The sequence below is a fragment of the Syzygium oleosum genome, unplaced genomic scaffold (assembly GCF_021117445.2).
Source record: "Syzygium oleosum isolate NSW1041296 unplaced genomic scaffold, Sole_v2.1 Sole_v2.17, whole genome shotgun sequence".
Taxonomy (NCBI): Eukaryota; Viridiplantae; Streptophyta; class Magnoliopsida; order Myrtales; family Myrtaceae; genus Syzygium; species Syzygium oleosum.
In genome coordinates, this window is record NW_026607501.1 from 714,597 (window position 1) to 839,566 (window position 124,970).

A 124,970-nucleotide genomic window follows, 5' to 3' on the forward strand; every position below is an offset into this window, starting at 1 on the left:
CCTAATAAGCCCTCTTTGGCTAATCTTTGCATTCGTTGTTAGCCAATATGACCAAGTCTAGCATACCACACATTTACATAATTTTCATAGGAATTGGAAGATGCAAATAGGGAATAACAAACGTTAACATCATCACAGTCAACATTTAATACAATAAAACCATCCAGAAAGTATCCATAACCATAGTAATTCATATTTAAAAACAAATCAACACCACTATTATGGAATTTCAAATTAAAATCAAGTTTAACCAACACTAATACAGACACTAAATTTTGATGAAGCTCCGAAGCATATAATACGTCATGTAGGAACAATGTGCGTCTACCACACATCATCAACTGGCAGGCGCCAATCCCTTTAACTTCAGCTTTGGAGTTATTCCCTACATAGATCCATTTTGTTCCGGTCGAAACCCGTCAGAACTCCACTAAGGAATCTATGTCCTTTGCTACATGGTTTATTGCTCCCGAATCTACAGTCCACAAAGGATTAGACTAAGTTAAAAATACAGAACTTGACACATAGGCAAAGTTCTAAAAAATACAAGGGGAGTTTACCTTCTTTGGCTCGCCACAATCGCGAGCGAAGTGGCCTTTCTTGCTACAGTTGTAGCATTTCACCCTTGACATCTTCTTAACAAAAGAACGTTTTCCTTTGTCATGTTGATTAAATTTTGGTTTTTTACCCGAAGAACTTTCTCCTTTGCCTTTCCACTTCATGAACCTTTCGACGCGCTTGCGCTTGGAGCCCGAAGTCCCATGTGAGCTAGAACCAGCATAATAGATGTCGATTTCTGGTTTCGCCGCCATGAGGCGATCCTTTTCTAACTCAAAATGGTGCATGGCATCTTCAAAGGTCTTGATGTTCTCATTATGGGTCAGGTGCACCTTCATGTGCTCCCAGCTTTGAGGCAAGGAATGGATTATTGCTTGTACTTACTGTTCATCAGTCAGAATATGTCCAGCATCCTTCAGCTCAATGATCATGTTCGACATCTTTCTCAGGTGTTGTTTCATGAACTGACCATGAGGCTTCTTATACGAGTCAAACCTTATAGTGAGCTATCTCAGCTCGATCACCGACGTATGACCAAATCGTGCTGCTAATGCTTCCCACATTTCCTTGGCATTCTCAAAACGCCTGAACTCTCGCATGATATCATTCTCCATGCTACTCAGCAACGTGATGCGAGCAATCGAGTTCTTCTTCTTCCATGCAGCAAATGCATCTCTGTCTCTCTTATGCTGTGCAGTGTTCCCATCCTCAGGTTCTTCCATAAGTTGGTTAAGAGCTTCTAGTGCTTTTTGTTCTTCTAGCACATATTGGATTTTCATGTTCCATATTTTATAATTTTCGCCGTTCAATTTCTCTCCTTTGTTCAATTCAGCCATTATGTTCTTAGTTGCTGAAGCCATGGTATCTGAACATTTCAAACATATAGCACGAATTATTAATGCCACTCATTTATGTATCAGTTTTACACAAACTGATTATATTAATGAGTAATTTCACATAGTTTTTAGATTCGAAAATTCACTATGTTCCCAATCATCATCTAAAATCCTAATGTGAAATTATCGTTAATATAATCATTAAGGTAAAATTACATTCTTTAAAGTTACTAAAACTTTTAGAACTCCCACTCAACCACATGATATTAATAAGACATATATTATAATATAATAGTACCATAAACTGTTCATAACAGAAAATATCTATCAATATCTATTCATTAAAAACTATTTACATGGGGAACGAATCCATCATAGGAAAGAAACATGAATGTCAACATGAATAGTAATATCCACCTAAGATATCTAAAACCAAACTAAAACATATATGAAATCAATGATACCTAACTATCCTATAAACAGAGAATGATTTTTCAAATTTCTTAGAAAACTCAATCTTTTTCTTTGGCAACCAAGAAAAGACTGTCGGGTATCCCTTAGGGTTACTCCATGGCGCATTCATTCTTCGCCAAGCTCCATTCATCCCTAGGGTTGAAGTCTTTGTTGTCTCAATCCTATAGTATTCCCTCACAAAATCTATTGTAAGTTTTTTTTAGGCTGGGACCACGTTGACCTCCCATAGGCGATGCATCACCTTTTTCCATTCAGATGGAAGAGTGTTGATCAGAATATTCAACTTCTCAAAGTCCGGCATACAGTAACCATTCCAGATGATTTTCTGTATCATCTTATTGACCTTAACCGCGTGATTCTCCAAATCACCACTTTCCCATCGATAAGCATCTAACTCAGCTCTCAACACTGCAAGTCTTGCCTTTTGTTCAGCCGATCGTGGGATAATAGGTGTGCGCATCCTACGGGGCGACATTGTTCTTGCAACAAATGCAGAACCAAACAGGATTACACATAATCCTTAAAGTACATGATTAGCAAATTTTTTTTTTCGGTGGTCAACGCCGGTCAACGGTGGTCAATGCATGTCAACGGTCAATGGATGACCGGGTCAGTCAACGGGTCAAACGTGTATACGGGTCGGGTCATCGGGTAAAAAAAAAAGGGTCGTATCGGACCAACCAGGTCAAGCTTCCGGGTTAGGGCCGGGCCTTCGGCCCAGGAGACTAACCATGTGGCTGACGTCACGCTGACGTCAGCCACGTACACACCCGAACTCTTGGCGCGCGCAGCGCACGTGCGCGCGGTAACCGCTGCGCACGTGCGACACACGTGCCAGTGAGCCGCCGCTTGCGGTGGCACGTGGAGGCACGTCCGGCCTCCCCCCAGAGGCGTGCCACCTGTCGTTTTTCTCGTCTCGACGAGTACTACGACCCTACACTTTCAAAAATAAATTTTGACGCACGAAAATCGAGAAACAACCTCGAATAGTATGGCCGGGTGTCGTTTTTTTTTGTACCCGAGCGTTCGTCGGTGCCGTTTCACGAATTTCGGCCAACAATCCATTTTATAAACATGTTAAACGATCAGGAAACAAGAACACATTGCTCTGATACCAATGACAGAAACGGATTCCCAGAAATTGCGGAAAAACGGGGAACACATTCTCTAAAACACATTGTAAAACACGGAAAACTTGCCCATTCTTTACTTAAATCACCGATCGAATGAAGCATATTACGTAAACGAACATACCTCTTTGCCACAGATTAAATGCACCTATTGTAGCCTCGAGAGAGAGAGCGATCCTTTGATTGTCGAGTAAAGTCGCTTTTTGATTTCAAGTGAGTGAGAGTTTCTGATAGTGAACCAAATCCACTTACAGAACACACATCAGTTTTTTTTTTCTTCTTCTCACTTTTGTTCCCACAAAATAACTACCATTTACGGTTATTTTCTTTCATGGACGCTTTCAAGGTTAATGGGCTGGGTTAGTGTAACATCCTGAATTTCGACCTATTTCCGGAATCAAATAAATAGATGTTATTTCTTATTTCATTTTAGTAAGTCTCGCCCGGAACTAATTATTCTCGGGATACTAACCTTTAGGGAATGGCTACCTAAGGAAATGTACGTGGACCTAAGAACTCGATCATGAGTTGACCTTCGGTGACGATCGAGGTCGCCATGACTCGAATAACCCTAGGTCGATACGCGTAATCCCTAAACAGCCGCCCGTTAGTGAGAGACCCTAAAATTGAGATTGGGTGATTTTGATCGCAAAATTGGATCCGGACTTGGATGTCGATTTTCGGGATCGTGCGCGACTATTTTTACGAGGATGACGTCATTTTAGTGTGGCCAATGATATTTAGGGTTGGTATGGTCGAAAAATGGAAATTCGGCCCAGGACCGGAAAATTACTACTTTGCCCCTAGGCCTATTTTTGGGTATTCCGAATTTTAGGGGGAATTATTGGAAAATTATTTTGGGAAATTAAGAGGATAAGATCAGCCCAATAATGCAAGGATGAAAAGACTAGAATGCCCTTGAATATTTTGGCTTGGATTAATGTAGACCAAGTGAGAGAGGGGCAAAATGGGCATTTTGAAAAAGTTTGGTCAAATTTGACTATTTAAGTCAAATCTCTCTCTCTCCTCACTCATTTCCCCTCCCCCACGGCAGCCCCCTCCCCACCAAATTCTTCCTCTCTCTCCCTCCCGAACTCTCCCCCACCGTGAAGCCCCCATCGTCGGACCGCCACCGTCGCCGCTTGCCTTCGCCACCGCCAAGCCGCGCCGCCGTCCACCGCCGTCCCCGCCGTTCGCCGCCGCGCTACGTTCTAGCCGCTTTAGTCTAGAGCCAAGTAAGTCGCGATCTAATCCCTATTTAGGACGTCGGGTATTTTCGGACTCGTTCGGGTATGGTTTAGAGGATTTAGAGGTTGATTAAGGTGTCGATAATGGTTTTTGGTGGTTGATCGTGGTTATTGGTGGCTGATCGTGGTTGTTGATGGCTGATCATGACTGTTAGCGGTTGTTGCGGGTTGGATTAGACGTCGGGAAGTGAGTTTAGGCGGTTGGAATTCGGTAGAAATCGGTTCGGGTTTGAATCCGTGAGGTTCGGGGTGAATCGCGGATTCGCGGTTACTGTACCCGTCTGGTTTGCTATTTTTTTAGAGAATTTTGTGGGACGAATTTGAGAAATTTTTCTTCATGAAAGTTGTTCCCAACATCTTGAGGTATAACATAATTTAATTTGGGAATTTTTAGAAATCATTTGAGTCCATTCGGAAGTCCATCTTTGGACCGAAATGGGTCTGCCCGATTTACTGTTCACCCGACCTTCGGATCTGTTCGAATTTTTTATAAATTTTTTCAGGCCTATTTTCAAAATACTTCCTTCACAAAAATTGTTGGGGACATTTGTGGTTATAACATATAAAAATTTCAAGGCTTTCCAAAATGATTTGGATACTGAATGAGTTGTATTTTGATGGCCTGAGGGGTTGTCCGAGCGAATCGGATTTTGTCCGACTTTGAGTGTCAAAACGAGGTGTTTATGGTTTGAACTGGGTTTCTAGTTCTTCACGGAAAATGTTCATTGAGATGTTTTGTACAACATATTCAAATTTCATAATTTTTGGAGTTGGTTTACTATTTATTTCAAATGGATTTCTGTCACTGCGCAACTGCCCAGTTTGGACCCGATTTTACATATTCTCGGTTTTTCTCTCTCTCGAGAATTATTTGGTGTTATCGTGGCATTTTGATGGGTAGTTTGATGCTTGAATGAGCTCGTATGTGTGATTGTGTGGCTGTGAGGTGTGGTGGCATGATTGCGCATTGAGTTCGCGTGCCAAGCTTGGGTGTTTGTGTGGTGTTCGCGTGATGAGGATGGGTAATTGTGAAGAGTGTGTGCGAGATGTGAATTTGTGTGTGTGACCGTGTGTATGTGTGCCCGTGTGGTACGTGTGGAGAGTGTGGAACGAAGGTACGGGAATGTAGGATTGATGGGAAAAGTGATACCCTGAGGCGTGTTCGTTTACGCGGGGTAAGGTCCGTCCTGAGGCGTGTTCGTTTACGCGGGACGATGCCGTCCCTGACGAGGTGACGATGTCCGGCTCGACGGGGTGACGATGCCTGACGTGGTCAGAAGACCGTTGGCCTGATGCGTTTTACGCGGGCGCGGTAGAAGGAAAGTGTGTGTAGGATTCCGTCCTGAGGCGTGTTCGTTTACGCGGGACGATGCTGTCCCTGACGAGGTGATGATGCCCGGCCCGACGGGTTGTCGATGCCTGACGAGGTCAGAAGACCGTTGGCCTGATGCGTTTTACGCGGGCGCGGTAGTGGTGGAAAGGTTGAGAACGAGCGGGATTTGGCTTGACATGTGAGGATTGTGAAAGTGATGCATGGTGTGAGTTAGTGTGCGAGTGTGTTTGTATCGCGTGATGCAGTGCGCGATTATGGGGTAAAATCTGCTAGGCATGGTATGAGACGTGCCCAAGTAGGTTTTGCCTTATAATCGAGGCACGCGCGCGGCTGTGATGTATTGCTGTGGTATGATTGGCGTGTGTATCGATATGTGGAAAGTGTGTGATGGCATGCGTGCAAGAATTGTATGTTGGGATTGTGGGCTAACGTGCATGGTGCGTATGCAGGTATGTGTGAATGTTTGATTGCTGGTTGTGTGGTTGTTTGGTTGCGCGTTTGGATGTGTCTGGAATTACGTGATAGCCTAGGTGGGGCTTAGGTTGTGACTTATTGAGATGTGATCTCATGGTTGTTTCAACCAAACCATTTTAGAGTCCCCGCCTGAATGTCGAGATTGAGGTCGACTCGGGTCGTCGGGTGAGCGGAGGCAGTGCGGAGGATTCGGGTGGTGATGCCGAGGACAGGTGAGTCGAGTGGACGCCTTCGAGAGGCGTAGGGGATAGTTCAGGAGGAGGATGCGCCCCATTTTTGGATAGTGCTGACCTAGAGAGCTGATCTTGATATTTTGGTAGTTTGGAGTTTATAGTTCGGTGTGCTTATAAATTATTTTGTGGTTTGTATTGGCGGATGATGTAAATATTTGGAAGTGTAATATATGCTTGGTGGTTTGACGATTTGTTCCTTCCTCGTGTTCTCCAATTTTAATGTCCGGGATTTTTGATTACTTCCGCCGCGATTTAACTCTGATGGATCGTTGGGTCGGCGACGTTATTCCTGGGACGTCGCACTCTTCCGACCGAGGAGAGAGATGTCGCAGGTTCGATGGGGTTCGAGGCATGACAGTTAGCCCATCATGGGTGGCCCATTTATTCACAAAACCCATCATTCACAAACACCGTTTGATGCCCGCTATGCTCTATGCTCTAAATGCAGGAGTGAAACACAAGATCAAGCTTTTCCACGACCCAAAACTCAAATTTACCTTTAAGAAAAAAATAATAAGAAATACTCAATAGTGATCGGAATGAGCATGATCCAAGACCAAGAAAACTAACAAAGAAAAAAACAAGTTTTCTTTAGAACTGTAACCTTGATAGTGAATGAGAAGGGTGCGGATTATTGAAGTAAGCAATTCTTTTCGGATTGCAGATGCGATAGAGATTTGTGGAAGAAAAAGAAGAAGAAGGAGAAGATCGATTAGGACGCATAGAAAGAAGAGAATGGCTAACAAGAGAGAACAGAGAGATGAGTGGGAGGCATGGAAAGAAAGAAGAACAAGGAAAGTGGGATCATAAGGAATAAAAAGAGTTCATTAAAAATAAAAAAATGACCACATAAAATTGTACAAGAAGTGGTGGGCCCCACAAGGGTTAGCATGGTCAAAACAACAAAAAAAAGTGAGTGTCTAAGTTGTATGAGGAGTGAAAAAAGCGCAACCCTTTTCCAAATAGTATAACATGTAATATGTAATGCTTCACTCCAAAAAACTAGTGGCCATTTAACACTGAGTAACATAGCATGTATCATTTCCATTAAAGTTCTAATCCTTTTTTCGGCTACTCCGTTTTGATTTGGGTGATAAGGCACGGTTCTTTCATGAATAATACCATGACTTTCACAAAATGATTTAAATTCATGTGAAAAATATTGTCCACTTCTAGCACTTCTAATTCTTTTAATTCGTTGTCCTAATTGATTTACAACTTGTGCTTTAAAATCTTAAATTTACTAAATTTCTCATCTTTATTGTTATATAAATAAACACATGTGTATTTAGAAAAATTATCCGTAAAAGTTATAAAGTATCTTTTTTCTCCTCTAGTTAAGTCGTCATTATTATTACATATATCCGTATGTAATAATCCTAAAATACCAGTAGATCTACTAACGGATTCAGTCGATTTTCTATTAATTTTAGTTTGAACGCAGCATTCCCATTTTTCATCAAGAATATTTTTATTCACAATATACACTAAATCACATTGTATCATTCTATCCATGGTTCTCTTGCCAATATGACCTAGCTCATAATGCAAAACAATATGCGTATTAATATGATAAATAAATTCAACACCACAAGCATAATCAAAAGACATAGTACTATCATGATGCATCAAAATGAGCTAGTACATCTTGTCGTTGGCATAGCCCTTTCCAATAAAGGATCCCTCTCTAGTGAGAATCACTTTATTGGACGCAAACATTACAAGAAATACATGAAGACCAACCATGTAAACTGAAATAAGACTCTTGTTCAACTTGCGGACATGACGAACATTTTTAAGAGCAAGTGTTCTGTCCGAAGACGACACAAGATATTCCGACCGATCACACTCGTATCTGAGTTCCCTTGTAAACATGCACTTGGTCGTTCATCTCCTTATACGAAGTAAAAGCACTCTTGTGAGAACTCACATGACAAGGGGCAACTGGAGTCAAGTCACCACCCATAGCCTACCTCCACCATACAAGTCAAGAGAACGGCAACACTCTCTTGCGCTGTGTCCGAGCTTTCCGCACACATAGCAAGACCCTCTCCTCTTCATTTCATACTTCATTTTGAATTGATTCCCCGACTTGTTTGGATTTCTCCACGATTCTTTGCTCTTTGGCTTATCATCATTAAGTTGCTTGACATCTGGGTTATACGTGAAAATCGATAGATCTATTTTTGATGGATTCTGAAATGGATTAAGCGTAGGAACGATTTTGACCGTTGGTCAATTGAGAACTTGAAATAAGAACTTATTCGACATCACTATACATGTCCAAACCAAGTTGCCACTAGCAATTCTAGTAAGGAAGAAGATGAATCTGGCTAATCATGTTAGAAACCAACTTTTTTTATTTTTGTTTATTTGTTGTTGGCAGATGAAGAACAAAAAAGAAAAGTCCTGCGTAAGAGTTGAACTGCATTAAATTCTCCACGAGTTCGTGCAGTGTATTCTAACCGGGTCCCTTTTCAAGCAAGGAAGAAGATGTGAGTACTTGATTGGATTAGAAACCCTCGTTTAGCTTAATTGAATATTGTCAAATGAAAAGAACTATGTTACATCAGAGTTGGCTGCATTCAATTCTTGCAATAGATATCTATGGAGCAAAACGGGGCTCAATGATATATGTGCACGGTCCACCACCGGCTAGCTCCTACATCACGAGGATTGCCAACTCTTTTAGACCCCATAACGAGCTAGAACCAAATGAGATTGTTGTGCTTTCACGCCACTTGTAAGGGTGTTTACTTAGTTAACGCTTCTGAAAAATAATCACGGATTGCTGGCACAATTTCTTGAATTAGCTGAGAGTACCTGAAGAATTGCAACAACCATATCAGCAGACAATTCAACTGAAAACAAAATATTAAAACGTGGTTATATTTCCAAATTGTACACATAACTGATTTCGATGAAGTTAGGAGGGTGGCATAAGACAAGTAATATATGTCGCTTCTCAGTACAAAACGGCAAAGCCATGCACAATTGGCAAGAGTCGAGCGTTTACGGCAGAGTCATCAATACGTACACGAAGACGGACATACACAAAGATTCATTTGAACTACCAAAACGGTGCCATCCTTTCTCACTCAACCAAACTGCGGAAGATGGATCACACTGCTAAATCAGCTACCTCTAGCATTACGCTTTGAACATAATAAAGGCTGAACCTCACAAAAGTCACAAGTTAGAAGATCATGTAGCCAGGAGCAGTGCGACAATTCCTTTTCTCATATTAATTCGCCAAAGCTGGAAAGAACCAACCCAATTGAAAAATTCTCACTAGCAAAGCCTCTGTGATATTACAAAAGCAGCAAGCACACCAATTGGGGGACAAAGGCAAATGCATGTACTTGAATGTAAACACAGGCAAAAACTAGACACCTCATGCAGAAACTCAAGTTAATACTGTCAAATCTCAATCTGGATGAATTTATTTGAGGATAACAATAAGCATAGCTCGAAAAATCTAGATTTAAAACCCTAAGCAATTTCCTGCGGCTCATTACCGAGTAATATAGGTTGGATTGCGGCCACTTGCAATGAGCAATCCCTTGCAATGGTAGCCAGGGTGACACTAGCCTGCTCAGCCAAACTTTGTGGCCTTAATGTTCCAGCCTTTGGCTTTAGAGTGATAGAGGCACAAAGGGATTGACTACTAGTGATATGAGTTTTGGCTCTTAATAACCAATGGTAGATTTTCAACCGCCCAACTGTTAGTGATGTGAAAGCCAAGTGACGTGATCTTGAGTTTGTGAGCCAATAGATTTCGCATGTAAATATGACCCAAATGTAACAACCCCGTGCTTTAGAATTCTATCCCGATATAATGTTGACGAGTGCTGATCAGACATGAAACTGGATTTATTTGTCAAATGTTGCGTCCAGAATGTGCATAATCTGCGGCATCTCTGGATGTTTGACGAGAACACGATTAAAAAGAGCATTGCATGTGTGGATAGTGCCATTAGCCAAGCATTACTGGAAAATGGTATAAATATCAAGCCAATAATCTTTCTTCCGGTATGCAAAGAGCCTAGCCCTGATTGAGATACCAAGGTTGCTAGTTGCTAAATGGCCACGTCATTTTCAAATAACAGAGACCTTTATAATTCTTCCAATGCACCAACTTCAAAAGATTTAACATTCTTAGTTATCTCGTCAGCAGAATAAACTATATAATTTTTGGAAGTTAAAAAATTGTTGAGATTGCATACCGACTCCTGAATTCATCAAAATGCTCCAAGATAAACAAGATGCACGAATGCTTCAATGATGTCGCATGGAAATCATTGGAGAGTTCGTATATAGTTGAAATAGTTTCCATAGATAGTTCCTGCAATATAAACTCTCAATTATCTCGGGGATCACAAAGAAATAGACAAACACTACAAGTGCTATAACTTTCCTACAGCACTCCCTTGACTGCCATAATAGCTTTTTCGATCACTTAAATGTCATAATTTATGTACGGCGCTTACTTGAGTGTCGTATAACTTTTCAATCGATCACTTGAGTTCCATAATTTTAAAATTTTTTTACCACTAGTGTTATGCCACATCGAATTTTGGTACTTAAGTGAACTTTTAAAAAAGTTATGGCACTCAAGTAAATATTTTTTAAAAGTTATGGCATTTAAGTGGTCGAAAAAAAAAGTTATGGCACTTAAGTGAGTGCCGTATGAAAGTTATGCCAGCTAGTGTCCTTTTCCGAAATAGACAGATGAACTCTTTGGCTAACCTGCCCAATGGCACGCTCACAAAGTCGCTTAAGCCCTTCAACGAGATACTGATCAGCTGCTTTAAGAAGCTCTTGTGCATTATCTGGCGTAACTTCAACTGACTCGGAGTACATGAACCTGTACCGGTAAAAGGATCAAGTGAATTAGAGCATAAAGCAAAGAGGTCCTTTGCCATGTTAAGCTAAAATTGCATTGACCTCATCATCAACTCAAAGATCTCCCATCTTATGTTTGGAATCTCTATGCTAGTGGCATCCTTTTCCTGCAAGCAAACATAAAGTGAAATAAGCAAAATGCATCATGTACCCTAATATACCAATTCTACAGAATAGCTCACAAAGCTTCAAGATGAGAATAAGTGGGTTAGTGAGGCATGTTTCCTCAAGAATAAGTGCCAGACTGCCACAAATGATGATTATATACCAACTTAAAAAGAATAAATAAACTTGCCTGATAACTGCCATCAAGCATTGCACGGAATGTATCTGAAGATGCTGACAAGCAACTTCTGTGTGCATAGAATTGTCTAGCTGCAATAAGCAAGTCAATACCATTGAGACGGCCGAATATCAAAATGAATAGGAGAGTCAGAGTAATTAGATTGAATTAAAAAGAGCATGCAAACTTGGACAGACAACCCGAACTCACATTCAACCAAAAAGGTTACATCAGATTGCATAGCATTGTTCACATATTGCTTGCTTAGATAGACCTGCAATAAGAGTCCTTTCATCAGCGTATTGAACATATGGTCAAATAGAGAAGCATCACTAAAGCATTAAAAGAAAGCAAATAAAAATTGGACATAAATGTCAAAGGTGAAATACTAATAAATTTGTTAAACTTAACCTTCGTGAAAATGGTTTGGAAGAACAAGGCACTCAATTCCAGAAGGCATTAATGACCCGTGATCAAAAGGTCCACAGTATTATTGTCTTTATGCACTTCTGAGACCTCACATCTTACTGTATTAAGTGGTCGGTGCATAATAAGAGAATCTCTACTTACTCTATTCTCTGCTCTTTAGATGGCATTAGTGCCCGCATAAAGAGAAAAATATCAAGTTACAAACTTAGATTTCTTGTTTGTAGCATCCTTAAATTGTACATGTGTCCTGGATATCTATAAGGCCCCCTATTGACGCGGACCATGCCTAAGTGACACAGACATCAACTTGCGATCACGCCAATGTCAGCATTCTGCTGCAAAAAGCACATCCCCAAACTTGTCCATTGCTGTTTGAGAATTCAGCCTCTATCACTTTCCATTTTCTTGTGCTCCAATCTTTCCATTCTGGGGTGTTTACAAGTTTTAAGGCATTGCATGTTCACCACGATGGCAACTACATAATGGGTGATAATAAAAGCTTAACTGCAGGAATAGTATCAACAATCAAAGTAATGCATTGTGCTTAAACATTGTGTAGGAATAAGATGAAAGTGTAACAATGGATGGTTTCGTATTTAAGGCCTTAAGATGAAATATCAATTTCGTAATTACTTCATACATTATGATGTTTGTACTCCTCTTAGATTAGATGAAGCAGAGATGAAGAATGACTAGTAAAATAGTTGTACTAAGACCGTCGGTAGGACTTACGACAAATATCAGCGAGGTCAGGTTTCATTATGAATACCACTAAAGAAGTCGCAGCTGACCGTTAAGCAAATATTCACTTATTGTTAGAATCCTCCACTATCCTCAACTTCATCATTTATCACAAAATTTCCTAGTTAGGAGGTTCATGAGAGCATATGCGTATTTATCTTTTCAACAGGAGAAAATCAATCTTATAAACTCATATGCAATATCCTTTACAGCCCATATTTTGATCACAAGTAAAATATATTTGATAAACTAAATGCTCCAGTCAGAAGGACAACAAGAATAGGGTGAGAGAAATCCTACTACCATTTCTCGACCCAAATCAATTCCGTGTTCAAACCAGATTCATCTTTCACCATGACCACAAAGAAAGTGCAAGTATTTTTGGAGCTATGATTTGGCATCATTTTCGTATTTCCACATCCTCTGGAAAAACAAGTTTGTTTCCAAACCTAATTAAACCAATCCTAAGTGCACCACCTTATGATAAATCTAAACCAACGAAGGATCTTAGGAATCCCCAATCTAAAGTTAGTACTATCAAAAGTAATTGCGAAAGTAAAGGAACGAGGTTGACATTTTTTGATATTGCTTTTGCAAATAGACGTTTCTAGACTATTGATAGGTATGCAACATATATAGCTGCAGGTATGTCTAAAAAAAATAGAATAATTCTTTCATTTCCTTCAAGTTCGAGCATATATTTCGTAGTATAAGTTAATTGTTACAGATGTAATTCAAACAAGGACCACCAAGAGACTAAGTAAATGAGTAGGCAAGTTGATCATTTGAACCCACGTAAGGCTATTTTGATATCACCACAAACTGAGTTCCTCCAGATTTCTGATCAGAAAATGTACAGTATAGCCTGAACATCACAAACTAGATCTGCAGGCTTTCCTTGTCTGAATCCCAACAACTCAACTAAGTATTTTAACCGCACTAGGGTAACATGTAGCAAAAGTCATGGCTCGAAACCATGTGAAAGTAAAAGAACAAGAAAATGATTATAAGATTAAATGGTTGGGGATGACTATGCACCCCTGCTATTTATGATTGTGTGACTTTATACAAATCAATCTCTATCAATATGATTATTCGTTAACGATGTTTAAATGCACCTACTGCCCTACATATGACATACCAAACTGCGTGGTGTTTCCCATACAATGTTGTTTCTCCCATAACAGAACATTAAAAGCAAATGAACTTTTTGAGTCCCTCAATGGTTAAGATCGCCATCACCATCAGATGGCATCATCGATCAATTAGAAATTCACCACTGTGTAGCCAACGGAAGAAGTTGCTTCAAAAGCCCTATATTACAAGCTTCTCTACGGTACCAAAATCTGCCTCCAACAAGGAGTGTCAGGAAACACGAGTGAAACTAGGAACTCAATATAGGTATTCAAATTGAAGACCAAGTTTCTTATAAAGTAGAGTTATGATGGGCTAGAGTAAATAACATAAAAAGCATACTTGCGGTTTTGAAATGGTTGAATCTCCATCTAAAGGTGGAACTATCATTGCTTTCTTAGCCACCTTGAACAAGGCTAGCGCACCATCAAGTTGTTCCTTGGGACATGAAGAAATAAGCAACCGAAGCAGCAATTCCAATCCTTCATTAAAAAATAGCTTGCTTAGTCACTAAAAGGGTTTTCTAACATGGTAGTTGATGGGTCTTGAGCATGAAAAGTTGGGCATAGAAAAGCTAAAAAAAATCCAAAGTATAACATGCCATTATTATTGATAAGAATCATTGGTTGATCTGTTGGGTCAGAAAGATGTGCAAGAGCTATAGCTACTCTTCCTTGGATGGCATTCTCTGATACACGCATTAAAAGCAATAAGTGTTTGAAGACCTACATGGATGAAAACCGAAAATTATTTAACTAATGTTAAGTATGAAAAGCACGCTGCACAACCTGCCTATGGCATGTAAACATCCCATCAGAAAAAATTGCAAAATAAGCATCACTATGATGAAGAATGTCTTTACAGAGATAAATACTCACTCGGCCTCGAATCTTCTGCTCTAATCTCTTCACTGTTCTATTAACACACTGTTTTGTGGCCTACAAAACAACATGGTGAACAAACTCGTAGCAATCTTAACACAAAGGCATAGAAATGCTTCATATAGGAAGTATCTCACATATTTCAGAATGGTTTGAAGTGTGCCTTAAAACATCAATGAGCCACGAGTGCAAGTAAGCTTCCTAGTTTGACCGCTTCAGATTTCCATTCAAATTGAGATGCATTATCGAATATGGCACTTATATTGTCATGGTAACACTATAAATTGTTAAAGAAGAAAGAATTACCTAGTTAGTTTCTTATTCCATTGCTAGATACCTAAATTCAAAATAAAATATTGTTATTATTATCTAGACACTATGGTTTGGGAAATTTGGTAAGTGACTCCCTGAACTTTAATGTTCTTCATAATGTGAAAACAGTCCTTCAGTCCTATTCCTGTTAGGGTTTTCAAAAGATTAATCCTACGTGGCCGTGTCTGCCTCAGTGACACAACATCATCTAACTCAAAAAGAAACTAAGAGAAGTTGGATGGAACTTCGCCAACATACAAAGTAGATGGACTGAAATCATGAAATCAGAGTTACTGAAACTTTCACAATATAGGGAATGAATGGTCAAGTTTTCCCTATTTGTTACTACCTTTTTATAGTAATATGGAAAAACATCGCAATGTTAAGCTTCAAACTAAATATCCTCTAAACTTAGAACACAAGAGCAACATGCCCCTCAACTTACAACCCGGTCCAGAGCATCCCTATACTAGAACTTCTGATCTTAGGAAAAGGTTCATCAATCATGCACAAGGGAAGTGGCTTTTTATGTCAAGTTTCAAGACACAACCTTGTGAAATGGGCTCCTCCAGCTCAATTTTTCGAAAGTTGTGTAGAGCCTGCTGCAGAACAATTTTGAGTCTAGGAAAACATTGTAGATGAACCCAAGTGGAGAAGGATTTTTCTCATTGGTTGATGTTGTTTGGTGATACCAAAACAATCTCAGCACAAATTGTAAAAATCCTAGCAGTAGCAGGACAACTATTTTTTTGTCTACTTGGATAATTAATGTTGAGTATGATATGAAAGTCTCCAACTAGGAGAATGACTCAGACTTACTTGGCCAGTGAATTCTCCCCTCTGTAGCTTCTGAAATCCACCAATAGTGATAAATTCTGACACGTTCTCCTGTGACAAGTGAAGAAAATCCATTAGATGATGCAAATATGTTGTTGAAAACCAATTCACTTGAAGAATAGGATTTGGGTCTTGATCCAAAGAAGTTTCAAACCATTCAATACCTCATTATTCAATAGAGTATGAAGAGCACATGCAGCAACATCCTGCAATGATTCACTTTCTGAATCTAGAAGTTCCAGTAATGCCAGTAAGCCGCCCTCGTGAGCAATACCAACCTGGGTGTCTGAGTTCTGAAATTGAGAATGCGGTTCCTATAGTAAGTACAGTGAATCTGACAACTAGCCCAACCAAAGAGCCTCTCTCCTCCAAACTAATATATAGGTCATTTTCATGCAGTCAGAAAGCAGATAATGAAGTTCAGAGGGAGATTAAATTTTACAACAGATTTATCAGAAAGTTATGGCGAAGTATTCTATGAATCTCCACAAGTTGACAATGAGTTCACGTCCAAAAGTCGAAAAGGTTGATTGAATTAACAGTAATTAAGCATGCGAACCATAATGACATCTACTATGTATTAACCATACAATAGGATTAACTAGTCATAGTAAAGAGGGAACTACAGGTGCAAACTCCCCATTTTCTGAACTCAAGAAGATTATTAAAATCTATGATCACTTCTGAATTTTCAAACGCAGGGGAAAGTGAAATCATGGAAGCTATAAGGGAAAAATAAAACATCCGTATGAATTAATGAGCAGTGCTGCAGTAGAGTAATGACCCGAGCAAATCTCCACAGTGCAGAAGCCGACAATTCCCTCGCTTCAAGACTAGGAGATCGAAGCATCTCAATAAGAGGACGAACTGCACCCCTTTGAACAATTGCCTGTTTAAAGCTTTTCATTAAAATGGGCAAGAAGTATAACATTGTTGTAGAGTCTGAGCAAATGAGCTTCTACTCACCAAATGCATACAAAAAAAAAAACCATTCAGCTTCTTGAATATTTCCTCCAGAGAGAGAGAGAGAGAGAGAGAGAGAGAGAGAGAGAGCAGTAAAAATGATCCCTTAGACATTTTTTCCCAAAATATCTTTTCAGACTGTTACGCCAGGGCACCAAAGTATGGAATTCAATTACAAGCAACTTTAGCTCAGAGAGGCTTCATATAACTTGACCAGAGACCCTTCCGGATTAAAAGCCAGATATGCATTAACAAAACCTCTGTCATATTTATTGTACTTAAACACATTGTATGATTAGTACATCAGGTTTTCTAGACTAATGCATCCACATTAATAGATGCTATCTAAAGTTAGCAGACCAAATAATGCATGTGGTTAGAGAAAGCTTGCCCATGTGTATGATGAAGGAATGTTGGCATTATCATTTATCAAATTAGGTACTTGTCTTGTCATTAATGCTGTTTAAAATACAGCAAAATGTTCAGCACACTTAAGCAGCAGACACAATTTGAAATTTGGAAAGAAAAAGAAAATGAGAATCATTTGTAGGGTCGCCTTCATAGGACAAATATTAGGACCTCAAGAAATGCTTATATGATCTCTGAGGCCCTGGCAGAGGGCTCTCGGGGATGCACAGAGAGAAGTGATCATCGTTTTCACTATAGAGAGTGATATAAATGATATTTCTTTAGAGAAATATATAGACGACAAAAAACTACAGAGCAAAGGATACAAGGGGATCACAAGAAAAACAGCATCACTCATGAGTCACCTTACGAATTGAATTGGCTGCAGCAAATAGTCCAACTAAGCGAGCTGCCTCCATCTGGCTCCAAACACAGCTGGAACTGCATTGCAATAGATGAACTTCGAATTTCACAGAGAGAGACAGTAGTTCCCAACATGAAGCAGCTGCAATATACAGGTGCTTTGCTAACCAAGCAAAATACATTGCGACCTATGTATAAAGCCAAGATTTGGTCATACCTGAGCAATCTAATAATAGGTTGCAAAGCTCCAGCAGCCAGCACATCTTTCTTTATTTTTCGAGATGAGCGCACCAGAACACTAATCAATGCAACCTGCAAAACCAGTGATCACTGCAAATTGTGAGTTTTAGTGGTGCAATTAACGAGTTAAGAATCCATAATACCCACATAAATAGATCAATGAAGCACAATGGTTGTCTAGAAATTTTACCGCCTTAATGTGTATGTCAGCATTCTCAGATTTGAGTATCAACACGATGCTTGGAAGAGCACCACAATCCACGATCTGAAATGACAAGTTATTCTCCATTTGTTTGGGCAAATGAACAATAAAACGCTGCTTTTTTCTTTCCCACTGAAATCTAGATTATTATTTTAACAAAAATTTTTTATCTAAATTAACATGTCAATTATGTATCTTATGAAAGTTTAGCCTGATAAAATTTTAAAAGAAAAAAACAGGATGCTTGTGCTGCAAGATTTTAAAAACGCAAAAGGTAAAACATAAAAGCCACTCCATACACACTAGATTTTTCTGCAAATATTGCTGCAGGAGAAAATGGAAGTTTTAACTTCCTAAAATGTGACCACCTGATTCCTGTTCTCTTTACTTTCCAAAGCCAGCATGCACAACGCTGCGGCGGCTGCTCCTTGCAAATGTATTTCATAGGCATCCAGCAACTCAACCAGCAGTGGAATACCACCTTCCAACCTACAAATCCACCGTATAATCAAGGAAAGATGTGGTATTAGAAAATGACAATTGATCATAAATTTTTTTTTTTGAAATTAATCATACAAGTATGAAAGCCAAAAAACCTGACAAGGATGGCGGCGCTACTATTATGTTCAGCAAGCTTTGAGATAGCCTCAACGGCTCTTAGAATGAGATCATTGACGGACTGTGAACTGGACCCTGCTTCGTACCTCTTCAACAGATTGAGTAGATGGTTTAAGGCACCACTGTTAATTATGAGTTCTCGATGCTCTGGCTGTCGAAACCAAGAGACAGAAAAGAAGATTTGAGCAGAATAAAAAGCCGCTGACCACAATCTAGTGCTTCAAACTTAATCCCAAAGTAGGAGATAAAAGTTCCAACATTCCAATTGAAACAAGACACAAACATCTATATGGGTACCCTTGATTGCATCTAACGTCACGAAAAACTTCGAATAAGGGTCAGCAATAACACATACTTTTGCAGCAAGCCATCTAAGAGCGTATGCACTCGTCGTCTCGACTTTGTGCTGGAAGAACTTCGCACACTTGTCGCCTTTTCCCAAAGGAGGCGCTTGCAAATGCTTCACCAAAGCAGGAATGGCTCCATTCTGAACCATCTCATCCACACATTTCCCTACAAACGAAAAAATAAATAAATAAAACAACAGAACGCCACACGGCTTATGCCAAACACCACGCGGACTCCACAGTCTACACTAATCGCGCATGATGAGATTCCTAAATCAACCCTCTAATGTCCAAGCAATCAATCATCCTCTACACCGAAAACAGACGGGTTACCCTTCTCGGCGAGTGCTGTGAGGATGAGAATAGCGTTCTGGGCGGCGATGCGATCGTCCTCGCGGCAGGAGAAGGTGCGGTCCAGGACGCCGACCATCTTGATCACGAAGCGCACCAGTTTCGCGTGGTCGGCTTCTGTGACCACAGGCTCAAGCAGCGCTTCCCACTTGGCCGGAAAGCGGAGCGACGTGCAGGGACCGACGGGCCCCGGCTCCGCCTCCGCCTTCCGCTTCCGGCCTCTCAACTCCGGCTGGTGATGGCCGGAGTGGTCGCGGTCGCCCGTGGACGCCATCGGCAACGACGAAGGAAATGGAGGGAGAGAAAGAGAGAGAGAGACGTTGGTTTTCAGCTTTTGTGTCTCGCTTTGCCCGTTCGCCTTCGTTCTTTCCCCGCTTCTTGTATTATTCCTCCGACAATGCCACGTGTATTGCAGATCTTACTGCCACGTGTCTTGAAAGGCAAGCTCAACGCGAGGCCCATATAATTTAACGGTCGAGATCAATCGGCCTCATCTGCACCCGAAGCGCGCAATCCATTTCCCTGCCTATTCAAGCTTCATTACCATCTATTGCTTTTGCATAGATAAAAAAATTTACATTCTACGTAAGGAACAGGAAATATGTACATAATGAGTACTATACATAGTGGAAATTAAGCTTAATAGTAACTATTTGACTCTCGGAATTGGCATAGTTGGTTAGGACGGTCAAAGGCCCGGTAAGACGCTGGAGATTGTTTTACCTTTATGAACTAGGAAGTTGGGCTGGGGATTTTATTACACTAGATTGAGTTTACGTATTTGGATTGATTCATTTTTCTCTTTATAGGAAAACTTTTCATACATGATTTTTGTTTCCTAACATACTACTACTTGCCTATGTATTCATTGTAATAATCCAAACATTCAATAGGATACTAAATGCAGAAAACGTTTGGAAAGCAATGAATAAATCAAATAGTAGAAAAGAAAAGATAATAACACGAGTCGTCTCGCGCACCAATCAAACGCGGCCTTGTTACAACAGGACTCCGTTAGTTAGCGGTAAATGGAAAGTCTATCCTCTTTTTCTAAACTAGACTAATGCATAACAGGCTGCGTTTGGTCGACCGGATAAAAGCCAGGATATGATATGTTTTATACTATCCTGTGTTTGGTGGTGGTCCAGGATAGGATAAGGTCGGATATAGACCGGATATAGCCCGGATAAAAAAATCCGGGGGGGTGGGATAGACCCGGATAGGATTTCTAATGCCTATTTTTCCAGAAACCCTACGCTCCACTCGCCGTCATCTTCATCCCCACACCTTGTGCGCTTTCACCAAAAAAATTTCTCGACTTTTTTTCCTTCACTGACTCCTCCGGACCCGTGAATAGCAAAAAAAAAAAAAATTATCCTATCCGACTTTAAATCCGTAGTCCACTAAACAGTGGACATGATATGAAGAAATCCCAGGATTTTTTATCCTATCCTATCCAGTCATATCCTGTTTAGAAATCCGGACGACCAAACGCAGCCAAAGGGCAGTGGTATTTCTGCTTCCAGTATCACTGAATCCATTCCATTTACGTTAAGGGAAAGAAACCCTCCTTTACCTTAATTGAATGTTGGCAGATGAAGAGAACTACACTACGTCAGAGAGGTACTGGATTCAATTCTTGCAATATTTATCAATGGAATAAACAGGCTCCAAGATAAATGTAGATGATCTAGCTCTTGGATCGGCTTGCTACTACATCGCGAGGACTGCCAAAAATGCCATAACAAGCTAGAGTCAAATGAGATTGCTACGCTTTTCACTCCTCGTGCACAAAGGTTAACTTAGTCATGATTCGGAAAAATAATCACGAATTGCTGGCACAATCGCCGGAATAAGGTGAGAGTACCAGAAGAATTCAACGACCATATCAGCAGACAATTCAACTGATAAATTATATATTAAGAGGTACTTATATTTCAAGATTGCACGACAAAACTGATTTTGATGAATTCTTCTTTTTTGTCAAAGAATATTTCCATTCATTACCAAAATGATACATGAAAGGATTTATAAGAAATCCCAAAACTGCAAGGGTAGCATAGGACATCTCTTCTCCCAACAAAATGGTAAAGCCCTGCATGCTTGGAAAGAGTCGAGCATTTTCAATGTATATAGACAGACTTACCAATACATACACAAAAACAGACACATACAATACTCAATCCTTTGAGCAACAAAGATCCATTTAAACTACCCAAACCGTGCCATTCATTCACAATCAACCAATCCACGGAAGATGGATTTCACTATAGTTACCTCTATGTATTACCCTTTTGACATAATCATGGCGAGAAAAGAATATTAGAAGTACTATAACTTTCATACGGTACTCACTTTGGTATCAAAACTTTTCATCGGATTACTTAAGTGTCAAATTGGATAACAAACAATCACTTTAATGCCCCCGGCAAGAAATTATAACCAAAAGTACGACGTGCTTTTTAATAATTTTTTCATATGTGGCCTTTTTTTTTATCAAAAAAACCAGTCTAGCATGGACTATGAGATGACTGGTCTTGGCCTGAACGACGCCGCACGAAGTCCTTCTCTCATAAAGACAGATTCTCTCTATTGTTGTCTTTCCCTTAACTTCAACACTCACTCTCGTTCACTGTTTGAAGTTGCCGGGCACCCTTTAATTCAGATGGAATACAATCGAAGGTAAATATATCGAAAGATGCTGTCAATCCCATCTTTGCTAGCTTGTCCGCACAATGATTTTCTTCCCTGAACACATGCTTAATCCTCACCAGCTGCGATTCAGCTAAAACGTCCCTGCATTCATTCAAAATTGAGTTCAAATTAGGGATGTCAGGACTAGTATTTTGTGAAGCATATATCACATTATTGGCATCAGACTCCAGACATGTCATATTTAAATCTAAAGCAATAATTAGTCCCCAACCCCCCCCCTTGATAGCCCACACTTCCACAGCAAATATGAAAGTCTTTCCTAAACAATGAGTATAACCCTTCACCGATTCCCCTTCATCATCCATGATTATGCCCCCAATTCCAGCTACTCCTGTACTCTCCGCCGCCACTCCGTTAGAATTCAATTTGAACCAGCCAGCTTGCGGAATTTCCCATTTTGATCTTGATCTCGACTTCTTTCAGCATTGTTTATTCTTTGTAAATGCAGCAGATGGTCCCTGCTTTATCTAAACAAAAAGGGGGAAATTACCCAAAAAGTCTTAAACCGTTTATAATTATACCAATTCAGTCCTAAACCTTTTTTTTTCTTTTAATTTAGTCTTAAACCTTTTGCAATTGTGCCAATTCAGTCCATCCGCACTACAAAAAAACATGTTTTTTCCGACGAAATTTCCAACGAAAAATTTGGAGAAATTCGTTGTCCAACGAATTTTCCAAAGAAAAAAAATTTGTTGGTAATTCGTCGTCGCAAATTTTTCCAACGAAAAATTTCAATTTTCGTTGGAAATTTGCGACAAATTTTTTTTCGTTGGAAAATTCGTTGGAAAACTCGTGGCTAAATTCGTTGGAAAAACTACAAAAATTTTTTTTTGATCGAAAAATCGTGGAAATTTTTTTCCACCGAAAAAATTTCAATAATAATTCGTCCGACGAATTTCAATTTTTTTTTTTCCAAAAAAAAAATTTTTTGGTCGAAAAATCGCCCTCGCCGCCGGCGAGCTCGGCCCTTGCCGGCCATGGCGAGCTCGGCCCTCGCCGGCGACGAGGCTGGGCCTCGCCGGCCATGGCGAGGGCCGAGCTCGCCCAGAACTCGGCCACATCTGGGCGAGCTCGAGCTCGCCCAGAACGCTCGCCATGGCCGACGAGCTCGAGCTCGCCCAGATCTGGGCGACCTCGAGCTCACCGGCGACGGCGATGAGGTGGTCGAGGAGCGTGAGGTTGAAGTCGCCAGGGATGGAGTGACGTCGGTGATGCCAATCTGGACGAGGCGGCGGGCGAGGTGGCGGCCCATGGTGGCGTCGGGGGCGCCAACCGCCGCGGGGGCCTGGCCCTGGATGGCCACGGCGGCGCCTTTGGGGAGGGAGCCGACGTCGCCCGAGGGGGGCTTGCAGGAGTTGAGGGCCCCGATCTTGGTGTCCATGGCGCCGGAGCCGGAGCCGGAGCCGGAGGAGAAGGGGAGGCGGCGGGGAAGGAGGCGGAGGGGGACGCGCAGGGAGAAGGTGAAGAGAGAGAGAGAGAGAGAGAGAGAGAGAGAGAGTGTATGTGGAAATTGAGAGTTAGGGGAATAATGAGCGCGAAAATATTGAATAAGGAAGGAGTAGGGTTTTCGTTGCAAAATTCGTAGGAAATTTCCCACGAATTTTGCAACGAAAATTGTACACACTGAAATAATTGCTCGGAAAATTGAAATTTGTTGGAAAATTCGTTGGAAATTTCCAACGAATTTTCCAACGAATATAAAAATGCCGAACAATACCGGGTTTTTTTTTAATTCGTTGGAAAATTCGTTGGAAATTTCCAACGAATTTTCCAACGAATATAAAAAAATGCCGAACAATACCGGGTTTTTTTGAATTCGTTGGAAAATTCGTTAGAAATTTCCAACGAATTTTCCAACAAAAATTGTACACACTGAAATAATTGCCCGGAAAATTTAAATTCGTTGGAAAATTTGTCGCAAATTTGCGACGAAAATTTTTTCGTCGCAAATTTTCGTGGCAAAAATCCAGTTTTTTTGTAGTGCCGGCTACTTTTGGCCGGCCGGCGCTGACGTGGAAATATTTTAAAATATTTTAATTTTTTTTTTCGACATTTTTTTTGTCTTTCTTTTTTTTTTTCCCTATCTTCTTCCCTGGTCACTGGTCCGGCGATTGGCGAGAGGCTAAGGCCGGCGAGGTCGACCTCGCTCGGCGACGGCGAGGCCTCGTCTAGATCTAGCGAGACCTCACCGTCGCTGGGCGAACTCGACCTCGCCATGGCTGGGCGAGCTCAACCTCGCCCGGCTATGGCGAGGCTCGACGTCACTCGACGATGGCGAGGCTCGCCCTCACCAATGCCGGCGAGGGACAACCTTGCCCTCGCGGACCTCAGCCTCTTGTCGGTCGAGGCCAAGCAATGGCTGTTCGATGGCGAGGGCCGGCGAGGGCGGAGCTTGCCATGGCTGGGCGAGCTCTGCCCTCGTCGCTGCTGGGCGAGCTCGACCTCACCCAGATCTGGCGAGGTCGAGCCTCCCTATGACTGTGCGACGGTGAGGGCCGGCCTTGTTGTCTCCTAAGTGTACGTACGTGCAAAAACAAAGTTGTTCGACAAACCTGAAATTAATCGCAGATGAGTAATCCGAATGCCGACGAATGATCCGAGCTCAACGAATTCACGTTGTGTCCTTAGGACAATTTGTCCCCTCCACCGGTACCCAAGGTTGTTGGACAATTGCCTCCCAGGGTAGAACGGATCGCCTTTCCTACGAAGTGGTACTTCTTCAAAGGAAACCTTCGAATGCAACTTCGTTGGATTAATCGCACGAATGACAATGGCGAAGAATAATGATTCAGTAAAAAACAATGAAGAGTCACTTACAACCGAAAGGTTTCGTTCGGTTAATAGATGGGCGAACCTGAATCGATTGAGCAATCACGAACAACGAACATACATATCGGTTCGAAAAAACACAAAACATGTTTGTTTGGTTCAAAACAAAACTGATAGGCTGAGCTCCAAAATAGGAACAGACCCGGGCCCGGCCCGATCCGAGCCTAGCCAGTCGGCGTTGGCGGCGCGCGCGTGGGGGGACTGACCCAGCTACGTGTAGGTCTTCTATCTTCCACAAAAGTGGGGTAGCTCTTGGGGCCCAAACCCATTTGAGAGGCTCCTCTAATTAAACTCAGCTTCCATCATCTCTTCTATCCAATGTGGAACTACCCCCATCCACACTTCTCATTCACCTTCTATGGGATTTGAATACCAAAATCCTAACAATCCCCCACATGAATGAGAAGTTCAGATATCATGACTCTTCGTGCATGCATGAGATGCAATGTGCGATTATTCCATGAGAGAACGTTGCATTGGGATAAGTAGTTTGAGACTTTGAACTTTTCCTAGTGAGACCTATCAGACTTGCTCAGTCCATCAGTAGATTTGATCTCTTTGAACTGTCGACCTTCGGTGTAAGTCAAGACAATAGGAATCACACAACTATCTCTCAAACAAAGCTGGTTTTCATTGTTGTGTTCGTTTTGGCCATGAACACCGCCTAGTTTCATGAGTGCTTTCGAGAATTCGGCCTTTCAAATTCTTCATAGAAGCGGCCCTCACTTCACACTCACATAGATGATTTCTGAATGTGTCGTATATCACATACCCGAATTATAATAATTAAAAGCTTACACTTAATCTCCACATGTCAGTACTGTCTCCATACGGGAATGAGTAAGAGTTGACATTACTCTACACCGCCTGCATAACTTGGTTGTCCCTTTGAATCTAGATCTTGAGATCTCCAATCAACTAAGTGGGGTTTTCGCTATGATGATTTATTTTATAGGCCTTAAACCCATTCCCCTTGATGTTTTCACAACCATCTCTTTAGTTAGGCATTTTGTTAATGGATCCGCAACATTATCTTTTGACTTCACAATGTCAATCGTGATAATTCCACTAGAGAGTAGTTATCTTACAGTATCATGTCTTCGACGTATATGTCAGGACTTCCTGTTATACATGACATTCCTTGCCTTGCCTAGCGCCGCTTGACTATCACAATGAATACACACGTCTGGCACTGGTTTAGACCAATTAGGAATGTCTTCTAAAAAATTTCGAAACCACTCAGCTTCTTCACCGGCCTTATCCAAAGCAATAAATTCTGCTTCCATAGTAGATCTCGCAATACAAGTTTGTTTGGATGATTTCCAAGACACTGCTTCCCCACCAAGTATAAACACATACCCACTTGTGAATTTTGTGTCTCTTGTGCCGGTTATCCAATTTGCATCACAATATCCTTCAAGTACCGCTGGATACTCTATGTAGTGTAAAGCATAATTTTGAATATGCTTCAAATAGCCCAATACACGTTTCATAGCTTTTCAATGGTTTTCATTTGGACTAACTGTAAATCGACTTAGCTTGCTCACAGCACAAGCTATGTTCGACCTAGTACAGTTCATGACATACATTAGATTGCCTAGTATACTAGCATACTCATTTTGAGCTTTGCTTTCATCAGTAATCTTTGAAAGATGTAAATTAACATCTATCGGGGTCTTTACTAGCATAATGTCTAGATTCTTGCACTTTCCAAGAATCTTCTCAATGTAATGAGACTATGATAGAGCTAATCCTCCAGATGTCTTATAGATTTTAATCCTAAAATAACATCTGCAACTCCCATATCTTTCATATCAAATTTACTTGTGAGCATGCGTTTGGTCACCTTGACAACCTCACTATCGTTGCCATTATAAGCATGTCGTCTACATACAAGCACAAAATGGCAAAACCATTATGAGTGTTCTTAACATATACACATTTATCACATTCATTAATCTTAAAACCATTCGACAACATGACTTGGTCGAATTTAGCATGCCATTGTTTCGGTGCTTGTTTCAAGCCATAGAGTGACTTGATAAGCCGAAATACTCTATTCTCTTGTCCTGAAACAATGAACCCTTCAGGTTGTTCCAAATATATTTCTTCTTCCAAATCCCCATTTAAGAAAGCCATTTTCACATCCATTTGATGGATTTTAAGCTTGTACACCGCTGCTATGGCAATTAGCATTATTATAGATGTAGTTCTAGTAACAGGTGAATAAGTGTCAAAATAATTAAGACCTTCTCGCTGCTTGTATCCTTTTACCACAAGCCTGGCCTTATATTTGTCAATAGTACCATCCGCTTTTATTTTCCTCTTGAAAATCCATTTACATTGTAGTGGTTTATTACCAGGACGAAGGTCAACCAATTCTCAAGTATGATTTGACAAGATGGACTCAACTTCACTATTGATAGCTTCTTTCTAGAACGGGGCTTCTAGGGATGTCACAGCCTCTTTAAAGGTCCAAGGCTCATTCTCCAACAAATATGTTAGAAAATCAGGTCCAAAAGACTTAGAAGTTCTTTGTCTTTTATTACGTCTAGGTTCATCCTCCATAGGATCACTTCTAGGTGTAGTATCCTGAGGCCTCTTATCATTGTTAATTGGCTTATATACTATGTTACACGGAAATATATTCTCAAAGAACGAAGCGTCCCTTGACTCAATGATCGTATTAACATATATATCTGGGACCTCAGACTTATGAACAAGAAATCGATATACATTACTATTAATAACATATCCAATGAAGACACAATCAACGGTTTTCGGTCCTATTTTAACCTTTTTAGGTTTAGGAATCGCAACCTTAGCCAAGCACCCCCACACCTTGAGATATTTCAAATTAGACGTTCTATCTTTCCACTTCTCATAGGGAGTTTGTTGTGTGTTTCTATGGAGTACTCTATTTAAGATAAAATTCGCCGTCAAAACAGCTTCCCCCCTCAAATTCTATGGTAGACTGGAACTATTCAACAATGTATTCATTGTTTTCTTTAAAGATTGGTTTTTCCTTTCCGCCACTCCATTTGCTTGTGGCGCATAAGGAGGAGTAATTTAGTGAATAATACCAAACTCAGAACAAATTTCTAGAAAAGAAAATTCATATTCACCTCTTCTATCAGTTCTTATCATTTTAATATTCTTATTTAACTGAGTTTCAACTTCAATCTTATAAGTTATAAAAGCATTCATAGCCTCATTTTTGCTACTAAGCAAATAAACATAACAATACCTCGAACAGTCATCTATAAAAGTGATAAAATACTTCTTACCACCCCTTGACGGTATTGCTTTCATATCGCATATGTCTGTGTGAATTAAATCTAAAGGTTTTGTGATTCTATTATCTATAGAATGAAAAGGAGGCTTAGAAAACTTAGATCCAACACACACTTGGCATTTTTCACTTGGGCAGTCAAATTTTGGCAATAACCCCATGTTAATTAATTTCTTTATTGACTTATAATTAACATGTCCTAGTCTAGCATGTCATATATCAGGAGACTCAAGCATATAAGCAGAAACAACTTTTTTCATAACATCAATGGGTATAACAGTCATTACATTCAACTTGAAAAGACCATAACTAAAATAACCCTTTCCTACATGCATCTCATTTTTGGAGAGTACAGACTTATCAGATACAAACACTAACTTGAAACCATTTTTGCTAAGAAGAGATCCGAACACTAAATTCTTGCGTATGTCTGGCACATGTAGCACATTGTTTAGTGTCACAGTTTTCCCAGATTTCATCTTCAAAGCAACCTTTCCAACACCTTTAACCTTAGAAGTCGATGAATTACCCATGTAGAGTTTTTCATCACCTTCCATAGACGTGTAAGATGAGAACATCGATTTATTGGCGCATATATGACGAGTTACTCTAGTATCAATCCACAATTCTTTGGGATTTCCCACTATGTTGCACTCAGATATCATAGCAGTAAGATTGATATCATCAACACCACTGAAAATCTGTTCCACCACATTCGCCTAAGTCTTCTTTCTTTTCTTGGCTTTACAGTCTTTGGCACGATGTCCAGGCTTTCCACAATTGTAGCATTTGCCAATGAACTTTTTCAGGCCTTGGTTGGATTCCTCTCCATACTTTTTCCTCTTCTTGTTGGTTTTCGATACTTCTTCAACAACGTTGGCTCTTGAGACCTCCAGATTGCTGCCAACTTTCTTCTCAAAAAGCCTATTGTCTTCCTCTATTCTCAATCGAACAATTAAGACCTCCAGATAACTCATTTCTCTTGTGTTTGAGATAATTCTTGAAATCTTTCAAAGACGGTGGTAACTTTTCAATGAAAGCAGCCACTTGAAATGATTCACTAATCATCATACCTTCAGTATGAATGTCATGCATGATTACTTGAAGTTCTCGAACTTGACTTAAGACGGTTTTAGAATCTACCATCTTGAAGTCCAGAAATTTGCCTACAATGAATTTCTTTAACCCAGCATCTGTTGTTTTGTATTTCTTGTCCAAACTTTCCCACAACTCCTTAGCCGTTTTCAGCGGACTATAAACATTGTAGAGGGAATTGTCCAAATCATTGAGGATATAGTTGCGACACATGAAGTCAGAATGCTTCCATGCATCTACAGAAGCAACCTTTTCTTTGCTTGTCTCTCCTTCATCCAACTTAGGAGCATCCTCAATGAGGAACCTTGCCAAGTTCAAAGTGGTGAGGTAGAACAACATCTTTTGTTGCCATCGCTTGAAATCATCCCCATTAAACTTTTCTGGCTTCTCTCCATGAGTCGGAACAAACGCAATAGGCGTCATCGATGTTGTAGTCATTTCTGTTACGAAGACAGAAATTATTGAAAAAGCAACTATACAAACACAATAAATTGTCTTAAGATTGTTGTCTCTTAAGTGTTTGTACGTGCAAAAACAAAGTTGTTTGACAAACTTGAAATTAATCGCAGATGAGTAATCCGAATGCCGACGAATGATTCGAGCCCAACGAATTCACGTTGTGTCCTTAAGACAATTTGTCCCCTCCACCGGTACCCAAGGTTGTTAGACAATTGCCTCCCAGGGTAGAATGGATCGCCTTTCCTACGAAGTGATACTTCTTCAAAGGAAACCTTCGAACGCAACTTCGCTGGATTAATTGCGCGAATGACAATGGCGAAGAATAATTGTGACATCCTGAAATTTGTCCATTTGGGGTTTATGAAATGCTTGATTTTATAAACGTGCTTGTAGTTAGTTCTTGCTCGGAACTAATCATTCCTGGGATACTAACCAATAGGGAAATGCTAATTAGGGATTTAAATTCGTGAGACTAAAAGAAAATCCGATCGTGAATTGATTTTCGACCATAAAATTGCCGAGGTGACATTTTGAGCCACTGTTGGTCGATCCAAGGATAGCCAGGGGTCAGTTCGCCACTGTCATAGTAGTGGATTGCGGGTGATTCCGTGGGACCACGAAATGAATTGATGGATGATCCTGAACCTATACCAAACGATCGTGCCCCTCGGATCTAGTGGTTGATCCTCGCGATTTATATGACAACCGAAATCATTACGAACCGAATGGACTTGCACGTGACTCGATTTATTGTCAGTCACGGGTTGAATATGCGAATTTCCTTAAAAAGCCGCCCGTTAGTTTGAGAAACGCTCGAGTTGCGTTTAATAAAATTTAATTGTTTAATTGAGCCCAAATTGGACATCGGAGAATTAGGAAGTCTCAATGGGATGTTAGGACAACGTTGTGATTGGAACGTGCGATTTTGGATTGTCCCGAATCCTTCAGAAAAATTCAATTTCGGCGAGAAATGAGGAAAGTGACTGTTTTACCCCTAAAGGTTTGTTAAGGGCAAGTTTTAAGAGGGAAGGGCATTTTGGTCATTTTGCCCTAACTTTTTGGTTGGACATTTTTTCCCTTGGAATTTTATAAAATTCCCAAATTTGCCCTTGGATATTTTTGGGGAAGATTCGATCTCGGCCGTCGGTTTCAAGATAAGATCGAATCTGGGCCGTCGATTTGGATTGAGAGACAAGGGCATGATGGTAATTTGCCATTTTTAGTAAAAAATTGGACTATTTTAGTCCAAGGTCTCTCTCTCTCTCTTCATTCCCTCTCTCTCTCCTTTGGCCCCCCTCTCCCCCTCACCGAACCGGCCGCCCTTCCCCTTGCCGTCGCCGCCGCCGTTCGGTCGTCGCCCGCCGAGCCACCGCCCGTCCGCCACCGTACCGCACCACCGCCACCACCCCACGCCGCCGTCCCTCTCCTTCTCTCCCTCCCGCTCGTGTGGCCGTGGGTCACGGCCAAGGAAGCTGAGGCCGCCGCCGCTCGCCGCTGCCGATCGCCGCCGTTCACCGCCGATCGCTGCCGCTTTCCGCTCTAGCCGCGTTAGTCTAGAGTCTCGGTAAGTCGCGCCCTAAACCCTATTTAGGACGTCGGGTATCAATGGACAAATTGAGGTGTGATCGGGTTTAATTAGGCACAGATTTGTATGATTTTAAGGGCGAAATGGATTAGCGGGTCTAAGGAATGAATTTGGGAAATTTTGGTGGAAAATTGGAGACCAAAGGTGGGCTGTGATTGGCTGTTCGGTGGGTTGTGATGTGCCAATCGGGGTGTAAATTGGATATTTGGATTCGGCAGTTAATTGTGTGAAAATGCCGTGAAGGGCCGAAATTGATTTGCCGCAGTTTGGATGGGGAAAAATAGCAAATTGTATGTTGAATATGTGTTTGAACTGTGGCTTAATTGTGGTGATGAAATTGAGTGCATTAATGTGTAATTGATTGATTTAAACATGCTTGTTATGTGCACGCTCGGGCCAGATCGAATTAATTGTCAAATTGACCATGTTGAATGCTTGGTGAGCATGAAATTGTGTGTGAATTGATGCGTGCACGGGTCACGTGTGATTGGCCAATTAATTGGCAAGTGAGTGTTGAGCACGTGAATGAGCAAGAGATTGTGTGTGGGGTGGCATGTGTGATTGTGGAAATCCCTGAGGCGGTACCATTACGCGGGGAATTGTGCCGTCCTGAGGCGTGTACTTTAACGAGGGACGATGCCCGATATTACCGGAAGACTGCCAACCTGAGGCGTTTACTTCAACGCGGGTTGTGCCGTAGGTGGTAGATGTTCAGCCTGAGGCGTGTACTGTAACGCGGGCAAGAGACATGGCCTGAGGCGTGTACTGTAACGCGGGCCCTGAAGTGTTGTGATAAGATAGTCGCAGTGAACCTGAGGCGTGTACTGTAACGCGGATCACTGGCAAGTGGTGTGGAAAAGAATGTAATGAGGTGAGCGTGAATGCGTGAATTGTGATTCGAACGTGCATGTGATTGGAAAATATAGTATTACAGCTAACGTACAGGTTGCACGCTGGGAAGGCCAGGTAAGTGCTGATTGTGTGCCTGTTATATGATGGTTAGGTGTGTGATTGTGTTTTGTGATTGTCTGGAGGTACGTGATAGCCTAGGTGGGGTTTAGGGGTGTACTTACTGAGATATAATCTCACGGTCGTTTCAACCAAACATTTCAGAACCCCGGTAGGAACAATGAATCCCTCGCCGCCGCCACCTGAGCATTTTGGAGTCCCAATGCACACTGAACATGATGTCGTAGAGTTTCCTATGGATGACCATATGACCTAGATTAGGTACACCACCGTAGTTTATGTAGACGTAGGTTTACGCCTGTGGGAGCCCCATACATATACCGCATGGTTCTTCCGGGACGGGATAGATGAGTTCGGTCCTGTCCGAGGATTTGACGTCCCGTTTGATGGAGTCGGGGACTGGGACTCGTCTGCCATTCCTCCCCCTGATGGCGAATTGACTAGTGTAGAGACCAGTCTGGTGCAGTCAGGTCAACATCCGGCGCCCGCAGCACCAGGGTCTTCGGGGGCTGAGCACGAGCCGGAGCCGGAAGGGTCTCTAGCGGGAGATGATCCAATGGATGTGGACCTTGAGCCAATTCCAGAGGAAGAACTGGAACAAGAAGGGGCAGAGGCCGAACCCGAGAATGAGCCTGCTGAGTCTGCAGAGCCTGAAGAAGAATCGGAGTATATACTCCCGTATGAGCAGTGGATGGACCCCAATTTTGTACCTGAGGACAATTTCTTTGAAGAGTCGGTCGGGGAGGAACAGGTCGAGGTTCCAGCTGAGTCAAGTGATATCAACCACCCGATCGAGATTGAGGCTGAGCCGGAGTCCTTGGAGGAACAGACTGATCAGGGAAATTCAGATTCAGAGGACGAGGAATCAGACTCAGAATGGACGCCGAGCAAAGGGCATAGGGGTTAGCGTAGGGGTTGGAAATAAGTTTTTGGAGGTGTACCATTTTTGGTGATAGAATATCCAGGTCATCGATCCTTTTTGAATATCGGTGGTTTTATAGTGTGGTGTGCATGTGTATATGGCGGATGTAAATTGTGAATATTGTATAAGTTTGGATAAGAAATGAATATGTATAATCTCCGTGATTATCCCAGTTTCATTTGTCCGGGTACTTTGAGGTTTCCGCTGCTTATTTCAAATCTCTGATAATTATAAGTGAGGTCGGCGATACCCTGGAACGTCACATTAATGGACCAGTGAAGGATGGCGCGTGCTCGATGGGGTTCGGGGCATGACAATAATGATTCAGTAAAAAACAATGAAGAGTCACTTATAACCGAAAGGTTTCGTTCGGTTATAGATGGGCGAACCCGAACCGAACCGAACCGATTGAGCAATCACGAACAACGAACAGACATATCGGTTAAAAAAAAAAGAAAACATGTCTGTTCTGTTTAAAATAAAACTGATGGGCTGAGCTCCAAAAAAATAGGAACAGACCCGGGCCCGGCCCGATTCAAGCCTAGTTAGCTGGCGGCGGCGGCGGGCGCGTGGGGGGACCGACCCAACTTCATGTAGGTCCTCTCCCTTCCACAAAAGTGGGGTGCCCCTTAGGGCCCAAACCCATTTGAGAGGCTCCTCTAATTAAACCCATCTCCCATCATCTCTTCTATCCAATATGGGACTACCTCTATCCACACTTCTCATTCACCTTCTATGGGATTTGAATACCAAAATCCCAACAAGCCTCGCCGTCGCACAGCCATGGCGAGGCTGGGCGAGCTTCGCCTTCTTGTCGCCCGGCGACGGCGAGGGCTAGCCTCGCACTCTCCGGCCTCAGCCTCTTGCTAGTCGCCGGTCCGATGACCGGCGACCGGGGAAGAAGATACGGAAAAAAAAAGAGAGAGAGAAAAAAAAAGTCAAAAAAAGTAAAAAAAAATTCGAAAAAATAAAATATTTATTAAAATATTGCCACGTCAGCCGGCCTCCACGTCAGCACCGGCCGGCCAAAAGTGGCCGGATGGACTGAATTGACACAATTGCAAAAGGTTTAGGACTTTTTAGGTAATTTCCCCAAACAAAAAGATGCCAAGTAAGTTAGTTCAGAATTGTGATTGAAAGAAACAGCATTCCTATATATCCAAAAGAACCCACAATACCATTAAGAAAACGCTACTCCAAGAGATCCTAGGCCTATTGTACCAAGTTTTAGTTCTCACATTCCTAATCCACTCCCTCAAGGACTTATTGGAGCTCTCAACCACAGAATGAGGTTATTCCAATGTCATCCCAAATTAGCAAATAAATTATAGTCTCACCTTGAGTATCACATAAGGGACACATCTTGCACGTTCATGCCTCTGGGACCAAGCAGATGCCTTGTGGCAATAGTGTTATAAAGAACCAACTAAATAAAAAATTTGATGCTAGGGGTCCCATCATATTTCCAGACCCAATTCCAATTCCGCTGTTTACCATCTCTTGGGTCTAAATCCATCGCAATCTGGTAGGCAGAACGCAGGCAGCACTGGCCAGGGTCCGAGAAGTTCCATCAGAATTTGACCGGGTGCAAAATTTTTCACTTTCACTTAATTGTACACTACATGTCGCTTCGCAGAATGCTTGGTGGCTGGATGCTAGAAGAGCATTGATGGGATTTGGCGTTGGGGTCGCAGGCTATGTGGTAATACGCACTTTGGACTTCCCGGTACACTTATGTGAACCGCGATGATCATCGCCTCTCTTTTACCCATCAGGTACCTGTATACATCGCAGAAATAACACATAAAAATGGGCAAAAGAACACTACAAGTGCCATAACTTGTGTACGGCGCTCACTTTGGTGCCATAAGTTTTTTTTGGATCACTTTAGTGCTAAAATTTTTGAAAAACGATCACTTAAGTGCTAAAATTTTTGAAAAACGATCACTTAAGTGCCAACTCCGGTGCCGTACACAATTTTTCGCCGGAAATCCGACGTGGCATTTTTTTTATTAATTTCTGAAGCTGACGTGGCTCGCCGGAGATTGGCACTTAAGTGATCGTTTTTCAAAAATTTTAGCACTTAAATGATCATTTTTAAAAAAATTTAGCACTTAAGTGATCGTTTTTCAAAAATTTTAGCACTGAAGTGATCCAAAAAAAACTTATGACACTTAAGTAGTCGTTTTTCCTCCGACTTGGCACCAAAGTGATCCGAAAAAAAGTTATGACACCAAAGTGATCTCCGTACACAAGTTATGGCACTTATAGTGTCCTTTTGCCCATAAAAATGTACGGGGAGCATTTGCTTCATTCAATCCGGTCAGAATAAAATTAGAACAATATGATCTTGCTTCATGTTGCCAATACATCGCCTTTTGGTCTATTTGTCTTCTTGTTGCAGTCCATGCAAGCTTTTGGCTTTTCATTGACAAACTTTGTTGGAACTATTGTTTCCTGGTGCGCCGTGGCTTTGATCGGTAGCGTCTGGGATTCTCTATTAACAGTTTTTTTTTTTGGTGTGAAATCTCTATTAACAGTTATTTCTGATAAAAAAGTTGAAAATAAACAAAAAGTGCCTTTTGTGTTTTATTTTTCAGGTGGAATTCCTGGTGTAATACAAATTTTCAGTTTATACTTCATAACAGAGTCTCCTAGATGGTTGGTGAGTTCCTTCAGGATCTTGCAGTGGTTGCGTACAAGTGGCAATCTGATATGTGAGAAGGCGTAGTGGTTCAAAAGTAGTGTTAATTGCTACCACCCAAACGAAGAGATTGTTTTAACTGATGATTTCAACCCAATCATTGAACTTGTCCTATTTGTTTATGAATATTTATACCCACTAAGGACATAAATAACAATCAATCTTCTAATTCTTTCCAATATCTACCGGACGTCATCGCCAGTTATGTCAGGCATGATGGAAGATCTGGGACTTTCTGTAGCGGCAGTTCGTCTACCTTCCTCCTCACGAATGAAGAATCTGTTGAATGGGTTGGACGTATTCAGCTTATTGTTGAAATAGGATCATAATGGCATGATTGCTGCGAAGTTTTAGTTGATTTAACTATCATCTAAATTCTAAGATTAAAATAATAATCCTAATTTTCTATGTACTTTGTTCCTTAACATATAGCATTAACCCTGTATCTTAATCGATAAGCAATAAAAGCATATCTTGTGTTAAGGACTGTCGACGGATAAGTGCACTCAGTTACGGTTCGGGTTCTCTGTGTTAATCTTTCCCCTATTATGCTGCATTATTCACTTTTTGGTTCGATGCTGACAATTGGAGGACCTATAGCAGCTTTACTAAATGGAACTATAACAGATATGATCGGTCAAAAGCGTGTAAGTATTCATGAGCTATATAGACTTTCTAACTTTTCACAATTGCGTTAGACCAAGTAGCTCTTGTCGTAACTTGGGATGCAGACAATGTAACTTTCTCAAATACTTTGCACAGCTGAATGTATTTCTATAGCACTTACCAAGGTTCCTTCCCTTTCTCTCGCCTCTCCAAGTTCTCCTCATAAGTGGCCAACACATGAGTAATTTGAACTTAGCAAATGGAATAGGAAATGCTTCAAAGAGAGTTTACTGGTAACTTCCAATTCAGTGTGGTCAGGGAAGATATTGATTTTAGTATCTATTGTTCGTTTACATGATCGTGTTCTTATATTACTATAGAAGTATGTTTAATTTGGCTAGCCATTGGACAAATTTTAAGTTTCTTGACATCCCTTTCAACGGGTGCAAATTTTTTTTTTTCAGTAGAAACATGCTTACATAAACAATCCAAATAAGGAAGTACAAATCAAGGCCAAATCCTAGTCTGAGTCTCCGGGGATATTGCTCTTTGCTTATTTAATACAACCGAAGTTTCTAATTCAGAAGGAATACAATTGAAAGTAGATACATATAGTAAGATGCCATCAATTTCATCTTTGCTAGCTTTTCGCACACTGATTTGATTCCCTGAACGCATGCTTAATTGTCACCTGCTGGAATACAGCTAAGACGTCCCTGCGTTCATTCAAAATTGAGTGCAAGTCAGGGATGTCAACACTAGCTTTTTGCAAGGCATATATCACATGGCTGGCATCGGATTCAATCTCTAAACATGTTATATTTAAATCAAGGCAATAGTTTTACCCCTTATAGCCCACACTTCCACAGCGAACCTTAAAGTCTAATCGGTAATAATAGTTACTATAAGGGACGATAATCCTACTGAGATAATGCAGTCTAATGTGGAAGTGCACACACAAGGCAGTGAACTTGAGAAACGATTTGGTAAGGAAGAGACCAACCCGTTTACCAGCTGGTCGATGGCCTAGAACTTTGCGTTTCCCTCTCGGACATCCCATCCCAGATTTAGCTGCATTCTGCTGGTCGAGTTGTGTTTCGAGAGCATACTCACAAATGGTCCAATCCATATCATCCTTACCGTCTGGATCGTCCAGAGCAACTGCCACTTCTTCCGTTTTCAAAACCTTTGCAATGTGCTCCACTGCCAAATCTATGAACCTCATAGCTATTCTCTTCCTCTTCTTATTTACAGACATATGGGCTACATGCAAAGCCTTACGCATAAACTCACCCGTAAACGAATTGATCGGAACTCCATCACGTGCAGTCCATGCACTGGGATGTCCACCGGCAGGCTGTCTTTGGCAGATTTTGTCCATCGTTTCACCAAGTAGCGAGACGGTATCTTGAAAATATTCATGAAGATGAGTACTTTCAAGGCATGAACACATAAAATACCGACCGACTCGAACTTCCCACAGCTACATGCCAATGTTGAATCGGAAGGATCAAACTTGACGGTCTGTGCCTTTCTGCTGCTGAGGGTCTGTGTCTTTGTGCTGCCTTTTTCAGTCAACTGAAACATGCGAAGAGTCTCCGTGCTGTTAATTTCTTCAACTGCCAGCGTTAGGCAATCGATAAACTCCTCTCGGAACATCTTATAGTTCGAGTATAGAGTCGTTCAGCTTCTTTCTCCATTGGACTCCTGGTTTTCAAATTCACCTTGTTTTTCTCGCAGAGCATGTCTTCGCGAAATTCTTCTGTGCGTATCTTCTTGGCCGCCTGTTCACACCGGCATGCAATTTCTGTTAGCGTCATGGTCTCGGAGGAGAGATTCCTGACAATGTGACTAGCATCCTCATCATTTTGTATGGAGAGTAGGTCAACAGAAAAGAAGTTCTTCGTGAACGCATGAGACCATTTCTCGTGCATTTTATACAAAGAAGCAAGCCACGAGTTGTCATGCAGCTTGTACTTTCCTATAAAGGAATTCCACTTCGACTTGAATTCTTCCTGCGAGTGGAGGAAGAGGCACTCCCTGAAGAGGTTGACAACATCGAGTTGGCTACTCAAAGGAGACAGGTACTTCCTGAAACTGTTCAAGATAGACCAAGCAGGCAGACAATGGCGGGTCTCTGGCAAGACAAGAGATACGGCTTCGGCGATTTCTTCACTGAATTCAGTAATGATTGTCTGCGGTTTCTGCCAGTTCATTGATTCAAGGAAACTATCGAGCAGCCAATGGAACGAACCCACCGTTCGATCGACCAAGAGACCGTGTCCGAATATGGTGGGCTGCCGGTGATGATTAAGTCCCCAAAATGTTGCACAGATTATGCCATACTTGGTGATCCAAGTTCTTGTGTCCAGGACTAGAAGATCGCTGAAATGCTCGTAATCGAGCTTGGACCGGCTATCCCTCCAGAAAAAATTCTCCATGCCGCGTGCCTCTACCACTCGCAACGAGTAACAGGAACAACAATCTAACCTCGCAAGACACTTGAAGTGATCAATCAAGTCCTGTGTCTCCTCAGGCGCAGGTCTTGGGCAATCAACATCACTGTAATCCGCATCGGAAACAAGAGCCCGCTCTCCAACTGCCCTAACTTCGTCCACAATCCCACTTGTCGAAAGAGCCGTTGTCGCGTGATTATGCTCGAGAACGACCTTGGAGATCTTCCACGTTTCATCGTTTGCCACGCACTCGATTTTAGCATCACATCCTGTTCTCATGTCCCGTCTTTTGTACTGCGTCGCCTTGGCGATCTGCTCTTTGGACTTGTCGGCTTGGTAAGAGCATAAGAAGGCCTTGTCGCTTCCAGAGTATTCTGCTTTTCCCATTCTTACATTGAAATCGGTTTGTTTAGCGTAGCTGCGGTAAAACTTATACACGGCCATCTCTGAATCGAATTCCATCCCCACTCTCGGCTCCCTGGGGTTGGACTCGAGCTCCCCCTCATCTATATTAGCGCCAGAAGTGGAATGCAATTCATCTTCGTTGCCGATGGCCTGCGGCAATGAAATTTTTTTTTATATGTTTTTTAAAATGAAAAAGAAAAAAACAAAAAAGATATATAACATACCATTCCTAAAGAGTGATCGCTGCCCGGCTGGTTCGAGGCCATCTCCTCGGGCTCGCCAGCTCTGTGGTTGCGATGGTGGATGCCGCAGATCGAGAGGTCGTTGGACCCATGTTCAAGACTAGCCGTTGCCCCCTCCAGTTTGACATCGGCCATGAGTAAGAAGTCGCTGTCGACGAGGCCGAATCCGAGGGCTGCAGCTGCAGAAAGAATCAGCTCTTTCCCACGACGTCTCCTCCAGTTACTGGTATGAACATAATGAGTAAAAGATGGCCTCCGGGCCCACCGAATATTGGCCCGCAGCAATCCTCCCAGAGGAGGCAGCAGCAACACAAACAGTCGTAAACCTATTACATTATAATAGATAATGATAATGCAAAAGATAGGCAAAAAATCTGTGTGACTTTTGTGAAAAAAGTCCCTGTGGCCAGCGAGGGCCGCGACGTCCTCACCTGTGGCTGGTCGCTGGCCATGGCAACCAGCCCCGCGACCAGCCACGGAGAAGGAAGGAAGGCAAAAAAAAAAGGAAAAAAAAACATTAAAAATTCAATAATTTTTAAAAATTATTTAAAAATTCCACGTTAGCGTTGGCATTTCACATAGGACGGTCGGCGTCCACGCGAGCGATTTCCAGTCTAAATTGACCGGATGGACTGAATTGGTACCGATGTGAAAAAGGTTTAGGACTGAATTAGTCTAAATGAAAGATTTAGGACTGAATTGATACGAATGCAATAGGTTTAGGACTTTTTTGATACTTTTCCTGCAGCGACACAACACGCAGGCACTGCCAACCCAAAAAAATTAAAATAATAATAAAATAAATCCGAGGGACAATTAATTTCAATGTTTGCCGCTAGCCCAACTTAAGTAAACTTTTTCCACGTTATTCGATATTGCAGCTAAATGAAGGAGCCAAGAAACGCAATATATCGGAAATACACGTAGAAAGTTACATTTTCTTTTACTTAATCAAGACATATTATTTCTTTTCATCAAAACTAAATGAAGAAAATTATGTAGCTATTTAGCGATTATCAACGAATTACCTGATCCATTTTAAGAAAAGAATATTGGCCGATGCTAATTAGGATGCAGTGGAGTTGAGGGGAAGCCGAGGAGATGGGTGGTCTCTTCTCTTCCAAGTGGATGGTCTCACGGGGTGTGGCATTGTATTGCTCCTTTTCTTTCACTTCTCAATCCCCATCTAAACATTGATGTCCATTTCACACGACCTAGGGGGGCAAAGGTAGGTGCATCCATTAGGAATGCGAAAAACAAAAAAACGCATTTGGCCGCTCGAATTGCTGAGCCTGGATAGGGAAGGACCGAATGGAGATTATTCTATCCGGCATTGAGTGGCGTCCCTTCAATGGGATAAACATGGACAAATTATGATAACTTTGCCTGTAGCGCCTCTGGAAAATCCTGAGTCGATTACCGTCAAGCTGTTGCACCTAAGATTCCTAAAACATTTCCTTAATCATGTGAACGGGGCAAGTCATTGTGATGGCCCGAGTGACGGTGCGCGGGGAGGAGGGATGGTGGTGCGTCCGTCCCTCGGTCCTCGAACGTGTACAGGGAGGGGACGCGTCTCTTGTCCCACATTGCCGAGGGGGGAGTTCTGGACTGGTTTATAAGATTCGGGTTCTCTATCTGTACATAATCGTTTTCTAGGCGAAGCCCAGAGAAACAAAACTGTGAGGGCCCAGTGGGGCTCAAAGCGGACAATATGTATATAGTGGCATACCCCGGGGCGTAATAGTTACGGGATTGATCGGAAACCTAAAAGAAACCCCCTAATTGCTAGAAAGAAGTCAGCTAGCTAATAAAAAAGTCAATTGGTCTAAATGCGATGAAACGAGAGCCTAAAGTCCGGAGGTTCAATTAATTACATGAGGGAAAGGATTAGCACTCCCGACACCATTTAGGTACCATATTCTCCTGTTGAAATTCTTTCACATGCTTTTTATGGAGTGATTTTAAACACATCTAATTATCTTTGAATTTTGAAATTATAAAATATCGTTATGTGGACTCAAACAAAAATAATCGCATGAACTCACAGATATCGACCCAATGTCAGGTCCATTGCATCTAGAATGTTCTTTGTATAGTCAAGAAATCAGCTTACTCTCAACATGTACAGTACTCACGGCAAATGTTAGATATATTTAGATTATCTTAGATTATTTACGATATTCCATATATCGATAATATTCTGGATATCTACAATGTTATGAATATCTTGTAATTGATTGTAATTGATTGCGTAATATTTTGTTACCGTAGATAGTTAACCTATAAAGCCTATAAATAGGCTCATGTACTCCTTGTTATTTCATCATCAAATATATATAAATTCTTCTCTTTTGTTTTATTTTTAACTTGGCACGCCTCTTTCTTGAAAAGCTCCTTTTTGCAACGCCAGCCGTATAGGCCGCGTCGATCGCTTTCTCCACCAAATTGGCCCGCAACTTCAGTTGCTATTAACACGTCTTCCGTTGCTTGTTCCGGCAAATTGTCGATATCACCGGACTCGTCGTCAGACGCCGTAGCCACGCGCTGCCATCTCTGTAAGTCAGTTTCTGACACACAACGCTGGATATTTTTATAAGACAAGACTACTTCGTCACTCAAAGTTTCCAAAAAGCCAAACTTTGCCACCAAAAACCACCGCACGCGCCCACATGCGCCACCCAAACATTTTGCGCATGAGATCCATGCGCCCATGTGAGCCGCATGTGATTAGAAGGCCGGCCTAGTTATTGCTGACGTCATCTGCAACGTCACCCAACACATCACCACCACGTCACTGCCATGTCATCGGCCAAGTTGTCATTGACTGTTGATTATTGGCCGTTGACCGAGGTATTTCGACATGCTTATTTCATTTTTGGGGCCCATCTCCTACCCCTGCTATGGGAGGATCCTGCTACTTCGTGATTTTTGTGGATAATCATTCTTGTTATACATGGCTATATTTTATGAAGCAACAATTTGAAATAGCTTGTATCTACAATGATTTTGTTACCATGATTAAAACACATATTTCTCAAAATTTCAAGATATTCCGTACTAATAATGCCATGGAATATAGAGACACAAAGTTTCTTAGAATTATTTCTCAAAATGGTACTATCATTCATCATTCATCTTAGGTGTTGTTTGCAGTCATGGAATCTTAGCCTCTTGTTTTGAACAGTTTTGGGCAGAGGCTTCTCATACTGCTATATACACTATCATTCACACTCCGTCACCTACTATAGGTAATATCTTTCCTTTTGAGTGTTTGTATGGCAGTGTTCTTAATTATAATCTTCTTCGAGTATTTGGCAGTGCTTGTTTTGTCCATCTTCTTCCAAATGAACACATGAAATTAGAACCACGTGCTCGTTTCTATTGTTTCCTTGGGTATGGAATTGAGCACAAAGGGTATCAATATTGGGATCCTATCTCTAATTGTCTCTGCGCATCTCGTCATGTTACCTTTTGGGAACACAAGATGTTCTTTTCACTTCGTCCTTTCGACTCCTTTCCTACTACTTCCTTTTTTACCAAACCTTCAGTGGATCTATGTTCTAAAGATACATCAATTGAATCTTCCTCTTTGGAGTTATCCTCTATTAATCTTGATGTAGGTACCTCTGGTAATACCACTTTGGCTGCTCTTGACTTGTCTGCACTATCCGCGGATTCTCCACCATTGGTTATTCCCTCTTCTCCTGTTTGTCATTCCACTTATGTAAGTCAACCTTCTATTCAACTTCGTGATTTCCATTGGTACTCTAGTATTGCTTCCCTTCACGAGCCTTGCCAATACAGAGAAGCTCGAACTAACCCTCTTTGGCAGCAAGTAATGGCAGATGAGTTGCAAACGTTAAACAATTCTCATACATGGGATTTGGTTGATTTGCCTCTTAGAAAGGCAGCAATAGGTTCTAGATGGGTGTATAAGATCAAGACTAAGGTAGATGGTATGGTGGAAAGCTACAAAGCTAGACTAGTAGCAAAAGGCTTTACTCAGGAGTATGGAATCAACTATGACGAGACATTTGCTCTAGTTGCATGTCTTACTTATATTCGAAGTCTTCTTGCTATTGCAGCTATGAAGAGATGGCCTTTATTCCAGATGGATGTTAAAAATGCATTTCTTAATGGCGATCTTAATGAGGAAGTATATATGGAGCGTCCTCCTGGGTACACTACTACTTCTAATAAAGGTTGTCGTTTACAAAAAGCTTTATATGAACTGAAAGAGGCTCCTCATGCATGGTATTCAAAGTTTAGTTCTATCATGGAACATCTTGGTGTTTGATCCAGTCCCCATGACAATGCTCTATTTGTTCAAAGAACATCTTGTGGGTATCTACTACTATTTTATGTGGACGACATGATTATTACTAGTGATAATCATATTGGTATTACAAAACTCTAGCAATATCTCAGTCGGCAATTTGAAAAGTAAGATCTTTGACGACTCAGTTACTTTCTAGGCTGGAAGGTTGCCTCGGATTCCTCAGGCTAATATCTTTCTCAAGCAAAATACCCCACCGATCTTCTTTCACGTGCGAGACTCACTGATACCAAGATTGTTGCAACTCCAATTGAGGCAAATGCCAAATTTGATGTTGTTAAAGTGTTAAGAGGGTTATTATGGTCATTAAGTGCTAGAGGATTATTTGGTCTTTAAGTGTTATTTGATTAATAATAAAAGTGTGAGGAGCGGCGTAACCTAATCAGTTTTTACGCTCTCCTCTTTCTTGCGCCCTCATCTTTTGTTCTATATCAATTTCTACATGGTATCACAGCAATAACCTAGTCGTTGAGGATTCAGATCTGACATCGGCGAGCGTTGTCTAGCCCAATCCATTGTCACCCAGTCTAGTTGAATCCAAATCCGATGCTAGCGATTGTCGTCCAGACAAAATCCGGCGTTGCTCACGCTGGCAAGCGTCATCGGCTCAAATCTGGTATCATTCGGCATCGAGTGGTCTCGGTTGTTCGGCGTAGTGTGATCGCCAATCTGAGCTTCGTGGTTCTCTAGGTTTGCTAGTATGTTTACTGTTCACTATGTTCGAAAAAAAAAACCAGCTTGCTGGATGGAGTTGCTGACCTTGTTTACCTCGAAATTGATGTTGGATGAGGTAGTTTCTGTTTGGGTGCAATGTACGGTTTCATTGTATGTTTTGATGAAATAGATGAATTTGATTGAAGTGTCGTGGAGATTTGGATTGTTTGAAACAAATCGCAGTAGTTTGTTGAATTGAATTTTGGTTGGTGGGATTTGAATCTAATTATTGTGCCAAAAACTCTTGTGTGATATTGGTACACATATACGGTATCTTTGGACGTGAAACGAAGAACATGTCTTAAAAAGCGTGTTGCATGAGTGAACAGTGCCATTAGCCAAGCATTGTTGGAAACAGTTAAATATCGAGCCAATAATCACGCTTCCAGTATGCAAAGAGCCTAGCCCTGATCGAGATACTAAGCTTGCTAGTTGCCCAACCAAGGAACTTCCAAGTTACAGCAACCTTTATATATCTTCCAAGAAACCAACTTCAAAAGATTTAACATTCTTAAGAACTGGTAAGTTTGCATATTGATGCCTGAATTCATCAAATTGCTCCAAGATAAACAAGATACCTGAATGCCAAAATGGTGTAGCATGAAAATCCATGGAGAGTTCATATATAACTGAAACAGTTTCCATAGATATTTCCTGCAATATACACTCCCAATTATCCCAAGGATCAAAAGGACATAGACAGATAACCTCTCTTGCTAGCCTGCGCAATGGCACAACTTGCAAAGTTGCTTAAGTCCTTCAATAAGATACTGATCAGCAGCTCTACAAAGTTCTTGTGCAATATCCGGCGTAATTTTAACTGGCCGGGAATACATGAACTAGTACCAGTAAAAGGATCTAGTGAATTAGAGAATAAAGCATATAGGCCCTTTGCCATGTTAAGCTAAAATTGCATTGACCTCAACATCAACTCAAAAATCTACCATCTTATGTTCGGAATCTCTATGCTAGTTGCATCCTTCTCCTGTAAGCAAACATAAAGTCAAATAATTCGAAGTGCATCAGCTAGTTGATGGGGGTGTATCGAGAACCGAATCAGAATGATCACGCAGAGAATAGAAGAAAATTAAATAATGCACGAGCTTTCCCAGGTTCACCCCCGAATAGGGCTACGTCCTGCAAAGGGATTCCACTATGATTTAGGTTTACAACCACAGCTACTCGTTACAATGATCTCTCGTACGAGTACAATATATATAGGACTTAAATGGGCCCAAAGCCCAAGCCTATCCAAATCCTTTTGATCCCACAACAAACGGGCCAACAAACCCGATGTTGTTTCGAGGGCGCTGCCCCTGAGCCCCCGCCCACTCACCGGCGAACGGGGCCGCCGTCCGCTCACCGGGGAGCGGAACCCTCGCCCGCTGTCCGGTCAGCGGGACCCCCGTGTCGGGGGCGCTGCCCCCGAACCCCCGCATTCTGTGCACAGGGGTCACACGTCTTCGGATCATACTTCGATTTCCTTAAGCTCATATGGGCGTGCCCGATATAAGAAACAAGGGTCCCCGAAGTATTCACCAACTCCAACATTCTCCCACTTGGTGGATACTTAGCGCAAATGGGAACCTTTCCAATATCACTCCTCTTCAATCCAATCGCAGCAGAGCACTATTCAAACTTCGCAACCGTGATAGCTTTAGTAAGGAAGTCTGAACTATTTTTCACAGTGTCGATCTTTTCAAGCCGAACCACTTTCTTCTCCACCTTCTCTTGGATAAAGTGATATTGAATGTCGATGTGCTTTGTATGTGAGTGAAACGCTGGATTCTTAGCTAAATAAATAGCCCCTTGATTGTCGCATCTCACCTCCACGGCACCTTGCTCAAAACCAAGCTCCAAGCACAACCGTCGTAACCATATGGCCTCTTTTCCGGCATGAGTAAGAGCCATGTACTTAGCCTCCATAGAAGAGAGCGCTACCACGCTTTGCCTCCTACTCATCCAACTCACCGCAGCCCCAAATAATGTGAAAACATACCCGCTAGTGGACCGTCTACTATTAATATCTCCACCCCAATCTGCATCTACATGGCGTACGATATCGAGGATGTTTCCATTCCCTGTACCTTCAAAACATAAAGAAAAATTTCATGTTCCACGAAGATACCTGAAAACCCTTTTTATTGCATTCCAATGTTCTCTACCCGGGTTGGACATATATCGGCTCAAGACTCCCATTGCTTGGGCTATATCCGGACGCGTGCACACCATAGTGTACATCAAGCTACCCATTGCACTTGCGTACGGAACTCGGGCCATCTCTTCAGTTTTCTCATCCGTTTTAAGACATTGTTCCGCAGATAATTTGGTCCCTAAAGGTATGGGGGTACCAATAGGCTTGCAGTCCGTCATGTTGAATTTCTTCAACATTTCTTTGATGTATTTCTCTTGCCCTAATCATAGCTTCCGTTTCCCGCGGTCCCTCGTAATCTGCATACCCAAAATAAAATTTGCAGGCCCCAAATCTTTCATATCGAACTTCCTAGCCAACAAATTTTTCACGGATTTCACCATCTTCACGCTATTCCCGATTAAAAGCATATCATCCACGGATAGCGTGAGAATGACAAACTGATCACCCGCCCTCTTCACATAAACGCAGTGGTCAGAATTTGAACGCACAAAATCAAGCTGGAGCATGTTCGTATCAAACTTCTGGTACCATATCCTCGGTGATTATTTCAGCCCGTATAGGGACTTTTTCAGTTTGCATACCAGATTCTCCTTTCCTTTTGCTTCAAAGCCTTCTGGTTGCCTCATATAAATCTCCTCCAAATCCCCATGAAGGAAAGTTGTTTTTACATCCATCTGTTCCACCTCAAGATCGTATGCAGCTGCTACGGATAGAACAAACCGTATTGAGGTCAATTTCGCCACTGGAGAGAAAACCTCGTCATAGTCAATTCCCTCGATCTGAGAATACCCCTTGGCCACGAGCCTTGCCTTGTACTTCTCCATAGTCCCATCCGGTTTCAGCTTTCGTTTGAACACCCATTTGCACCCACTTGCCTTTCTATCCTTAGGCAATTTACATAAGCTCCATGTCTAGTTTTGATCAAGCGACTGCATCTCATCTATCATTGCGAGCTCCCACTGATTCGCGTCATCCATGGATCTCGCCTCTTTTACAGAACTAGGATCATCTCCGGTAATGCTTAAGGCATGAAATGTACTCATTACACTAAGTGAGTACCGAAGTGGTTTTCGCCTTTCCCGTGTTGATCTCCTGAGGACCGGCATGCTATTGGTGTCCGGGTCTTCATCCGAATCTGCATCCTTGACTTCATTAACCAAGTCCCCTTGCTCCGGATCAGAATCAGACTCTGCTGGTATATCTTGTGGAGCCACCTCCACAGTTTCAGTCTTAGGACTTTCTTCAAGCACTACCACTTTCTTGGGCTCATCACTTTTCTGTATGCTTGCCTGGGATTATGTTTCACGAAAGACAACATCCCTGCTGTATACGATGATCTTTGATTTTGGATTCCACAGCTTATAGCCCTTGACCCCTTCTTTGTATCCGACGAATATGTTCTTCTCAGACTTATTGTCAAGCTTACCTCTTTTCTCCTTGGGTACATGAACATACGCGTCACACCCAAACACCCGAACATGTGACAGATTCGGCTTTTTCCCAAACACTGCCGCGTATGGTGTACGGTCCTTCACTGATGAGGTCGGTGACCGATTCTTCAAATAACTGGCTATGGCTACAGCTTCTGCCCAAAATTCAGGATCCAGACCTGCCCAACTCAACATGCATCTTGCCTTTTCTATGAGTGACCGATTTAATCTTTCAGGCACCCCATTCTGTTGAGGCGTATATGGGGTCATTTTCTGCCTCGCGATACCATTATCTACAGAAAACTGCTCGAACTTGTCCGAACAGAATTCACCTCCGTTATCCATACGAAGTATCTTGATTTTCCTGCCCAATTGGTTTTCAACCAAAGCCTTAAATTCTCGAAATTTTTTGAATACATCTAATTTACTTTTAATAAAATAAATCCAACTATATCTCGAAAAATCATCTATGAATGATACATAGTACCTGGATCCTCCAATAGATGGAGTCGAAGTAGGCCCGAAAACATCACTGTGAATCAGCTCTTGAATCTCTGTTGCTCTCGTACCGGTGTGTTGGAAACAACTCGGTTCTGTTTTTCATGAAGACAGTGTTCACAGAACCCGAAACCCATAGAGCAATCTGGTACTCCCTTTACCATTTGGCTCGAAGCTAAGGTAGACAAGCCCTTTTTACCAATATGCCCTGGCCTCTGATGCCACAACATGGACGTGTCATATCCATCTTCCTTTGCCTTTTCAAAGATGAACCCGCCACCAACAATCACCGTTTCCCCGAGCAGCTTGTATAATGTTCCATAACGGACTCCTCGTGCAATCACAATAGAACCTCGAGTCATCTTGCACGAATTTTTATCACAGCTGAAAGTAACCCCTGAATCAGCCATTGTACCGACTGATAACGGGTTTCTACTCATCGAGGGTATGTGCATCACGTCTGGAAGAGTCTTCACTGTGCCATTACTCATCCTCAGCTTCACCCTGCCACGCCCGACAATCTGAACTGCAGTATCATCATCGAGCACGGCATCTCCACCATTACATTTCTCATATTCACAAAACCAGTGTCTATGAGGCGTCATGTGGTATGAAGCACCGGTGTCGACGAACCAAATATCCTTGTCTGACTGCGCCATACATGCAGCAGCCACATACATATCTCCTGTCTCGTCCTCCTTCTTTTCTCGAGGATGATTCAGCTTCTTTCTTAGAAGCAGGCTTGTTTTTACAATCTCTCGCTTCACATGGCCCCACTCTTGACATCTCCAGCACTGTACCCTCGTCTCCCTACTCTTCGATCGTCCATGAGATTTGGATTTGGACCCTCTCCGATTTAGAGCCTTCTCTGCTGGCCTACTCCTAGCAGCCATCGCCTCTTTACTAGAATTCCCTGACCCCTTTCTTCGTGTCTCCTCTGATAACAAGGCCGAACACACATTATCATACGACAATTCCTTGTCCCCACCACCGATTACCATAATTAGGTTATCCCATGAATCCGGCAATGAACAGAGTAGTGTTATCGCCTTATCATCATCCTGGAACTTAACACCAATTGATACGAGTTGACTTATCAACGTGTTAAAGTTATACAGATGTGCAGAAAACGAATTGCCCTCATGCATCCGAAGATTATATAGTTTCTTCCTTAAGAACAACTTATTTACCAGCGACTTACTTTGGTACAGCGACTCCAGTTTCTGCCATAAATCCCTGGCTGTAGATTCGTTCATCACGTTCGTCAGAATGGAATCTTCGAGGCAAAGCCGGATCAAACCCTTTGCTTTCCGATCGATCCGATCCCAGTCCTCAATCTCCTTTGGATCTGGCTGTTTGGAAGTTGCATCCGCTTCCTTGCCAATCACGACACTAGCCGTTGCAACAACCGGCCTTTCCCTTACGATTGCTGACTAGAGATCTCGATCACAATGTAGATCCTCTATCTTCATCTTCCACAGGTCGAACCGCGTCCCATCGAATTTTTCTATCTTAATCCGTGACCCTCCTGACATCTCAGATAAATCCTAATTCCTTGACCTTGGCTTTGATACCAATTGATGGGGGTGTATCGAGAACCGAATCAGAACAATCAGGTAGAGAATAGAAGAAAATTAAATGATGCACGAGTTTACCCAGGTTCACCCCCGAATAGGGCTACGTCCTGCAAAAGGATTCTACTATGATTTAGGTTTACAACCACAGCCACTCGTTACAATGATCTCTCATATGAGTACAATATATATAGGACTTAAATGGGCCCAAAGCCCAAGCCTATCAAAATCCCTTTGATCCCACAACAAACGGGCCAGCAAACCCGATGTTGTTTCGGGGGCGCTGCCCCCGCCCGCTCACCGGCGAGCGGGGCCGCCGTCCGCTCATCGGGGAGCGGAACCCCCACCTGTTGTCTGGTCAGCGGGACCCCCGTGTCGAGGGCGCTGCCCCCGAACCCCGGCATTCTGTGCGCAGGGGTCACATGTCGTCGGATCATACTTCGATTTCCCTAAGCTCATGTGGGCGTGCCCGGTATGAGAAACAAGGGTCCCCGAAGTATTCGCCAACTCCAACACTAGTGGCACCCAAATATACCAGTCTCTACAGTTAAAAAGCTTAACAAGGTTTCTTCGAGATGAGAATAACTGGGTTGAGGTGTGTTTCCTCAAGATTTAAAAGCATACATATGTTGTACCCGATGATACCTAAGATAAAAGAGTCAAGTCCATGACACTAAAGATTAGTCAAAATATGACAAGTCTACCACAACCGTATCACGGCTATGTTTGTTTCGCGAAAATTGAATAATTAAAAATATATTTTTCTAAAAAAAACGCTAGTGTCGCTTACAAAGATAAATGAGCGAAAAATATTTTCATTTTTCACGAGAATGATTAGACATATATTGATAATGAAAAAAATTGTTCCATTACTAATTATTTCAAGGGATCATTTCAAAGAAAATGTTTTCAAAATCATTCATTGTGACATCCCGAAAATTAGTCCATTTGGGATTTATAAAATACTGAGTTTTATGAATGTACTCGTAGTTAGTTCTCACCTGGAATTGATCATTCCTGTGATACTAACAAGTAGGGAAATGCTAATTAGGGATTTAAATTCATACGACTAAAGAAAACTCGATCGTGAATGGACTTTTGACCATAAAGTTGTCGAGGTGATATGTTGAGCCACTGTTGGCCGATCCAAGGATAGTCAGGGGTCAGCTCGCCACTGTCATAGTAGCGGATCGCGGGTGATTCCGCCGGACCGCGAAATGACTTGACGAATGATCCTGAACCTATACCAAACGATCTTGCCCCTCGGATCTAGTAATTGATCCTCGCGATTTTAATGACAACCGAAGTCGTCACGAACCGGATGAACTTGCACGTGACCTGAATTATTGTCAATCACGAGTCGAATATGCGAATTTCCCCAACAAGCCGCCCGTTAGTTTGAGAAACGCTCGAGTTGCGTTTAATAAAATTTGATTATTTAATTGAGCCCAAATTGGACATCGGAAAAATTTGGAAGTCACAACAGGACGTTAGGACGACGTTGCGGATGAAACATACAATTTTAGACAGTCCCAATTCCTTCAGAAAAATTCGATTTCGATGAGAAATGAAGAAAGTGACCATTTTGCCCCTAAGAACTTATACAGGGCTAGTTTTATGGGCAAAGGGCATTTTGGTCATTTTACCCTCAAATTTGGAAAAGACAATATTGCCCTTGGACTTTTTGAGAAATTACAATATTACCCTTGGATATTTTTGGTAAGATTCGATTTGGGCCGTCGATTTCAAGATTAGATCGAATCTGGACCGTTGGATCAAAATGTGAGAGAGGGGTATTTTGGTCATTTGCCAAAGTGGGTCAAAAGTTACTATTTAGGTCAAAATGACCATTCTCTCTCCTCCATTTCTCTCTCTCCCCACCGAAAATTCCCCCCCTCCACCGTGAGCTCTTCCCCTCCGGCCGATCAACCCCCCTTGGCCGTACGCCGGCGCCGCCGCCCACCTCCCGCCGAGCCGCAGCCGCCGCCGTCCGTACGCCGCCGGTCACCACTCCGCTGTTTGCCGCCGTCCCTCCCCTTCTCTCTCTCTCCCCGTGTGGCCGTGGGTCTCGGCCAAGGCAAGCCGCGCCCCCGCCGTCGCCGTTCTCGCCGCCAAGCCGCGCCGCCGTTCGCCGCTGTTCCCGATTAAGTGCCGCCGCTTTTCGTTCTAGCCGCGTGAGTCTAGAACTCGGTAAGTCGCGCTCTAAACCCAATTTAGGACTTCGGGTATCGACGGGTGATTTTTGGGTGAAATCGGGTTTAAATTATGTGCGAATTTGCATGATTTAGGAGTGGAATTATGTGGCGGGCCTTAGGATTGAATTTGGAAATTTTTGGTGGAATATTTGAGAACAACAGTGGGCTGTGAGTGGCTGTGCAGTGGGCTGTGATGGGCCGATCGGGACGCAAATTGGATTTTTAGAACCGGTAATTAATGGTGAGAAAATGTCGTGAAGGACTGGAACTGATTTGAAGCCATTTGGTTGGAGAAAAATGGCAAATTGTGTGTTTAATGCGTGTTTGATCTATGACTGAATTGTGGTGATTAAATTGAGTGCGTGGTCGTGTGGTTAAATGATTGAAATATGCCTGTTGGGTGCACGCTTGGGCCAGACTGATTTAATTGTTAAAATTGGCCATGTCAAATGCTGAGTGAGCATGGATTGTGTGTAATTAATGCGTGTACGGGCCACATGTGATTGGCCAGTTGAGTGTGGTAAATGCTTGTTGAGCATGTGCACGAGTAAGAAAGAAATGTGGTATGACATGTGTTTGTGGAAATTGTTCCGTCCTGAGGCGTGTTCGTTTACGCGGGACGATGCCCGGTATTACCGGAAGACTGCTAGCCTGAGGCGTGTACTTCAACGCGGCTTGCGCAGTAGGTGGTAGATGTTGAGCCTAAGGCGTGTACTTCAACGCGGGCAAGAAACATGGCCTGAGGCGTGTACGTTTACGTGGGCCCGGAAGTGTTGTGGAAAGAGGTCGCAGTGTACCTGAGGCGTGTACTGTAACGCGGGTCACTGGCGAGGCATGTGGAAACGAGATAATGAGAACGGAATGAGTGCATGTCATGAGATTTGTACACGATTGTGATTGTATGTGATATGCCTGCTATGTGATGATTTGATTTGTGTGATTGTGTTTGTGTAATTATCTGGAGGTACGCGATAGCCTAGCTGGGGTTTAGGGGTATACTTACTGAGATGTGATCTCATGGTTGTCTCAATCAATATTTTCAGAACCCCGACCTGAGCCATGAATCCTCCGCCACCGCCACCAGAGCGTTTTAGGGTGCCAGTGCACACCGAGAATGAGGTTGCAGAATTTCCGATGGGTGATGGAATGACCTAGATTAAGCATACCACAACGGTTTTCGTAGAAGTAGGATTACCTTTATGGGAGACTCATGTTTATACTGCCTGGTTCTTCCGGGATGTAGATGGGGATTAGTTCGGGCCCGTTAGGGGTTTTGATGTTCCGTTTGATCTCGTTGGGGATTGGGACCCGGCTGCCATACCCTCGATAGATGGAGAGTTGACCAGTACAGAGGTTAGCTTAGCGCAATCTGGAATGCATTCAGCGCCCGTCGCACAAGGATCTTCAGAAGCTGAGCACGAACCCGAGCCCGAAGCATCTCAAGCGGAAGACGATCCGATGGACATAGATTTAGAACCCATCCCCAAGGAGGAACCAGAGGAAGTGGAGCCCGAAGTAGAACCCGAGGACGAACCTGGCGAGTCTGAGGAGCCTAAGGAAGAACCGGAGTATATTCTCCCGTATGAGCAGTATATGGATCTCAATTTCGTGCCTGAGTACAATTTCTTTGATTTTCTAGCCGAGGAGGATCAGAATGAAGTTCCAGCTAAGTCGGGTGACATTAATCACCCGATCGTGATAGAGGCAGAGTCGGAGTCCTCGGAAGAACAGGCTGATCAGGGAGGCTCAGATTCGGATGAAGAGGAGTCAGACTCGGAGTGGACGCCGAGTAAGGGTCGTAGGGGTTAGTGTAGGGATGGAAAGACAAGCTTTTAGCGAGTACCATTTTTGAGTGTAGGATGCCAGGTCATCGGACCTTTTTGAAAATCGGTGGTTTTGATGCGGTGTGCAAGTGTTCCTGGTGGTTGTAAACTGTAAATGTTTTATAAGTATGAGAAATGAAAGTGTGTATATTCTCCCTGACTTTCCCAGTTTCATTTTGTCCGGGTTGATTAGGGTTTCCGCTGTGGAATTTAATCTCTGATGATATTATTAGAGGTCGGCGATACCCTGGGATGTCGCATAAATCGACCAGTAAAGGATGTCGCGTGCCCGATGGGGTTCGGGGCGTGACATTCATTTTCCTCAAAATAAACAAAGTCCTACTACCACTTCTGGAGCCTAATCAATTGCCGCGTTCAAACTAGATACGCCTTTCACCACGGCCATAAAGAAAGTCCAAGTATATTCATAAGCTATGATTCGGCATCTTTTTTTATTGGTGTAAATGTAAGTAGTATTTATAAGATGACGTACAGAAGCTTAGAGGCATTCCCCAGCATTACAAATAGAACTAAGATTACAAAAAAATGGAGTGGGGGAGTCTCCATATAGTAGCCAAAGTTTCATTTGTTCGAAACGGTCTAAAAGATTTGTAGTGCGAAGCTCGCCCTCTGACAAGTTTGCGAACTTTAGCCAAAATGATAAGGGCATCATTTGACTTTTGTTGAAAGCGTCTACGATTACGCTCCATCCAAATGCAGTATATGATCGCTAGGAAAGATACCTTCATAAGTCTCGCCGCCAAGTCCTTACCTTTTGTAGCCTTGATCATCCATTTAAGTTCATCATTCCATCCTTCTACAGGGCGTCGAATTTCGTATTGTGCAAGAATAGTGCGCCAAATGCTTCCGGTCCAGGTGCACTAGAAGTATAGATGGTCTCTGCTTTCCAGACCAGACATACAAAAATTGCAATGAATATCTACTTCAGGCTTCCAACGTGATATGATTTCTGCTGTTTGTAGTCTATCTCTACAAACTAGCCAGCCGATAAAGTTATGCTTGCTAATACCTCCTTTCCAGATCAATTGGGACCATTCTACAGCCGGTCTCACATTTTTGGTTTCATCGTATACCTCTTGGCAATAATATCTTGGTCTAGATATGATTGAAGCTAAAGCCGGTCTTAGTTGAAGAATACAACGTCAACTCCATGCCATAGAGCCCTTGATTTCAAGCTGCATAATCGAATTGCCTCTACACTTGGTACTATGAACCCATTTACTCCACAAGGAAGATGACGGACAATTTATGAGGTTCCAAAGCATACGGCCAAGCAAAACTTTGTTCCATAATTTTAGATGAGGCAACCCTAGACCTCCTTCCTTTTTTGGCGAACAAAAAACTTCCCAAGCAACTTTGTGTGATCCGTGGCTTTCTGTATTTCCAACCCACAAAAAATGTCTAATCTTCTTTTCAATTTCATATATAGTTTGCATTGGAAGTAAACTATGTATGATTCGGCATCTTATTCATATTACTGTTTCGACAAGAATAAGATTAACCAAATAAATCTCTAGTAATTGGGAATGGAAAGGAACGAGAGAGAAATTTCAAGATTTTTTTCTTGCCAATAGACATTTCAAGATTGAATGGTTGGGTTTTACCATGCGCGTCCGCCTCCGTATATTGACAAGTATGCTATATAAATTATTTGAGAGTACGTCTAAAAAATTGAATTCAGGAACATACTTGCATTATAAGTTACCAACTTATTGTATATCTAGCTCATAAGAGGACCACCAAGAGACATGGTAAATAAGTCTGCAAGTTGATTGTTTGAACCCACAAAAAGGCTATTTCGATTTCACCACGAACCAATTTCCCCCGGTTTCCCGGACCGGAAGAAACCTAAAGCATTGCTTGATCATCACAAATTACATCCGTAGGCTTTGTTTGTCTGAATCCCAACTGAACTATGTATATAAACACACTAGCTAACATGTAGCAAAATTCATGGCTTTAAAACCACTTGAAAGTAAAAGAGCAAGACAGCGATTATCGGATAGACTAGTTGGGGATGAATATTTGCAGGTCAACCTCTATTCACGTACACTTGTGATCATAATTATTCCAAAATAGTGATGGAAAGGCACCTACTACCCTGCAAATGACATACCAAACTGTGTGATGTTTCTCATATTATGTTGTTATTACGTCCCAGAACATAACCTACAATGCAAATTAACTTTTCAAGTCCCTCAAAGGAAATGACCACCATCACCGTCGGATGGCGTTGCTGATCAATTATAAATTCACCACCTTGTAGCCAAAGGAAGTTGCTTCAAAAGGCCCTAAATTACAAGCTTGTCTAGAACACAAAACCCAAGCTTGCGTACAACAAGAAGCATCTGGAAACGTGAGTAAAACTAGGCAATAAACGATTGGAATTGCTACTTGGTTGCTTATTTCTTCAAGTCCCAAGAAGCGACTTGATGGTGCTGTAGCCTTATTCAAGTTGGCCAATAAAGCAATGATTGTTTTGCCTATAGATGCAGCTTCAACTACCCCAGCACAGCACAGCAACTACTTATCTAAAAGAATACTTGCTGTGCTGTGGCAGCTGCAGCTGCATCTAAAGGTGAAACAATCATTGCTTTATGAACCAACTTGAACAAGGCTACAGCAACATTAAGTTGCTCCTTGGACTTGAAGAAATAAGCAGCCCAAAAAGCAATTTCAATCCTTCATGAAGAAATAGCTTGCTTAGTCACTAAAAATATAATCTAACATGGTACTTGATGGTTCTTGACAAAAAAAAGTTGGGCCTAGAAAAGTTAATAAACTCCACTCCACTGTATAACATGCCATTATTATTGGTAAGAATCATCCGTTGATCTGTTGGGCGAGAAAGATGAGCGAGAGCTACAGCTACTTTTCCGTAGATGGTATTCTCTGATGCACGCATCAAAAGCAACAAGTGTTTGAAGACCTACACAAAAGAAAACCAACAAATTATTTATCTAATGTTAATTGTGAAAAGCATACTGCACAACCTATGGTATGTAAGCATCGCCAGCATAACCACATTGTAATATAAACGTCACTCTCAGGAAGAGCGTCAATACAAAGATAGATACCCACTCGTCCATGAATCTTCTTCTCTAACCTCTTCAATGTTCTTGCTACATGAAGTTTTGTGGCCTACAATACAACATGGTGAACAAACTTGAAGTAACTTTAACACAAAGGTATAGAAATGCCTCATATAGGAAGTATCCCATATAATTCATAACGGTTTGAGTGTGAGCTAAAACATCAAAGGGCCATGAGGGTAAGTGGGCTTCCCAAATTAGGGGTGATCGATTCTACGGTGAGTCAGTTTCCACCTTAGAACTTGAAACCTACTCGCTCAAGGTCGGTTCCCCATTTGTGGAACCGGGAACAGACCTGTTGACCCTGAAATCGGTCAGGTGTTTAACCCACCAAGCTTCCCAATCACTCTGGCCTTATAAACAGGAAGATCTTCCAGATTATGATCAGCATTAACATGTGTACAGAGATTCTATGATCAGAGCGTTGTATTACCATCTCCTTCGTGAGTGAAGTAGACAGTTGCGCTGACAGCCTTACTGATCTGAAGAAGCACAACAGCCTTCACCATTTGTCCTTGTGACCTAGACAGAAGAACTAGTTCAACTCATCAGTCATGCAAGCTTAACGAAGAAAGAATCGCGACAAGAACAAATGGTCGTTCCAAATTGCTGAATGGTAAAAATAAATTAACTCTCCAACACAAGCATAAAGAAACTATCAAGAAATCAATAATTAAAGGAGGAACATGGGTCTGACAAAATGACAAAAAGAAAAAAAGCAGGAACATGGGGTCAAAAGAAGCCGCAAAGTTAACAGACTGACAATCAAAATTTCAAACTTCTGTCCAGGACCCATTTCCAGTTATATCAAATCTGATCCTATATTCGGAAAACTGCTCTTTCAGAAAAGATTAGACTATATCTAAGCAAATTCATCTCTTATTCACTTGAACAGACTAACTCAAGAGAAAATGGCAGCTACCGTAGAAAGAATCTAAGACAGCAAATGTGACATCTTGAAAATTGGTCCATTTGGGATTTATAAAATACTGAGTTTTATGAATGTACTCGTAGTGGATTCTCACCCGGAACTGATCATTCCTGGGATACTAACCTTTAGGGAAAGGCTAATTAGGGATTTAAATTCGTACGACTAAAAGAAAATTCGATCGTGAATTGACTTTCGACCATGAAATTATCGAGGTGATATTTTGAGCCACTGTTGGCCGATCTAAGGATAGCCGAGGGTCAGTTCGCCACTGTCATAGTAGTGGATCGCGGGTGATTCCGCCGGACCGCGAAATGACCTGACAAATGATTCTGAACCTATACCAACGATCGTGCCCCTCGGATCTAGTAATTGATTCTCGCGATTTTATTGACAACCGAAGTCGTCACGAACTGAATGAACTTGCACGTGACCTGAATTATTGTCACGTGACTTGAATTATTGTCAGTCACGGGTCGAATATGCGAATTTCCCCAACAAGCCGCCCATTAGTTTGAGAAACGCTTGAGTTGCGTTTAATAAAATTTGATTATTTAATTGAGCCCAAATTGGACATCGGAAAAATTTGGAAGTCACAACGGGACATTAGGACGACGTTGCGGATGGAACGTGCAATTTTGGATTATCCCGATTTCTTCATAAAAATTCGATTTCGATGAAAAATGAGGAAAGTGACCATTTTACCCTTGGGGATTTATAAAGGGCAAGTTTTAAGAGGGAGGGGCATTTTGGTCATTTTGCCCTAACTTTTGGTTGGACAATTTTGCCCTTAGAATTTTATGAAATTTCCAAATTGCCCTTGGATATTTTTGGATAAGATTCGATCTGGGCCGTCGATTTCAAGATAAGATCGAATCTGGGCCGTCGGATGAAAAGTAGAGAGAAGGGCATTTTGGTCATTTGGCAAAATTGGGTCAAAACTTGGGTTTTAAGTCAAGAGGCTCTCTCTCTCTCTCTCCTCATTTCCTCTCTCTTTCTCCTCTCTTTCTCATCTCACGGCACCTCTCTCTCCCTCACCCACCGAACCAGCCCCCTCCCCTCGCCGAACCGCCGCACGCTGGTCACCGCCCGACCGGATCGCCACCGCTCGCCACCGCCGCTTGCCGTCGCCACCGCCGAGCAGCGCCGCCGCGCCGATCGCCGCCCCGTTCCACTCTAGCCGAGTTAGTCTAGAGTTCGGTAAGTCGCAATCTAACCCTTGCCTAGGACATCGGGTATTATCGGACTAGTTTGGATGCGGTTTATGGTGATTTAGAGATTGATTAGGGTGTCGATTGTGGTTATTGGTGGCTGATCATGGCTGTTAGTGGCTGTTGCGTGTTAGATTAGACATTTGGGAATGAGTTTTGTGGATTGGAGATCCATGGGTGTGAGCTAGAACTTGAATCGTGGTTGTTTGGTGTGATTTTCGGATTCGTGACTACTGTACCTGTCCGGTTTGATATTTTTGTAGAGAATTTTGTGGGCAGAATTTGAGGAAGTTTCATTCATGAAAGTTGCTCCCAACATCTTGAAGTATAACATATTTTAAATTTGGAATTTTTAGAGGTCATTTGGGTTGCACGAAAACTCATTCTCAGACCGTATTAGAACTGCCCGGAACACTGTTCATCCCAACCTTCTTGTCTTGCCGAATTTTTATAAAATTTTCCAGAGCTATTTTCAATAATCTCCCTTCACAAAAGTTGTTGAAGACTTTTTTTTCTATGACATATAAAAATTTCAACGCTTTTCAAGGTGATTTGGGTATTGAAATAAATGTATTTTGAGGACAAAACGGTCTGTTAGAGCGAATTGATTTTCATCTGACTTCAAGTGACAAAAATAGGTGTTTACAGTTGGAACTGGGTTTCAAGTGCTTCACGGAAAATGTTTATCAAGATGTTTTACGCAACATATCCAAATTTCAGAATTTTTGGAGTTCGTTTACTATTTATTTGAATGGGATTGCGGTCACTGTGTAAACTGCCCAATTTTACCCCGATTCTTTGGATGTTCGTTTTTTTTTATGAGCGGAATGGTGGGGGTGTCGAGGTTGAATAGTTGCTGCCCTTGTGATGGGAATTGATCCTGAATGTGTGTTTGTATGTGGATGGTGTGTTTGTAAAGTGGTTGTAGTTGTTGTTGATTTCTGAATGATTGTTGGGTTGAATATTGAGTGGCCGTGTGCCCTGTGTGTGTGGCCGTGAGGTGTGTGGTGTGATTGCGAAATGAGCTCACGTGTCAAGCATGTGTGATTGTGTGGTGTTTGGGTGGCAAGGATGTGCATTTGCGAAGTGAGTGTGAGGCGTGAGATTGTGTGTGACCGTGTGTATGTGTGGCCGTGTTATACGTGTGAAATGAGTGGAACGAAGGTATGGGAATGTAGGATTGGTTGGAAAAGTGATACCGTGAGGCGTGTTCATTTACGCGGGGTAAGTTCTGTCCTGAGGCGTGTTCGTTTACGCGGGACGATGCCGTCCCTGATGAGGTGACGATGCCCGGCCCGACGGGGTGACGATGCCTGACGAGATCAGAAGACCGTTGGCCTGATGCGTTTTACGCGGGCGCGGTAGTGGTGGAAAAGTTGAGAGTGAGCTGGATTTGGTTTGACGCGTGAAGATTGTGAAAGTTGATGCATAGCGTGAGTTAGTGTGTGAGTGTGGTTTGCCTCGTGTGATATGGTGCTGGATGAGTATGGATATAAACGAATTGGTTGTATTATTGTTTGACATGCAGGGATGTGCATGATGAATCTCAGGTACGGTCGCATGTGATTGTTAGTACGATTGTGTGGACGTTGTTGGTGTGTTGCTTGATTCGGTGTCTGGACTTGTCTGGAATACGTGGTAGCCTAGATAAGGTTTAGGTTGTGTACTTATTGAGAAGTGTCTCATGGTTGTATCAACCAAACTATTTCAGAGTACCCGCCCGAGCCATGAACCTTCTGCCGCCGCCGATGCAGTGTTTTGGGATTGTTATGCATACTAATCATGATGTGGTAGAGTTTCCGATCGAGATTGAGGCCGATTCGGAGTCGTCGGATGAGCCGTGCCTGATGAGGATTCGGATGAGGATTCCGAAGAGAGTGAGTAAGAGTGGACGCCATCTAGAGGGCGTGGGGATTAGTTTTGGAGCTGAGGAAGAGTCTGAAAGTGTCCCATTTTGGTGTAGCGTTACCTAGGCTACTAATCTTTTGGGATATCAGTGATTTGCAGTTTAGTAGTTTAATGTGTATATTTTGCTTTGTGGTTTGTAGATTGGCGGTTGTGGCATACATTTATGTAGAAATGGATATTGTGCCTAATTCGAGGCATAGTATAAGATTTGGTGGTTTGGCAATTTATTCTCCCTAGTACCCCAGGTAAATTATTGTTTGAGTGTTTGATGTTTCCGCCGCGATTAAACTCTGATGGGTTCGTTTGGGTCGGCGACGTTTCCTGGGACATCGCACTAATTTGACCGAAGAGGGACGTCGCGAGCTCGATGGGGTTCGGGGCGTGACAGCAAATGTGTGGAGAAGACCACAGATCTAAAAACCCTAGCGACTATCGCTGGAGGGAGGGAGGGAAAGAGCGATAGGATGATGCCGAGACGGAGAGAGCACAGCTGGAGAGTGAGTGAGAAGGGAGAGAGAACCGCTGGAGAGTGAGTCAGGTCAGTGAATAAAAGAGAGACAGAAAGAGGTGTAAATTAGGGTTGGCTGATCAGTATACTGGGCCGATTCTGTCTGTTGGGTCCGGTTAACTTGTTTTCCTTAGCATCTTTCATTGTTAAATTTTCAAAATCTGGAGTCATTTTTCTTCAAAAATTATATTAGTACTGAGAGTTCAACATCTACGCGCTTTACTATTTAATGGATAAGCCAAAAAGATAGATTTAATATCCTTGATCCAAAACAAAAGCATCCAACCCTATACTCTAATTTAACAAATTTTGTGGTTTTCTATTTTTCCACATTTCATAGGTCTTTGTTTAGCAGCGAACTCAAGGATGGCCTCTTGCCTTACTAACTATGGCGCTAGCTGCACCAACCTATTCGAAGAGTGCATAACCGCATAGATAAGCCATCATATCCATAGTTTTATGCAAAATTCTATTAGCAATACAACATGTAGTATGTAATGCTTCACCCCATAAAACTAGAGGCAATTAGCACTCAATAACAAAGTTCTATATTTTCTTTCAGCTACTCCGTTTTGATTAGGGTCATAAGGCACGGTTCTTTCATGAATATTACCATGACTTTCACAAAAATAAATAAATTCAGGTGGAAAATAATCTTCACCTCTAGTACTTCTAATTCTTTTGATTCGTTGTCCTAATTGATTTTCAACTTGTGCTTTAAAATCTTAAATATACTTAATGCCTCATCTTTATTGTTTATTAAATAGACATATGGTTTTTTAGAAAAATTATGCATAAAAGTTATAAACTATCTTTTTCCTCCTCTAGTTAAATCATTATTATTATCACTTATATCCGTATGTATTGATTCTAAAATACTAGTAGATCTAGTAAAGGACTTAGTGAATTTTCTAGTAATTTTAGTTTGAAACATGACATTTCCATATTTCATCAAGAATATTTTTATTTACTCTAGGCACTCAATCACATTGTAGCATTCTATTCATGGTTCTCTTGCCAATATGACCAAACTCATAATGCCAAACACTATGCGTATTAATATGAAAAATAAATTCAACACCACAAGAGTAATCAAAAGACATGTTACTATCATTATTCATCAAAATGAGCAAGTAAATCTTGTTGTTGGCATTTTCCAATAAAGGATGCCTCTCTAGTGAGAATCACTTTATCGGATGCAAACATCACACGAAATCCATAAAGACCAACCATGTACACCGAAAAAAGACTCTTGTTCGACTTGGGGACATGGTGAACATTTTTAAGAGCAAGAGTTCCGCCCGAAGACGACACAAGATATTCTGACAATCACACTCGTACCCGAGTTCCCCCTGTAAACATGCACGTGGTCATTCATCTCCTCATAGGAAGTAGAAGCACTCTTATGAGAACTCACATGTCATAGTCTACCTCCACTATACAAGTCGAGAACGGCAACAAGATTATCATCGACATGGTTGGCTTGCTGCCCACATTGTTCCTTTTGGTCTTTGACATATCATCAAGTTGCTTGCCATCTGTGTGATGCGTGAAAATCAATAGATCTATTTTTGGTGGATCCTGAAATGGATTAAGTGTAGGAAGGGAACTTCAAGATTTTGGCCATTGGTCAATTGAACACTTAAGATAAAAACTTATTCGACATCACTATACATGTCCAAACTTGCAATTCTTGTAAGGAAGAAGACGAGTCTGGCTAATCGTGTTCCTTTTTGTTGATTGGTTGTTGGCAGCTGAAAAACGAAAAAGAAAAAATCTGGCAGAAGAGTGCTTCGCCGAAAACGGTCTTCAAAGAAATACCTTTCACCGAAGTTGGCTCTTCGGCTTTTTGTGTATATCGGGTTCTGTGTTAGTTAGGAAAGGAAGAATTCGGTTCTAACTAAGCAAAAACTAAGGATAAAGTAAACAATGAGTGCAGATAAAAGGCTCAAAGCAAATGCGAATAAGAAGATAACTTGCGAAATTAAAAATATGTTGTTTCATTGATTGATCGCGGATCCCTTACAACAATCCTTCATTAGCTATTTATAGCCAGACTAGACAAATAACCATCACTGCGGTTATTTTTTCAAATTCAAACTATTCCCGGAACATTCGGGTTGTTTTCCTAGCAACCGTATTTTGTTAACCATAAGGCAGTTGAATTTTGGCCTTCACGGATTCTTCGGTAATTTGTCTACTATTCGCTTATCCTGTTTTCTGAATCAAGGCTCGTGCTGAGCCATCGGTAACTGCAGCCGTCCTTATCCACGGGCTTCTTTTGACTCGTGAGCTGACTTCTCGATAACACTTCTGAGCCTTATCAGTTTGCCGTGGCCCATGAAGGTTATTTATGGATGTCAACAGAAATGTATTGAATTCTCACTGATTTCATGCAATGTTTTCTAACCGGGTCTCTTTTCAAGCAAGGAAAATGTGTATGTGCTTGATTGGATTAGAAACCCTCCTTTAGCTTAATTGAGTATAGGCAAATGAAAAGAATTATATTACGTCAGATTTTTTTTTGGGTCAAATATCACGTTTGAGTTGACTATACTCAATTCTCGCAATATTTATCTATAGATCAAAATAGGGGTCAGTGATATATATATATATAGATGGTCCACCATCGGGTTGGTTCCACATAGCGAGGATTGCCAACTTCCTCTTGTCGCCGTAACGAGCCAGAGCTAATGAGATTGATGTTTTGCCTCTTGCATGGAGGTCCACTTAGTCAACTCTTCAGAAAAATAATCACGGAACACTAGCACAATTCCCTGAATTAGATGAGAGTACCTGAAGAATTGCAGCAACCGTATCAACAGACAATGCATTTGAAAATAAGATATTAAGAGGCGGTTATATTTCAAGATTGTACACAAAAATGATTTCGATGAAGTTAGGAGAGTGGCATGAGGCAAGTAATATACATCGTTTCTCAGTACAAAATAGTAAAGCAATGCACAATCGGAAAGAGTCGGGCATTTACAACAGAGTTATCAATACATACATGAAAACAGACATGCAAAAATTCATTTGAACTACCAAAACAGTGCCATCCTCTCACTCAACAAAACCGCGGAAGATGGATTTCACTGCTAAATCAACTACTTCTAGCATTATGCTTTGAACATAATAAAGGCTGAACCTCACAAAAGTCACAAGTTAGAAGATCATATGGCCAGGAGCAGTACCACAATTCCTTTTCTCATATTAATTGGCCAAAGCTGGAAATAACCAACCCAGGTGAAAGATTCTCACTAGCAAAGCCTTTTGTGAAATTACAAATGCAGCAACCACACCAATTGGGGGACAAAGGCAAATGCAAGTTCTTGAATGCGAACACAGGCAAAAACTAGACACCTCATGCATAAACTCAAGTTAATACTGTCAAATCTCTACCCTGGAAGAAATTTTTTTGAGGATAATGATAACCATGGCTTAAAATTTTAGATGAAAACCCTAAGCAATGTCCTGCGGCTCACTGCTGGATAATATAGGTTGGATTGTGGCCACATGCAAGTGGCAACCAGGGTGACACTAGCCTGCTTAACCTAACTTTGTGTCATTAATGTTGCAGCCTTTGGCTTTAGAGTGATAGTGGCATGAGTTTTGGCTCTTGGTAACCAATGGTAGATTTTCAACTGCCCAACAGTTAGTGACGTGAGAACCTAGTGATGCGATCCCGAGTTTGTGAGCCAAGAGATTTCGCATGTAAATGTGACCCAAATGTAATCCCGTGCCTTAGAATTCTATCCTGATATATTGTTGAGGAGTTCTGATCAAACATGAACCAGGATATATTTGTCAAATGTTGCATCCAAAATGTGCACAATATGCGGCATCTCTGGACGTTAAGCTAGAATACGATATAAAAGCGTGTTGTATGTGTGGCCAGCGCCATTAGCCAAGCATTACTGGAAAATGGTATAAATATCAAGTCAATAATCATTCTTCTGGTATGCAAAGAGCCTAGCCCTGATTGAGATACCAAGCTTGCTAGTTGCCAAATGGCCAGAGAATTTCCAAATAACATAGACCTAATTATTCTAAAATGAATGAATATCGAGCCAATAATTTTGCTTTAAATGTGACCATGTGCCTAAGTAATTAATCTTGATATAATATTGTTGAATGCTGATCAGACACATGAACCAAGAGTTCCATTTTCCCTCCAACAGAGTGAGTACCAGGAGAGAGAACACCGGAACCAATAGCAGTTATTTGTCAAACTCCAACATGCCAAAAAAATGGGGCTTTCTAAGGTACACTTCACCACTTTCAAAGATTCAGCATTCTTAGAAACCTTCATGAGGAGATCACAAAGTAACACATGCATATATGATTAAGCATTAAAGAATTAAGGGAACTGTTGAGATTGCATACCGCTGCCTAAATTCATCAAAATGCTCCAGGATAAACAAGATGCATGACTTCTTCAATGACGTCGCATGTGCGTCTTCAGAGAGCTCTAACATAGCTGCAATATTTTCCAATGATAAACTCTGCAAAATACACTCAACAATGAACTCAGGAACCAAAAGGAAACTCACAAAAGCATTACTGGCTAACCTCTTCGATGGCATGTTGGCAAAATCTCTTAAGTTCTTCCATGAGATATTGATCAGCAGCTCTGAGAAGATCTTCTGCAATGTCCAACGTAACATCAACCGACCCTGTGTATGTGAACCTGTACTAGTAAAATGGGCTAATGAATTGGAGAATAAAGCATAAATGTTTTTGGCTATGTTGAACTATTCTTATGCTAACCTCATCATTGCCGCAAAAACCTCCCGTTTAATGTTTGGAATCTCTACGTTAGTTGCATCCTTCTCCTGTAATTATGCAAAAAGTTGAAATAATTAAAAAAATACTTTCTACCTAAGTTCACCGGTCTCTAATTTCATAGTTTAGTAAGGCTTCTTTGAAATGAGAGCAGCTGAGGTAGTGTGGCGCTTTTCTGTACGATATAAGAGCCAAATGCTATAAAAGCATAACGCACAAACTTAAAAACATAAAATAACTTGCCCGATAATTGCCATCAAACATTGCACGGAATGCATCTGAAGAAGCAGACAAGAAAAACTTGTGCGCATAGAATTGTTCCCCTGCAACAAATGCATAAGTCAATAACAGGAAGGCAACCAAAACTGATAAAAAGGACTCCAAGAGTCAGAAATTGAATTTATTCCATAACAGCACGCAAAGGATGGACAGACGATTTTTTACTTACCTTCGACCCAAAAGGTTACATCAGATGGCATGGTTTTCTTTTTGTACTGCTTCCTCAAATTGACCTACAATTAGACTGCTTCCATCAGGGCACTGGACTTTGGTCAAACTAACTTTCAGGAAGCGTCACAAAGGCATTCAAAGAAGAGAGTAAGTTAAAATGCCAAGAGATGTGCTGAACGTGAAACAATCTTCAAGAGAGTCTGAAGAACAAATCACTCAATTTCTTGGAGGAATTGATGGACACTAATCAGTTCAGGGTACCATTTTCTTTTACACACTTCTCAGTATGTAATGTAGTTGCTGCAAGGTTTGCGCAAAATAAACAGATTCTTGAACTCCATTCTCTCTTTTCTCTAGACATGGTATGAGAGCCTAGTCAAAGAAAGAAAAAATCAAATTGAAACTTAGATATCCTCAATGCACAAATCCTAGAGAACCACTGCCATACTTGTAACCCTGCTTATGTGATACGGACATTAAATTCACGGAAGATGCATTTCAAACTCATCCCTTGAGTATTGTGAATTATGCTACTCTCTTTTATTCCACTGGGGGAGTTCCAATCTTTCCCTTTCTAGAGATTAATGGTACAGTTAATACCTTCGAACAAAAAGAAATACTAATTCACCAAGATGGTAACTATGTGTGATGGGCCATAGAATCAAGATTTATCACCTGAATAAAATTTACAATGAAACTAATGCACTGTGCATAAACATTGTGCACTAACAAGATAAAAATGAGACAACGGCTAATTTTGCTTTTAAGGCCTTAAGATGACACATTGATTTCGTCCTTTCTTCCTATTTTCCAGTTAGAATGTACATGAGATAATCGCCGTATATATTGCTTTAATATGATAAAAATATTTTTAATACACTCATGGCAATGAAGAAATCAATGGCCTATTTCCATTATGGCAATGAAGAAATTCTACGCCTTGTTGGAGCCAAGACATGGCATCATGCAAGTATTTTCATATCCCCAAAACGACAAAGCTGCTGCCAAACCTAATTAACCAATCTCAAAGGCCAAATCCATCAAATAAATCTACACTCCTGATGAATCTATACTGACTCTTAAATCAGTTACTATGCATGTGTTCATCCATCCTCATGTATTCACAAAAGTAGCTTATGGAAATAAGCCCGCCAGCTTCACATATCTTTCCTTTGTTGGCAAAGAAAACATAGTGATGACAAATGCAAATGAATTAGAGAGAAAGTCGAAAACTGAATGTTTTGGGTTTACAATCTACCCTTTAGCCATCTATGTACCCCATATGACTACTTACAAGTACGCTCCAATAAATAGCTATACTAACATATACAAGTATTCCTCAACATTCCCACTCAAGTTGGAGAACATTTATCATATGCCACCAACTTGGTACCAAAGTTGCTCACCCGAGAACTAGAAAGAGACTTAACAAATATATAGACAAGTTGATAATTTGAATCCACAAATGCTGCTTCAAATTTACCAGAAATGCACAAATGCACTGAACCCTTAGCTTGCCCCACACACCGAATCTCAAGATTGCCTCCGTAAAGGAGCGATAAGAAGCACTTGTAAGTGAAACTAGACAATGACTACATGTGTACTAAATTTGAAGTTCAGGTTTCTTACAAAGCAGAATCATGAGGCAAATCTAGATTAAAAAAAGCATACTTGGGGTGGTAGTGCAGGTGGAGCTGCATCTACAGGTGAGAGACACAAAGCATGTTTGGCCAACGTTAACAAGGCTACTCCACCGTCAAGTTGCTGCTGAGGACAAGAGGAAGTAAGCAATCCTAGTAGCAATTCCAAACCTTCATGAAAAAATAGTTCACTCAGTTACTAAAAAGGTTCTTTAATGCACGATGAGTTTTTGAACATGAAAAGTTAAGGCCTGAAAATGCTGAAAACTCCTCAGAGTATAAACTTGCCACTTTTGTCGAGAAAAATCATCTGGTGATCGATTGGGCAACTAAGATGAGCAAGAGCAAAAGATATTCTTTCTCGAATGGCCTTCTTTGATGCTTGCATCAAATACACCAAGTCTTTTAAGGCCTACGAAAAAGAAATTGAAAGAAGCATTCTGCATAACCTGCCTGTAACGTAAGAAGTGTGTAAAATAAGCACCAATATAATGAAGAACATGTCATTGAGAAGATAATTACGCACTCGTCCATGAATCTTGTTCTTTAAACTCTTCAATGTTCTTGCAACACATGATTCCACTGCCTGCCGCAAGACCAACATACTCATCGTAATGTTAACATGAAGACAGAAGAGTGACTAAACTTCACACATTGAGCACGTCTTCCCAATAAAATCGAGAGACGATGTTGGATATGAAATCTAATTTTCATAAATAAGATGAGCAATTGAAAAGGAAAGAATTGCAAGTTAGTTACTCAATATATTGCTACGAAACTAGACTTAGATGGCACTAATTATTAAGAATGTGTCGTTAAACTTGGTTTAAAAGCCACATGTGTTGGACATGATTAAAAAACCCCTTCCTAATATCGATGTTCATCAAAATCTGAATCTTTTCCTAACTAGTTGAATAGTAGGTTTAAAGTGTAATAGGGCAATCGTTTTTCATATTGTCATACTATGAAAGTTAATACCACAGAGAAGTATTAGTGCATTCCCTATACCTTGGTCTTTTGGCGACTCAATTTTGGTGGTTCCAGTCTCATGTTGGCGAAATAGTATTTCCATCTAGTTTCATTACGGTTTCTAAAGGAGTTAATTGTTAATTAATGTGGCATCTGCTGGTATTGCCACATAATATGATTCCATTGAAAACCTAATGGAAGTTCGACGGAATAACTTATTTCACTAATACTGTGCATGGCCTAAAATCACCCAAAGTTAAAGTACAACCGATCATTTTGCTTTACCAAATTGCTTTAAGAGTCTAAGTACAGAGAGTATCTAAACAATTTTCTGCTAGCTCAAATTTTTGGAAAGTTGAGTAGGGCCTGATGTAGCGTATTTAGATTCTAGAGAATACCTTGCTGATGAACTTAAATTGAGATAGGAATCTCACATTGGATAATGTAATTACTAAATATGATACCAAAACAGTTAGCATTGAGACCAGTAGCATAAACAATGTAGAGTTTCCCTAGCAGTAGCAAGATGCAAATTTCATCTTCCACTTGCATAGTCAAAGTTGAATATGATCCAACATACTTGGCTAGTGAATTTCACATGTTGCAGCATCCGAAATCCATCCATGATAATGAATTCCGACAGATTATCCTGTGACAAATGAAGGAAACTATTGAGGGCATCCTCTTCAAAGTAGGCTCTTCACTCTTGGTCTACTAAATCCGTGGACAATTGAATACCTCATTATCCATTAGACACTCAAGAACACTAGCAGCAGCAGCCTGGAGTGGTCCGCTTTCCGAATCTAGAAGCCCCAGGAATGCCAGTAAGCCACCTTCATGAGCAATACCAGCTTGATTGTGTTTGTCCTGAAATTGAGAACATGTTTACTATAGTGAGATCAGTGCATCTCACAACTAGACCAATAACATAGAATATCTCACAGGCTAATATTTATCTCAGTTCTGTTGCATTCAGTAAAGATATAGTGCAATTCTGAGGAAGGATCAGTCGAACTACTAGATTTGTCGGCAAGTCATGGCGAAATTATTCTATGAACAACAAGCGAAAGACGTTGAATTCATATCCAGATGCTGAAAAAGGTGGACTGAAAATACAACTATTAAACATGTGAATCAAATGGCATCTTTATGTACTCATATGACAGTAAAACATTCATAGTAAAGAGGAAACTAGATGTGTTCCCATCTTTGATGCTAAAACATGTTGCAAAAATCTATGGATAATTTATTCAAAAGAAGGGAAAATGGAAGTCGCCACCATAAATATACAAAATAAAACATTCTTATGAATTAATGAGTAGTGCTGCAGCATAGAGAACAACGACCTGAGCCAACCTTCGCAGTGCCAAAGTTGACATCTCCCTCACTTTAACATTAGGAGATTGAAGCATCCCAATTAGAGGACGAACTGCACCCCTTTGAACAATAGCCTGTATACGTAATAAAAAAATGGACAACAAAATTGTGACATTACTTGTTGCTGTTGGGCAGGGAAGCTGACAGCAACAATAACATAAGGCACTGTCATGCTAACCTCTTGGCTTTGCTTTCATGTTAATTTATTATATATAATAGAATGAGAGTTTAATGAGCTTCTACTCATCAATAAATCAAACATAATGATCCAGATTCTTCCATGAAGAGAGAGAGAGAGAGAGGTAATAAATATCCCACTGACGCCCTTCCCTCTTATTTTGGGTAATCAATGGATGAAATTCAAAAAAGCAATTTCCGCTAGGAGAGGCTTAATATCTAACTAGAGAACCATCCAGTCAAAAGCCAGATCTGCACTTACATGAAAATCTGTTCTTTTAAATATACTTATGATCATTTTATGGTATACCAAGACTAATTCATTAATTCATCCACATATGTTAAATCTAAAATAAGGTGATGCCTGCAAATTGCAACAGCTATATCACTGGTGTGATGGATGGAAACTGCAATTGCCATTTCTAAAACCTCTGTAAGCATCAGCTCATGAAGTTGGGTTCTTGTCATCAATGCAGTTTGAATTCCAGTAAAATTTCCAGTTAAAGAGAAGACTTTTATTGCTTTGCCAAATTTTGGAAAAAAGATGGAGAGAGAATTCATTGTAATGTCTCGTTCTTTTTGGCTAATATTAGGTGAAAAAAAATGCTTCTATGATCTCTGACGGCCCATAGGGGAGATATTTGGAAGATGCACAGAGTAAACAGCTCATGGTTATTCCTATTTTTAGCGTAACGACATTTCCTTAGGAAAAAAAATTAAAGAAAGACAATACGAGAACAAAGAACATAGAGTTATAATGAGTAAAACCGGACATTCATAAGTCACCTTACGGTCTGAATAGGCAGCAGCCAATTCTGCAAGTAGTGAAGCTGCTTGCTTTTGGACCCGCATGCTGCTAGAACTGTGATGAGATAGATTAACTACGAAGTTCAGAAAAAAATAACATAATACTTTCAAAGTTGAAACAACAAACAAAATACTGGTTGAAGTAGACATACCCTAGCAATCTTATAATTGGTTGCAAAGCCCCAGCATTCATGACATGTTTCGTTAATTTTTTAGATGAGTCCACCAGAATAAGAAGTGTTGAAAGCTGCAATACCAGAAAATTAATGAATATTATCTGTTCTAGTTGCAAGATGAGTTAAAAATCAAATATGAGCTTAAGATAAATGAAGTACACAGACTCTCATTACCGCCACATAGTTGATCTCGTCATTCTTAGATTTGAGCATAAAAACAAGGGTAGGAAGAGCTCCACACTCCACAATCTGAAATACAAGTTATATGAATTTTCTGCAGATATCAATGCAGATGGAGAAACAAATAATAATAATAAACTTGCTGAAATGTGAACTCCACCTGATCCTTGTTCTCATTGTTTTTTTTAGCCAGGATCCGCAATGCCCTAGCAGCAGCCCCTTGAACATTTATGACATCAACATCAAGCAACTCAACAAGTAGCGGAATACCACCTTCCATCCTACATATCCACCCATATAATCAAGGAATGATCTAGCATTGACAAATCACAACTTATTCTACAAGTGCAAGTATGTGAGCATAAAAACCTGACGTGGATTTGGACACTGCTATTCTCCCAAGCAAGCTGACTAATAGCCTCGGCTGCTCTTTCGGTAACATCATTCAACGATCTTGAACTAGGGCCGGCTTTGTGCCTCTTCAGCAGACTAACAAGATGGGTTATGGCGCCACTATCGACTATGAGTTGTTGATACTCAGGCTGTAGACAGAAAGGATGTAGAGAATTCAAACATTTTGAGCAATATCAATAGCACTTGACCAATGACCTAGCGTATCAAACTCAAAAGTCTGAGCACCCAAGTGGGGCAGGCCAACTGTGCATAACCAGCAAAAATGAGAAGATCTTAGCTAAGTTGGACTGGAAACGGAAGTCTTATCGTAATATAGACTACAAAAGAAGGAAGACAAACAGTCACTAGGAACATACGGAAGTACTTGTTTCGAGATAGAGTCGAGTGGTCTTAATAGCAATGACCAATTGAGTCGTTCTCAGATAGCCTTGGGATAAAACTGACCGGTCAGATTGTCTAGCCAGCAGTTTTTTCATGCATGTGTTGTATTGATGATAAAGTGTCAAAAGCAATCGCAGAATAGAAGACCAATTTTATTCCTGAGTAAAATAGATGCACGTATTCATCCTAATGCTCCTCAGTTGCATTGCCGCCCTGGTCATGTCCGGAAAGTTGACGGCACAAATCCAGTTGTCAGTACAATAATGTAGCTATGTTGATTCTGTAATCCAGTGTAGTAATTAGACAATAGAAAGAGTGGATCCAAATCCAATGGCCGATATGTTGATTCACTTAGATGCTCTCAAAAGAACTTAGTCAAGCCGTGAGATAGAAGATTTCTTTAGACATATACCAGTTGATAAATAAGCCCTACAGCCGTAAAACTAAGAGCAACAGCGACAACTCAAATTGCTTTACAGGCACTTTCTGCTTCCCGGATGGATCAATCATGTCAAAGTCGAATGCCAGGTCCTACCATGAAGTACCAAATACAAGTTGTGAGATAGCTAAACTAAGTGAAAATTACTTTAAGTGGCCGATCGAAAGTCAGAGAGTAGACTCCCATGGCTGCTTACGTAGTTCAATCTTATTATAGGTTAACGCCGCTACACAATCTTGATCATCTGTGGCCAGTTAAGTTTGTCAGCATTAATTACTTTGCCGAATATGTCGACTAATAATTATCGTATGTGAGAGTATAAAAACCGGTGATGTCACTTGCCAGTCGCAATTCATAATTATCAATGTTAACTGCAGTCGGCATACAAGTTACCCAAATACGTAATACGTAAACATCTATATACTCCACTTCCAAGAAGAAACTGCATAAACATTAGCAATATGAAACCCAACTCACGTTCTTAGCAAGTATGGTCAGGATAGCTGCGCTTCCCTCCTCAACTTGGTGCTCAAGATGCTTCTCACACTGGTCCCCTTCTCCTGAAGGTGGAGCTTGCAAATGCTTCACCAAAGCAGGTATCGCTCCATGTTTCACCATCACTTCTGCAAATTGCTCTACCAAAAACATAAAATAGATGCAGTCACACAAATTAGACAAAATCAACCGGCGCACGTCCACGCAATCAATCAACACTACACTAAGCAGACTAATCAAGCATTATATAATCTGAAGGAAAGACAGTAGATCATGATGGACACAAAATCTGACGTCGCACTGTGACTGTACCCTCGATAGCATGGCGAGCTAGCAAGTAGACTGCGACTTTAGCAGCGACCCTATCGGATTCCTCCCAAGAGAAGGAGCGGTTGAGGATATCGATCCTCGGGACCACAAGGCCATCCAGCGATTTGATAAAGCCCATCTCCATCAGCCGATTTACCCGAGAGATGAACTTCTTGTGATCTGTATAGGAAAAGTTCTGGAACTCATCGTGCCACAAGACGGTCTTTCGGCAATTGATGCTCTCAGGCTCGTGGACGGTCTTGTCCTCCAGCTTGCGCTTCCGTCCATTCTCCTCCGGCAGATCGTTCACGTCGTCTTGGTTGCAGTTAGAGTCCATGGAAGGGGAAGAACGAGGATGGATTGCAGAGAGGGAGAGGTGAACTGACGATGAAGAGAGCAGAGAGTGAGGTTGGCTTTCAAGTTTACGTTACGTTTGTTCCTTCTCCCTTACCGCTTGTCCTTTAAACGACCAATGCTGCATGAACCGGGTGTTCATGAACAGCTGAGATTTCACTTGCCTCATAAAACCCGGAGCATTTAATGATCTTCACATTTAAAAAATGATGCAAAATGATAATGAATAAGTCATATTCAATATTCAAGTTAATACGGCCATTTCATAAACTAAACTTGGCATACTTTAGGATTTCTTTCTAAACAATGGTAAAATACAACTTCACTTTTGCCAGTTCCTTTCCTTACTTCCCGCTGATTCTCGTTTTGGCTAAACTGGATTTTTCTTTCCTAATCCAAGTTGGATTGACCGGCCAATTCAAGGAAGAATTTTTAAATGATCCTGGTGCATAGGAGTCGGATGCATCTCAACCCTTGCATCATCAGGGTGGAGATGCATTGGCCTCATAAGCACCCGGTGCAACCAAACTATCTCCTACTCTATCTCCATGGCTATTTGCCTTTTAAAAGAAAATTTCTACCTTTCCTTTCAATTTATTTAATAAAGTGCTTGGACTTTCAATTTGTCTAATCAATTTTTGTCATTTTCACAAATTTTTTTAATTAAGTCCCTTCAACACATAATTTGATCACGTGTCATTGTCACAAGATGTAACCTATACATAATAGAGCTTTTTGTTCATATAAGCACAACTCCCACGCATTGCTGAATTAGGTCAGTCCCATGAAAATGCACACGATACATACAATCGACAAGGCTGGATACCGGCCGGACCTGGTTGTCTTGAATCTGGATCAACACGCCCAACTATTTGTCAAACCAGACTGAAAGTCTGGAACAAGATTTGTCAAAGATATATGCAATGTTTGATTATATGTGTTACTGGACCCATTTAATCACCTGGTAGAAATTTGTCGCATTCTCCGACAAAAGATTAATATAAGGGTAAAATTGTTTCGGGTTCCTTAAAATAATCAAATTGAGTTGCATCCCTCCATATGCATTTTGTGGATACTTGTAAGTCAGTCCGATGATGGGTGAGAGTGATAAACGGATCAAGAGGGTCTGGACAAGAAATGGGTACAGAAAGGCTTCTAGGATGGTTACGGGGACAAGCTTCAAACGAATTGTACATCTAATAGGCAGAGCATCTTTGGATTATATACGTGAAACTGTAATTGACTTACAAGAGCACCTTCTGACTTATATTTAACATTGGAACTCCAATGTTAGGCGTGCTCAAGTGATAACATTATCAAGATGGCTAACCTCTTGGGAAAGTGTAACTTGCACGCCAAACGAAAAAAACTGTGATACTTGGTGTGGGACTGTCCAAAGCTTGAGTGAATCCAGTAGGTCTGTGATCCAGGGATGAACCAAGTGAAAGCCGGTGGACTTGTAATAATCCGGTCCGACAATGGCGGGGAGTGTTCTGTAGGGTGAGAGAGCTTGGACAAAAAGCAGCTCCTAAAAGGCTTATAGGATGGCAAGAAGAGGGCAGGAATTAACCTAATTACTCACCAAGTAGGGGAAGAGCTTCTTGGATTATATATGTGTGTCGCGACCCTCCCAAAAGTGAATCACAAAGAGAAGGCTAATGGACTATTAAGTGTGGTGCTCAGCACGAGTTCTCACAAGCCCTACCAACCGCCACTTGGTATACTATTCAACATGCAATTAAACTTACTTTTTGGAGTCGCTAATGGACTACTAAGTGTGGTGCTCAGCACGAGTTCTCACAAGTCCTACCAACCGCCACTTGGTATACTATTCAACATGCAATTAAACTTACTTTTTGGAGTCGCCACTAATCAGTTAATCAGTTATGAGTCGATTAGCAACCGGAGGAGAGGCACCGGAGGGAAAAGAGATCCATGGGAGAGGGTTCCGCAGAGAGTTCGCCATTTTGAGTGAAGCTTCGCGTCGAGAACTCTTTTGAGTGTGCTCTTTGTATGTGTTCTGAGTGTTTGTACAAGAGCCCTATTTATATGTGTTAACCTCGAGTTTGAAAGGCTTGAAGCGCGAATATTCTCCATCAATCCACGTCTTCAGCCGATTATTTTCCTTTCTTGTTTGTTCAATTCCTCCCACTATTACTTCCTTCTGATCTTTATAGAAAGAATATATCTAGCGAATATTTTCATAAACTCCACCATATCCTCTCAAAATGGCGTTAGTGATGAAGTAAATCATCGCAAGATGAGAAAGAGTATCTAAGGAAATTCTCTCTCTCTCCAATCGCTCTCCTTTTGGCCAAGAATCATGCAGAAAATTGCTTTGAATCTTGCTTAATCTTGGCAAAGAAACGATCAAATTTCGCCGAATTGATCTCTTCAGCGACACCAAATTTAGTTGTTTCCTTTCAACCTGCGGATATTCCCAATTTGCATATCGTAATTGCCTTTTTTTCATTTTGAATTATTGACCGAGATCAAGAGCATGAGATGGTTAGCTATCTACGGGAGATGATCCTAAGTACGCTTGTCCGTGAGGGCGTCACGCGACAAAGAGTAATGTTGCATGCATCAAGCCTGGTAGTATCATGGGGAAGTCATGCGATGACTTAAAAATGCAAAAATTAAATAATGCAAGTGATATTTTTGTTTAGGGGTCGGGATTGACGCCTCACTTTCTATGCAATAAATGACTAAGTGGGTTGCCAAATTTTTTGTGTCAACAATCTGAAATTTGGAATTAACTCCTAAGAGGTGCTTTTACTCCAACGTTAAGCATCCTGGGGTGATGACACTACCAAGATAGGTGACCTATTAGGAAAGTGCCTACCTGTATGCCAAAGAACAAAACCGTGATTCCCAAGTATAATACAGGTCAAAATGGGCAATACATTAAGTGAGTTAATCCCGTGATGTCACAATACTCAATTCTCTCGAACCTAAGAATCGGGTCATTTGATGTCATGTTTTTTTATATCGGTCACCCGATTTGAATGTCATCACAAAAGTTTTCAACTTTTAATTTTCATTGTATTTTCTAAGACTAGAAATTAGAAGCTATCCAACATCAAACGAGGAAGAAAACACTAGTCAAAGCTTCGTTAAACTCTTAGGCTGTGTTTGATCGTCTGGATTTCTAGACAGAATATGACTGGATAGGATATGATATGAAATCCAAGTGATTTACTATATCCTTTCTATTGTTTAATGAATTGCAATAATAAAGTTGGTTATATAAACATCTTACCATGTCCATTATTTGTTATGAATGACATATTAGTGTAAATAAACTTAAAAATTGCACAAACGGAAATGGTAAGAATCTCTCACGACACCCTTGCCTACTTCATTTTTATTTGCTTATTTTTTTATTATTTTCCCTCTTTTTTATTTCTTTTTCCCCTTCCATCACACTCTATTAAAATTTTATTAAACAGTAAACTATACTAATATACCTAAAATACATAATAAATATAAAAATGAAATATATATTTATATATATATGAAATTTATTCGGGTTATATTCCTCTTATATTCAACTTTATCCCGTCTTAATCTGTTGGGAGAAGCCTAACATGTTTGGTAGTCAATTTGAATTATTTTGATGGTTGCTCATGAATAATACCTAATAAGAAGGAGTCCTATTAAGGTAGGACGCTAAAAAGGAAAGAATCATAAATAAGGAATCTTATTTAGAAAGAATATCAAGATGGAATCAATTCTAGTTATTGCTTGATTAGAGGAATTCCAATCAATCGGAGAGATTTCTAATTGGGAGGGGATTATCAATCAATTAGGGAGGATTCCTAACTTGGGTGGAGATCTACCGATATAAATAGAAGGGTTTGGGTGGAGATTTTTGTGTGCACTAGAAAATACTTAAGAGAGATAACAGGAGTTTTCAACAATGTGTGTAAACACGAGAGATCTTGAGAGTTGATCAAGTGATGATGTGTTTTGTGACAATTGTAAGGATTTATCGTGGGAGAAACACCATTAGAGTGTTTTTTGTAATCCTTTGATTATAGTTGAGCAGTTTCTGGATCACCATCCCCTGGTTTTTCCCTTAGTGGGTTTTCCACGTTAAAATTTATGGTGTATCGTTCTTTTTTTGCTGTACTATTTACGTTTTTCTACAAAGAGAATATACGACCGAATATTGCACGATTCTTACAGTTAGAATTTCGCTGCGATCGGTTGCGATCCGACTTAATTTACAACAAAGTGGTATCAAATTCTAAGGTTGTAAAAGATGTCAAAAGACAAGGTCAACATGATCATGCTCATGACTACGAATTATGCAATATGAAGGTGCAAGATAGAGGATCATCTCTACATCAAAGGCTTGCAAAGGTCAATCAAGAGAAGAATACCTCCAAAGGGCATGGTAAAGACTTTGACACCAACTCCTAAATCAACAAAAGCTGGAGATGAATGAGAAGATTCCTCAAAAGCCCCAATATTATCACTAAAAGAAGAAATAGAGGAGGAGGAGGAGGAGGAGGAGGAGGATGATGAGTAGACTATCCTAAATAAAAGATGTGTTGGCACCATTATAAGATGACTCCATCAAAGCATCTTTGAAGCTTTGTGCAAGAAGACAACGCTTATGATTTGTGGACAAATCTGGAGCGAACATACGTGAGGAATATATCTTAAAACATAGCAAGCTGGAAAAAGAAGGTGTTGCGTATGGAATGTAAAGATAGAACAAGTGTCTCTGAACACATAGGCACTATGAGAGATATGTTGAATCAAATCAATGCATTGGAGAGGATGCTCACTCCGAAATTGCATGTACACTTCTTGATAGGTTCTATGCCAAAAAATTGGGACACCTTAGTTATATCAATTCACAATTCGACACCTAATGGAGCTTTGACCGTGGAGTTAGTGAACGATAGATTGCTGAGTGAAGAGTAAAGGCACAAGGATGATGGGTACTACAACCATGGTGATAAAATTTTTGTTATCAATGAACAAGAGAAGAAAGTAGACCATGGGAGGAGCAAAAGCCATGGACCAAAAGATCGTTCTGTTGGAGGATGAAGCCAAATATTATTATTAAGGTCTTTTTTGTCTTTTCTATTAATTTTGCTTTTAGGTTAAAAGCTACGCTTATATCAGCTATTGAGAGAAGTTAGCCGTCAAGCGCTGAGAAGAAAATAGAGAGAAAAGAAAAGAGAGAAGAAAAAAGTGAGTTTTTTTTCTTTGTGAGTGTTCTCAATCTCTTTGTGCTCCGATCTTGAGAGAACATCATAATTGTATTCCTACTTTCTTCGAAGTCTAGTGGATTCGCAGAGTGCCTCTGCGCGGAGATGTAGCCCAGATTTGGGTGAACTTCGATAACAAATTCTCTGGTGTGTTCTTTCGATTCTGTTCTTTTATTATTATATTCTGCTAGTGAGGATCGTTTGCTTGGGTTATTTTTCTAGAATCGGTGCTCGATTCCCAACAACTGGTATCAGAGCTTGGTTGGTTAATCGAGAACATCGAGGGGTTTTTCGGTGACTTTTGATTGAAAGCAAACGATATGGCAGAAGATAAAATCAAGATCGATAAGTTCGACGGGCAGGATTTCAGATGGTGGAAACTCCAAATCGAGGATTATCTTTATCAGAAAGATCTCTATGCACCACTTGAGGGTTGGAAACCTGAAATAGCGGAAGTGGATCCGACAGCAGAATCAGGATGGAAAATTCTTGATCGAAAGGCATTAGGTGCGATTCGTCTAGGGTTGACGAAAAAGACAGGGTACCACATCGCGAAAGCAAAAACTGCAAAAGAAGCCATGGATATTCTTACGAATATATATGAGAAGCCATCCACATCAAATCAGGTATTTTTGCTGAAAAAGTTGGTTAATATGAAGTTATCTGATAGAGGTTCCGTAGCAGAGCATATTAATAGTTTCACGCAAGTCACAGGTCAGTTGGAATCCGCAGGCATAAATCTGGATATGAAGCTTCAAGCTTTATTATTTTTATGTTCTCTTCTAGAAAGCTACAACACCGGTGCGGGGAATTTCAAGCACCATGAAGGATGATTTGACTCTGGATGATCTTTGTGAGTAGTATCATGGATGAAGAGATGCGAAGAAAAGTCTCAGGTGGAAATAATTTTTCGCCATCTACATCTTCCACGGCACTAGTAGTGGAGAACTGTGGGAGAAGTAAAAGCAGAGGAAAATTCAGCGAGCGCGGTAGATCACAGTCAAGGGGAAAGAGAGAGGTCGCAAAAGATGAGTGTTGGTTTTGTCACCAGACTGGACATCGGAGGTTTCAATGTGAGGCCTACAAAAAGAAGCAGCGGGATGAGAATCAAGGAGCTAATGTGGTTAGCGATGAACCTTCGCTAGAGAACTTGTGTTTATCTGCAGGGTATGACTTGACGACAGACAAGTGGTTTATTGACTCCGATGCTTCTTTCCATTGCACCTCGCAAAGAGACATATTTGCTGATTATGCCAGTGGAGATTTTGGGCAAGTGGTTGTGGGAAATGGCCACATGTGTCCAATTGTTGAAAAAGGAACTGTGATTGTGAACATCTCAGGTGGAGGACGTCTAGTTTTGCATGAAACTAGACATATCCCAGAATTAAAGAAAAATCTAATCTCAACTAGTAAACTTGATCAAGAAGGTTTGGTAACAACCTTTGGATGCGGAGAGTGGAAGATAACCTCGGGGGCAAGAGTAGTAGCAAAGGGAAAACGTACAGGTACGCTTTACCTTCTCTAGGGAGACAATATCAATGATATGGTTGCAACTACAATGGCTACAGGTAATTTGTCTACTCTTTAGCATTATCGTTTGGGACATCTTGGTGAAAAGGGTGTAAAGCAGTTACACTCAAGGAAGTTACTTCCAGGTTTGCAGAAAGTTGAATTAGATTTCTGTGAGAGTTGCATTTATGGAAAACAAAAGACAGTCAGTTTTCAGTTGAATGGGCGACAGAATAAAGGTAAAAAAATTAGAGTTGGTTCATACGGATGTGTGGGGACCGGCTCAGGAACTCTCTTATGGTGGTAAGAGATATTTTGTCACATTCATTGATGATGCAACAAGGAAGACTTGGGTCTATGCTCTCAGAGAAAAATCAGAAGTATTTGGGATATTCAAAATGTGGAAGGCCATGGTAGAAAAAGAGACAGGTTATCAAATTAAAGCTCTAAAATCTGATAATGGTGGTGAATACACGAGTAAGGAATTTGCAGAATACTTGAGCCGAGAAGGTATACACGGGTTGAAGACTGTTCCTAGAACTCCTCAAGAGAATGGTGTAGCTGAGAGGATGAATAGAACCATTCTGGAATGTGCGAGATGCATGAGGCTACATGCGGGTCTTCCGCTACACTTATGGGCTGCTACAGTTGATGCAGCTGTTTATCTGATTAATAGGAGTCCATCTAGTGCGCTTGATGGAGAAATACCGCAAGAGTAGTGGTCAGGTAAAACGATTGATTATTCATATTTAAAAGTTTTTGGTTGTATTGCATATGCTCTGATTGATAGGAAGGATAGGAAGAAGCTTGATGCTAAATCCCAGAAGTGCGTCTTTATTGGATATGGTAGCGACGAGTATGGCTATATGCTTTGGGATTATGAAAATAACAAAGTCATCCGCAGTCGGAATGTGGTATTCCATGAAGAAAAGATGTACAAGGATCATCAGATGGAGCATGAGAAGGCAGTAGAACCAGAATATGTTGAGCTGGACACAATACCTGTGAAAATAGTTCCAGCTAATCAAAATGTACCTGAAGGGGAGGTTCAAGATGAACCTATTATCAATGAACAGGGAGTTCAAGAGGAACGCGGTGATCCAGAACATACTGACGACCCTGAAGTACCTATCTTGAGGAGGTCTACACGAGTTAGAAAGCCAAAGGTAATTTTTGATCCATCAGCTAATATTGTTCTCAACCATGTCTTATATACAGATTCGGGAGAACAGGAGACTTATGATGAGGCAAAGAAAGACACATCTCACATGCAGTGGGAGCGTGCTATGAAAGACGAGATGAGCTCGTTACCTCATAACAAAACTTGGGAGTCAACAGAGTTGCCTGCAGGTAAAAAGGCTTTGTTAAATAAGTGGTTGTACAAGATAAAAAATGAAGCAGATGGCAGTATCAGATACAAAGCGAGACTTGTGGTCAAGGGCTTTTCTCAGAAAGAAGGAATCGACTACTCCGAAATATTTTCACCAGTAGTAAAGATGACATCAATCAGAGTTTTGTTGAGTATAGTTGCAGTGGAGGATCTTCATCTCGAGCAATTGGATGTGAAAACGGCGTTTTTGCATGGGGACCTAGATGAAGAGTTATACATGGCGCAACCTAAAGGTTTTGAGGTCAAAGGTAAAGAGCATATGGTATGTCACTTGAACAAAAGCTTGTATGGCCTGAAGCAAGCTCCGCGGCAATGGTACTTAAAGTTTGATGGTTTCATGGAAGAAAAAGGTTTTGCACACTGTGAAGCTGAACATTGTGTTTATTTTCGCAAGTATAGCGATGGTGATATCGTATATCTCTCTTTATATGTGGATGATATGCTAGTGGCTAGTTCCAATATGAAGAAAATCGTAGAAGTGAAGAAGATGTTGGCATCGCAGTTTGCTACGAAAGACTTGGGAGAGGCCAAGAATATCTTAGGCATGAAAATCATCAGAGACAGGAAAAATAAGAAATTATGGTTGTCGCAAGAAGACTATGTGAAGAAGGTGTTAAAGAGATTTAACATGGATAAGGCAAAACCGGTTGCCACTCCTCTAGCGAGTCACTTCAAACTTTCTAAGGATATGTGTCTAAGTACTCAGGCTTTGAAAGATGAGATGGCGGCAATCTCATATGCATCAGCAGTGGGAAGTTTAATGTATGCCATGGTGAGCACGAGACCAGACATTGCACAGGCAGTGGGAGTTGTGAGTCGATATTTGCAGAACCCGGACAAAGAGCATTGGAATGCAGTAAAATGCATATTGAGATATCTAGTAGGTACATCAAATTACTCTCTTTGTTATGGAGGGACATCTCTAGAGTTGCAGGGTTATGTGGATGCAGATCATTCGGGTGATCGAGATAGTGGTAAAAGTACCACTGGATATGTCTTTACAGTTGCAGGTACAGCAGTGAGTTGGGTATCTCAACTACAGAAAGTAGTGGCTCTATCGACGACAGAAGCAGAGTACGTGGCGATCACGGAAGCCTCCAAGGAAATCATGTGGTTACAAGATTACATGGAGGAGCTACATCGAAAGCAGCCAGTGAGCACACTGTGGAGTGATAGTCAAAGTGCAGTACACTTAGCAAAGAATGCAGCTTATCACTCAAGAACTAGACATATCAAGAAGCGTTATCATTTCATCAGGTCAGCATTGAAAGATAATGAGTTAAAGTTACAGAAGATTGATGGCTTGAAGAATCCAGCTGATATGTTTACCAAGGTAGTAGACAGAGAGAAACTTATTCTCTGTACTACTACCATTGGTATTACTCCATGTTAATTGATGAGGAGTATCGCAGAGGCACAAGTTCAGGTTACTAGCTTTTGAAGTAGATGGATGCAAAGTTGCTTGGTGCATCGGGTGTATTTGACTTCAAGTGGGAGATTGTTGGAGGATGAAGCCAAATATTGTTATTAAGGGCTTTTTTGTCTTTTCTATTAATTTTGCTTTTAGGTTAAAAGCTACGCTTATATCAGCTATTGAGAGAAGTTAGCCGTCAAGCGCTGAGAAGAAAATAGAGAGAAAAGAAAAGAGAGAAGAAAAAAGTGATTTTTTTTCTTTGTGAGTGTTCTCAATCTCTTTGTGTTCCGATCTTGAGAGAAGATCATAATTGTATTCCTACTTTCTTCGAAGTCTAGTGGATTCGCAGAGTGCCTCTGCGCGGAGATGTAGCCCAGGTTTGGGTGAACTTCGATAACAAATTCTCTGGTGTATTCTTTCGATTCTATTCTTTTATTATTATATTCTGCTAGTGAGGATCGTTTGCTTGGATTATTTTTCTGGAATCGGTGCTCGATTCCCAACACGTTCAACCTCAAGGCCAAGGGCTGAGAAGAGGGTTTACTTTCACTATAGAAAAAATAGGCATATCATTAGAGATCGTCGATTGTAGGCAGCCAAGAAGCAAGTTGAAGCACCAGCTGCAAATGTCGCTCCAGTTTATGAAGACATGATAGTTATCCGCAATGATGAGAGCACCTACTTGACATGCCAAGACCCCACTTGGCTAGTTGATTTTGGAGCCTCCTTTCATGTAGTCCTCAAGAGAGAATTTTTCTCTTCACATACAGCTAGAGATTTCGGTCTCGTGAGGATGAATAATGATGGCTCGTCGAAGATTGTTGGCATAGGAAGTGTTGAGATCGAGATCAACAATGGATGCAAGATGATCTTGAAAGAGGCAAGGCATGTCCCTGATATTTGCCTTAATTTGATCTCCGCAGGGAAGCTAGAAAATTATAGTTACGTGAGTTACTTCGGTGAAGGGAAGTGGAAGTTAATCAAGGGCAACTTGGTAGTAGCAAGAGGAGTGAAAAACATATCATCTATACCATACAAGTGAAGTTATGCGGTGGAGATGTTAATGCAATGACGGAGATATCTACCGAACTTTGGCACAAAAGGCTTGGACATATGGGTGAGAATGAAATTAAGGTTCTTACATCGAAGAAGTTACTCCCAGACATAAAAGGTACCTCTATAAACCCTTGTGAAGACTGCATTGTTGGAAAAAATAATAGAGTTGCTTTCAAATCTACTTCACCATTGAACAAGGCTAATTGACTTGATTTGTTACATACTGATGTTTGTGCTGCGACTTTGAGAACTGTTGGCGGTGCTTTTTATTATGCTATCTTCATAGATGATTTTCAAAGAAGGTATGGACTACTGCATTGAAGATGAAGGATCAAGTTCTTCATACCTTCAAAGATTTGCATGTGAAACTAGAAAGGGAGACCGGTAGAAAATTGAAGTGTGTGAGGGCTGATAATGATGGAAAATACTGAGGGCCATTTGAGGATTACTGTAGAGTTCATGGCATAAGACTTGAGAAAACAGTGCCTAAGACACCACAACATAATGGTATTGCCAAGAAGATGAATCGAACAATATGTGAGAGGATAAGGTGTATCCGCTCCCATGCAAAGTTGTCAAGCTCTTTTTGGAGGGAGGCAATGAGGACAATGGTAAACTTGATAAATCTGTCACATTCAATTTCACTCAAAGGCAAGATACCACAAAGTGTATAGAGTGGTAAGAATTCATATTACAGTCACTTGAGAATGTTTATGTGACATCCACGATTTTGGCTAGACAAAAATGGCGGGAAAATTGTCAAAAAAGTCCTAAACCTATTGTACGACGGCCAATTCAGTCCTAAACCTTTTAATTTTGCCAATTCAGTCCTAAACCTTTTAAAAATTTGCTAATTCAGTCCTTCTGGAAAATTTACCCCGGAAAATGCTTACGTGGATGTCCAGTCAGCTCTGGCCATCCTACGTGGCCGGACCGGCGGGAGGCCGGCGCTGACGTGGTCACCGGAGATAAAAACGAAGCGTTTTCTGCAATTAAAAAAGAAAGAGTTTGGAGTTGTCGTCTGCTTAGAACCCTCGTGTCTTGCCCCAAAGTGAACGCTCACCCCAATCCTCGCTCCAATTCGAAGAACCCTAACACAAATCGATTCCATCTCAAGTCGAATCGAACGATTTCTCGCAAGCCGCATCGTTCTTTCGTCAAATTGGCTCCTCCAATCCTGCGTTCGCTCATCAAAATTGAAGATCCGATTCACCCACAACACCCGATTCGACCTCCGGATTCTGCAGCGAACGCGACAAGGTGTGTGGTCCTGATTTTCTTGTGTTGTCGGCACTCAGCGAACACAATATAAAGGTGCATTTTCGTGCTCCCAAATGCGACACAAAGATTTATGAATTCTTTTGTATGCTGGAACTGATGGTAATGCTATTACTGCCTGTTGTGGGTCTGTGTCGGGATCAGCTTGCTATGGGTTCTATGGGTTTTGTCTCGGGATCTGCTAGTTAGGATGAGTTCACCATTGAAGTTTAGCCTGAGGTGGGTTGTTCTTTTGGTATCAAAAGCCATGGGAAGTAGCATTAATGTACTGAGGTGGGTTGTTCTTTTAGGAATTTTATTTGAGTAGTGTCACTTGGAATTTAGCCTCCTGAAACTTTGAGCAGCGTTATAGATTGACTAAATGTGACTTCTGTCTAGGCACATTGACTGGAATTAGACTTTGCTTTGAAATGTCACGGGAGGCCCAAAAGATTGAATGAAGTACATTGGCATTTTATTAGAGCTTTTGAAACCTGCACTAAATAATTCTTTCAATGGTTCACTAGACAATACATAGTGCTGTATAAGTTGGATTGCGCAAAAACTTTACTTCAGGGTCCTTTTCTTTGGGTCAGCATTTGGCTTGTTCTAGTTTAAGTTAACTTTGCCTATAGTTAAGTAAAGCATGTGATATCTGTTCATCATATACTTTGGGGAAGCAAATATTCTGTTTCCCTTGTCATGCTTCTATTAGATGTTTGATTCTTGCAGTTCTTATTAACACGGCTTTGTAGGACTCTTCAAACAGCTGTTGGAGTATTTGGTGGTGAAGGCTACACAGAGAGGTTCGATTTACTACAACTAATGGTTGCAAAATCAGGAAATAGTGATCGTGTTGCTATTTCAAGTCTAGCCTCTCTACCAGTTGCAAATGCAGGAAACAATTCATGCTTTCCTGGCACAAGACAGTAGATCTAAGAAAATCTTTTCACAACCATGCCTCTATAGTTATCTAGCCAAGCTTGAGGAATCTGGATAGTGCAAGTTCAAATGGTAAGGCCCTCAGTGGTGAACTTGAGAATGACATTCATAGATTGGAAAGTAAGTGGTTTGATCATTGTGCATGGCAGGCTTTGTTAGTAAGCTCTTCACTTAAACCAAAAGAAAGGAGATAGATAGACATGGCACAATTGAGAGTTAAAACTACACCGACCATCATTATGAGGTTCTTTCAGTTAGGTAGTACAATCAATATAGCCAATTCAGCTACCAAATGCTATTGTAACCCTCTCCTCATTCTGTTCTGAGAGTTTACTTGATGATTTCCTGGAAAATGATAGATCCATGGCTTCTTAAGCATTTCCCATTAGATGTTCTAGTTCCTTTCATTCATAGTCAAGGATGACCTTTTGATTGTCCAAGTGCAATTAGCTCAGGTACCATATGTTCTCTCTGCGAAATTGTTCTCTGTTCATAGCATGAATCTATTCGGATTGGAAGTGCTCCTACTGGAAGAGTTCATCCAATTAGTATCTATTCATCTGTCCATCATATTTGCTCATTGTCTTGACTATTGGAAGTGTCTTTTTGGATTCTCTTAAATCTTATGCTATCCTCACTATTTCCCTTGCAAATGGCAGAATCACAAAAGGAAACTCCAGTAGTAATTTTGAAAGCATAAATAGCAATTGTACTATAACTAACAGCGAGGTGTCATCGCAAGAAGAGATTAGCGAATTCATGAAGAGATCAGCCTATTCGTCACAATCGATGGCGTCGGTCCCTCCAATCAACAACGATACATCCATTTTTTGTTACTGTGGCCTCAAATCTCCACTACGAACAGCAAGGACGAAGGACAATCGGGGAAGAAGATACTACGGCTGCCCAAGATACAACCACAACAACAAAGGAGAAAGTTGCAGTTTTTTTATTTGGGTTGATGGGGAAATCAGTCAATCGGCAAGAAGTGTGTCGAAAAGTTTTCACCAGAGCAATGTCGAGCAAGAACTAATGTCAACCTGTAGTGAGGATGATGGCTGCTCGATGGACGCTGAAGTCAAGGCTCTCAAAGCACAATTAAAACATGTGAAACAAGAAAATTCTAGATTGAAGATAATGTTGGTTGTGTTGTTAGTGTTTATAGTAATATTAGCTCGTATGTTATTTTAAAATTTGAAGGTGAAGGATGTCATGAGTTTGGCATAGAATGTGTTATTCTGAACATGTTTTGTATTCGTCGGCATCTTTTTTACATGTATGTGCACTTTGTTTGTGGGATGAATGAAGTGAAGATTTTTTTTCAGTTTGAAAAGCACATATCCTGTCTGGATATGTGGCAATGTTCTTTATAATATTTGGATTTTTAATAGTTCAATTTCCTGTCTAGAACAAATGTTGCTTAAATCAGGAAAAGAGCTAGGGAAATCTCATGGCAAGGGATTTTTAACTTTCCGTTATCCTATATGCCATTGAAAACTGTCTTGCATTCATTCTGATAAATGAATAACCCACAATGACAAGGAAAAGAATAATAGATTATCCCACAAAAGCAAGCAACTTGGGTTGAATTAGCTAATTTGAAAATGTTTCTGGTGTGAAGAGAGAGGTTGCTAATTGTCTAATGATGTGCATTTGAGATTGTGCTCTATTTGGTATATTGAAGCTCCATTGTTGTTGTTTTAGCTTGTAACAAAGGTTCAGCTCTCATGGACATGCCATTTTGGAATCCAATTTGCAATCTATTTTCAAAAACTAATGGGCAAAAGTACACCACAAGTGCCATAACTTGTGTACGGCGATCACTTTGGTGTCATAACTTTTTTTCGGATCACTTTGGTGCCAACTTTTTTGAAAAACGATCATTTTAGTGCCAATGCTGACATGGCTCGCCGGAAATCCGATGTGGCGCTGACACGACTCGCCGGAGAGGTCCAGTCAGCATTAAAAACCAAAAAAGACGCCGTTTAGCCCGCTGACGTGTACTTTTTTTTAAAAAAAATTTATATTATATTATATTTAAAAAAAAAAAAGCCCTGCAGCAACGGCGAGGGAGCCCTCGCCGCTGCTGCCGCCAAGCCACCACCGCCGGAAAGGGCCAGCGATGGTGGGCGCAGTGGTCGGCGAGGGTCGCCGGCCCCTATCCGAGGCCCGGCGAGGGCCGGCGGTGGTGGGCATAGTGGTCGGCGAGGGTCGCCGGCCCCTATCCGGGGCCCTACGAGGGCCGGATCCGGCGAGGCGAGACCTCGCCGTCGCACAGGTCGCGACGGTGAGGTCTCGCCTCGCCCAAGGCAAGGCCGCTCCTCGCCCGCCGAAGGCGAGGCCGCGCCTCGCCGTCGCGACCCGGGCGCGGCTGAGTCGGCCTCGCCTTCGGCGGCGAGGCGGGACCTCGCCGTCGCGACCCGGGCGACGGCGAGGTCCGCCGCCTCGCCCAAGGCGAGCGCCTCGCCGTCGCGACCGAGGCGGCAGCCGAGGTCGGCCTCGCCTTCCCGGGCGGCGGGACCTCGCCGTCGCGACCCAGGCGGACGGCGAGGTCCCGCCTCGCCCGGCGGCGAGGCGAGACCTCGCCCGGCGAAGGCGAGGCCGCGCCTCACCGTCGTGACCCGGGCGACGGCGAGGTCTCGCTCGCCCGGCCGAAGGCAAGGCCGCGCCTCGCCTCGCCGGATCGGCCCTCGGCCCGACCCTTGCGCCCACCACCACCGGCCCTTCCAGGGCGGTGGTGGCTAGCGAAGCGACAGCGGCGAGCTCTCCTACGGCTATTGCTTTGGAACCTTTTATTATTATTATTATTATTATTATTATTATTATTATTCTAAAAATTAAAAAATTCGAAAAAAAGCCACAAAATTTCCACTTGTACAAGTCAGACCATTTATTTTTAATATAAATGCCAGGTTAGCTTTTTGGCCGGAATTTTAGCCGGAGTCACTAAAGTGATCTATTTTCCTCCGACTTGGCACCAAAGTGATCCGAAAAAAAGTTATGGCACCAAAGTGATCGCCGTACACAAGTTATGGCACTTGTGTTGTACTTTTGCCAAAACTAATGCCCACTAACTTTGTCATGTTCCTTGCCATTAATCGGAGCAGTCTTCATGTGCTCAGATTACTTATCTTCCTAGCTGAACAGTGACCAATGCAAAAACAAATAAATTGAACATTAACTATCCCAGGCACCTGCTTCAACTTAAGCATTTATTTGACTTGTCATAGAATATGCAACAATCGGTAAGAGTAACAACAGATAAACAAATTTACCAGAATGCACAAGCACATTTCATTGCAATAAAGGAGAGTACAAGCACAGTACTTCACCGATCCCCAACCAAGTCAATGAGCCATCATCGAGCCAAAAAAAAAAAACTAAAACCCACAATGCTACTTCACTGAACCAACCTATCATCGACAAACAAAAAGAGAACCACCACACTACTTCACTAAACCTCTGAGTGACAAAAAAAAAAAAAAAGATAAGACAGCCACAACGATACTTCATTGAACCCATTAGCGACAAAAAAAAGAACACAACCATAACACTACTTCCTATCACTTTTTCTTGTAGGTTGGAGTTGCTTCTTGTCACTATTTTTCTTCTTTCTTGATGGGCCTCTTGCTTTAACTGGAACTTCAACTGCAATTGCTTTTGATGTTGATTCAACATGTGTTTGTACATCAACTCATTGTCTCTTGCCATGTGCGGAACTTGTAATCTTGCCCAACATCATTAAATTTCATTAGTTAATAAAAAATTGCTAATAAAAATGAAAATTTAATAGAATGCTACTCACAGTTTCGTGGACTGGCGTCCTAGGAGCAGCACCATCAATTGGTGCTCCACCAACACTACCACTCGCACCTTCGCCCGTATGCCTCTGAACCTGGAAAGAGTAATATTCACTTAAGGTTTTATCGACAAAGCAAGCATGACACCATGGAAATAGAAATACTTTGCTAGTAAAATTGAAAATCTAACAGAACACTACTCACAGTCCCACAAACAGGTGTCTCAGGCGCAGCATCAGCAATTGGTGTCCCACCAACACCGTCGCTTGCACCTTCGCCTATATGTCTCTGAACCTAGAAAGAGTAAAATTCATCTAAGGTTTTATCCCCAAAGCAAGCATGACATCATGAAAATGTATGTACTTACCGGAAGTTTTTACCTTGAAAAGTGTGTTTGTGAAGCTGTAGACCTAGCCTTCCTAACTGGACATGTCAGACTATTGTGTCCTGTTTTCTTGCAAGTTTGACAAGTCATCTTCATTCCTCTCCTCGACATCCGAGTTCCACTTGCCACCTCACCTTCCTCCCTTAATCTTTTATGTTTACGTCTGCCAGGCTTCACCCTAGCTGGAAGTGGTTCATGTGCCTCATTGTTAGTTTTTTTCCAAAATCTCTCTCCTCGAATTGGCATAAGCATGTTCTGATATGCAGCTAAGAACTTCTCCTTCTTGTAACACACATCGACATAATCATATGCATCCTCACGCCTATGATTTAAAGCAGAAATGGCATGAGGACAAGGGATGCCAGTAAGCTGCCACCTCCTGCAAGTACAGTCTCTCTTGAATACATCGATCACGTACTTCTCACCCTTTTCCATGACCTCATATCCATTATCACCATTCCATATCACTTGGGAGCAAGTCGCAGCAAGTCTATTTTCTTCCAACTTTTTTACGATTCTTGGACCACAGAGTCTCCTCCATCGAGCACATGCATCCCTTTGTGTGTGCATCCTTGTCATTATCATTATCCCCATCTCCTTTAACATGCTATAAATGGACTTACACCTGGCATCTACGATTCTTCCGTTGAATGTCTCACATAAGTTGTTGTCAACTATATCACATTTGACCTTAGTGGTGAAGAAAGCCCTTGACCAGTGCTTTGGCTCCGTTTGAACTAAGTCATGATATGCAGCAGGACTAATTTTCTTCAATGCTTGAGCATGTTCATCGTACTCTACCATGGTACTGCTCTTAGCACACTGCCAAAACAATCGTTGCATTTGTAGTCCCTTATACTTCTTGCCCCAGTTGGCATAAATGTGTCTAGCACACATTCTATGCTCAACTGCAGGCAACAACTCTGCCACAGCTTGTAGAAGACCTTACAAAATATGATTCCAATCAAAATAACATACTACAAGTGTGATCATTTAAGATAATAAAAAAGAAATAAGGAACTTACCTTTTGCTTATCACTAATTATGACCCAACCTCGTCCATATGTGTTTATAATGTTGAGGTCCCACATCAACTATATCAAGAATCAATTCCGGGTGTCTCCACTCTCAACTTTGACAACTGCCCATGCAATTGGAAACATCTGATCAATTGCATCCTTTCCAATGGCACACAAGATCTCCCCTTTACAAATTCCTTTTAAGAAGCAACCATCTAACCCTATCACTTTCCTACATCCATCAAGGAAACCTTTTTTGCATGCAGCAAAACAGATATACATTCTCTCAAAGAATGCCTTAGAATGCATTTCGGGCTTCTCAACCTTCAGTATAACACTACTCCCAGGATTTGTCTCCCTAAGCTCCTCTGCATAATCCCACAACTTTGCATATTCTTTCTCATAGTTTCCCATCAAAACGGTGAAGGCAAGCAACTTAGCCTTTGTACACTGATTCATACTTACATTTAAGCCCAACTGATCCTTGATAAGCTCCTTCAAAGCACTAGTTTTCATGGTTGGCATTGCTCTAATTGTACTAAGGTAGTGCTTTGCCAACCAAGAACTCGTGACCCTCTTATTATTAAAGCCGATGCTACATGAATGTTCTTCGTGGTAGGTCTTCACATGGAATGACCCAGTTCTGCCATCTAAAGATGCAGAAATCCTCCAAGCACAATTTTCATCCGCACATTTTGCTCTAACAAAATTCTTTTCATTCTTGACAAATTTTATCTCTCTACGCTCGGCTACTGAGTACTTTATGAGAGCATCTTTAAATTGCCTACTATCATCAAACTTCATAGACGTAGAAAAAAAAGGCACTACACTATCAGGATCATACATTAGAAACCTACTTCTCCTTCTTGTCACATCACTATCTTCTCGCTCTACATCAGAACTTAAACTCTCATCTCCATTTGTTTCATAATAGTCTGTTTGGTAACCACCTTCAGCAATAACCACATCAAATTGTTCGCGATTAGATGATTCTCTTATAGATTGTTGGGATGGTACAACTTCTGTGAGTGGTTCCGCTATAATCCAACCCTTTGTGACCCTCTTGTGGAACTCCCTAATGTTCTTCCTTCCTTCTACAAGTTCCTCATCATCAGTCGAGAATATTGCATCGACTACATTAGATGAGTATTCGTTGTCTGAATCAATTTCCACATTATCTATCGATACATCTAAATCATCCACCATAAATTCATTACTCTCTAACGCAGCACCATCACCCTTATCAACTGAGAAATTACAATCTAAACCAACACCCTCAACGGCACCCTCACCAATGCCCTCGCCTTGGCCAACACCCTCATCGGTACCTCCACCAATGCCCTTACTTTGACCAGCACCCTGACCAGTACTCTCATTAGCACCCTGACCAGCACCTCCAACAAGACAAACCAGAGTTGACTGGTTGTCCATCTCGATCCTATACAAAATGACAACGTATATTATAGTTAGTTAACTGAACATAATTGAGGGTCAATATAATAACACGTGAAGATAAACATTAGCACAAAGAAATTTGTCATTGTGCTTAATTATCAGATCTCTTGACACTCCTTGTGAGAAGAACTTAAACTAGAGCAAGACAAATGCTAACTAAAAAAATAGGAAACTGAAGTAAATTTTTTGCATAAGAAAACTTATACAATAATATATATTGTCTAGTAAAGTTATTGAAAGAATATTTGGCACAGGTTTCAAAAGCTCTAATAGAATGCCTATCTACTTCATTAAATCTTTTGTGCCTCCTGTGACATTTCAAGGCAAAGTCTTCTTACTGTCAATTTGCCTAAACAGAAGTCACAGTTAGTCCGTCCATAATCCTGTTCAAAGTTTCAGGAGGCTAAAATTCACGTGACCTTACTCAAGTGAAATTCCTAAAAGAACAACCCACCTAAGGCAAGTTCAGTCAAAACAGAATTTGCCACAAACATTCTGTGTAGAAACAAAATTTGCCACAAACATTCTGCGTAGACTATTTTGCCACAAACATTCTGTGTAGACTATTTTGTGTAGTCAAAACAGAACCCAAAGTTACAACATTCTGTGTAGACTATTTTGCCACAAACATTCCGTGCAGTCAAAACAGAACCCAAAGTTACAACACACAAAAGAAATTCATAAATCTGTCGCAACAAAATTTGTCACAAACATGCTACGTGGACTATTTTGCATCCAAATATTCTTTTGTGTGCATACATGCTTAGAAATTAGTTTCAGATGGCCATCGGGGGTTTTGCGTGAAGACAATCATGTTCGTCAAGTACCGACAACACGTGAAGACAACGAACCTTTGTGTCGCGTTTGGGAGCACGAAAACGCACCTTTATATTTTGTTCGCTGAGTGCCGACAACACAAGAAAATCGGGACCACACACCTTGTCGCATTCGCTGCAGAATCCGGAGGTCGAATCGGGTGTTGTGGGTGAATCGGGTCTTCAATTTTGACGAGCGAACGCAGGATTGGAGGAGCCGATTTGACGAAAAAACGATGCGGCTTGCGAGAAATCGTTCGATTCGACTTGAGATGGAATCGATTTGTGTTAGGGTTCTTCGAATTGGAGCGAGGATTGGGGTGAGCGTTCACTTTGGGGCAAGACACGAGGGTTCCAAGCAGACGATAACTCCAAACTCTTTCTTTTTTTAATTGCAGAAAACGCATCGTTTTTATCTCCGGTGACCACGTCAGCGCCGGCCTCCTGCCGGTCCGGCCACGTAAGATGGCCAGAGCTAACTGGACATCCACGTAAGCATTTTCCGGGGTAAATTTGCCGGAAGGACTGAATTGGTAAATTTTTAAAAGGTTTAGGACTGAATTGGCAAAATTGAAAGGTTTATGACTAAATTGGCCGCCGTACAATAGTTTAGGACTTTTTGACAATTTTTCCCCAGAAATGGCTATAGAACTTGCATGATGATTATGGGATAAATCGGCTATGGACCAATCCAAGGATAGGTCATGGACCGATCGACCAGATCAAAAGGGTAATCGAGGGATTAGTCATGGTCTGATCGAAAGATCAGTCCTAGAATGATCAAGGGATCGATAGCGAATTAATCCAATGATCATATAAGTGACTCGAGCTATTCGGCCGTAGATCGACTTCTCGACTATAAGGGTTGGCCATGGGACGGTCTTGTACCACCATGGATCGATGGACGATCATGGATCAATTTCACGCAGTCTTATTCCGGTCGCGGGTGATTCCGCACAGTCATGTACCGACCGCGGACGACCATGGATCGATCTGTGCGACCGTGTGTTGGTCACGGAACGATCAGTCCCACACAACTATATGACCACCGAGGGTTGTCCATGGACCAAGTATGCTTGGCCATAGATTGGCCATGGCCCGACCATGGGACACTTGGACGGGTCACGGACCAGTCGTGGATCGATTGCGGATTGGTTCGACAACCTTGCCGAATGGGTCATGTGCCTAAGCCGTGTGCCAGGCCATTTACCGAGCCACGAGCCGGCCATGTGCCTAACTTGAACCCTCCGGTAAGGCCAAAGGCCAGCTTAAACGCCGGCCATGTGTTGTATGGCCTGTGGACGCTGCGGATGGGCTGCGCACTAGGTCGCGCACGGGCCATGAGCCCGGTTTGCATGGGCTGCGCGCCAGGTCGCGTACGGGCCATGTGCCTGGTCTACACAAGCAGTGCGCCCGGTTTGCTAGGCCAGCACTCAATCAGTGCTGACCATTGTGCCCTTGACATGGGCCACCAACTTAGTCATTCAAAACAATTTTGGTCACGACCCACCACTTCCAATGGTGACTCGGCTGTGAATCTCGATTGGGTAGGCATGGTCAATCGTGGATGGATACGAGGATTCATTCCTGACCAAGTTAGTACTTTCATTGGTCTAATTCTCACACTTGCCATATTCTTGAAAGTATGGACAAAAGAGAAGACTCTAGAACATGGGATATCATTACAAGGGGTGAATCATTATATTAGGTGGCATAAGGAAGATTTGGTCATGATGGCTCAAGATTTGCCTTGGAGAAGAAGTTGATGATTCATGACCAAGTTTGCCAACGAGAAATGCACGCCTTGGCTTCATGATTTTCCTAATGACATAGGCATGCCACATCTCCCCTTTAGGCTTGCCACCTCTTCTTGTTAGGCTTGTCCCTCATTCACTAGGCTAGCCAACTCACTCAAATAGATTTGCCACTTCAAAGAAAATAATTGGACCGCTTGGACAAGCAATGATGAAATTGAGGCCTATAAATAGATGAGCCTCCCCTTTTGCATTTCCACTCTTTAGCTCTCATTTGCACCATCACCCCTTTGTTCACGCCACTTCCCCTCTTGGCCGCCTCTCTCTCTCTTGGCCGCGCCTTTGCCGTACCCGCGCCTATGCCACACCGTGCCGTTGCCGCTCGGCTCACCCCCAGGCCACACTCGGCCACGACCTCGAAAGGTTGTAAGTGGACTTACTAAACCTTGGCTAGGGTGATGTGTTACGTTGTTGGGCGAGTCACGTTCTTTTTGTTCTTGCGTGGATTCCGCTGTTGTGTACGTTTGATATAACTTGCCGTGCATGTATATGCATTTTGTAAGGTTTGCTCATGTATGAATGCACGCCCTGGCCCATGAACGAGTCTCGCTTGCTTTGGATCGTTGTCGAGGCATGTTGGAACGAGCCTTGCTTGGAGGGTCGGTATTGAGGCGTACCGATCCAAGCCTTGCTTGGTGTAGGTCGGCGCCATGACCAGTCGGTTTGGACGAACTTGGTTTCATGCATGCATGATGTAAGATTTTGAAGGCTATATGGCATGATGCTCATTTCGCGTGAAGTACTCAAGTTGGCATGATGCTTGTTGGCATGGTCACACGGGGGAAAAGAATAGCCGTCGCCCTTGATTGGAGACGTTGCTTGATTAAGTTCGGATGAATAGCCATCGCCCTTGATTAGAGGACGTTGCTCGATTAAGTTTGGATGATTAGTCGTCACCTTTGGATTAGGGGATGTTGCCCAAAGAATTTCCGAAAGAGCCGTACCAACGGTTGAGATAATGAATATCTCATATGCATGCTTTTGGTTGAGATGTTGTTGCTTGAATAGAAAGGCAAGTTGAGATCATCTTATGCACACAAAAAAAAATGCATGCGTTTGATGTATATTTGCTATTGATCTGCTATCAATCGATGTGGTTACGACATGTGCTTTGTTCGATGGTGAAGCGTCCTCCTATCCGAAGTTTAGTGGGTTTTACTTACTGAGTCCTCAACTCACTCCTTTGTTTTTCAGATTTGTAGGTATGGAAGTCTCACACTAGTTTTGGGAGCTGTAGTCACACCAGAAAAGATAGAAATTTCCCTCAGCCTAGGCGGATACGTGTAGTGTGTTGAAAAGAGAAAAAGGCCAGTAGAAAAGGGCTTGTAAAATACACTCATGTAATAGGCAAAAGTACACCAGAAGTGCCATAACTTGTGTACGGCGATCACTTTGGTGCCATAACTTTTTTTCGGATCACTTTGGTGCTAAGTCGGAGGAAAAGAGATCACTTGAGTACCAATTTGGCCGGAAATCCGACGTGGCATTTTTTATTAATTTTTGACGCCGACGTGGCTCGCCGGAGGATGAGTCAGCGTGTACAGTCAGCATTTTTTATTTTAAATAATTTTTTTCCTTTTTTTTTCCTCTTCTTTCCTTTTTCCTTTCTTTTGTTTTTTTTCTTTTCTCCCCTCGCCGGCCGGTTGCCAGTGGCCGGCCGGCCGCCGGCGAAGCCCAGGAAGGGCTGGGCCAGGGCGGCCTTGCCCATGGCCGACGAGGGGCGGCCTCGCCAGATCTGGGCGAGGTCGCCCCTCGCCGGCCCAGGCGAGGGCTGCCCTCGCCGAATCTGGCAAGGGCGACACTCGCCAGCGTCGGGCTGCCCTCGCTGTGTAATAGCCCGAATTTCGATGTAATTCCGGGATCAATAAAATTGATAATATTTCGCATTTCATTTTAGTGAGTCTCGCCCAGAGTTGATCACTCTCGGGATACTAACCATTAGGGTATAGCTAACTAGGAAATGGTACGTGGACCAGGGACCCGATTGTGAATCGGACATTGATTACGAGAAATGAGGAGGGAATATTTTGGACTGATGTGGGCCGATCTCGGGAACGGTAACGGATTTGGTTTGGCCAAGGCCAACGATGTACAATCGGATCGTAGGTGATTCTGCACGACCGAAAGTGCACATGGCCAACCAATCCTGAACTGGAACCGAATGATCGCAACCTCTGGGACTAGTGATAATTTCTCATCTTCTCAATGATCGAGACCGTCATGACTCGGATAACCCAAGGTCGATATGCGTAAACCCTAAACAGCCGCCCGTTAGTGAGAGACCCTAAAATTGGAAATTTAGCGAGTTTTGGTCACGAGATTGGACCCGGATTTCGGTACCGATTTTCGACCCAGAAGTCAAAAATGACGATTTTGCCCCTCGGGACACCGACGTTGATTTTGGGGCCGTCTGAGGTTATTTTTCGCGGCCGATGTCATTTTGGGGTGGCCACGCACATTTAGAGTTGTTTTGGTCAAAAATTGGAATTTTGGCTAGAAAGTAAAATATAATATTATTTTATTCCCTAGGATTTTGCAGTCGATTTTCGAAGGCTTAAGAGGCTATTTTCGCGATTCCGACGCCATATTATGTTGGCCACACTCATTTAGGGTTGGTATAGCCAAAAATTGGAATTTCGACCCGGGACCGGAAAAATGACCATTTTGCCCCTGGGCCGTTTTCAGTTCCGAATTTTGGGAAAAATATTTGGGATAATTAAGAATATTTATCAGCTGAATTATTGGGGCTAAAGACCTTTTTGCCCCTCAATTATTTGGATAGGATCAACGAGGACCGTTAGATTAAGGGCAAAATGGGAAATCGCGTAGGATCGCGACAAGTGTCGCCTCTAGCCACCCAAATTGACCACCCTTGGACCAGCCCCCCCTCTCTCTCTCTCTCCTCCCTCATTCGGCTAGAACCTCCACCGAGCAGCCCCTCCTCCGCCGTTCTCTCTCTCTCTCTCTCTCTCTCTCTCTCTCTCTCTCTCTCTCTCTCTCGGCCATTTTCGCCGGAGCACCACCGGAGCCGCCGTTCGCCGGAGCTGCTGGACGCCGGCGCCGCCTAGCTTCACCCTCATCCCGTCCGTCCTCTCTCTCCCTCGTCCCCGTTCTCTCTCTCTCTCTCTCTCTCTCTCTCTCTCTCTCTCTCTCTCTCTCCATCCGGCCAAAGGACCGCCGGAGCAAGCTGCCGCCGCGCCGGAGCTCAATCGGCCGAGCTGCTGCCGCCGTGACCTCCAGCCCGTCCGTACGTCTCCGTACGTCGCTGTCCATACAGTGTCCGTACGATCCGTACAGTGTCCGTACGTCGTCTGTACGGTGTCCGCCGAGAATGCCGCCGTCGGTTCCACTGTTCATCGGTGATCGACGGCCGTTCCTCATCGCCGTGGTCTAGAATTAAGTGAGTATAATTTCTAAATCCGGATTAGGACTGATAGTGCGTTTTCTGGACTAGTTTGGGTGTTGTAAGCTAATATCGGGTGAAAGTGGTGAATCAAATAGTGTGGAATATTATTGGATTAATATTAATGGATCAATGTGAGATTAATTAGTGGGCTATCGGACTAGCCGGGACTCATTGAGGATTAGGTGACGGGACTGCCGGGTATGCCCGGGCTGGCTGACTGATTGACTTCGTGCCTAAATTTGGGAATTTAATAATGCCATGTCGTGTGCTCGTGTGACCGACTCGTGCCGAGTGTGATTGGCCAATTGATGGCTTGATTGGATTATCGAATTGTATATTGTGAATCGGGCCGCACGGTATTAATTGGCCAAGTGAGCAGCTTGTTGTGGTTTAATTTGACTGGGTGCTCAAACTTCATTTGATGCTCATGTGCATTACATTGCATTGCATGGCCACGCATCGCGTATGTCAAGAATAGGGCATGAGATGAGAGTTATGCGAGAATGCGTGCCTGCCATGAGCATGTGATCACCTAAAATACCCTGATGCGTAGTACGCGGGGTTTAGATAATAACTGGATGTGTGTACGCGTGATCACATTTCGCCCTGATGCGTGTTACGCGGGGTGTGCCGTCCTCATGCACTTTGAAGCAGGATGATGCCCGGTACGTCCGGATGATGACCATCCTGATGCGTTTTACGCGGGCTCTGGTTCGTGGGGAGATCAGTGTTGCGCCTCATGCACTTTGTAGCAGGCTAGAGACACTGGGCCAAATCGGTGTTGCGCCTCATGCACTTTGTAGCAGGCTAGACGCACCGGGCCGTGAATTGTGTGGACTCGAGTCATATTAAAAATTAAGAATTTAGACAGTGTCGAGTGTGAACCAAAATGAGAACATGGCATGACATTGACATTGCATGCATAGAATGCATAGCCTGGTGTACGAACGAACATTATTGGGCATTCGCGCATGTGCCTTGAGAATTTTAATGAACTGCCTAACCTGCAGGACGAATCATATGTTTGATCTGGGCCCGAGGGCCGAGGTCATTGTTTGTATATTGTGTTGTTTACCTATCAGGAGAATGCATGCTAGCCTAGCCTAAGTTTAGGGGTTGTACTCGCTGAGATTCGTCTCACGGTTGTAATAACCCACTTTTCAGACCCTCAGCCGTAAAGATGCCGAATCCACCGCTTTTTGGAATACCTATACAGATACATCAGTATACAAGTACATACCCGCAGGAAATGGGGAATCTTATGTGAGATACCGATCCGTGGTGTTTGTAAACGTGGGAGAGTATTTTCATCAGACTCAGGAATATGTAGCTTGGTGCTTGAGAGATGCAGATGGAAACCTCGGGCAACCCCTTAGGACTTTTGACGTGCCGGTTGGTCAAGGTGGATTGATGGAACCCATATATGCGGATGGCGAGGTGATCAATCCTCAGGATATCTACGATGTAGATGGCGTTGATGAGCCTATGGATGGGGAGCCACAGGAGCCACAGGTGATAGCTGAAGACCTAGACCAAGATGCCGAGGAAGAAGACGAACTGGAGGACATGGATCTAGATTCTGATGAAGACCATGGGGAAGTAGCAGAGGTAGGATCGGATGTAGAGATAGGACCCGATGATGAGTTAGGGCTTTATCTTGACCCAGAGCTTGAACCGGATACTGAAGACGAAGAGGCAGCAGCAACGGATATGGATTCCGAAGAGTCTGAGCCTCAAGAGAGTTCAGCACGGGAGTCCTCAGAATCGTCGGATCCGGATTGGGAGCCCTAGTTTAGGTCCCAACTCTTTATAGGGAAGCTAGTACCTTTTTTACTGCGATCTTCCCTGTAGTTGACCCTACCTTTTCCAGCCTTAATACATTTTTGATCTAGTGGCTGCTAAAAGTTGTTGTCTTTGTTTAAATTTTTGATCTGTATATAGTATATTGTAAAAAGGGGTTTTTCAGTGGGTAATGAAATGTACATTCCTGTTAGTATGATGTTTTATCTGTGGTCTCCTGTATTTATCTGTACGGGTGTATATATATATTTATATACGTGCTTTCCGCTTGTGTCTGTTCTCTGATTTGGGCGTTGGGTCGGCGACGCTTCCTGGGACGTCGCACTCAATCAAATCGACCTTTGCGTGGGATGTTAGCGCTTCGTGGGGTACGGGGCGTGACACGCCGGATCGGGCGAGGGTAGCCCTCGCCCGAGTCGGGCGAGGGCGACCCTCGCCGGCGTCGGGCGAGGGAAGCCCTCGCCTAGGCGGGTGAGGGTCGCCCACGCCCGACTTAGGCGAGGGCGACCTTCGCCCGACGCCGGCGAGGGCAGCCTCGCCTGGGCCGGCGAGGGGCGGCCTCGCCTGTCATCGACGAGGGTCGCCTCGCCCAGATCTGGCGAGGCCGCCCCTCGCCGGCCATGGGCAGGGCCGCCCTCACCCAGCCCTTCCCGGGCTTCGCCGGCAGCCGGCCGGCCATGGGCAACCGGCCGGCGAGGGGAGAAAAGAAAAAAAAGGAAAGAAAAGAAAAAGGAAAGAAGAGGAAAAAAAAAAGGAAAAAAATTATTTAAAATTAAAAATGCTGACCGTACACGTTGGAAAAAATTATTTAAAATAAAAAAATGCTGACTGTACACGCTGACCCATCCTCCGGCGAGCCACGTCGTCGTCAAAAATTAATAAAAAATGCCATGTCGGATTTCCGGCCAAATTGGCACTAAAGTGATCTCTTTTCCTCCGACTTAGCACCAAAGTGATCCGAAAAAAAGTTATGGCACCAAAGTGATAGCCGTACACAAGTTATGGCACTTCTGGTGTACTTTTGCCTCATGTAATATAAGAAGTAGTGTATTGCAAAGTTATTTTTTATGATTGCTTGTTGTTGTCTAGGTGTTTGTTGTATGCTTTCACATGCTCTTAATACGAAGATAAAATAAATGGGACGGCGACGCACCTAGAACGTCTTATTAATTACCCCGAGGTGAGGACGTTACACTTTAATTGCAGGACATTCGCATACATACCAAGAGATGAACAAGCCAAGCTAGATGGAAAGGCTAAAGAGTGCATATTCTTGGGATATACTCACGAGGATTTTGGCTATAGATTGTGGGATCCCAAAAGCAAAAAGTGTTTCGAAGCCGAGATGCGGTGTTATTTGAGGATCAAACTATCAAAAACCTCAGGAAGTACGAAGAACCTCAAAGTGTGGAGGAAGACTTAGTTGAGTTGGAGGCCTTAGACTCATCAAAAAAAATTATTGGTGGGCGAGCACAAAAAGAGGTCAAGAATTATTTGGCTAAGCAAGCACAAATCAAGACAGTAACCAATGATAAGGCTACCGAAGGAGTTGACGCCGAGACTGATATAAAGATGGTGGCGATGATGGAGCGGAAGCTCAAGAAGAAGGAAAGGCTGAAGTTGATGATGAGGTTGGGGAGGAAACAATTGATGTTGATGATAATCCTTAAGAGCAGCCATGGAGATCAATGATAGAAAAGCAATCTAATAGAAAATACTCACCAAACGAGTATGTGCTTCTCACTAACGGGGGAGAACCAAAGAATTTCCAAGAAGTGAAAATTGATAACCACAAGAAGGAATGGATGAAAGCAATGCAAGACTTGCAAGAAGAGATGTAATCCTTGCATAATAATTACATCTATGATTTGGTGAAGTTTATAAAGGGTTGAAAAGCACTCAAGAACAAATAGGTGTTCAGGTTGAAGACTAAAGAAAATAGCCCCAAATCATGTTACAAAGCAAGATTAGTGGTAAAGGGTTTCAATCAGCAGAAGGGAGTTGATTATGAGGAGATTTTCTCTCATGTTGTAAAGATGTCATCCATTAGAATAGTTCTTGATTTAGCAGCAACCTTGAACTTGAAGATCGAGCAATTCGACATTAAAACAGCATTCTTACATGGTGATCTTGATGAGGAGATATATATGGAGCAGCTTGAATGTTTTGTGACCAAAGGAAAGGAAAATCTTGTATGTAGGTCGAAGAAGAGTCTATGGATTAAAACTAGCTTCAAGGCAATGGTACAAGAAATTTGATTCATTCATGGAGAGGAATGAATACAAGAAGACGACGGGAGATCATTGCTTGTTCATCAAGAAGTTCAATGACGGTGATTTTCTTATTCTTTTATTATATGTTGATGATATGTTAATTGTGGGCCATGATGTTAGAAACATCATGAAGCTTAAGAAGGAGTTGAGGGAAGAATTTCCATGAAAGACCTTGGACCGGCAAAGCAGATACTTGGGATGACGATATTGCGCGATAGAGCTTATGGAAAGCTGTGAGTTTCCCAAGAGAGATATGTAGAGAGAGTTGTGAAAAGATTCAACATGAGCAACGCAAAAGCATTTAACTCACCTTTGGCTAGTCATTTTCAGCTTAACATGAGACAGTGTCCTCGAGTGAAACGGAGAAGGAAGAGATGCTAAAGATTCCTTATGCCTTTGTAGTCAGAAATCTCATATGTACAAAGGTGTGCACATGACCGGATATTGGGTATGTTGTTGGAATTGTTAGCCGATAAATGTCAAACCGTGGCAAATAACATTGGGGGGCTGTCAAGTGGATACTCGAATATCTTAAAGGTACATCTAGTTTGTGTTTGTGTTTTGGTGATTGAAAATCGATACTTGAGGGGTTCACCGATGCAGACATGACGAGAGATGTATATTCCAGGCGATCTACGCCTGGTTATTTGATGACTTTTGCGGGTGGAGCTATATATGGGCAATCGAGATTGCAAAAGTGCGTTGCATTGTCCACAATGGAGGCTGAGTACATAGCCACCATCGAAGCTAGTAAAAAGATGTTGTGGATAAAGGAATTTCTTCAAGAGTTTGGGCATAAGCAAGATGAGTATGTTGTGCACTGCAATAGCCAAACTGCTAGTCATCTCAATAAAAATTCCACATTTCATTCGAGGACAAAGCATATTGATATTAGGTATAATTGGATACGAAAAATGTTAGAAGAGAAGCAATTGATGCTCGAGAAGATCCACATGGACAAAAATGGCGTTGATATATTGACAAAGTCTCTATCTACGAAAAACTAAAGTTACTAGCTTTATTGAAGTGATAAGGAAGTTTAAGGCCCTTCATGATGGGCTAGGGAAGATGTGTTGGGAGCAACCCAATATATTCGAGAGTCAATTTGCATTATCTTGATTATTACTCATCAATAATACCTAATAGGAAGGAGTATGATTACGGTATGACGCTGAAAAGGAATAAATCTTAATTAAGGAGTCTTATTTCAAAAGAATGTCAGGATGACATCAATTCTAGTGATTGCCCAATTAGAAGAATTCAAATCAATCAGGGAGATTTCTAATTGGGAGCTATGATAGGAGAAATTAGAGTTTACAATAGCTACTTCAAAATATTGTCTCTATTTTCCTTTTCATCAAGGAACTACAAAATAGCTTGCAATGTCCCTTTCCCAATCCAAAAAGATGATTAATTAACTCCTAAGAAAAGATTGTAAGAATAATTGTGGCCCACGTGATATTATTATTAATTAAAAGTTTGATGACTATTTAAGTGCTAAAATGTATTGTCTATGAAAAAATGCAACTCTTATGAAAATGTGCAATTCTTATGAGAAGTTATCGTTCTTATGAAGGGATGCAACTATTATAAAGAGGTGCAATTCTTATGAGAAGTTAGAGTTCTTACGAAAAAATGACTCTTATGAAGATATAATGTAATTTGATGGAAGACACCGATTGATAGCCTGTATAAATAGAATCTAATCCTCTCTCACTCAAGACAACCAAAGGTTGTATTATATCCTCCATTAGATAAACTACGTTAAGAAAAACTGGATTAAGGGAGAGAAATCAGATTTCTTCATTTCTTCTATTTCTTCAACAGTCAGTTTTTTCAAGGTTATTGCTATGGAGAAAGTTATGTCTTCATCTCTCTTATTATGAAAAATCATGAAGGTCTAAAATTCTTTAATTTAAAATTTTCCGCATAAAGAAAATTACGTTAACGCTAACAAAGATTACTTTCTACATAAGTTTTGACGCATCAAAAAGACAATTTATATAGTTAAATATGCCGATAATTGACTATTTAATATATCATTGCGTAAATTTTGACCAAAAAATCGTAGATAAATTTATTGAAATCATCTCTATAGCATTTGAAATTTACGGTGGAGAAAATATTGCGTTACTTAATCAAAAATAGATTTTTTCTTTCAAGAAACTGAACATTTGTAAGGTGTATACACTGGTGCACACTTTTACATGTACAATACCATGGACTTATGTAGGAGAAAATGTCCCAAATATTGTGGTATTATAATTCGAAATATTTAATTTTCCTTTCAAGTAAAATCATTATGTCCCTCCTTTTTAAGAGTGTCCAAATCGAAGTGTCGCCCGTGGAATTAATTGGCGATGATGATGATGATCCCGTCGTGATTTTCATTGGCAACGATCCCTTAGCCTCTGAAAATTTTGCATTAGTTATTTCTTTCTTTTCTTTTTTTTTTGGTGGCCAACACATTTGAGTTATCAATGTGCCATCCCAAGTTCCACTTCTGATGGAAGAGGCCATGTTGAGTTATTTATAAGTCAACATCCACTCTCAAACTGTCAATCATCTTGTGTGGTTACTCGGAGTACTGCTTTTGGGGGGTTGACACAAGTAGAATAGGCCGGGTTGTTATTGATGTTATCAGAGGAGAACCCCAGTGAATATGTGTTTCATGGACGTACTAGACCCATACTTGATTCAACAAGGGTGGGGAGTAATCATCATGGTGAGAGGGCTCGATCAAGGTGCAGTTCCTAATATGCTTTTAAGATGACAAGTGAGGCAAGAATGGACCAGGCCACACATCGAATACTGGGATATCTATCACGACCTGAATTGTCCATACAATTCGAACCTCGAATCGAATGAATGAATAATTTAGTTCCAAATGAGGTACACTTGTTTTTCTTTATGCACATAATCAATACTCCCAGATAGAAGATGTACCCTAGAAGAGATCTTCGAAAGTGCTAATGTAAATGTCCCTGAACTGCAAACTCGACTAATCTGTAAAATATTTTGAGATAAGCCTAAGCGTAAACAAAAGCTCTACGTCTAAAGCAGGATATCTACTCAACGCTCATCCTGAGAGCACAACAACATAGTATCAACAAGTAATATCACATATCACTATCAATAGGAAAATCAACGTATTATTAAAGTTTATTTAAGATAATGTAATCCATGCGTTATGTATATATGACTACAATTGTGCGTATAATTAATACAAATAGATCTCATGAGTTGACATTCAGTTTAATACTCAATGCATGCAGAACGTGTGCAGATACCCATATAGTAGCTGAGTGATATACACAAATGGAAATCCATTCCCTAATTGTGTGTGTGAAAGATTTATGTTAGTAATTGTGTGTGTGAAAGATTTATGTCAACTAACGCAGCATCGTCATGATGGTCGGATTTATTAACACATTTTGGCACACCTCAGCCCATACTTCTCACCAAAGCTCTCATCAACTGCAGAATATAATCATGGTATTTTGTTAAGCACAAACTGGAAATTAGCGTGAAATTCAAAATAAAATCAACTTAAATGAAATTACCTTTTTCAAGTTTAGGTTTATAACTTTTAGACAATATACTAGTAATCATAGCTCATGGCTTTTCTTCCAAAAAAAACATCTTCTACTTACAAGAGTGTTAAAAAAACTATAATATCCCTATATAGTTGTATGCATTGGGTGTATTTATCATGTGTGTATAATGTATATGGATGAGCATTGTCATTGTCTAAATTCTAAAACAAACCTTTTTAGTTCCCGAAATCACACTAATTAACAACTCCTTTTTAATCACACTAATTAGCAAGGAAAAAGATGAGTCTTGCTAGTAGCGTTCAAAACCTTCTTTTCCCTTTTGTTGATTTGTTGATGGCAGATGAAAAAAGAGAGAAAAATCCAGCATAAAAGTTGAATTTATATTGAATTCTCACTGAGTTCACGCAATGTTTTCTAATCGGTCCCTGTTCGAGAAAGAAAGATGTGTGTGCCTGAATGGCTAAGAAAGCCTCCTTTAGTTTAATTGAATGTAGGCAGATGAAAAGAACTATACCATGTCAGAGTTGGACTATATTCAATTCTTGCAAAATTTATCTATGGAGTAAAATAGGGCTCAGAGATAAGTATAGATGGTCCACCATTGGCTTGCTCCTACATCAAGAGGCCTGCTAACTTTCTCTAAACGCCATAACTAGCCAGAGCCAAATGAAATTGCTGCGCTTTCACGCCTTTTGCATGTAGGTTAACTTAGTCAACAGTTCAGAAAAATAATCACGTATTGCCGACACAATTCCTTGAATTAGATGAGAGTACCTGAAGAATTGCAACAACCATATTAGCAAACAATGCAACTGAAAAATAATATATTAAGAGGCAGTTATATTTCAAGATTGTACGGCAAAACTGATTTGAATGAAATTAGGAGGGTGGCATAAGACAAGTAATAAATGTCATTTGTCAGTACAAAATGATGAAGGCATGCACGATCACCAAGAGTCGAGCATTAACAGCAGACTTATCAATACATACGCGAAGACAGACATACACAAAGATCCATTTGAACTACCAAAATAGTGCCATCCTTTCTCACTGAACCAAACCGCGGAAGATGGATTTCACTGCTAAATCGACTACCTCTAGTATTACGCTTTGAACATAATAAAGGCTGAACCTCACAAAAGCAACAAGTTAGAAAATCACATAGCCAGGAGCAGTACCACGATTCCTTTTCTCATATTAATTGGCCAAGGCTGGAAAGAACCAACCCAAATGAAAGTTTCTCACTAGCAATCCTTTGTGAAATTACAAATGCAGCAGGTGACGATGGCAAATGCACGTACTTGAATGCAAACACAGGCAAAACTACACACCTCATGCAGAAACTCCAGATAATACTGTCAAATCTCTACTTGGATGAAATTTTTCTGAGGATAATAATAAGCCTGGCTTAAAAATTCCAGATGAAAACCCTTAAGCAATGTCCTGCGGCTCACTGCGGGGTAATATAGGTTGGATTGTGGCCACTTGCAATGAGCAATCCCTTGCAATGGCAACCAGGGTGACGCTAGCCAACTTAGCTAAAGTCTGTGACCTTGATGTTGCAGCCTTTAGCTTTAAGGTGATAGTGGCACAAAGTGATCAACCACTAGTGATATGAGTTTTGGCTCTTAGCAACAATTGTAGATTTTCGACCGTCCAACTGTTAGTGATGTGAGAACCAAGTGACTCCATCCTGAGTTTCTAAGCCAAGAGATATCGCATGTAAATGTGACCCAAATGTAATCTGCTCCTTAAAATTCTATCCTGATATAATGTTGAGGAGTGCTGGTCAGACATGAAACAAGATTTATATGTCAAATGTTGTGTTCAGAATGTGCAAATCTGCGGCATCTCTGGAAGTTAAACGAGAACACATTTAAAAAGCGTGTTGCATCTGTGGACAGTGCCTTAGCCAGGCATTACTGGAAAATGGTATAAATATCGAGCCAATAATCATTCTTCTGGTATGCAAAGAGCCCAGCCCTGACCGAGATACCAAGCTTGCTAGTTGCCAAATGGCCACAGAATTTCCAAATAACAGAGACCTTTATAATTTTTCCATACACCAACTTCAAAAGATTTATCATTCTTAGTTATCTCGTTAGCAGAATAAACTATATAATTTCAGAAGTCTAAAAACTATTGAGATTGCATACCGATGCCTGAATTCATGGAAATGCTCCAGGATGAACAAGATGCATGAATGCCTCAATGATGTCGCATGGAAATCTTTGGAGAGTTCATAGATAGTTAAAATAGTTTCCATAGATAGTTCCTGCAATATGCACTCCCAATTATCTCAGTAATCAAGGAAATAGACAGATAACCTCTCTGGCTAACCTGTGCAATGGCATGCTCGCAAAGTCGCTTTAGTCCTTCAATGAGATACTGATCAGCAGCTTTTAGAAGCTCTGGTGCAATATCTGGTGTAATTTTAACTGACCCGGAATACATGAACCTGTACCAGTTAAAGGATCTAGTGAATTAGAGAATAAAGCAAATAGGCCCTTTGCCATGTTAAAAAAAAATTGCATTGACCTCATCATCAACTCAAAAGTCCCCCATCTTATGTTTGGAATCTCTATGCTAGTTGCATCCTTCTCCTGTAAGAACACATAAAGTGAAATCAGTCAAAATGGATCGTGTACCCAATCCCGTCTCTACAGTCAGATAGCTTAATAAGGCTTCTTCAATATGAAAATAACTGGGTATGTTTCCTCAAGAATAAGAGCCAGACTGCCGCAACTGATGATTACATACCAACTTAAACAGAATAAATAAACTTGCCTGATAACCGCCATCAAGCATTGCACAGAATGTATCTGAAGAAGCAGACAAGCAAATTCTGTGCGCGTAGAATTGTCTGGCTGCAACAAGCAAGTCAATACCATGAGGCAGCCCGATATAAAAACAAACAGGAGAGTCAGAAATTAGGTTGAATTTACAAGAGCATACAAACTTAGATAGACAACCCGAACTCACATTCAACCAAAAAGGTTACATCAGATTGCATAGCATTGTTCACATACTGCTCGCTCAGATAGATCTGCAATAAGACTCCTTCCATCAGCGCATTGAACATATGGTCAAATAAAGAAGCATCGCTAAAGCATTAACGAAATTAATTAATTGATCATAAATGTCGAAGGAGAAATAGTAATAGATTTGTCAAACTTAATCTTCGTGAAAATGATTTGAAGAACAAGGAACTCAATTTCCAGAAGGATTTAATGACCTGTGAACAATGTTAATGTCCACTGTATTATTGTGGTTATGCAATTCTGAGATCTCACATCTTACTGTAAGAGAATATCTACTTACTCCACTATCTCCTCTTTAGATGGTATTAGAGCCCAATGAAAGAGAAAACATCAAGTTTCAAACTTAGATTTCTTGTTTCTAACATCCTTAAATTATACAAACGTCCAAGATTTCTACAGAGCCACCTATTGACACGGAAACATGTCTATGTGACAGACATCACTTGAGATCATGCCAATGTCAGCATTCTGCCACGATAAGCACATCCTCAAACTCGTCATTTGTTTGTTGAGAATTCTGCCTCTATGTCTTTCCCTTTTCTTGTGCTCCAATCTTTCCCTTCCGGGATGGTCACAAGTTTTTACCCTCTAACAAAAGGCAATGCGTCTTCACCAAGATGGCAACTATGTAATGGACAATAATACAAGCTGAACTACATGAATAGTATCAACAATCAAAGTAATGCATTGCGCTTAAACATTGTGTAGGAATAAGATGAAAGTGGAACAATGGATAGTTTCGCATTTAAGGCCTCAAGATGAAATATCAATTTCACAATTACTTCATACTTCGTGATGTTTACACTCCTTTTAGATTAGATGAAGCTGAGATGAAGAATGTCTAGTAAACTAAGTAGAACTAGTGACCCTGGAAGAACTTAGGAAAAGTATCAGCGAGGTGAGGTTTCATTATGAATACCACAAAAGAAGTCGCAGCTGACTACTAAGGTAATATTCACTTATTTTAGAATCCTCTATTATCCTCAACTTCATCATTTATCACAAAATTTCCTTAGTTAGAAGTTCATGAGAACATCTGTGTATATATCTCTTAAACAGGAGAAAATCATTCTTATAAACTCGTATGTAATACACTTTACAGCCCATGTTTTGAGCTCAAGTAAAATACAGTTCTTACACTAAATGCTCCATTTGGAAGGACAACAAGAATAGGGGAACAGAATCCTACTACCACTTCTCAAGCCAAATCAATTCCGTGTTCAAACCAGATTCACCTTTCACCATGATCACAAAGAAAGTGTAAGTATAGCTATGATTTGGCATCGTATTTCCATATCTCAGAGAAACAAGTTTGTTGCCGAACCTAGTTAAATTTAATCCTAAATGCACCGCCTTACGATGAATCTAAACCTATGAAGGATCTAAGGAATCCCCAATCCAAAGTTAGTCCTATAAATGCGCATGTCCCTTTTCAAGCATTTTATAAAAGTAGCTGGATATATGCTCTGTTTCGACAAGAAAAAGATCAATTAACAAAATCTATTGTAATTGCGAAGGAACAAGAGAGACATTTTTTTTTTTGCAAATACACGCTTATGGTTTAGTTCGGTTTTACTGTGTGCCCCTCGTACATTGATAAGTATGCAATATAGGTATCTGCATGTATGTCTAAAAAAATAGAATTATTCTTTCACCCCCTCCACACCCCCCCCCCCCTTTTTCAAGTTTAAGCAAATATATTGTAGTATAAGTTACTTGTCACATATGTAATTCAAACAAGGACCTCCAAGAGACTTAGTAAATAAGTCGGCAAGTTGATCATTTGAACCCACAAAAGGCTATCTTGATATCACCACAAACCAATTTCGTCCTGGTTCCCAGTCAGAAAAAATGTTCAGTATAGCCTGATCATCACAAACTAGATCCATAGGCTTTGTTTTTCTGAATCCCAACAACTCAACTAGGTATTTTAACCACACTAGCTAACATGCAGCTAAAGTCATGGCTCTGAAACCATGAGAAAGTAAAAGAACAAGAGAGTGATTATAAGATTGTGTTGGGATGACTATGCACCCCTTGCTATTTATGATAGTAGGACTATTTACAAGTCAACCTCTATAAACATAATTATTCGTTAACAATGATTAAATGCACCTCCTACCCTGCACATGACATACCAAACTCCGTGGTGTTTCTCATAGAATGTTGTTTCTCCCATAACAAAACATTCCCTCAAAGGTAAAGATCACCATCACCATCAGATGGCATTGTTGATCAATTCACCATTGTGTAGCTGACAGAAGAAGTTGCTTCAAAAGCCCTAAATTACAAGCTTCTCTGGAATACCAAACCTTCCTCCGACAAGGAGCATTGGGAAACACAAGTGAAACTAGGCAATAAGTATAGGCATTATAAATTCGAAGACCAAGTTTCTAATAAAGTATAAGTATAATGGGCTAGAGTAAATACATAAAAAGCATACTTGCGGTGCTGGAGCAGGAGAATCTGCATCTAAAGGTGAAAAGATCATTGCTTTATTAGCCAACTTGAACAAAGCTAGTGCACCATCAACTTGCTCCTCGGGACATGAAGAAATAAGTAACCCAACTAGCAACTTCAATCCTTCATGAAAAAATAGCTTTTTTAGTCACTAAAAAGTTTTTCTAACATGGTAGTTGATGGCTCTTGAGCATGATATGTTGGGCATAGAAAAGCTAATAAATATTCCAAAGTATAACATGCCATTATTATCGATAAAAATCATCCGTTGATTTGTTGGGAGAGAAAGGTGTGCAAGAGCTACAGCTACTCTTCCTTGGATGGTACTCTTTGATGCACGCATTAAAAGCAATAAGTGTTTGAAGACCTACATAGAAGAAAACCAAAAAATTATTTGACCAATGTTAAGTATGAAAAGCACACTGCACAACCTGCCTACGGTATATAAGCATCGCCAGCATAAAAAGATTGCAAAATAAGCATCACTATCACGAAGAATGTCTTTATAAAGATAGATACGCACTCGGCCTCGAATCTTTTGCTCTAATCTCTTCACTGTTCTTTTAACACGAACTTTTGTGACCTGCAAAACAACATGGCGAACAAACTCGTACTAATACTAACACAAAGGCATAGAAATGCTTCATATAGTAAGTATCTCATAATATATTTCATAGGTTTTTAGTGTGCCCCAAGACATCAATTGGCCACGAGTGCAACTTAGCTTCCTAGTTTGATTGCTTCAGACTTCCAATCAAATTGAGATACATAATTGAATATGGCACATAATTTGTCATGGTAGCACTATAAATGATTGAAGAAGAAAGAGTTACCTAGGTAGTTCCTCATTGCATTGCTAGACGCCTAAATTTAAATGGAAATATTTGTCATTATTGCCTAGACACTCACTATGCTTTGGGAAATTTGGTAAGTGAGCCCCTAAACTTTAATGCTAATGGTTTTAGTCTCTATACTTCATATAGTGAAACAGTCCTTCACTCCTACTCAGGTTAGGGTTTTCAAAAATATTGCAATGTTAAACTTCAAGCTAAACATCCTCTATACTTAGAACACAAGAGCAACATGCCACTCAACTTACAACCCGGTCCAGAGCATCCCTATCCAATAACTTTGGATGTTACGAAAAGGTTCATCAATCATGCGCAGGGGATGTGGCTCTTTATGTCAAGTTTAAGGACACATCCTTGTGCAACGGGGTCCTCCAGCTCAATTTTTGGAAAGTTGAGTAGAGCCTGCTGCTGCACATTTAGAGTCTAGGAAAACATAGTAGATGAACCAAGTTGAAAAGGAATTTTCTCATTGGGTGATGTTATTTGGTGGTACCAAAACAATCTTGGCATCAATTGTACAGATCGTAGCAGTAGCAGGACAAATATTTTTTCGTCTGCTTGGATAATTAATGTTGAGTATGATATGAGAGTCGCCAACAAGGAGATTGACTTAGACTTACTCGGCCAGTGAATTCTCCTCTCTGTAGCTTCCGAAATCCACCAATAGTTATAAAATCTGACACGTTATCCTGTGAAAAATGAAGAAAATCCATTAGATGACGCGGGAATGTTGTCGACAGCCATCCACTTCAATAGGGTTTGAGTCTTGGTCCAGAAAAGTTTCTGATTATTCAATACCTCATTATTCAATAAAGAATGAAGAGCACATGCAGCAACATCCTGCAATGATTCACTTTCTGAATCTAGAAGTCTCAGTAATGCCAGTAAGCCGCCCTCATGAGCAATACCAACCTGAGTGTCTGAGTTCTGAAATTAAGAACGTGTTTCCTATAGTGAGTACAGTAAATCTCACAACTAGCCCAACCAGAGAGCCGCTCTACTCCAAGCTAATATATTGCTCATTTTCATGCTGTCAGAAAGCAGATGATGAAGTTCAGAGGGGAATTAAATTGAACTACCAGCTTTATCAGCAAGTCATGGCTAAGTATTCTATGAATCACTACAAGATGACAATGAGTTCATGTCCAGAAGTTGAAAAGGTTGATTGAATTAACAGCAATTAAGCATGCAAACCACATTGACATCTACTATGTATAAACCATACAATAGGATTAACTAGTCATGGTAACTACAGGTGCAAACTCCCCATTTTCTGAAGTCAGGAATTTCATTAATATCTACGATAACTTCTAAATTTTCAAACGCAGGGGAAATTTAAGTCATTGAAACTATAAAGGAAAAGAAAAGCATTCAAATAAATTGAGCACAACATTCTTATAAATCAATGACCAGTGCTGCAGTAGAGTAAAATGACCTGAGCCAATCTCCACAATGCAGAAGCCGAAAATTCCCTCGCTTGAAGATTAGGTGATCGAAGCATCTCAATAAGTGGACGTACTGCACCCCTCTGAACGATAGCCTGTTTAAAGCTTTTCATTAAAATGGACAAGAAGTATAACATTGTTGAATAATGTGAGCAAATGAGCTTCTAGTCACAATCGGAATACAAACAAAACCATTCAGCTTCTTGAGAGAGAAAGAGCAGCAAAAATAATCCCTTAGACATTTTTGCCAATAACATCTGTTTGGACCCTTATGCCGAGGACCAAAGTATGGAATTCAAAGATAAGAAACTTTAGCTCAGAGCGGTTTCATATAACTTGACCAGAGAAGATTCCGGATCAAAAGCCAGACATGCATTACCAAAACCTCTGTCGTATTTATTGTACTTAACACATCGTATGATTAGTACATCAGGTTTTCTAGACTAGTACATCCACATTTATATATGCTACTTACAATCATCGGACTAAATAAAAGATGCATACAGTTAAGAAAGCTTGCTCATGTGTGTGATGAAGGAAAGTGGACATTACCATTTGTCAAACTAGGTACTTGTATTGTCATTTATGCAGTTTAAGATATAGTGAAATTTTTGGTACACTTTTTTTTTGGTCGAAAATTTTCAGTACACTTAAGCAGCAGACAGTAGCTACTTTGCTGAAATTTTGAAAGTAAAGAAAATGAGGATCATTTGTAAGGGCTCTTTCGTAGGACCAATAGTAGGACCTCAAAAAAATATTTATATGATCTCTGAGGCCCAGGCAGAGGGCTCTCGGGGATGCACAGAGAGAAGTGATCATCGTTTTCACTATAAAAAGTAATATAAATGATATTTCTTTAGAGAAATATATAGAAGACAAAAAACTACAGAGCAAAGGATATAGAGGGATCACAAGTAAAACAGCAACTCTCATAAGTCACCTTACAAACTGAATTGGCAGCAGCAAATAGCCCAACTAAGCGAGCTGCCTCCTTCTGGCTCAAAACACAGCTGGAACTGCATTGCAACAGACGAACTTTGAATTTCACAAAGAGACAGTAGTTTCCAACATGAAACAGTTGCAATATACAGTTGCTTTGCCAACCAAGCAAAAGACATAGTGACCAATGAATAAACCCAAGACATAGTCATACCTGAGCAATCTAATGATAGGTTGCAAAGCTCCAGCAGCCAGAACATCCTTCTTTATTTTTGGAGATGAGCGCACTAGAACACTAATCAATGCAACCTGAAAAGCCAGTGATCACTGCAAATTGTGAGTTTTAGTGGTGCAATTAACGAGTTAAGAATCCATAATAAGCACATAAATAGGTCAATGAAGCACAATGGTTGTCTAGAAATTTTACCGCCTTAATGTGTATGTCAGCATTCTCAGATTTGAGCATCAACACAATGCTTGGAAGAGCACCACAATCCAAGATCTGAAATTACAAGTTACTAATAGTCCATTTGATTTGGCATATAAAAATAAAAAGCAGCATTTTCCTTTCCTGGTAAAGTCCAGAATATTATTTTAAAAAGAAATAATAAATAGATTATTTAAATTTACATGTCAGTAATTGTATAATATGAAAGTTTAGCCCGTTAAAATTTAAAAAGAATGATGCTTGAGCTGCAAGATTTGAAAAAAGCAAAAGATAAAAAATAAAAGCCACTCCATAGACACTAGATTTTTTGGCGAATATTGCTGCAGAAGGACAAATTGGAAGTTTTAACTTCCTAAAATGTGACCACCTGATTCCTATTCTCTTTATTTTCCAAAGCCAGCATGCACAACACCACGGCAGCTGCACCTTGCACATATTTGTCATTGGCATCTAGCAACTCAACCAGTAGTGGAATACCACCTCCCATCCTACAAATCCACCGTATAATCAAGGAAAGATGTGGTACTATAAAAAATGACAATTAATCATACAAGTATGAAAGCCATAATACCTTACAACGAAGTTGGCGCTGCTATTACCTAGAACAAGCTTTGCAATAGCCTCGGCTGCTCTTAGAATAAGACCATTCACAGACTGTGAACTAGAGCCTGCTTTGTGCCGCTTCAACAGATTGAGTAGATGGGATAAGGCACCAGCATTAACTATGAGTTGTCGATGCTCTGGCTGTTGAAACCAAGAGACGGAAAAGAAGACTTGAGCAGAATAAATAGCCCTTGACCACAATGTAGTGCTTCAAACTTAATCCAAAAGTAGAAGATAGAAGTTTTAACATTTCCAATTGAAAGAAGACACAAAAACTTACCTTGATTGCATCTACATCTTGAAAAACTTCGAAAAAAGATCAGCAATATGAACTACACTTACCTTCTCAGCAAGCAATCTCAGAGCGTATGCACTCGACTTCTCAACTTCATGCCAGCGAAACTTCTCGCACTTGTCCCCTTCTCCCGAAGGCGGCGCTTGCAAATGCTTCACTAAAGCAGGAATCACTCCATTCTCAACCATCTCGTTCACACATTTACCTACAAAAGATTAAAAAAATTAAAAAATAAAATAAAGCTTTCTCTGAGGTCAAAGCCGGCATTTTCTCTCTCTATCTCTCTCTCCCTCTTATTTTACTTTTCCAAAATCTCTTCAAACCCAATTTAAATCCTCCCATTTCCATTCCCCTCTCTCTCTCTCTCTCTCTCTCTCTCTCTCTCTCTCTCTGACCTCACCACCACCAACTCCTTTCCATTTTCCCTCTCCTCTCATTTACTCCCTCCACTCTCATTCCGCTCATCCCTTTATTATTGCCCCTCACAAGAATGTGTTGTAGCCTCTGAGAGGGACAGAGAGGCGAGGGAGAGAGAAGAGAAATAGTCGTCCGTGGTTGATTGTTCTGCAGTAGCAAGAACAAGAACCCACATTGCATCAACCCCAGCAAGAACCAGGGCCAGAACAACGATGGCTTCTTCTTCTCGTACTTGTCTTGGTGGCTCACCAACCGAAAGGTATTCGCTAAAACAGAGCTTCTCTGACCGTTTAATCTCGACCCTGGATCGCTCATTGCGTATATCAGTGAGATTAGTCTGAGGTCGAGAATCGCAAAAATCGCATCTTTGCGCAGCGTTCTCGTCAAATCTCGACCGCACTCTGTCTCTTCTTCTTCCTCATCCTTCTCTGTGTCTGCATTCTGATTTTACTTGGTTACGTACTTCGATCGATTCTTTTAATGGTTCATTCAGTCATTCACCAACTCCACAGCCTACACTAATCGCGCGTGACGAGATTCCACGATCAATCAGCTAACGTCCCAGCAATCAATCAACCTCTACGCTATAAACAGACGAACTCGAGACGATCAACGCGACAAGAAGTGGGGGAGGCGTGCGCTCAGTGACTCGTTACCCTTCTCGGCGAGTGCAGCAAGGATGCCAATGGCGCTCTGGGCGTCGTCGCGATCGTCCTCGTGCCAGGAGAAGGTACGGTCGAGGATGCCGACCATCTCGATCGCGAGGGGCACCAGCTTCGCCGGGTCGGCCTCCGTGACCACGCGCCTGACCAGCGCAAACCACTCCGCGGGAGAGCGGGGACCAACGTAGGGCCCCGGCCCTGCCTCCGCCTTGCGCTTCTGGCCTCTCTCCTCCGGCCGGTGGCAGCGGTGGCCGCCGGCGGGGTCGCGGTCGCCGGTGGACTCCATCAGCGACGGCGAAGAGATATGGACGTAGAGAGAGAGGGAGCGAGTGACGTTTTGGCTTTCGGTTTTGTGTGTTTCGCTTTGCCCTCGTTCTTCCCCGCGGTTTTTTTGGGCTTGTGGGGCCCAACGCCAAATCAACCTGCCAGGCTGTCGTTGCAATTTTACTATTGTTCGGATAATGTCACGTGTTTGGTTAGGCAAGTTCAACTCGACGTCCGCGTATAATTGGTTTAATATTATAAAAAATCACAAACTCATATATTTATGATAAATTTACTTCGAATTAATTTTTTTGACTACCAAAAATCTCAAATTGATACATTTGTGACAAATTTACCCTATGTTAGTTTCCGTTAAATTGGATTAATGTCACAAAAACCGCAAATTGGTCACTTGTGATAAACGGAGGGTAAAACCCCTCACGTGTCATCCAACTCAGCAATTTGACAGTAAAATTTAACGAAAATTAACGAAGGGTAAATTTGTCACGGTGTACCAATTTAGGGGTTAATTTTTGGGGTTAATTTATCACGGATGTACCAGTTTGGGATTTTTCGTGGTATTAATCCTATATAATTTGACAGTTGAGATTAATTGGCCTCATGTAGACCCGTTAAATGAGTGGGTTGAGTCGAGTTAAAAATAGTCCGACCCAAATAGACCCATCCCTGCAAGAGGTGGGGCGCAAGTCTGAGTATGTATCGTAAGTGAGAGATAGAGTAGGACTGACCAAAAAAAATAGATCCATTTAATCCGTTTTGACTCATTTATATATAATGCAAATCCAGTGACCCATATCCAATTCGACTCATACCAAATCCACACCCGACCCGACCCAATCCATATTGTTAAAACATTTTCATATTTAATCGAGTTTAGGAAAATTCATACCCACACTGAGATGAAAGCGCAAAGTGAATGAACGCGAGATCAAGTGATAGCGAGAGAGAATGAAGAGAGAGTTATGGAGGTGAGTTAGATTTAAGTAAGTTGTAAACTTATATATGATCATTTAATGAATATAACTAATTCATATAACAACTCAACCCATCATCATCTATGAATTAAGAAATTGGTCAATGACTCATTTTGGCAAAGCGAACATCTTGGGCCTATCATTGCTTTTGTGGGGATGATTGCATGGTTCAAACTTTAAGCATATCGATAACGAAGGAAATCATTTATTTTTCGCGAAACAAATCGTTTCTTGATGCGATTACATTATAACTTTAAAAGAATATACTAGCAATCATATATCATGGTTATTTCTCCCAAAAAAAAAATTCTACTTACAGGAATATTAAAAATAACTCAAAACCAAAAGTATCGAATTCTTTTTAAGTGCCTTGCATAAAATCCTTATAGATTTGAATGCATTTGGTGTATACATCATGAGTGTGTGTATAATGTATATGGGTGGGCATCGCCAATGAATGAATTTTTAATTAGCAAAATATCTACGGATATTTCTTGTACATTTTAGTTGTATAATAAATGTAATTACCCTTTCAATGAATAATGAGCTGTAGAAATTTTTAAGGAAATTCTGAATACAAGTAGCTACAACTCCACATCAAGAAGAAACGAATTCAAAATCATGAGTAATTGATAAAGGGAAGTTCATATATTTGTCTTGGGAATCTTAATAAAGTGCGACCTTAACGAAATTGAAGAACCAAATCAAGATATCACGAAAAAACCTCAAACTGGTACACCTATAACAAATTTACCCCAAATTAATTTTTCGACCATCAAAAACCTCAAATTGATACACCTGTGACAAATTTACATTGCATTAGTTTTCGTTAAATTTTACCGTTAAATTGCTAAGTTGGACGACACGTGGTAGTTGATAGGTATACCAGTTTGGGGTTTTACCCCTACACTTGTCACAGGATTATCAATTTGTGATTTTTTGTGGTATTAATCTAATTTAATGGAGAGTAAAGTTGTCATAAATGTACCGGTTTGGGGTTTTAATCCAAACAAGTAAAGAGTATGCGAATTTTATTTTGTATAAATTCCTGTAAAAATTTCTAATACTTAAGTATTCCCTGCACAAGGAAAGTAATTATTAACAACCAAAAGTGTGTAATACGTGAAAATTAACATATCTATGTTTGGTGAATTGTGAAATGGGGAGTGTAGAAACAAAACTCAGGCTTTTGACCTTCGTACCAAAATTGATCGGATGGACTCCATTGGCGAAATGAAAAAAAGATTTAGGATTTAATGGTACAATTAAACGGTTTGGGACTAAATTGACAAAAGTTCAATAGTTTATGACTTTTTTGGTAATATTTGCCAAAGCATGTATAGCGTTAGAGGAATATCTAGAAATACACTAAAAACATTATATACAATAAGGCATTATGATATTTTTTCATAAAGAGTTTATGGATGATATTAATTTTTGTCAATCCAAATAATGATATTTCACAGGCATTTTAAAAAAATCTTATTTTATGCAAAGTTTTGATTTAATTAAATTTTATCTTCTACATTTTCACGTTGGAGAATGTATTGTGATTTTATTTTGAAAAATCTTCAAAGAGGCGTTTTTTTTTGCTTCATGTGACCATCCCCTTATTTGTATTTGTATGCAAAAGAAAATCGATAAGAAGGGGTTTGATGATGATATACACAACAAAAGTGAAAATATATAAACAAGTCAATGTGTTAAAAAGTTGTCTATTTTAAATTCGTTCTATACTCTACTTGACAATTTATCCACAAATTTGCTCGATGATGTAGAAAAGAACTAGATTTCTTGGAAATCTATCTTTTTGACAAAACCGACTTTTATGAAAGTAATATCTAATAATAAAAAAAAACATAGTGCCTTTAATATACATGAAATTCTGCAATAAACAAAACTAAACATATGAAATTCTTAATTATGGTAATAGATTCCACATAGATATTAAAAAAACTAATAAAAAATAAATAAATGAATTTGGGACCACCAATTCAAATTGCAATTGAATGGTTGAGGATAATTTTGTCTTTCTAGTGAAATTGGTTGGATTTACTCGTATAGGAGGTGGAAATAGCGGCCACGAAATATTATGCAGTAAAATTGATCTAGACTAACATGGAAACCACCAAACATGATGATAGGGTAATCAAACTAGCAATCAGTTTCATCATCGAAATTCAGATTCGACTTCCTTACATTTGCAGGAACACCAAAAGAGTTTCTTTGGACTTCTCTTTTCTTGGACAGTTTTGTGTATCCAACGTAAGAGCCGATGAAAACAAGTTGCAGGAGCAGTGGATGAAGCAAAATTGCAATGACGATCCCGAGCTTGGACGAGTCACCATCTTGGCCAATGCATAAACTCCAGAAACTCCTCCTCCTCGCCCCGACCTTCGAAAACGGCGAACCCCTTATTCTTCAGTGCAACCGCAGGCACATTCCTCGGCACTCGGTCACCCGCATCGGCACGCTGCAGACCAGTCTTGAATTTCATCTCAACTGAATCATCCATCTTCGTACGCTCGTCGTCGTCATTGCCGTGTATGGTCGTCTCAGTAGCCTCAGATGCGAGAGCTGATTTCTTCTACTACAACTCTTCTGTCGTCCTGAATTACTTCAACATCACTATTCCCCCGGAGTTCGTGAAGGATCCTCCCTGGCCTCCTTTACATCCTCTGAGACTGCGACGTTATAAAGAGATGTTGGTACTTTTCAATTTTCAAAACCTAGCAAGATAAAGATTGGTAAGTGACCAAAATCATTTGGCATCTTAACTTAATTAATATTGGTATATCAATCAAATTAAGGTTGGGAATCTCAAACAAAGCTACGAACTTTGTAAGCGTTGATAAGCTATAAAAGTAAATAGTGGTTGATTATTAAAGCAGCTATTAATCTTGAAAGTTTAAAAAAAAAAACGTCCTTATGCGATAAAAATTGTTGGTAAGCTATTCACTTGTGGCTAGGACTAGATAAGCGAGTTGCAAGTCGCTTGTTTGCTACGAGCGGCGTTTGACGCATCAAAAAGACAATTTATATAGTTATGTATGCCGATTATTGACTATATAATATATCATTGAGAACTTTTGTGTAATTTTGAGCAAAAAATCGTAGTTAAAATTATCGAAATCATCTCTATAGCATTTGAAATCTTACGGTTGAGAAAACTCTACGTTACTAAATCAAAAACAGAATTTTTCTTTCAAGAAGCTGAACATTTGTAAGGTATATACAATGGTGCATACTTTTACATGTACAATTCCGTGGACTTATGTAAGAGAAAATGTCCCATTGTTGTGGTATTGTAACACGAGCCACCTTTATTAATCGTTAGATAAAAATGGATATTCACGAGCCATCTTTGGAAAGCAGGGCCTTCAATTCGCCTAAGCTTTTCGAAAACCATGAGGAGTTTCACCATGTGAGTTGCCATGAAATTCAGTGTCTTTGGAATGTTGTGGAAATAAAGAAAAGAGATGAAACTTCCCTGTGAGGCGCATTGATGATACTGTGTGTGGACATTGTGTAAGAATAAGATATAAGTGGGACAATGGATAATTTTGCATTAGTCATTTCTCTTTTTTTTTTCTTTTTTTGGTGGCCAACACATTTGAGTTTTTAACGTGTCATCCCAAGTTCCACTTTGAATGGGAGCGGCCATGTTAAGTAATTTATAAGTCGACATTCAATCTCAAATGGTCAACCATCTTGTGTGGTCGCTCAGAATACTCCTTTTGGGGGCTTGACACAAGTAGAATAGGCCGGGTTGTTATCAATGGTATCAAAGTAGGATCCTCGTAAATGTGTGGTTCATGGACGGACTAGGCCCATACTCGATTCAAGAAGGGCAGGAAATGATTACCGTGATGAGAGGGTTCAGACAAGTTGCAGCTCCTAGCATAGGTAGTTTGCGTAAGAATGGACCAAGCCACACATCAAATACTGAGATATCTGTCACGATCTGAAATGTCCATACACCTTGAACCTCAAATCGAATGAATGAATAATTGAATTATAAATGAGGTACACTTGTTTTTCTTTATGCACATAATTAAAACTCCTGGGTAGAAGATATACCCCTGAAGAGATCTTCAAAAGCGCTAATGTAAATGTCCCTGTATTGCAAACTCGACTAATCTGTAAAATTTGTGATCAATTTATTTTCCGTTAAATTGGATTTATACCATGAAAAATCTCAAATTAATGCACTTGTGACAAATGGAGGGTAAAACTGCAAACTGGTATACCCGTCAACTGCCATGCGTTATCTAACTCAGCAATTTGTCATTAAAATTTAATGGAAACTAATGAAATGTAAATTTATCATAGGTATATCAGCTTGGAGTTTTTTGCCATATTAACCATTTTTTTAAAAGTGGTTGCTCATATCGCTTACAAAAATAAATAAATCGAAAAAAATTTCACCATTCACAAAAATGCTTGGATATAAATTGTTTTTTTTTTGGTAAGGTAAGAGTATAAATTGTTGTAGATAGTAAAAAG

At 41.1% G+C, this 124,970-nt stretch overlaps 5 protein-coding genes and 1 long non-coding RNA gene across 7 annotated transcripts; 1 reads left to right on the forward strand and 5 right to left on the reverse strand.

Annotated features, from left to right (window-relative positions):
* Window positions 1-8,702: 8,702 nt before the first annotated feature.
* Window positions 8,703-19,097, reverse strand: LOC130140257 (ARM REPEAT PROTEIN INTERACTING WITH ABF2-like). The gene is made up of 18 exons (XM_056319236.1): window positions 18,957-19,097; window positions 18,580-18,752; window positions 18,352-18,472; window positions 17,972-18,046; window positions 17,759-17,853; window positions 17,544-17,619; window positions 16,592-16,696; window positions 15,972-16,100; window positions 15,790-15,858; window positions 14,656-14,715; window positions 14,379-14,502; window positions 14,120-14,259; window positions 11,684-11,747; window positions 11,486-11,565; window positions 11,233-11,297; window positions 11,035-11,152; window positions 10,512-10,630; window positions 8,703-9,108 (listed from the first exon to the last, which is right to left on the reverse strand). The coding sequence occupies exons 1-18, from the start codon at window positions 19,095-19,097 to the stop codon at window positions 9,039-9,041; spliced, it is 1,824 nt and encodes a 607-aa protein (XP_056175211.1). The 3' UTR covers window positions 8,703-9,038.
* Window positions 19,098-36,929: 17,832 nt separating this feature from the next.
* LOC130140258 (protein FAR1-RELATED SEQUENCE 7-like) lies at window positions 36,930-39,738 on the reverse strand. Its single transcript, XM_056319237.1, has 3 exons — window positions 39,561-39,738; window positions 37,479-39,486; window positions 36,930-37,191 (listed from the first exon to the last, which is right to left on the reverse strand). The coding sequence occupies exons 1-2, from the start codon at window positions 39,711-39,713 to the stop codon at window positions 38,104-38,106; spliced, it is 1,536 nt and encodes a 511-aa protein (XP_056175212.1). The 5' UTR covers window positions 39,714-39,738; the 3' UTR covers window positions 36,930-37,191; window positions 37,479-38,103.
* A 24,860-nt stretch (window positions 39,739-64,598) lies between these two features.
* Window positions 64,599-74,907, reverse strand: LOC115688727 (ARM REPEAT PROTEIN INTERACTING WITH ABF2-like). Its single transcript, XM_030614638.2, has 19 exons — window positions 74,574-74,907; window positions 74,244-74,401; window positions 72,902-73,074; window positions 72,693-72,813; window positions 72,527-72,601; window positions 72,329-72,423; window positions 72,156-72,231; window positions 71,162-71,266; window positions 70,554-70,682; window positions 70,396-70,464; window positions 69,373-69,432; window positions 69,135-69,258; window positions 68,878-69,017; window positions 67,205-67,268; window positions 67,000-67,079; window positions 66,742-66,806; window positions 66,544-66,661; window positions 66,358-66,476; window positions 64,599-64,767 (listed from the first exon to the last, which is right to left on the reverse strand). Exons 1-19 carry the CDS (start codon window positions 74,905-74,907, stop codon window positions 64,662-64,664), a joined length of 2,211 nt encoding a protein of 736 aa, XP_030470498.1. The 3' UTR covers window positions 64,599-64,661.
* Window positions 74,908-86,556: 11,649 nt separating this feature from the next.
* LOC130140259 (uncharacterized) lies at window positions 86,557-89,044 on the forward strand. Of its 2 annotated transcripts, none has more exons than XR_008818298.1 (2): window positions 86,557-86,835; window positions 87,534-89,044. It is a non-coding gene; the product is annotated as an uncharacterized LOC130140259 (long non-coding RNA). The 2 variants fall into 2 exon arrangements; XR_008818299.1 differs by having other exon boundaries at window positions 86,557-86,781.
* Window positions 89,045-90,990: 1,946 nt separating this feature from the next.
* LOC115669081 (uncharacterized) lies at window positions 90,991-92,866 on the reverse strand. The gene is made up of 4 exons (XM_056319238.1): window positions 91,888-92,866; window positions 91,725-91,814; window positions 91,526-91,615; window positions 90,991-91,447 (listed from the first exon to the last, which is right to left on the reverse strand). Exon 1 carries the CDS (start codon window positions 92,800-92,802, stop codon window positions 91,897-91,899), a length of 906 nt encoding a protein of 301 aa, XP_056175213.1. The 5' UTR covers window positions 92,803-92,866; the 3' UTR covers window positions 90,991-91,447; window positions 91,526-91,615; window positions 91,725-91,814; window positions 91,888-91,896.
* A 15,541-nt stretch (window positions 92,867-108,407) lies between these two features.
* On the reverse strand, window positions 108,408-119,521 carry LOC115688702 (ARM REPEAT PROTEIN INTERACTING WITH ABF2-like). Its single transcript, XM_030614604.2, has 19 exons — window positions 119,200-119,521; window positions 118,174-118,331; window positions 117,800-117,972; window positions 117,596-117,716; window positions 117,208-117,282; window positions 116,995-117,089; window positions 116,782-116,857; window positions 115,832-115,936; window positions 115,195-115,323; window positions 115,017-115,085; window positions 114,069-114,128; window positions 113,789-113,912; window positions 113,529-113,668; window positions 111,027-111,090; window positions 110,832-110,911; window positions 110,583-110,647; window positions 110,385-110,502; window positions 110,201-110,319; window positions 108,408-108,818 (listed from the first exon to the last, which is right to left on the reverse strand). The coding sequence occupies exons 1-19, from the start codon at window positions 119,489-119,491 to the stop codon at window positions 108,728-108,730; spliced, it is 2,154 nt and encodes a 717-aa protein (XP_030470464.2). The 5' UTR covers window positions 119,492-119,521; the 3' UTR covers window positions 108,408-108,727.
* Between the last annotated feature and the right edge of the window lie 5,449 nt (window positions 119,522-124,970).

What these genes read in the sequence shown, in the direction of transcription:
- LOC130140257 (XM_056319236.1), bottom strand. Translation starts at nt 19,097, where the DNA reads ATGGTTCAGAATGGAGCCATTCCTGCTTTGGTGAAGCATTTGCAAGCG. An exon ending in GGGGAGAATTCACTGGCCAA is followed by an intron (nt 14,716 to 15,789) that starts GTAAGTCTGAGT and finishes GTTGTTTTGTAG; the next exon opens with GCCACAAAACAGTGTGTTAA. An exon ending in CAACCATTTCAAAACCGCAA is followed by an intron (nt 11,748 to 14,119) that starts GTATGCTTTTTA and finishes CTCTTATTGCAG; the next exon opens with GTCTATCTAAGCAAGCAATA.
- LOC130140258 (XM_056319237.1), bottom strand. Translation starts at nt 39,713, where the DNA reads ATGGCCGATGTCAAACTGGAGGGGGCAACGGCTAGTCTTGAACATGGG. An exon ending in GCGATCACTCTTTAGGAATG is followed by an intron (nt 39,487 to 39,560) that starts GTATGTTATATA and finishes TCATTGCCGCAG; the next exon opens with GCCATCGGCAACGAAGATGA.
- LOC115688727 (XM_030614638.2), bottom strand. Translation starts at nt 74,907, where the DNA reads ATGGACTCTAACTGCAACCAAGACGACGTGAACGATCTGCCGGAGGAG. An exon ending in TGTAACCTTTTGGGTCGAAG is followed by an intron (nt 67,080 to 67,204) that starts GTAAGTAAAAAA and finishes CATTTGTTGCAG; the next exon opens with GGGAACAATTCTATGCGCAC. An exon ending in GCCAACATGCCATCGAAGAG is followed by an intron (nt 66,477 to 66,543) that starts GTTAGCCAGTAA and finishes TGTATTTTGCAG; the next exon opens with AGTTTATCATTGGAAAATAT.
- LOC115669081 (XM_056319238.1), bottom strand. Translation starts at nt 92,802, where the DNA reads ATGTGTGCTAGACACATTTATGCCAACTGGGGCAAGAAGTATAAGGGA.
- LOC115688702 (XM_030614604.2), bottom strand. Translation starts at nt 119,491, where the DNA reads ATGGAGTCCACCGGCGACCGCGACCCCGCCGGCGGCCACCGCTGCCAC. An exon ending in TGCTGCACTCGCCGAGAAGG is followed by an intron (nt 118,332 to 119,199) that starts GTAACGAGTCAC and finishes AATCTTTTGTAG; the next exon opens with GTAAATGTGTGAACGAGATG. An exon ending in AGCGCCAACTTCGTTGTAAG is followed by an intron (nt 117,717 to 117,799) that starts GTATTATGGCTT and finishes GTGGATTTGTAG; the next exon opens with GATGGGAGGTGGTATTCCAC.